Source organism: Mya arenaria, chromosome 13 (genome assembly GCF_026914265.1).
Source record: "Mya arenaria isolate MELC-2E11 chromosome 13, ASM2691426v1".
In the NCBI taxonomy this organism is placed as follows: Eukaryota; Metazoa; Mollusca; class Bivalvia; order Myida; family Myidae; genus Mya; species Mya arenaria.
In genome coordinates, this window is record NC_069134.1 from 44,633,193 (window position 1) to 44,746,435 (window position 113,243).

General features: G+C 37.1%; 1 protein-coding gene across 1 annotated transcript; it reads left to right on the forward strand.

Moving 5' to 3' along the window:
* Positions 1-1,263: 1,263 nt before the first annotated feature.
* Positions 1,264-106,487, forward strand: LOC128214555 (solute carrier organic anion transporter family member 4C1-like). Its single transcript, XM_052921085.1, has 11 exons — positions 1,264-1,940; positions 25,767-26,048; positions 46,935-47,099; positions 52,131-52,233; positions 71,578-71,699; positions 74,644-74,913; positions 76,740-76,926; positions 78,859-79,003; positions 83,918-84,099; positions 103,635-103,699; positions 105,570-106,487. The coding sequence occupies exons 1-11, from the start codon at positions 1,664-1,666 to the stop codon at positions 105,902-105,904; spliced, it is 2,133 nt and encodes a 710-aa protein (XP_052777045.1). The 5' UTR covers positions 1,264-1,663; the 3' UTR covers positions 105,905-106,487.
* The last annotated feature ends 6,756 nt before the right edge of the window (positions 106,488-113,243 follow it).

Consider the following 113,243-nt stretch of genomic DNA (forward strand, 5'->3'; position numbering starts at 1 on the left):
AAAATGAAATTCATCACCAAGTTTGTTACATGTTTGACAAAGTCTTTCGTTGACTGGTGTCCTATTCCAATTACCTGTTTGTATTGGTAGCCCATGGTTTCTTGTTCTAATTTTGATGGGTGGGAACAGTAAAAACTTTGATGTGGAGATATATAAAGGTAGTTCTCATAGCCGAAAGACGTTTTGAAAAATTTATAAATTTGGCTCTTGCTTAAATTATCGATTTGTGAATACCATGATGTTAGGAACAGGTCCTTTAACTTACCGTTTAACTGTTAATTTAAGCCATTAGGGTTTCATGAACTGTTGAATTTCCCAGGTGTCTATATGTCCCAAATTGTGCATATAGATATCACGTAATACACGCAATGGATATCCTACCACATTGCGTAATGGGAAAAACCAGCCTCTGCGAGAAGGGGATAAGTCTATTTCACATTCATTTGAAGGGAATGAACTCCTGCTTTGATGTCATTTGACCTGGACGTCTTTCAGTCACATTTCACCTTAAAGTAGTTATTTTCTCTTCAGATTTATCAAAGCGGTCACTTCTGCCAACGATCTAGCATAAAATAACTTTAAATTACTGCAGTTTAACAAATATAGGTTAATTGTCACTAAATATTTGAATATTTACAGGTCATATGACACCACCAAAGCAGGAGTTCATTCTCTTCAAATGACTGTGGTATATTTATACATCAAATCATTCATCATAATTGAAATGGCTGGGGGGTTTTAACTTTGAAACAAATGTGAAACAAATGTGTGATCCAAATGTGACAATATAGGTATAGTCCCAACTTTAGAACACCGGATTTAACATAACCAAATAGGGAAAAAAAACATCATTATTATTGAGTTTATGTCTTAATTATTACTTTTGTTGCATATGTGAGATTTTATATAATATAAACCATTTATATATCAGCAAGTTAAATCATTAATGCGATTTACTGTTAGCTGGGCATAGAAGCGATGGCGACATCAGTGATTGTGATGGCGACATAAGTGATTGTGATGGCGACATCAGTGTTTGTGATGGCGACATCAGTGATTGTGATGGCGCGACATCAGTGATTGTGATGGCGACATCAGTGATTGTCGCATATTTAGACTGATCTGTCATGGGTTTTGATAGGCGAAATGCAGAGTATAGTTTGTTGTTAGGAGGCTGTCATTGTATGCTCCAAAATAAGGAGTCCAATATTTCAGTATCCAGATTTCTAATAGCATTCACTTCAGCGAAGGAAGGAGATAAATTATTCCAATAAGGCTCACAGAGTGGGGATAATAACTCTCTGAGAGATCAATGCGCTGACGTAGCTTGTTCTACATGGCTTTGACTGGCTTTCCTCATATCCTTGTTATGTTGAATGAACGCGAGAAACAGCAGATATAAAAAAATCACTTACAGCTTTTTGTTCATGTAAACAAGGTTCTTGGAATTAGGGATATTTGTATGTGTGATAACTGAAAATGTGGACAGTCAATTGGTTCTAACCACTGTGCCTTATTATTGAAGTTTTACTGGATATGTTCTGGTAAACCGTGATATCTATGCCAGCGTATGATGCACATTACGTCAGTATAATCAAAATTAATTGGAATAATATGGAATCAATTTGTACAGGCTATTTTTATTCACAAACCACTTGTCAGAATGGCAGATAAATATATAGAAGTTGAAGGCGAAAACCACCCAGAGAAGTACGAAACAGGAACTGAGGATGGTCATGACAGAACACTGTTTGAAGTCCGCGATTTTGACCCCGATGCCGTGACTCCTGAGCACGAACGTCAGGAAGGGACACGTGACAGCAAGCAGGTGCCCGTGGAGACACGATGTGGCTATTACTCGTGCAGGCCCGTCTTTCTACAGAGGCTAAACAATCCACCCATGCTGTGCTGCTGCCTCTGTGTTTACACCCTCGTGCATGGTAATTATCTTTGAAAGAGATTAGGTTATTTTTTTTTAGCTTAGTAGTTATATTTTGTTATGGTGGATTGTGAATACAGCTACAATCCGTGCAAGCCTATTTCGTAGCCTATTATTCTCGAAAACTCTTGAATAAGAGGCGGGTAAAACCATAGTCAAGCATAAGTGTATCTTGTAAAATTGTATTCTGTCTTTAAATGTTCACAAATTGTACATCAAACCAATGGTAGAAACTAGTAGATTGTACATGTCTTAAAGCACTTAGTAACGTTTTATGTCAATATCGGAGAAAGAAGTAATAAAAAACGCTCAAAATGCACTACTTCGGACTAGAAATCATTTAAATCCCCTGCCCCCTTGGAAACATTTTAATCCATTTAAATTTCGTTTCTGAGGGAGGGGTGAATGTCGGCAATAGATTATGCCCATCTCGGAGCCGCCCCTGTAAAGAACCAACTAACATTTTTCTTATATTATAGAAAGTGTTAGTGTGTTGTGAAACACATAAACTACAGGTAAGAATTACTGACTTTATTCAAACACTGACAAAATAAAATGTACGGTCGCAATATTTATATAATATTATACATTGTATTATTAAATGTCAAATTTGAGGTAAACTACCAGGTTGGATAACAGTAATTGTGACATCATGTTAGATACGAACTTCTGCCATCGTCATGTATACAACAGAGAGTTTATGGTTATTGTTTACGGGATGTGGACACGTGACACTTCGCTATCAGCTAGAAGCTGAGGAATGATAACCGTTCAAGAGGCCGGCGAGATTATTTAATGATTATTGTTTTCGTATCATTGCAAGCACATATAATGCTGCTTTAAAACGAGTGCTATATACTTTGACCTGTCGATTTCTAAATATTCAGTCATTTAATTTCGGACATGACTTATATCATATCATGTGTATAAATCTAGTGCGGTTCGATTTCGTAATTATAACACAAACAATTTTCTTCCGATGTTTCCATTTTAAGTTCTTGTTAGATCTATAAATTATATAAGTGTTGTTTCCACAAACTCCTGGCTTACATGCTTACATGTAGGTATGGATGTTGATTCATAGTGTAGTCTCAGACGCAGCCATTACAAAATAAAGAAAAATCAAATAACGACCCCATTTCATATATGTAAGTCAGATCATCAATTGTGATTGTTTTTAATATTAGAAATATACCAAAAAGTGAAAAGGTTAAAAATCCAAAAACAGTGTAAAGACAAAAACTGAAAACTATTAGGATATCGATCGGTTGCAGCATGGAGTTCTGTCAGTCTCTTGACCGGAGAGGCGTTTACATACATGCATACATTTCAAAATCAGATATCATACAGTGGATTTTGTCAACAATGCCAACAAAAGTTATCAGCATTTTGTGTTCATGTTTATATTGCTGAACGTGTGACCGTATATCATGTATTTTATAGACACATTGTAAAAGAGTGATGCATTTTCGAAATCGATATTTTAAGCACGATGAGCTTACATAGTTACATAATATATATGAAAATCGAAATTAACATAGGTAATGCGGCTTTAAGCTAGTTTCAAGAAAACAGTAAACAAAATGCTATGGCTGGTATGCCGGAAGTTTTTTGTTTGCGAGCAGTTAGCGTGGGTATATACGAGGAAACTCCGTAAGGTGGTTGATTGCTTTACCACTATATCACACAGTGTAGGGAGATGTATGTCTTGTGTGCCAACATTTCTGCACACTCATGCCGTCTGCTGTGGCCGCACCAGTATGTCGAAAGAAAACTCTGAGATTCACCACCTGTATACATAATGAACAGACGGTATCCACGTATCATGTATGCATTACAAACTTAGTGCACCCAACAAAGATATATAGAAAGCTTAATAATGCATCCCCGGTCCGTGTATATACCGTCTTTTCGTTTTTCGTTTTTTACAATTGAAATTAAAAAACGAAAAAGGAACATACATATCCTTTTTCGTTTTTCTAATGATTGAAGAGAAAACCCAAATTGATAGTTTTTTCCTTTTCCGTTTTTTTAGTTATAATCACGGAATACAAAACAAGGAAACTATTTATTTATACCGTTTTCTGTTTTTTTCGTTTTACAAAGTGTAAAATGAAAAACGAAAAACAAGCTATCCTGTATATACCGTTTTTCGTTTTTCATTTTTAATGATTAAAAGTTAAAATCGAAAAAGGAACATTCAAATCATTTTTCGTTTTTTTATGACTGAATAGAAAACCAAAATCGATAGGCTTTTTCTTTTCCATGAATTCAATTTTGCTAACGGAAATCAAGACAAGAAATTGATTCATTAATACCGTTTTTCGATTTTTGTTTTACAAAGCGCAAAACGAAAAACGAGTGGCGCTGCGATTTCCTAGTTCACATGTACTTGATGACGTCACCATATATGGTTACGCCTACTAAACGACATATTAAAGATCCGAGATTTCCAGATGCCTTTCAAGAATCCAACGTGAAGTTAACACAGATTTTTTTTGAGGTGAGTATTTTTATCAAATGTTTTGTAATATTTTGTACCTGCAGCATGATTTAATAATTTACCGAGCTGAGGCGGATGTCAATACCATTGGCGAATCAAGGTTTTCATACCTGAGGCCGGGAGGAGGGGGGGCACTTTACTTGACTTGGCGGCCAACTGGAGAGGCGGTGCGGCAAGTCAAGTAACGTTGCGTACGTTTTTTTTCAAACTATTGTTAAATAAATAGTACTAAATACTCAACAATGCACCATTTTTGATTGAAAATAGATCTCTCTCACCTCCATCCCCCACCCTCCCTATTAACATTTGATGCCATTTGAATATTGATAGGGAGGAACGCGAGTTTATAAAGTATTCTTCAATGAAGGTTTGTAAAGTACAAACTGTTAAGAATGTGTCATTGCAATAAATCAGCGAAACAAAATTCCCAAGTTGGTGGGATGACAACCTTCAAACCCAATCGTGCCCCCCCCCCCCCCCACCCCGGCTCATTTATTAATTCCTGGACCGCCACTGTTATTGACATCAAAATGTAATGCTACACACATATATATATATATATATATATATATATATATATATATATATATATATATATATATATGCAATAAACTAAAACAGCACTCTGACGTGTAGTCTCTAAGAAATATTGTTGAAAGATGCATCCTACTTAACATGCATGTCAGCAACTACATTAGGTCACTGTTTAACGTATTAAACTCCAGAAATACTTTCACTTTTATTTAGGCATGCTGACAGGATTACATGTCTGCCGAATTGTAACAAGGCGTGTACTCCAATGCTCGGTGAATTATTAAATCATGCTGCAGGTACAAAATATTACAATATATTCGATAAAAATACTCACCTCAAAAATAAATCTGTGTTAACTTCACGTTAAATTTTTGAAAGGCATCTGTTGATATCCCCCCTTATGTCTTTTGGTAGGCGTTAACATATATGGTGACGTCATCAAGTTCGTGTGAAACAGGAAGTTGCAGCGCCACTCGTTTTTCGTTTTGTGCTTTGTAAAACAAAAAACGAATAACGGTATTAATGAATCAATTTCTTGTCTTGATGTTCGTGAGTAAAAATGAAATCATAGAAAAGAAAAAGCCTATCAATTTAAGTTTTCTATTCAGTCATTAGAAAAACGAAAACTGATTTGAATGTTCCTTTTTCGTTTTTTTCTTTCAATCATAAAAAAAAACGAAAAACGAAAAAACGGTTTATACAAGATAGCTTGTTTTTCGTTTTTCGTTTTACACTTAGTATAACGAAGAAACAGAAAACGGTATAAATAAATAGTTTCCTTGTTTTGTATTCCTTAGTTTTTTCCTTTTCCGTTTTTTAATTATAACCATCAATTTGGGTTTTCTCTTCAATCATTAGAAAAACGAAAAAGGATAATGTATGTTCCTTTTTCGTTTTTTACTTTCAACTGTAAAAAAACGAAAAACGAAAAGACGGTATATATACGGACCCTGTCCAGGCGGCCATTTCCTTTACTTTAAAGACAATTGCAGCTTCTAAGGTCAGCAAACATGGAGCACACAGTTGCCGTGTAATCTTGCGGATCTTGTTCGGAGTCTTTGACATCGTATTGCCGAAAATAATGGGGGAATATTAATGGTTTTCATTGATCTATTCACCCATTGTCAGTCAGCCACCACTCGCATCTGTATCTTTGATTGAATACTAGACAATAAATCACTTGGAGAGGCAAGCCCTTTGAGAATATTAACTGAACATCAAATGTAATTTCCGAGAATCTTCATACTTAAACAATAACATGACATCGAATGTCATATTGTACATCATAATACTTGGAATCCGCTTTCGAGAAAAAAGGCGATATTTATGATCATATTTTCAGTTTTGTTCTCTTTTGTTCGTATTATTTATGATGTCCGATACAGTTTTTGCTCAATGAGATAAAAAAAAAAACGTGTTGACATTAGCTTATGTTTCAAAATTGAAACACTCGAAGCCAAGAATGCATTCTTACCAGACGACCGGTATTGATGAAAGTCTTTATGCCTTTTAAAGGGTATGTAATTTCTCACAAAGTAAAAGCATTGTCAGTTCAAATGACGTTTCCATGGCAATGATGACATTAGTATAAAGAGCCATTAAATAACGCTAAGTGCAGTCTGAGGATGCTTACAAGTGTTTGAACTTTTAGAGGACCATTCTGTTGGATCTTTTATACTGGTTCCACTGTATCGTGTTTGTGTACATGAATTCCACTGTATCGTGTTTGTTAACATGAATTCCACTGAATCGTGTTTGTGTACATGAATTCCACTGTATCGTGTTTGTGTACATGAATTCCACTGAATCGTGTTTGTTAACATGAATTCCACTGAATCGTGTTTGTTTACATTGATTCCACTGTTACGTGTTTGTTTACATTGGTTCTAATGTCTCTTGTTTGTTTACATAGATTTCATTGTCTCGTGTTTGTTTACATTGGTTCCACTGTATCGTGTTTGTTTACATAGATTTCATTGTCTCGTGTTTGTTTACAATGGTTTCACTGTTACGTGTTTGTTTACATTGGTTCTAATGTCTCGTATTTGTTTACATTGATTTCATTGTCTCGTGTTTGTTTACATTGCTTCCACTGTTATGTGTTTGTTTACATTGGTTCTAATGCCTCGTGTTTGTTTACATCAGTTCCACTGTCTCGTGCATGTTTACATTGGTTCCACTGTCTCGTGTTTGTTTACACTGGCTCCACTGGCTTGATTTGTTTACATTGTTTCCACTGTCTCGTATTTGTTTACACTGGTTCCACTGGCTTGTGTTTGTTTTCATTGGTTCCACTGTCTTGTGTTTGTTTACATTGGTTTCACTGTCTCGTGCATGTTTACATTGGTTCCACTGTCTCGTGTTTGTTTGCACTGGTTCCACTGGCTTGTGTTTGTTTACATTGGTTCCACTGGCTTGCATTTGTTTACATTGGTTCTAATGTCTCGTGTTTGTTTACATTGGTTCCACTGGCTTGTGTTTGTTTACATTGGTTCTAATGTCTCGTGTTAGGTTACATTGGCTTCACTGTCTTCTGCATGTTTACATTGGTTCCACTGTCTCGTGTTTGTTTGCACTGGTTCCACTGGCTTGTGTTTGTTTACATTGGTTCCACTGGCTTGTATTTGTTTACATTGGTTCTAATGTCTCGTGTTTGTTTACATTGGTTCCACTGGCTTGTATTTGTTTACATTGGTTCTAATGTCTCGTGTTTGGTTACATTGGTTCCACTGTCTCGTGCATGTTTACATTGGTTACACTGTCTCGTGTTTGTTTACATGAGTTCCACTGTGTCGTGTTCGTTTACATTGGTTTCACTGTCTCGTGCATGTTTACATTGGTTCTAATGTCTCGTGTTTGTTTACATTGGTTCCACTGTCTCGTGTTTGTTTACATTGGTTCCACTGTCTCGTGCATGTTTACATTGGTTCCACTGTCTCGTGTTTGCTGACACTGGTTCCACTGTCTCGTGTTTGTTTACATTGGTTCCACTGTCTCGTGGTTATTTACATTGGTTCTACCTCCCGTGTTTGTTGACACTGTTTCCACTGTCTCGTGTTTGTTGACATTGTTTCCACTGTCTCGTGTTTGTTAACATTGGTTCCAAGGTCTCGTGCATGCTAACATTGGCCCCACTGTCACGTGGTTGTTTACACTGGTTCCACTGGCTTATGTCTGTTTACACTGCTGGTTCCACTGGCTTGTGTTTGTTTACATTGGTTCCACTGTCTCGTGGTGTTTGTTTACATTGGTTCCACTGTCTCTTGCATGTTTGCATTTGTTCCACTGGCTTGAGTTGTTTACATTGGTTCCACTGTCTCGTGTTTGCTTACACTGGTTCCACTGGCATGTATTTGTTGACACTGGTTCCACTGTCTCGTGTTTGTTTACATTTGTTCCACTGTCTCGTGTTTGTTAACATTGGTTGCAAGGTCTCGTGCATGCTTACATTGGTTCCACTGTCTCGTGCTTGTTTACACTGGTTCACCTGGCTTGTGTTTGTTTATATTGCTGGCTCTACTGGCTTGTGTTTGTTTACATTGGTTCCACTGTCTCGTGTTTGTTTACATTAGTTCCACTGTCTCGTGCATGTTTACATTGGTTCCACTGGCATGTGTTTGTTTACATTGGTTCTAATGTCTCGTGTTTGTTTACACTGGATCCACTGGCTTCTCGTTGACATTGGTTCCATTGTCTCTTGTTTGTTTACATTGGTTCCACTATCTTGTGTTTGTTTACACTGGATTCACTATCTTGTGTTTGTTTACATTGCTGGTTCTACTGGCTTGTGTTTGTTTACATTGGTTCCACTGTCTCGTGTTTGTTTACATTAGTTCCACTGTCTCGTGCATGTTTACATTGGCTCCACTGTCTCGTGTTTGTTAACTAAACTAGCTGTGTCACTTTAATTGTGGTGCTGTGAACAAATAAGACAACTGAACCAGCTGTGTCACTTTAGTTGTGCTGCTGTGAACAAATTAGACAACCGAACCCGCTGTGTCACTTACTTGTGCTGTTGCGAACAAATTAGATAACATAACCAGCTGTGTCACTTTAGTTGTGCTGCTGTGAACAAATGAGATATCTTAACCAATTGTGTCACTTACTTGTGCTGTTGCGAACAAATTAGATATCTTAACCAATTGTGTCACTTACTTGTGCTGTTGCGAACAAATTAGATAACTTAACCAGCTGTGTCACTTACTTGTGCTGTTGCGAACAAATGATATGACTTAACCAATTGTGTCACTTACTTGTGCTTCTGCGAACAAATCAGATAACTTAACCAGCTGTGTTACTTACGTGTGCTGTTGCGAACAAATCAGATCACTTAACCAATTATTTCACTTTAGTGTGCTGCTGCGAACAGATTAGATAACTTTACCAGCTTAAAGGACCACAATGGAAATAAGAGTTTTCTCATTTTTGTGTCATCCTTGGTTCGGTGTGTCTGTCATGGCTATTGATAATATCATGTATGTATAATTGAATTTACTATACATGTTGTTTATTTTAAATATCCATGTATGTGCATTCCTTACTGAAATCTATCCATCCATCCATCCATCCATCCATCCATCCATCCATCCATCCATCCATCCATCCATCCATCCATCCATCCATCTATCTATCTATCTATCAGGAAACCAGCTGTGCCACTAACTTGTGCTACTGTCAACATACTAGGTAACGAAACCAGCTGTATCTCTTACTGGTGCTACTGTCAACATACTAGGTAACGAAACCAGCTGTATCTCTTACTTGTGCTACTGTCAACATACTAGGTAACGAAACCAGCTGTATCTCTTACTGGTGCTACTGTCAACATACTAGGTAACGAAACCAGCTGTATCTCTTACTGGTGCTACTGTCAACATACTAGGTAACGAAACCAGCTGTATCTCTTACTTGTGCTACTGTCAACATACTAGGTAACGAAACCAGCTGTATCTCTTACTGGTGCTACTGTCAACATACTAGGTAACGAAACCAGCTGTATCTCTTACTGGTGCTACTGTCAACATACTAGGTAACGAAACCAGCTGTATCTCTAACTTTTGCTACTGTCAACATACTAAGTAACGAAACCAGCTGTATCTCTTACTAGTGCTACTGTCAACATACTAGGTAACGAAACCAGCTGTATCTCTTACTGGTGCTACTGTCAACATACTAGGTAACGAAACCAGCTGTATCTTTTACTGATGCTACTGTCAACATACTAGGTAACGAAACCAGCTGTATCTCTTACTGGTACTACTGTCAACATACTAGGTAACGAAACCAGCTGTATCTCTAACTTTTGCTACTGTCAACATACTAAGTAACGAAACCAGCTGTATCTCTTACTAGTGCTACTGTCAACATACTAGGTAACGAAACCAGCTGTATCTCTTACTGGTGCTACTGTCAACATACTAGGTAACGAAACCAGCTGTATCTTTTACTGATGCTACTGTCAACATACTAGGTAACGAAACCAGCTGTATCTCTTACTGGTACTACTGTCAACATACTAGGTAACGAAACCAGCTGTATCTCTAACTTTTGCTACTGTCAACATACTAGGTAACGAAACCAGCTGTATCTCTTACCAGTGCTACTGTCAACATACTAGGTAACGAAACCAGCTGTATCTCTTACTAGTGCTACTGTCAACATACTAGGTAACGAAACCAGCTGTATCTCTTACTGGTGCTACTGTCAACATACTAGGTAACGAAACCAGCTGTATCTCTTACTAGTGCTACTGTCAACATACTAGGTAACGAAACCAGCTGTATCTCTAACTGGTGCTACTGTCAACATACTAGGTAACGAAACCAGCTGTATCTCTTACTAGTGCTACTGTCAACATACTAGGTAACGAAACCAGCTGTATCTCTAACTGGTGCTACTGTCAACATACTAGGTAACGAAACCAGCTGTATCTCTTACTAGTGCTACTGTCAACATACTAGGTAACGAAACCAGCTGTATCTCTAACTGGTGCTACTGTCAACATACTAAGTAACGAAACCAGCTGTATCTCTTACTAGTGCTACTGTCAACATACTAGGTAACGAAACCAGCTGTATCTCTAACTGGTGCTACTGTCAACATACTAGGTAACGAAACCAGCTGTATCTCTTACTGGTGCTACTGTCAACATACTAGGTAACGAAACCAGCTGTATCTTTTACTGGTGCTACTGTCAACATACTAGGTAACGAAACCAGCTGTATCTCTTACTGGTACTACTGTCAACATACTAGGTAACGAAACCAGCCTTATTTCTTACTGGTGCTACTGTCAACATACTAGGTATTGAAACCAGCTGTATCTCTTACTTGTGCTACTGTCAACATACTAGGTAACGAAACCAGCTGTATCTCTTACTTGTGCTAATGTTAAAATACTAGGTAAAGGAAACCAGCTGTATCTCTTACTTGCAATACTCTCAACATACTAGGTAACGAAACCAGCTGTATCTCTTACTGGTGTGTCTGTCAACATACTAGGTAACGAAACCTGCTGTGTCTCTTACTGGTGCTACTGTCAACATACTAGGTAACGAAACCAGCTGTATCTCTTACTGGTGCTATTGTCAACATACTAGGTAACGAAACCAGCTGTATCTCTTACTTGTGCTACTGTCAACATATTAGGTAACGAAACCAGCCGTATCTCTTACTGGTGCTACTTTCAACATACTAGCAAACAAAACCAGCCGTATCTCTTACTAGTGCTACTGTCAACATACTAGGTAACGAAACTAGCTGTATCTCTAACTGGTGCTACTGTCAACATACTAGGTAACGAAACCAGCTGTTTCTCTTACTGGTGCTACTGCCAACATACTAGGTAACGAAACCAGCTGTATCTCTAAATGGTGCTACTGTCAACATACTAGGTAACGAAACCAGCCTTATTTCTTACTGGTGCTACTGCCAACATACTAGGTAACGAAACCAGCTGTATCTCTTACTGGTGCTACTGTCAACATACTAGGTAACGAAACCAGCTGTTTCTCTTACTGGTGCTACTGTCAACATACTAGGTAACGAAACCAGCTGTATCTCTAACTTTTGCTACTGTCAACATACTAGGTAACGAAACCAGCTGTATCTCTTACTAGTGCTACTGTCAACATACTAGGTAACGAAACCAGCTGTATCTCTTACTGGTGCTACTGTCAACATACTAGGTAACGAAACCAGCTGTATCTTTTACTGGTGCTACTGTCAACATACTAGGTAACGAAACCAGCTGTATCTCTTACTGGCGCTACTGTCAACATACTAGGTAACGAAACCAGCTGTATCTCTTACTGGCGCTACTGTCAACATACTAGGTAACGAAACCATCTGTATCTCTTACTGCTGCTACTGTCAACATACTAGGTAACGAAACCAGCTGTATCTCTTACTGGTGCTACTGTCAACATCCTAGGTAACGAAACCAGCTGTATCTCTTACTGGTGCTACTGTCAACATACTAGGTAACGAAAACAGCCGTATCTCTAACTTGCGCTACTGTCAACATACTAGGTACCAAAATCAGCCGTATCTTTTACTTGTGATACTGTCAACATACTAGGTAACCAAACCAGCCTTATCTCTTACTTGTGCTACTGTCAACATACTAGGTAACGAAACCAGCTGTATCTTTTACTAGTGCTACTGTCAACATACTAGGTAACGAAACCAGCTGTATCTCTTACTGGTACTACTGTCAACATACTAGGTAACGAAACCAGCCTTATTTCTTACTGGTGCTACTGTCAACATACTAGGTATTGAAACCAGCTGTATCTCTTACTTGTGCTACTGTCAACATACTAGGTAACGAAACCAGCTGTATCTCTTACTTGTGCTAATGTTAAAATACTAGGTAAAGGAAACCAGCTGTATCTCTTACTTGCAATACTCTAAACATACTAGGTAAAGGAAACCAGCTGTATCTCTAACTGGTGCTACTGCCAACATACTAGGTAACGAAACTAGCTGTATCTCTAACTGGTGCTACTGTCAACATACTAGGTAACGAAACCAGCTGTTTCTCTTACTGGTGCTACTGCCAACATACTAGGTAACGAAACCAGCTGTATCTCTTACTGGTGCTACTGTCAACATAGTAGGTAACGAAACCAGCTGTATCTCTTACTTGTAATACTGTCAACATACTTGGTAACGAAACCAGCTGTATCTCTTACTGGTGTTACTGTCAACATACTAGGTAACGAAACCAGCTGTATCTCTTACTGGTGCTACTGTCAACATACTAGGTAACGAAACCAGCTGTATCTCTTACTTGTGCTACTGTTAACATACTAGGTAACGAAACCAGCTGTATCTCTTACTGGTGCTACTGTCAACATACTAGGTAACGAAACCAGCTGTATCTCTTTCTGGTGCTACTGTCAACATACTAGGTAACGAAACCAGCTGTATCTCTAACTTTTGCTACTGTCAACATACTAGGTAACGAAACCAGCTGTATCTCTTACTAGTGCTACTGTCAACATACTAGGTAACGAAACCAGCTGTATATCTTACTGGTGCTACTGTCAACATACTAGGTAACGAAACCAGCTGTATCTTTTACTGGTGCTACTGTCAACATACTAGGTAACGAAACCAGCTGTATCTCTTACTGGCGCTACTGTCAACATACTAGGTAACGAAACCAGCCGTATCTCTTACTGGCGCTACTGTCAACATACTAGGTAACGAAACCATCTGTATCTCTTACTGCTGCTACTGTCAACATACTAGGTAACGAAACAAGCTGTATCTCTTACTGGTGCTACTGTCAACATCCTAGGTAACGAAACCAGCTGTATCTCTTACTGGTGCTACTGTCAACATACTAGGTAACGAAAACAGCCGTATCTCTAACTTGCGCTACTGTCAACATACTAGGTACCGAAATCAGCCGTATCTTTTACTTGTGATACTGTCAACATACTAGGTAACGAAACCAGCTGTATCTCTTACTTGTGCTACTGTCAACATACTAGGTAACGAAACCAGCTGTATCTCTTACTGGTGCTACTGTCAACATACTAGGTAACGAAACTAGCTGTATCTCTAACTGGTGCTACTGCCAACATACTAGGTAACGAAACCAGCTGTATCTCTAACTGGTGCTACTGTCAACATACTAGGTAACGAAACCAGCTGTTTCTCTTACTGGTGCTACTGCCAACATACTAGGTAACGAAACCAGCTGTATCTCTAACTGGTGCTACTGTCAACATACTAGGTAACGAAACCAGCTGTATCTCTTACTTGTGATACTGTCAACATACTAGGTAACGAAACCAGCTGTATCTCTTACTGGTGCTACTATCAACATACTAGGTAACGAAACCAGCTGTATCTCTTACTGGTGCTACTGTCAACATACTAGGTAACGAAACCAGCTGTATCTCTTACTTGTGCTACTGTCAACATACTAGGTAACGAAACCAGCTGTATCTCTTACTAGTGCTACTGTCAACATACTAGGTAACGAAACCAGCTGTATCTCTTACTGGTGCTACTGTCAACATACTAGGTAACGAAACCAGCTGTATCTCTAACTTTTGCTACTGTCAACATACTAGGTAACGAAACCAGCTGTTCTCTTACTAGTGCTACTGTCAACATACTAGGTAACGAAACCAGCTGTATCTCTTACTGGTGCTACTGTCAACATACTAGGTAACGAAACCAGCTGTATCTCTAACTTTTGCTACTGTCAACATACTAGGTAACGAAACCAGCTGTATCTCTTACTAGTGCTACTGTCAACATACTAGCTAACGAAACCAGCTGTATCTCTTACTGTTGCTACTGTCAACATACTAGGTAACGAAACCAGCTGTATCTCTTACTAGTGCTACTGTCAACATACTAGGTAACGAAACCAGCTGTATCTCTTACTGGTGCTACTGTCAACATACTAGGTAACGAAACCAGCTGTATCTCTTACTAGTGCTACTGTCAACATACTAGGTAACGAAACCAGCTGTATCTCTTACTGGTGCTATTGTCAACATACTAGGTATTGAAACCAGCTGTATCTCTTACTGGTGCTACTGTCAACATACTAGGTAACGAAACCAGCCGTATCTCTTACTTGTGCTACTGTCAACATACTAGGGAACGAAACCAGCCGTATCTCTTACTGGTGCTACTGTCAACATACTAGGAAACAAAACCAGCCGTATCTCTTACTAGTGCTACTGTCAACATACTAGGTAACGAAACCAGCTGTATCTCTTACTAGTGCTACTGTCAACATACTAGGTAACGAAACTAGCTGTATCTCTAACTGGTGCTACTGCCAACATACTAGGTAACGAAACCAGCTGTATCTCTAACTGGTGCTACTGTCAACATACTAGGTAACGAAACCAGCTGTTTCTCTTACTGGTGCTACTGCCAACATACTAGGTAACGAAACCAGCTGTATCTCTAACTGGTGCTACTGTCAACATACTAGGTAACGAAACCAGCTGTATCTCTAACTGGTGCTACTGTCAACATACTAGGTAACGAAACCAGCTGTATCTCTTACTTGTGATACTGTCAACATACTAGGTAACGAAACCAGCTGTATCTCTTACTGGTGCTACTGTCAACATACTAGGTAACGAAACCAGCTGTATCTCTTACTGGTGCTACTGTCAACATACTAGGTAACGAAACCAGCTGTATCTCTTACTAGTGCTACTGTCAACATACTAGGTAAAGAAACCAGCTGTATCTCTTACTAGTGCTACTGTCAACATACTAGGTAACGAAACTAGCTGTATCTCTTACTGGTGCTACTGTCAACATACTAGGTAACGAAACCAGCTGTATCTCTTACTTGTGCTACTGTCAACATACTAGGTAACGAAACCAGCTGTATCTCTTACTAGTGCTACTGTCAACATACTAGGTAAAGAAACCAGCTGTATCTCTTACTAGTGCTACTGTCAACATACTAGGTAAAGAAACCAGCCGTATCTCTAACTTTTGCTACTGTCAACATACTAGGTAACGAAACCAGCTGTATCTCTAACTTTTGCTACTGTCAACATACTAGGTAACGAAACCAGCTGTATCTCTTACTAGTGCTACTGTCAACATACTAGGTAACGAAACCAGGTGTATCTTTTACTGGTGCTACTGTCAACATACTAGGTAACGAAACCAGCTGTATCTCTTACTGGTGCTACTGTCAACATACTAGGTAACGAAACCAGCTGTATCTCTTACTGGTGCTACTGTCAACATACTAGGTAACGAAACCAGCTGTATCTCTTACTGGTGCTACTGTCAACATACTAGGTAACGAAACCAGCTGTATCTCTTACTGGTGCTACTGTCAACATACTAGGTAACGAAACCAGCTGTATCTCTTACTGGTGCTACTGTCAACATACTAGGTAACGAAATCAGCCGTATCTCTAACTTGCGATACTGTCAACATACTAGGTAACGAAATCAGCCGTATCTTTTACTTGTGATACTGTCAACATACTAGGTAACGAAACCAGCCTTACTCTTACTTGTGCTAATGGTAAAATACTAGGTAAAGGAAACCAGCTGTATTTGTTACTTGCGATACTCTCAACATACTAGGTAACGAAACCAGCTGTATCTCTTACTGGTGCTACTGTCAACATACTAGGTAACGAAACCAGCTGTATCTCTTACTGGTGCTACTGTCAACATACTAGGTAACGAAACCAGCTGTATCTCTTACTGGTGCTATTGTCAACATACTAGGTAACGAAACCAGCTGTATCTCTTGCTTGTGCTACTGTCAACATACTAGGTAACGAAACCAGCTGTATCTCTTACTGGTGCTACTGTCAACATACTAGGTAACGAAACCAGCTGTATCTCTTACTGGTGCTACAGTCAACATACTAGGTAACGAAACCAGCTGTATCTCTTACTGGTGCTACTGTCAACATACTAGGTAACGAAACCAGCTGTATCTCTTACTGGTGCTACTGTCAACATACTAGGTAACGAAACTAGCTGTATCTCTAACTGGTGCTACTGTCAACATACTAGGTAACGAAACCAGCCGTATCTCTTACTTGTGCTACTGTCAACATACTAGGTAACGAAACCAGCTGTGTCTCTTACTGGTGCTACAGTCAACATACTAGATCACGAAACCAGCTGTACCTCTTACTGGTGCTACTGTCAACATACTAGGTAACGAAACCAGCTGTATCTCTTACTGGTGCTATTGTCAACATACTAATTAACGAAACCAGCTGTATCTCTTACTTGTGCTTCTGTCAACATACTAGGTAACGAAACCAGCTGTATCTCTTACTGGTGCTACAGTCAACATACTAGGTAACGAAACCAGCTGTATCTCTTACTGGTGCTACAGTCAACATACTAGGTAAAGAAACCAGCTGTATCTCTTACTAGTGCTACTGTCAACATACTAGGTAACGAAACCAGCTGTATCTCTTACTGGTGCTACTGTCAACATACTAGGTAACGAAACTAGCTGTATCTCTAACTGGTGCTACTGTTAACATACTAGGTAACGAAATCAGCCGTATCTCTTACTTGTGCTACTGTCAACATACTAGGTAACGAAACCAGCTGTGTCTCTTACTGGTGCTACAGTCAACATACTAGATCACGAAACCAGCTGTACCTCTTACTGGTGCTACTGTCAACATACTAGGTAACGAAACCAGCTGTATCTCTTACTGGTGCTATTGTCAACATACTAATTAACGAAACCAGCTGTATCTCTTACTTGTGCTTCTGTCAACATACTAGGTAACGAAACCAGCTGTATCTCTTACTGGTGCTACAGTCAACATACTAGGTAACGAAACCAGCTGTATCTCTAACTTTTGCTACTGTCAACATACTAGGTAACGAAACCAGCTGTATCTCTTACTGGTGCTACTGTCAACATACTAGGTAACGAAACCAGCTGTATCTCTTACTGGTGCTTCTGTCAACATACTAGGTAACGAAACCAGCTGTATCTCTTACTGGTGCTTCTGTCAACATACTAGGTAACGAAACCAGCTGTATCTCTTATTGGTGCTTCTGTCAACATACTAGGTAACGAAACCAGCTGTATCTCTTACTGGTGCTACTGTCAACATACTAGGTAACGAAACCAGCTGTATCTCTTACTTGCGATACTGTCAACATCCTAGGTAACGAAACCAGCCGTATCTCTAGCTTGCGATATTGTCAACAAACTAGGTAACGAAACCAGCTGTATCTCTTACTTCTGCTACTGTCAACATACTAGGTAACGAAACCAGCTGTATCTCTTACTGGTGCTACTGTCAACATACTAGGTAACGAAACCAGCTGTATCTCTTACTGGTGCTACTGTCAACATACTAGGTAACGAAACCAGCTGTATCTCTTACTGGTGCTACTGTCAACATACTAGGTAGCGAAACCAGCTGTATCTCTTACTAGTGCTACTGTCAACATACTAGGTAACGAAACCAGCTGTATCTCTTACTAGTGCTACTGTCAACATACTAGATCACGAAACCAGCTGTACCTCTTACTGGTGCTACTGTCAACATACTAGGTAACGAAACCAGCCGTATCTCTTACTTGCGATACTGTCAACACACTAGGTAACGAAACCAGCTGTATCTCTAACTTTTGATACTGTCAACACACTAGGTAACGAAAGCAGCTGTATCTCTTTCTTGTGATACTGTCAACATACTAGGTAACGAAACCAGCTGTATCTCTTACTGGTGCTACTGTCAACATACTAGGTAACGAAACCAGCTGTATCTTTTACTGGTGCTACTGTCAACATACTAGGTAACGAAACCAGCTGTATCTCTTACTTGTGCTACTGTCAACATACTAGGTAACGAAACCAGCTGTATCTCTTACTAGTGCTACTGTCAACATACTAGGTAACGAAACCAGCTGTATCTTTTACTGGTGCTATTGTCAACATATTAGGTAACGAAACCAGCCGTATCTCTTACTTGTGCTACTGTCAACATATTAGGTAACGAAACCAGCTGTATCTCTTACTTGTGCTATTGTCAACATATTAGGTAACGAAACCAGCCGTATCTCTTACTGGTGCTACTGTCAACATACTAGGTAACGAAACCAGCTGTATCTCTTACTTGTGCTACTGTCAACATACTAGGTAACGAAACCAGCCGTATCTCTTACTTGTGCTACTGTCAACATACTAGGTAACGAAACCAGCCGTATCTCTTACTTGTGCTACTCTCAACATACTAGGTAACGAAACCAGCCGTATCTCTAACTTGTGCTACTTTCAACATACTAGGTAACGAAACCAGCTGTATCTCTTACTTGTGATACCGTCATTATACTAGGTAACGAAATAAGATGTATTTCTTACTTGTGCTACTGTCAACAAACTAGGTAACGAAACCAGCTGTATCTCTTACTTTTGATAATGTCAACATACTAGGTAACGAAACCAGCTGTACCTCTTACTTGTGCTACTGTCAACATACTAGGTAACGAAACCAGCTGTATCTCCTACTTGTGCTACTGTCAACATACTAGATAACGAAACCAGCTGTATATCTTACTTGCGATACTGTCAACATACTAGGTAACGAAACCAGCTGTATATCTTACTTGCGATACTGTCAACATACTAGGTAACGAAACCAGCTGTATATCTTACTTGCGATACTGTCAACATACTAGGTAACGAAACCAGCTGTATATCTTACTTGCGATACTGTCAACAGGCCGTTTTGTTTAAAGGCCAATGTAAATATTTAAAGTTTGATTTTATTAAAGAACTATGAATATGCTGACAGTTTACAAATTATTTTCTCAGTCTGAAACTGTTGGTAAAGGGATGGCTCTTGTTATGAACATTGTGAGGACATTTGTTTTTCGAAAACGTTTGAGTGAAATCGTACGTGTATTGATTCTAGAAACAAGTTCACTCTAACACTTGAAATTACGAAGTATTCATACACAGGCAATTTATGGTGAAGGCATAAAAAATGCAGACGGCAGTTCTCCAGAAGGCACTCTATCAGACAGGTCTGAGCAAACTTGATTACGTTTCATATCACGTTTATTTGACACAGTTTCTTCTCTAATTACAACGTGGGAGTTTTTGTTCGCCATCATCTGATTTCAGAGACCGGAAACCGGTGAGAAATCAGTGGCGATTGGTAAATCTTTCATTAAACTTATAAATTTGCCGTTTAATTAACACAAATTGATATTATTTGTCAGACATGGTCGCGGCAAATCAACAGATCTGAACGATAAAGGTATACATGTATAAATATATTCGACAATTAAGTTAATTAAGATAATTTCCCTGGAAGTTCACGTATAATATTTCGGACAATGAAACCAATGTAAACATGAACGGCCGGACCGTAGATTAACATGCACGACCGGACTGTAGATTAACATGCACGACCGGACCGTAGATTAACATGCACGACCGGACCGTAGATTAACATGCACGACCGGACCGTAGATTAACATGCACGACCGGACCGTAGATTAACATGAACGGCCGGACCGTAGATTAACATGCACGACCGGACCGTAGATTAACATGCACGATCGGACCGAAGATTAACATGCACGACCGTACGGTAGATTAACATGAACGGCAGGACCGTAGATAAACATGCACGACCGGACCGTAGATTAACATGCACGACCGGACCGTAGATTAACATGCACGACTGGACCGTAGATTAACATGATTAACATGCACGACCGGACCGTAGATTTACATGAACGGCCGGACCGTAGATTAACATGCACGACCGGACCGTAGATTAACATGCACGACCGGACCGTACATTAAGATGCACGACCGGACGGTAGATTAACATGAACGGCCGGACCGTAGATTAACATGCACGACCGGACCGTAGAATCAATGTTAACATGAACGGCCGGGCCGTACAACCTATGTTAACATGCATTGATGGGCCGTAGAATCAATGTTAAAATGCACGGCCGGACCGTAGAACCAATGTTAACATGTACGGCCGGACCTTAGAAGCAATGTTAACGTGTACGGCCGTACCGTAGAGCCAATGTTAACATGTAGGGCCGGACCGTAGAACAAATGTTTACATGCACGGCCGGACCGTAGAACAAATGTTAACATGCACGGCCGGACCGTAGAACCAATGTTAACATGCACGGCCGGACCGTAGAACAAATGTTAACATGCACGGCCGGACCGTAGAAATAATGTTAACATGCACGACCGGACCGTAGAAACAATGTTAACATGTACGACCGGACCGTAGAACCAATGTTAACATGTACGGCCGGACCGTAGAACCAATTTTAACATGTACGACCGGACCGTAGAACCAATGTTAACATGTACGGCCGGACCGTAGAACCAATGTTAACATGCACGGCCGGACCGTAGACCAAAGGTAAATATGCACGGCCGGACCGTAGAACGAATGTTAACATGTATGGCCGGACCGTATAACAAGCGCTAACATGCATATAGAATTATTCTTCCTTGTCAAATAGCCCCCAAGTCAAATAGCCCCCATTTTGGTCAAAAAGCCCCCACTCACATTTTAAAATTAGCCAAATAGCCCCCCCCCCCAAAAAAAAAAAAAACCAAAACAACAAAAAAAAAAAAACAACAACAAACAACAACAACAAACAAACGCCCCCACTTTATTTTTTTTTTATATTGTAACGACCTACGTAGTCAAGGCAAAACTTCCTAAAAGGTAGTGAAGATGTTGAAATACAACGAACACCGAGTTGAACGGTTTATAGTGTATTCTTATAACATCAAATCATTGACATCAAACACATGTATAGTCATCAGATAACAGTTTAAGTTGCATGGGCTCTCACGTTTTCTATATTTGGTAACAATTAACTATCTTTTGCTAAAACAACTTGTTATTTATGTAAGGTCAAACTACTACACATTAGCAAATTTACGTCCGGTCAAACTACTAGACCAATAGATCAGATTAAACGAGCTATTCGACGTCAAAAGTCCAGCTCAAACATACGGGTGTAACCTAACCCAAACGAGCTATCCGAACTCGGAATTCAAGCTCAAACATACGGGTGTAACCTAACCCAAACGAGCTATCCGAACTCGGAATTCAAGCTCAAACATACGGGTGTAACCTAACCCAAACGAGCTATCCGAACTCGGAATTCAAGCTCAAACATACTGGTGTAACCTAACCCAAACGAGCTATCCGAACTCGGAATTCAAGCTCAAACATACGGGTGTAACCTAACCCAAACGAGCTATCCGAACTCGGAATTCAAGCTCAAACATACGGGTGTAACCTAACCCAAACGAGCTATCCGAACTCGGAATTCAAGCTCAAACATACTGGTGTAACCTAACCCAACGAGCTATCCGAACTCGGAATTCAAGCTCAAACATACGGGTGTAACCTAACCCAAACGAGCTATCCGAACTCGGAATTCAAGCTCAAACATACGGGTGTAACCTAACCCAAACGAGCTATCCGAACTCCGAATTCAAGCTGCTGATCCCGAGAGGAACGCTGTTTATATAGAGAACAGGAGATGCCCACGTGATCAAAACTGACCAATGGCGGCCGGACCGGTCAAACTTCCAACCAATCAACGGAGGACCGGTGAAATGCTGACCAATCACCGAAGGACCGGGGGACCGCTCTGACAAAACAGAAGGATCGGTAGGGCGGTACTCACAGTGCCCACCGGGCGGTCCGGCAGCCATGACAGTTTGCTTACAATATTGAAATACAACTTCAAGACATAAAATCAAGCAGTAACGAAGTGGCTTAAAATATAAATGATTATTATATGACAACTACTAAATAATGTTTATCTTAATACGAAGATGATTAAACAGTTATACTGAGCAGTTCAAATATATTCAACACGTATATGGAAGGTGGGTGGAGAACCCCCTTTGTATGTACATAGCAACAGGAATAAAATGATAGGGTGGAATTTAAACATGCATGACCTAAGGTAAGTGCAAATTTATAAAACATATCATAGTCTTTGAATATATCTCAGTTTTGTATATTAGTTCCACAGAAAGATTGCAAGTAAATGTCCAGGTGAGTAACCTGCATAATGACAGGGACATTACAATATGCATACTTACGTTATTCCAAAACATTTTTAAACCTTTAATTTTACAAAATGAAGTACAACCAACATTATTTGTATATCGATAAATCTGACAATTTAACCAAGTAATAAAAACAAACGTTTTAATATAATACTTATAAATAATATATCAAATCTACATTTTAAATGTTTCGAGCCATAAGTTTTTAGTGTTTTCCTTTCTTTTAATATTGATTACGCATCAAAATTAAAGGAATAAGACCGCAAGGTGTAAAGAAATACATACAATACATACATTCAACAACAAGAAGATATAATTCATTTAATTTTTAATTTTTGAAATAATTTGCACATTGTATTCTTCCCACACTGTAATTATTTCACATCTTTTAAATTCACATTTATACTGAATTGTAAAAAAATATTCTCATTGTAGATCTACAAAACAATATGCATTAACATAGAAGGAAAATGTATATTATATGTCAATAAAAAATAATAATATGACAATTCAAGTCGTTTAGATTATTTCATTAGGTTATTTGTTTAGTATTAGTATGTATTATCAAGTTTCAATTTTATCAAATAAATCTTATGTCACACTTCATACCATGAAGAGTTTTGATATAATATATGTTACACAATATTGAGATTAAGACTAGTCTGTATCTCTACTGCGTTTCGTATATCATAAAATTCCTTACATACTAACAGATGATGAAATTCTCATTTTCTAGTATAATTATTCGACATTTTTCAGCTTCCAATTTCGACATTATTCATATTGTGCATTATTAATTACTATTTTAGCACATACGACGGCAAATACGTGATACAGAACAGAACATTTGAATTGTATCAATATGTGTTTATTCACATTGTCTTATGCTACAGGCTTAGTGAGGTGTACAATTACCAACAATTACATGCTGATCGCCATGAAACACAGTGTTCGCATTCCACTCCATGCTGCCTACATGTAGGACGCACCTCCTTCTCAAAATCTACACAAGGATATTCCATTTTGAACACTCGCAATTAATAAATACGATTTCACAAAAATAAATAAACCAATATACACTTAAAAATTGTCAGCCAGCACCACATTCATGAACTCATTTTTACAATGATGGTGTGAACCAACTTAAATCTTTCTTCAAAGGATAATTGCACAATGTGATAATTTAGATACCATATCTTCTCTAATTAATAAGTCTTTAATATGTGCCAATTATTTTGAATACATTTTAATTGTCAACAAATGTTATGTATTGAAATCAGTTTATAAAAATATTACAACTTATCTTATAATATAACTGGGGGCGTTTTGACCAAAGTGGGGATGTTTTGACCATTTTTTTCCAAGTGGGGGCTATTGGACCAAATGTGTGGGGGCTATTGGACCAAAATGGGGGCTATTTGATTTGACCTGGGGGCTATTTGACCAGGTTCAAGAATGATCTAATATGTTCACACAGAGTACCACAGCTTGTTCAGTTATATGTTCTGTTGACAGCATCATTAGTAAGTGGTAAAGCTTGTAAAGTTATCCAATCTGTGAACAGAAACACAAGTAGTGATGCAGCTTGTTTAGCTATCTAATTTGTTCACAGCAGCATAAATAAGTGGTACACTTTGTTAAGTTATATCATCTTTTTACAAGAAAAAAGTTGATGCATAGCATCAAGTCGGCGCAATGAAATTAGAAGAAAAACGTGCATGCAGATAACCAAAAATTGTAATTATTTCAATGATAATATCTTTTTATGTTGGGTGTACATATGCTCGAATGACATTATGGTTAATAATATTGTTACAACAGTTTAAGCCCGGAATTATAGATAGTCTGGGGTTGTGTTTTTTTTTCAAGCTAATCCTCCGGTTAAAACTAAATTATACCAAAAATATACATACGTTTCTTCGGAATAATTAGAGTCAATGGTCTAACACATAGATTTCAATAGCATGAAATTCACCCTTATTTGTACCGGCATATTATGTGAATTCCTTGCTTTATATTTTGTATACGTTTTTGTAACACATTTCACTCATATGAGTTTATAGAACGGGAATAAAAAAAAACTATACATCAAGAGGGAATTATCTGGAGCTCATTCTTTCGAATGCATTTTTCTAAACAAACCATTAAGCTCAATGTTAATTTTTCAAAACTCGGCATTTTTGCTGTCGCCAGGGGAGATTACTGCGTAGGAGGTTTACAAACATAAAGGATATTGTAATAGTACCGTGTAACCTTCATCTATTTGAGCGGAAGTTGATATCAATCGGAACACCTCGGCCTGTATCTATTTCGGAGATGGCCGAGTTGTTATGATTGAGTTGGTATTAAAAATCAAAATTTTCAAAATGATAAGCTGAGCTATTATGATTTAAGTATTCATTATCAATTGAAGTGTAAAATTTTATAAAATATACTAAACTTCATATTATATCATGCAACGTGGAAACTATTGAAAGCATTGTTCTGCAATTTATGAACTAGTCCCTTAGTTGGAATATTTCTAAAGTAATATCAAATATAGTATAGGGCGTCTGACTAATAACAACACAAGTTAACTATACAGCTTGTTATATTATTCAATCTGTTGACAGAAGCACAAGTAGTGATACAGCTGGTTTAGTTATTGAATCATACTACTATTTTGATTTCTTTAATCTTAACCAATTCCTGCATTTTCAGGGTTCGCCATTAACGGCATAAACAATGTGAACACGACGTCTTACGAACGACGGTTTGACCTGACCAGCTCGTCCGTAGGCTGGATCACGAGCAGTTACGACATCTCCGCGGCTACATGCGGTGTTGTTATCGGTTTCTATGGCAGCCGACGCCGTAAGGGCCGCATCCTGACGCTGGCGTTCATCCTGTCTTCGTTGGGGTCGACGTGCATGTACCTCCCGCATTTTATTACGCCGAGTTATGAGTGGGGTCAGGAAAAGGCTCACCTGTGCTCGGAGGAAGGTGGGTTACTTTGTAAATGCATAACCTTTCGAAAGGATGAATTTTTAAAGGATTTTAAAATGGTCAGTTCCATTAGATTTATCCTTCAATAGATTCAATTGCACAATATATAAGAAAGTTTAACAGAAGACAAACGTACCGACTATTGAAAAATAAAGTTTTATTTTCCATAGCCCTATTTTGATATTTCGGTCGAACGATACAAGGAAGAGCAATTTTTAAAATACTTTAACAAGCATTTAAAGCATTCATGTTATCACTAAACACCATACAATAGAACATCAAAGCCAGCAATGAATGCCTCCGGTTGCGACATGTAAATATTGCTTAATTCTATTTGTCAATTGTACTATTGCTAATTGCGGATTGCTAGTTTCTGTGTGTTAGGAATATTTGCTATTGATAAGTTCAACGCTTTTTCATTTACCAGGCCGGTCGGGAAATTCGCCCATATAGTAAACTGCAAGGGCTTAATCATATGCCCGGCCGGTCGGGGAAAGGCGCCCCTGTAGTAAACTACATGCGCTCAATCATATGCCCGGCCGGTCGGGAAAGGCACCTCTTTAGCAAACTACATGCACTCAATCATATGCCCGGCCGGTCGGGGAAGGCGCCCCATTAGTAAACTACATGCGCTCAATCATATGCCCGGCCGGTCGGGGAAAGGCGCCCCTTTAGTAAACTACATGCGCTCAATCATATGCCCGGCCGGTCGGGCAAAGGCGCCCCTTTAGTAAACTGCATACGCTCAATCATATACCCGGCCGGTCGGGCAAAGGCGCCCCTTTAGTAAACTGCATACGCTCAATCATATGCCCGGCCGGTCGGGCAAAGGCGCCCCTTTAGTAAACTGCATACGCTCAATCATATGCCCGGCCGGTCGGAGAAGGCGCCCCTTTAGTAAACTACATACGCTCAATCATATGCCCGGCCGGTCGGGCAAAGGCGCCCCTTTAGTAAACTGCATACGCTCAATCATATGCCCGGCCGGTCGGGCAAAGGCGCCCCTTTAGTAAACTGCATACGCTCAATCATATGCCCGGCCGGTCGGGGAAGGCGCCCCTTTAGTAAACTGCATACGCCCAATCATATGCCAGGCCGGTCGGGGAAAGGCGCCCCTTTAGCAAACTGCATACGCTCAATCATATGCCCGGCCGGTCGGGCAAAGGCGCCCCTTTAGTAAACTGCATACGCTCAATCATATGCCCGGCCGGTCGGGCAAAGGCGCCCCTTTAGTAAACTGCATACGCTCAATCATATGCCCGGCCGGTCGGGCAAAGGCGCCCCTTTAGTAAACTGCATACGCTCAATCATATGCCCGGCCGGTCGGGCAAAGGCGCCCCTTTAGTAAACTGCATACGCTCAATCATATGCCCGGCCAGTCGGGCAAAGGCGCCCCTTTAGTAAACTGCATACGCTCAATCATATGCCCGGCCAGTCGGGCAAAGGCGCCCCTTTAGTAAACTGCATACGCTCAATCATATGCCCGGCCGGTCGGGCAAAGGCGCCCCTTAAGTAAACTACATGAGCTCAATCATATGCCCGGCCGGTCGGGCAAAGGCGCCCCTTTAGTAAACTGCATACGCTCAATAATATGCCCGGCCCTTCGGGCAAAGGCGCCCCTTTAGTCAACTGCATGCGTTCAATCATATGCCCGGCCGGTCGGGCAAAGGCGCCCGTTTAGTAAACTACATGCGCTCAATCATATGCCCGGCCGGTCGGGCAAAGGCGCCCCTTTAGTAAACTGCATACGCTCAATCATATGCCCGGCCGGTCGGGCAAAGGCGCCCCTTTAGTAAACTGCATACGCTCAATCATATGCCCGGCCGGTCGGGCAAAGGCGCCCCTTTAGTAAACTGCATACGCTCAATCATATGCCCGGCCGGTCGGGGAAGGCGCCCCTTTAGTAAACTGCATACGCTCAATCATATGCCCGGCCGGTCGGGCAAAGGCGCCCCTTTAGTCAACTGCATGCGTTCAATCATATGCCCGGCCGGTCGGGGAAGGCGCCCCTTAATAAACTACATGCGCTCAATCATATGCCCGGCCGGTCGGGCAAAGGCGCCCCTTTAGTAAACTGCATACGCTCAATCATATGCCCGGCCGGTGGGGCAAAGGCGCCCCTTTAGTCAACTGCATGCGTTCAATCATATGCCCGGACGGTCGGGGAAGGCGCCCGTTTAGTAAACTACATGCGCTTAATCAAATGCCCGGGAAAAGCCATCTGCTCATTGCTAAATGCTAAATAATATTGCCGATTGCTACAATTGATTATCATGGTTGTTTTGGTGAGTTGAGTGTCTCTTTAGGATTTTTCTTTTTCAAAATTGTAAATTGCAAAACCAGTTACAGAACTTACTAATACAATAGGCGTTTGTAATATGCTATTTGCATTTATAACATGATCATTTTTACTTCTTCGATATTCAAACAGAACAGAATACTAGTAATATGTTGTCTCGTGACGTCAATCGTGCGTCCCAATGTGCTTTTCCTGTCTTTGAGATTATTCAGTTTTTGAAAACCATTATGCTCTGCATTTAAAGCATTTGCGCTGATTTTACAGAACTGGCTGATCTTGCAATGCTGGTATTGACCCTGACATTCCTTAAGCATATCTCTATATGGGAAATTGACTTAAGTTGTGTGGATTATTCCTTAACATTTTATATATTTCGATTGATACGAGCTTTACGGACACATCTCGACGTTCGATCAGTCATGTTGCATTATTACGTCTGGGGCCATGACCCTTGAATAGTCAACGTTTGATTCCCTTTATTTGGTCAACGCTTCATGCCCTTTATTTGTCAAACGTTTACGTTTCACTTTATCCCCTCTCTGAACTGAGCATTTCTTGAAAAATATTTACCAAAATTGGTAATAATACAGAACAGAACAGAACAGAACTTTTATTAGGCATAAACATTAACATGTTCGTATCCAAATGCATATAATATTATATACATTCACGGCGGTAATATAAAACAGTATTGACGTCAATGTTGTATGAGAAGAGCATAAATTCAAGAACAAATATAAATATAGCTATTCAAATACTAATAAGCAATAACTAAATTAAATTAAGCACTTTTGCGCTTTTCAGTGGCAATATAAACAAATTTAGCAAGTTTTCTTAATAATGCTGCATTTTCAGAACTTAACAAATTACAGAGTTTTTTCTTGGTTGGCCAATGACAATAATATCGTGGTAAGCACATTTGTCTAATATCTTTATAAAATGGACATACACGAATAAAATGATATTCATCTTCAATCATATATTCATATTGCAATATATGCATTTTCTATCATCTCTTGGTATATTTCTATATCTGCCTTCTTCTATAGCTAACTTGTGTGCTGAACATCGCACTCTACTTAGAGATACTCTATGGTTAACATTAGTGACACTATCGAGATATTTTTCATAACAAAATCTTGTTTTTATATCTTTATAAGTACAAAGTTTGGACGAATCATTTAAAGTCGCATACCATATCTGCATGTGCTGATCATATAATCTGTCGATAACTTTTGACAACTGTAATTTAGTGACTGACATATTATCCCATAGGTAGTTAAATCCTAAATCATTTAACAATTTTTTAGCATCAGAATACCATGAGCTGCTTATATTTAGTGAACTACAATATCTAAAACATCTAGACAACAGGTTATCATTTGAATTTACAAGCTTATACCAATATTGCTATATCCTCTCTTGGCGTATAACATATAATGGCACTTTGCCAAGTTCACCATAAACAGTAGCATTAGTTGTTTGACATCTAACATTTAGTAATTGTTTTAAAAATTTCAAATAAACCCTTTCTATATCGGGAGCAGAATGGAATCCCCATATTTCACAACCATATGTTAATATTGGTAAAACCATTGAATCAAATAATTTAAGTTTTTCATGTACATTCAAGGGTATCTTTTCAAACAAAGAATTTAACGAAAACATTGCACGTAATGCATGTTCAGATAAAGCTTTCTGGGCCACTGAAAATTTTCAATTGGATGATAGCATTACTCCCAAATAGCAAAATTTATTAACAATATCCAGTTTAATTTTGTTATAAAATAGACTGACATTTTCTTTCCGTGTACCTTTCTTGCATATCATAGCAACAGTTTTATTAGTATTTACAGTGATATTCCATTTTAAACAATAATCATGTAATTTATTTAATAACAATTGAAGGCCTTCCACAGATTTAGAGAACAAAACAGTATCATCAGCAAAAAGAAGCATAAATATCTGTAATTCTTCTAAATTTACAAAGTCATCTCTAACACTTTTTAACTGTGTCTCCATATCATTAATAAACATAATAAATAGCAATGGAGATAATGTTTCCCCTTGTTTCACACCCATATAACTTTCAAACGAATCTGACACTTTTCCGTTCACTCTAACACAAATTTTAACGGACTCATACATAGATTTTAACATATTTACATATTTTGACGAAATATTTTGTTGAAATAAAAGCTTGAACCAAATACCATTTCTATAAACCATATCAAAAGCTTTTTTTAAAGTCAACAAATGCACAATAAAGCTTACCCTTGTCACGTTATATTGTCTTGTTAATTATATTTTGTAATACAAATATGCAGTCTACAGTACTACGTTTATTCCTAAACCCAAATTGCAAATCGGACAAAGAATTATTATTTTCAACAAGAGACCGAGCCCTGCTGTCCAACAACAATGAAAATATTTTAGAAAACACACTTGTCAACATAATTCCTCTATAGTTATCAACATTATTTAAGTCCCCCTTTTTTGGCACAGGAATAATAATTCCTTTAGTCCATGATATAGGGTTAACACCTTTAGTGTAAATATAATTAAACAGTTTACATAACAATGGAGCTAAAGAATCTTTACTATCTATAAATAATTCATGAATGAGCATATCTTCTCCAGGACTCTTTTGACGTTTCAATCTATTTATAGCTTTTATAACTTCACTTTCACTAAAATCACAATCCAACGTATTAACAATGTTGTCATATACTATATTATCGTTTAAGACAGTTTCTTTATACTCGTCCTTATACACTTCATCGCTCGAAAAAAGTTGATTAAAATGTAAATAAAAATCTTCAGCAGACACAGAATGCTTATTAACAGTTTTCTTTTTGATTTTCTTAATCTCCTTCCAAAACTGCTTTGGATTTTGCTTAAGACAAATCATGTAATTGTGATTTTTTTCTTAAATTATATTTCTGTTTCGATATTCGTTTAACCCGCCTATAACAACGTCTTTTGTTTATAACAACAGCTGACAACTGAGGTGACCTATTTAACCTATACATTTTATTCGCTTTATTGAATTCACGCCGAGCTGTATCGCAATCATTGTTAAACCACGGGGTTTTACAATTTCTCCGATTATCATGACTATATGTTTGTTTTTGTACACCAAACACCGTATGGGCACATTTATACAGGGTGTTTCCAAAAGTAATTATACCATTGTCAATAGTATCATTAGAACATAATACATTATTAACAATATTGTTAAGATTATTTAACTCACTTGCAACAGCGTGTTTGTACATATTGATACTACTATTATTCCAAGCAAATTTTTCAGTCGCAGTGGCGTCTTTATTCTTTGTATTTTCGTATACCCAACGGATATTAATTTGTATAGGTACATGGCTAGAAAAAGTGTAAGGATCATGTACAATAAAATTACTAATAATGTTAAACAACACAGCAGATATAACCGCATAATCAATTACACTTTTACCAATCGTTGGCATAAATGTATATTGACCAATACTTTTATCATCACCAATTCTGCCATTGGCAATTCTTAGGTCTGTACTTTTACATATATCAAGTAATTTTATACCTGATGAATTTACAATACTATCTTCACTATGCCTATCAACAATGTTAATTTCTTCGTCATCACCATCTACAGTATTTAGATATTTATCAAATAATTGTACAGAATCAGCATAATGATTAAAATTTCGGGCATTTAGATCGCCCATAATACAAACTTTACCAAATTCACTATAAAGTCGTATATCTTTTTCTAGCTTTTCATAATATCAAGTGCTATGAGACTTAAAATACACAGAATTAGCAGGTGGAATATAAGCAAAGCACATACAAATATTGTTTTCTAAGCGAAAATATTCTTTATCAATCTTTAACCAAATAAATCCATTTTCATCACATTCGTAAACAGTAATACCATTTTTGAATATTGAACGAATAAATAGACATATCCCACCATGGCCCCTATCAGACTTTCTATTAACTGAAACACTTTCTTTTCTTGGAACAGAAATACAATCATAGCCATCAAGTGTATATTTATCATCTTTCGTTTGCCATGTTTCGGAACAGAATACAATATCAAAATTACAGACAAAATTTACAAATTAATTGTCAGATAAACACGTTTTTAGACCTTCAACATTCCACGCAATGATTGAAAGTTCATACTCTCCTCGCCCGTCATAGTTAGACGAGGTTGGGGTATAAAGTTTATGATTTATGTACAACTTATCGCGGGCGATATAGGCATGTATGTTCTCGCGCTTGGCCTGTTCCATGATGGGGATCAACTCACGCCTTCTCTCCTGTACCTCCTTCGGCTGTTGATCAAACACATTTTTGCCTTGGTTAACTGCACGGGCTGCTCTCTTTACCAAAAGTTTAGGGTCAGTGTCTTTGAATTTTACAATTATGGGCCGAATTTTCCCGGAAATAGGGTGCCCAGGAGCCCTATGAGCCCTATCAATATGTACTACACTGCGGGCTTCTGCGATTTTCAGTACCGATTCACAATAATCGAGAATCTTCTGGCTACAGTTTTCGGTACTCACAGCACTTGCATACGAAGCCGCCTGGGTCGTTTGCGCATCGCCGCTTGCAGTTTCCATCGGTGAGGAGTCAGCTGATGCTAGTTGATCAACGGGGTTAACCTGGAGGTCTGGGTGTGGTGCAGAGGTCTCAGAAATGTTCAAGAACACTAAGTTGTCCCTCATAGACCGACATTTTAGATCTGTAACGTCATCCTTAAAGTTTGTATTTTGGTCATTTAGTTGTTTATTAGTCTGTGAGATAGATTTTACCTCGCTCTGTTGCTTTTTCAACGTTTCCTCGTGGTTGTTTGTAGCAGTGTATTTATGTGTACAATATTTATGTGAATTATACCTCGATGTGGTTCGATAACAGCCAGATGGCGATATTAACATTGGAGATGTTACCTCAAAGTTACCTCCTTTTCGCGCGAGCAGTCCGTCCACTAAAAAAGAGTTCCACACTTTATGGAAATGGTTGTTAGAATTGAAATTATTTTTAGATAAAACCCTACTTCCATCAACGAAACCTATCATTTTTAACATTTATTGAGGCACAAAACAAGTATTTAAACAAAAGCATTTCGGAAATAAAAAAATGTATCGCGTAGAAATACAATTCAATGAAACTTGAGCATGTGATATTTTTGTACATTCAAAAACAATTACAACAGATTTAAATTAACAATGATGGACTTATACAATTGTGTATTCGTAAAAGCAACGGAAGTCTGTGTTTAGTGTTTTGCGTAGTGTATATCTAGTCACTGTCGCTCTCAGACTCCTGGATCTTACGGTATTTTTTTGGAGTGAATTAATGCTCAGTGCAGCCGAAGGATGTTTTGTTGTTGAGACAGCGAATTAGTTTCATATCTATTAAAGTTGAATGTCACATATCCGTTTAATTTTGTGTTTACGAAGACCCCTGAGGAAATGTCGAGGATGTGCCTGAAGATGCTTTTGCAAAAAATGATCTATCAACTCTATTACTAGCACATGTGGCCAAGTAAATATTCAACCGATACCTACCAAGCGGGTTAATTGTAACAGTTTGTTCAATGAAAAAGTTCATACATAAATTGGTAAGTTTGTTCTTTTTAATAGTTATAATCAATCGCAAAAAATGTTTGTTTTATTAAAACTATTGCATAATTATATTTTGACAATTCTATACGATTCGGTCAATGTGTATATTACTGCACTACAGGCGACAACAAACGTGTACTTGTTACATACATGTATTTTTTTTCCAAAGTCAAGGGAAGCAAATCTTATAAAAGATGGAAAAAAATAGTCCCGAGTTGTCTGTACAGAGTGGAATGATCAAATGTTATCATTTCACTCGAGCCAGAGTGAAATGATCAAGGTATCATTCACCATTTTTTTTTTCATTCTTTCACCGATATGCATGAAATAATTATTGACCTTGAATTTCAAAAATTGACCATATTTTATTTGACAGCACAAAGCAAAAAGTTTTTTTAACATTAAACATGACCAATAAATTAAATAAACATTTTATAAACTTCAAATATTCTTGAAGAAACAACGTTCAGGCTTGAAAAATTCCATGCTCTGAAGGAAATACTTTATGGAATACGTGGATATAAAGTTATACATGTATGGGATACAATAAACCATCAGGGGTTAGAAAAAAACATTCCTGTATTGCCGCCTTTACTTGTTTGATAGATGTGTGGTTTAGAGGTGTAGACAACGGCAACATTATTGCAACTGTTTTTCTTGAAATTAGCAATGCATTTAGTTAAGTGGATCACGAAATTCATTTGCACAAATTGAAACTGTACAAGTTTTCAGACAATGCATAAACATTCTTCGTATTACTTAACTAACAGAAAACAGATAGTTAAAGTAGGAAATAAGCAATCTGAATTACTAACTTTTACTTCTGGTGTACCTCAAGGGTCCATACTGGGGTCACTATTATCTGTTATACATATCAATGACATTGCTTTATTCAACGATAAAAATAATTTAGATCTGTCTGCAGATGATTCGACATAGCAAGAGGCAGGCACTAGTTCGTTTGAAATTGAACATAGGCTTCAAGTAAATCTAAATTTGATAATAATATTCATTACATCCAGTTAAATCTATTTGTATGATAATTTGAACAGTCTTTAAAACGAAGACTTCAAACTTGCATATTACAATAAATGAAACTTGTAAAAGCAAACAAAAAACAGCACTAGGGATTTATATTGATAATCTCAAGTGACATTCACAGATAGACTTTGTCTGTAAGACAGTAATCTCAAAAGTTTTACTATTAAAGAAAGTTGTTTAGTATCTCACTGTCAAGTGTTCCTTTGCAACTAAAATAAACATTCTAGAGAGTGACAATAATAATAATAAAAAAATACCTAAACGCTCACCATCTTATGGTTTGTTGCAAATCGTGATTAAATACGTTTTGACAACAAAGCAGTTAAAATGCATATAAAATATCTGACAATTACAGGACTAAAAGCAACACAAGTGTGTGGGATTTAAACCTGTGCCAGTAAAAATGCTAATGTGATTTGCGGATTAGAATTCGCTAGTAATACGTCTTTGAATTTTGTAAAATCTTAATTAATGATGCCTTTTTTGATCCCGGTGTGTTAAACGGCAAGGTAGGTTAACAAGTTAACAAGTAAGTGGTTAGTCAAGTCGGTCTGGGGTCGAGCCCCACCCACATCATGTGCTGTTTAGGAATTCGGTCAATGCAGAGACACTGGAAAGCGTTGTGTAAAAGGTGTTCACATAGTGCACCAGTCAATTGTAACCACGGCCCCCCAGGTCCGGGGAAAAGCGGAGACTTTGACTTTCGGTCCAGCCAAGCCCGGGCAAAGTCCACGCCCTGCGGGGACGAACTGCTGGTGAAACCCCCGACAAATGCCCCAGCACCCAAGGGACTCTAGGTAAGGCCCATTCCCCGCTATATTTGGCGCGAAAATAAAACCACCGCATTCACCCGGCTCTGCGGGGCCACCTGGAAGGTAAAAATACGGCCCATTTCCCGGGCTATCCCCGGTATACCCCCGGACCTGGGGTACCGTGGTAACAATTGACTGGTGTATAGAATAACAATTTTTTATAAGTACGTATTTTTAAAGTACATGTACCCAAAATGTATCACAAATAAACATTTGGAATAAGTTGAACTTTCAAATCGGAAATCGTTGACATGGTAGCCAAAATACTAGCTATGTTCAAAAGATATTTGTACAACACTTCGTTCAAGTTACGAATGTGAAGAAATCCCTTTTCATTTTTTTAAAATGTTCCTTCAAGCGACTAGTTTTAGTTTATATGGCCCTTGTAGTTGAAATAAAACCTCACCAGCCCCTGCACTACTAATACTAGTGTTGTGCCGATGATCGATTATGATCGACAATTTTTCGGAAAGGCCTATGTCGGCGACAATCGATGGTGAAAGTTGAACAATCGATTATAGAAACAAGGGACGTAACCGCTACCGACTAATTTTCTTTTTCAGGTTAATGCTAGTTCATGTTAAGGAGTTACTATGTCAGTATGTCACTACAGTACCTTATTACAAATTTTCTTTGTGATTTAACTGCTAAAGGATTGATTCTCAACTTCTCAAGTTGGAGATTTAAAAGTGATGTTTAAAACATGTTCCCGTTTACTTCTCACCATGTATTAAAGAATTTGGTTTTCTCAGTTTTCTGAAAGGATATGATCTTGTAAAATATATAGAATAATCAACTGCTTGATGAACTTGTTACTGTCTGATTATTAAAAACAAATTGATATCTTTCTTTGTTACTATTTGCACATGTATAGAATACTAAATGTAAAATAAAAAATAGAGCCTGTGGTCTCACGTTCTGTAATAGTAACTTGTAAACACTGAAAGATAGTTGCGTTCTGAATAGATAACGTAATTTATACAAAGAAATGTCCAAATAATACTGTAGGGGAACATTGGTGCTTAAAACTGTTGCATGTACTGTATCTGCACGCCTTAAATGACCAAAGATAATTAATAATTAAATCGATTGATAATCGATCATTAATCGGTTTCATAAACCGATTATCGATAGTAATTTTTCTGTCGATTCCCAACACTAACTCGGGGGGGGGGGGGGGGGGTATTTTGAATGAGAAATACACATCTTTAGTGTTGCTGGAAGGTTCGTAATTTCATAATTCCCAAGTCAAACCTTTAAAGAGTGTAGGGATGTAAACACTTTACTATTACAATACATGGTTAAATAAGTATGGAAATAATGTACATTTTCGCCAAAATGAATTATAGATGTATATTTTACAGTATTTACAAATATATACCCCCCTACGAAACGTTAGATTAAAGTAAACTCGATTTTAACGTAATCATGGTAATATAATTATCATCTTGTTGTGAGATCGGATACATACATGCAGGCACTGGTAATTTCATTACCACGATAAACGCCCCCTATTTCAGTCAGTGTTTGAACGAACAGTGTTTCACTTTTAAATATCATTCGCTTTTGGTGAAGCGATCGTTTGTAGCGATGAATCACCTTAAGCTAAGCTTTAAGTCATCTTCCATTTTCTTAAAGCAGCACAAATGACGAAAATGTCCCGTAAGAAGACTTAAGTATGAGTATTATTTTATCAGCGTTCAATCAGCACTGAACAATCTGGCTTTATCTGGATTCGAACGTCATATTTCTTGTTGACACAAAGACGCAAATACGATTTATTGTCTCTTTATGGAAATCACATTAATTCATTTCTATATTTATCCCAGACTTTACCTAAACAGTGCCAAAAAAGCATTGTCAGAAATAAAAACTCCGGTCGGGAATACAGATATAGGAAAAAAGGTCACAATGCTTAGAAGAACAAAATAAACAAGTACAAACTGTTTCTTTTAATGCCAGCTATGAAGTTCTTATATTGTACATGTTGTATAATGTATTATATGTTTGTTACCTGTCCATCGCATTTTGTTGTAGTACGAATTTGAAATGTCAGTCGTGCCTAAGGTGTTCGCATTTTTTGTTATGGCCGATGGCAATCATGGAATGTTCAAGTTTTCATTTCAAATGAACAGTCTTCTTTTCTACCAAGGCATACTTGTTAAACCAGTGTCAATAGAATCGGCATGTGTGGGACTATGACGATCTGCATGTGTGGGACTATGACGATCTGCATGTGTGGGACTATGACGATTGAGTTTTTTTTTCTTTTTTCCGTCGATCGATTCTGACGAATGCACCAACACACACCAAATAATTTAGAGGCCGAGGTACGCCCGCTAGAGGCCGAGGTACGCCCGCTCTTTTTTCTTTAGATCGCAAAAAATGAACTCATACAATCGATAAATGTTTATTTTTTTACCCCAAATCCATGATCAACGTGAGCAGTTTAATATCATATTATTTATTACAGACTATACCCTCAGCAGAGCTATTGAAAAGTGTCTACTTACGGTTGTAAGCGGACCGTGCACGAGATTTTTTTGATAATACTTTTTGAAACAAAGAGAGTTAATAATCGCTCCAGAGTGATGAATTTTGCATAAAAACAATTATTTAAGCATTGTTTTAGAAAAAAAAACTATTTTGCTTTGAAATATTATTATGTAGAAACTTCAAGTACATTAGGCTGCCTGTTCTTGCAGCCATCGATGAATTGCAACCATCAATTTTTCTGGGGGTTCAAAATCAGCACAAAGTAAAACATCATGTGATTGGCGTATCCTTGTGATTATATAGATTTTTTAAAAATAATTCCACGTTATTAAAGTACATGTACCTCAATGGATTATACCGGTTTCTTAATATGGTCTGAGAACGAGTATGTCCCTTATTTGTTCCAAATATCTGATATCTTTTCTATTTGTCACGTACTTTTATCACTCACACTCATTCAATTCGTATTCAGAACCAATCCTGGAGGGCGGTTCAAGTGGCCTCGCCGAGCACTCACAAATGTCCCACTCACGCAAAACACTTTAGTCTCACTCATACCTGTGAATACGGATAGACCTTTCACCCAAAAATATCCGAGCCGTTATGTGATTGCAGAGAATTAATTAACTCATTGAGTGTGAGTCAGTGTGGTTGTTCTGAATTCGACCTGTAGTATATTTATTACTGATATAAGTCAATACGGTTCATACAAATACATTGAAGCTGCACTCTCACAGTTTTACAGTTTTGACACCTTTTTGTCTTGGAATTAGTTAATTGTTGCATTTGTGAGAGTGCAGCTCTAAGAAACAACTTAAAATTTGCTGAACGTCATTGTTCTCTCTGTTATTTAATGGATCTAGCAAGCGAATATCACTTTGTAGAATGATGTCATATGTATGATAACATCATAAAATAATTATTTAAAATATGTTACAAAAAGGTATGTCATATTTTCATTATCTTAAAGATTGAAATAACTGTTATTTTATAAATTGTTGTGTTTTATTGAGTGTCTGTCGGCGTGCATATGCTGTATATTGAAATAACTTCAATTGTTATGTTATTTAACATGATTTGTTAAGAATAATTATATTCAAAACATCAATAGTTCTTGTATACGAATGTATAAGTGCGATGCAGATTTTTATGATTTACCAATTGCATTTTGTTTTTGTTTGTTGTTTTTTCTTCATAGAAGGCCACATTGTTAATATGATGTTGTTATGGCAGATATCGCCCATAAATTAATTCATAAATAACATTGTTTAGGCCATGTTTGTAAAAGTAAAGAATAGTAATTGTATAATTAGGAGCTGCGACTATTGGCTACTGCATGTGCAAGTCTTCTTTCCTCTCACAAACAAGACCGACGCTTATTTATTTAAGGCCGTGAATGCTGACCTTTCAGATGACCGTAAAATTGTGAGGTAGTTCGTAGTTGGGATTCAAATATATATCTACCTTCTAGTTCGTAGCTGGTAGTTGGTAATACATACCTACCTTATAGTTGGTAGTTGGTTATTCGAATATTCGACTACCTGCTAGTTACCAGTTGGGTATTCGAATTATCAACTACATAGTTGTTAGATGTTGATGTTGATATTTAGCTACTCGACCATTTCTAGATGGTTATTTGGAAAGTTTTAAGATTCAGTTTTTGACTATTTATATGGTCTAATGGTATGTAAAGATGTGAAGAAATCACACACTAAATGTATTTTTATGCATTTACACATATGTATTTCGTGAGAATCACTGTTTTAAATCACAATGTTTCGTGCATTGGCCAGAAAGTTATGAAATAATGCATGTTGGTTATTCGCGAATACCCAACTACCAAGTTGTTTTATAGTAAAAAGGTACACATGAAAAGTAACCAAACAGTTATTGTATTGTTTACAGTACACATATGTATCTTCGTGAATGCTGTTTTAAATCACTATTATTCGTACATTCGCCAGTTGGTTATTATTCGTACATTCGCCAGTTGGGTATTATTCGTACATTCGCCAGTTGGTTATTATTCGTACATTCGCCAGTTGGTTATTATTCGTACATTCGCCAGTTGGTTATTATTCGTACATTCGCCAGTTGGTTATTATTCGTACATTCGCCAGTTGGTTATTATTCGCACATTCGCCAGTTGGTTATTTTACTGTTTTAAGTTGGTTATTCGCGAAAACGCAAACTACCAACCAGTTGGTAAGTGGGGATTATTCAGAGTATGCATTGTTCTTTTGTCAAAAGAAGTTAATGTAAAGAAATATCGCGTATGTTGTCTTTTTACCCATGTACACATATGTGTCTTCGATACACACTATTTATCTGTGTTCTTTTTCTACATTAGCAATTTGGTTATTGGAGTATTTTCAGTTGGTTATTCGCGAATATCCAGCTGCCAACCAAATAGTAGTTTGGGATTCAGAGTTTGCCTTTTTATGATAAAAAGGGTACAATTGTGAAGAAATCACGTTAAAGTATTTTTTCTGGCAACTAGCGGGTAGTTGAATATTCGAATTCCCAACTACCAACTACCTCCCTACTTACATTATATACAGATAAAGCATTTCACGTTCCACTTTTAAATAAATGTATTATAAAATTTAAAGACATGTGCATTCATTTAAAGGATTTTTTTTAAAACTGACTGTATATGATATCTATTCCCATTGCTCTATGACATGGTAACTCATAATTTTAATATTTTTTTTATGTAATTACGATGTTATATTGCGTGTATTTCGTGTATTGTTCATGTTTGATGTCATGGATATAGGAAAGTTCTTGAATGAGATTTTAAACGATCAAACGATTCCAATCAGGGAATTCCAAAAAGAGAATTAAAGAAAAGGAAAAAGGAATACTTAAGATGAGTCTCCATAACATAATATGTGTTTGTACATCTTTCTGTTTTATGTTGTTGTTTTCTTTTCTTTTTTAAGGCTTATGTCTTGCATCATTGCAATCATGTTAATATTATATTGTCTGATATTTATATATAATTTGTCATTAAGAAACTGCATTTTAGGAAAACAAAGACTGTCTGTCGCACTACATTTTTGTACCTTCTGTCAGCCTGTCTGTCCCACTACATTTTCATACCTTCTGTCAGCCTGTCTGTCCTAATTCGTGTTCATACCTTCTGTCAACCTGTCTGTTCTAATACGTTTTCATACCTTCTGTCCGCCTGTCTATTCTAATACATTTTCATACCTTCTGTCAGCAGGTCTTTCCTAATATATTATCATACTTTCTGTCGTCCAGTCCGTCCTTATACATTATCATACCTTCTGTCAGCCTGTCTGACATAATGTATTATCATACCTTTTATCAGCCTGTCTGTCCTAATACATTTCCATACCTTTTGTTAGTCTGTCTGTCCGTATTCATTTTCATACCTTCTGTCATCCTGTCTGTCCACTCCTTATATATTATCATACTTCTGTCAGCCTGTCTGACCTAATTAATTATCATACTTTCTATCAGCCTGTCTGTCCTAATATATTTTCATATCTTCTGTTGGCCTATCTGTCCTAATGCATTATCATACCGTCTGTCATCATGTCAGTCCTAATACGTTATCATACTTTCTGTCAGCCTGTCTGTCCTAATACATTTTCATACCTTCTGTCATCATGTCAGTCCTAATACGTTATCATACATTCTGTCAGCCTGTCTGTCTTAATACATGTTCATACTTTCTGTAAGCCTGTCTGTCCTAATGTATTTTGATACCTTCTGTAAGCCTGTCTGTCCTTATACAGTTTGATACCTTCTGTCAGCAGGTCTATCCTTATACAGTTTGATACCTTCTGTCAGCAGGTCTATACTTATACAGTTTGATACCTTCTGTCAGCATGACTATTCTTATACATTTTGATACCTTCTGTCAGCAGGTCTATTCTTATACATTTTGATACCTTCTGTCAGCAGGTCTATCCTTATACATTTTGATACCTTCTGTCAGCAGGTCTATCCTTATACAGTTTGATACCTTCTGTCAGCAGGTCTATACTTATACATTTTGATACCTTCTGTCAGCATGACTATTCTTATACATTTTGATACCTTCTGTCAGCAGGTCTATCCTTATACAGTTTGATACCTTCTGTCAGCAGGTCTATCCTTATACAGTTTGATACTTTCTGTCAGCATGACTATTCTTATACATTTTGATACCTTCTGTCAGCAGGTCTATCCTTATACAGTTTGATACCTTCTGTCAGCATGACTATTCTTATACATGTTGATACCTTCTGTCAGCAGGTCTATCCTTATACATTTTGATACCTTCTGTCAGCAGGTCTATCCTTATACAGTTTGATACCTTCTGTCAGCAGGTCTATCCTTATACAGTTTGATACCTTCTGTCAGCATGACTATTCTTATACATTTTGATACCTTCTGTCAGCATGACTATTCTTATACATTTTGATACCTTCTGTCAGCAGGTCTATCCTTATACAGTTTGATACTTTCTGTCAGCATGACTATTCTTATACAGTTTGATACCTTCTGTCAGCATGTCTATTCTTATACAGTTTGATATCTTCTGTCAGCATGACTATTCTTATACAGTTTGATACCTTCTGTCAGCAGGTCTATCCTTATACAGTTTGATACCTTCTGTCAGCAGGTCTATCCTTATACAGTTTGATACCTTCTGTCGGCAGGTCTATCCTTATACAGTTTGATACCTTCTGTCAGCAGGTCTATCCTTATACAGTTTGATACCTTCTGTCAGCAGGTCTATCCTTATACAGTTTGATACCTTCTGTCAGCAGGTCTATCCTTATACAGTTTGATACCTTCTGTCAGCAGGTCTATCCTTATACAGTTTGATACCTTCTGTCAGCATGACTATTCTTATACAGTTTGATACCTTCTGTCAGCAGGTCTATCCTTATACAGTTTGATACCTTCTGTCAGCAGGTCTATCCTTATACAGTTTGATACCTTCTGTCAGCAGGTCTATCCTCATACAGTTTGATACCTTCTGTCAGCAGGTCTATCCTTATACAGTTTGATACCTTCTGTCAGCATGACTATTCTTATACATTTTGATACCTTCTGTCAGCAGGTCTATTCTTATACATTTTGATACCTTCTGTCAGCAGGTCTATCCTTATACATTTTGATACCTTCTGTCAGCAGGTCTATCCTTATACAGTTTGATACCTTCTGTCAGCAGGTCTATCCTTATACAGTTTGATACCTTCTGTCAGCAGGTCTATCCTCATACAGTTTGATACCTTCTGTCAGCAGGTCTATCCTTATACAGTTTGATACTTTCTGTCAGCATGACTATTCTTATACATTTTGATACCTTCTGTCAGCAGGTCTATTCTTATACATGTTGATACCTTCTGTCAGCAGGTCTATCCTTATACATTTTGATACCTTCTGTCAGCAGGTCTATCCTTATACAGTTTGATACCTTCTGTCAGCAGGTCTATACTTATACATTTTGATACTTTCTGTCAGCATGACTATTCTTATACATTTTGATACCTTCTGTCAGCAGGTCTATCCTTATACAGTTTGATACCTTCTGTCAGCAGGTCTATCCTTATACAGTTTGATACTTTCTGTCAGCATGACTATTCTTATACATTTTGATACCTTCTGTCAGCAGGTCTATCCTTATACAGTTTGATACCTTCTGTCAGCATGACTATTCTTATACATGTTGATACCTTCTGTCAGCAGGTCTATCCTTATACATTTTGATACCTTCTGTCAGCAGGTCTATCCTTATACAGTTTGATACCTTCTGTCAGCAGGTCTATCCTTATACAGTTTGATACCTTCTGTCAGCATGACTATTCTTATACATTTTGATACCTTCTGTCAGCATGACTATTCTTATACATTTTGATACCTTCTGTCAGCAGGTCTATACTTATACATTTTGATACCTTCTGTCAGCATGACTATTCTTATACATTTTGATACCTTCTGTCAGCAGGTCTATCCTTATACAGTTTGATACCTTCTGTCAGCAGGTCTATCCTTATACAGTTTGATACTTTCTGTCAGCATGACTATTCTTATACATTTTGATACCTTCTGTCAGCAGGTCTATCCTTATACAGTTTGATACCTTCTGTCAGCATGACTATTCTTATACATGTTGATACCTTCTGTCAGCAGGTCTATCCTTATACATTTTGATACCTTCTGTCAGCAGGTCTATCCTTATACAGTTTGATACCTTCTGTCAGCAGGTCTATCCTTATACAGTTTGATACCTTCTGTCAGAATGACTATTCTTATACATTTTGATACCTTCTGTCAGCATGACTATTCTTATACATTTTGATACCTTCTGTCAGCAGGTCTATCCTTATACAGTTTGATACTTTCTGTCAGCATGACTATTCTTATACAGTTTGATACCTTCTGACAGCAGGTCTATCCTTATACAGTTTGATACCTTCTGACAGCAGGTCTATCCTTATACAGTTTGATACCTTCTGTCAGCATGTCTATTCTTATACAGTTTGATATCTTCTGTCAGCATGACTATTCTTATACAGTTTGATACCTTCTGTCAGCAGGTCTATCCTTATACAGTTTGATACCTTCTGTCAGCAGGTCTATCCTTATACAGTTTGATACCTTCTGTCAGCAGGTCTATCCTTATACAGTTTGATACCTTCTGTCAGCAGGTCTATCCTTATACAGTTTGATATCTTCTGTCAGCATGACTATTCTTATACAGTTTGATACCTTCTGTCAGCAGGTCTATCCTTATACAGTTTGATACCTTCTGTCGGCAGGTCTATCCTTATACAGTTTGATACCTTCTGTCAGCAGGTCTATCCTTATACAGTTTGATACCTTCTGTCAGCAGGTCTATCCTTATACAGTTTGATACCTTCTGTCAGCATGACTATTCTTATACAGTTTGATACCTTCTGTCAGCAGGTCTATCCTTATACAGTTTGATACCTTCTGTCAGCAGGTCTATACTTATACATTTTGATACCTTCTGTCAGCATGACTATTCTTATACATTTTGATACCTTCTGTCAGCAGGTCTATCCTTATACAGTTTGATACCTTCTGTCAGCAGGTCTATCCTTATACAGTTTGATACCTTCTGTCAGCATGACTATTCTTATACATTTTGATACCTTCTGTCAGCAGGTCTATCCTTATACAGTTTGATACCTTCTGTCAGCATGACTATTCTTATACATGTTGATACCTTCTGTCAGCAGGTCTATCCTTATACATTTTGATACCTTCTGTCAGCAGGTCTATCCTTATACAGTTTGATACCTTCTGTCAGCAGGTCTATCCTTATACAGTTTGATACCTTCTGTCAGCATGACTATTCTTATACATTTTGATACCTTCTGTCAGCATGACTTTTCTTATACATTTTGATACCTTCTGTCAGCAGGTCTATCCTTATACAGTTTGATACTTTCTGTCAGCATGACTATTCTTATACAGTTTGATACCTTCTGACAGCAGGTCTATCCTTATACAGTTTGATACCTTCTGACAGCAGGTCTATCCTTATACAGTTTGATACCTTCTGTCAGCATGTCTATTCTTATACAGTTTGATATCTTCTGTCAGCATGACTATTCTTATACAGTTTGATACCTTCTGTCAGCAGGTCTATCCTTATACAGTTTGATACCTTCTGTCGGCAGGTCTATCCTTATACAGTTTGATACCTTCTGTCAGCAGGTCTATCCTTATACAGTTTGATACCTTCTGTCAGCAGGTCTATCCTTATACAGTTTGATACCTTCTGTCGGCAGGTCTATCCTTATACAGTTTGATACCTTCTGTCAGCAGGTCTATCCTTATACAGTTTGATACCTTCTGTCAGCATGACTATTCTTATACAGTTTGATACCTTCTGTCAGCAGGTCTATCCTTATACAGTTTGATACCTTCTGTCAGCAGGTCTATCCTTATACAGTTTGATACCTTCTGTCAGCAGGTCTATCCTCATACAGTTTGATACCTTCTGTCAGCAGGTCTATCCTTATACAGTTTGATACTTTCTGTCAGCATGACTATTCTTATACAGTTTGATACCTTCTGCCAGCCTGTCGGTCCTAATACATGCTCATACCTTCCAGACATTTGTCCTTGTTTCGCTTGATATCAGCAATTATGCGCATTGCGTAAGTGTATGCAGATTTTATTCATTTCTATGTACAGATATATCAGAATACGGCATTTCTATGTAGCAAACACCAGTACAGTACTAGCAGGCACCTGACGTAAGGAGACGGTTGATCCAGGTGCTGCAGCACGCGGATTCTAACCTTATTATATCGACATGGTGCGATATGTGGTGTATCTGGACTGATGGGGTGTACACACAATTCCTATCGCTGGTCAATTATATTTACCTTTTAAACGCAGAATGTTGCCTCCCGTAAAGAAGTCACTAATTTTTACAACATATGCCTTTCTCCCAGGGAGTAGGTCACCGTGTGTGGAGGCCGTCTTTACTTAGTTTGTGACCAGACAAGATCTGTTCCTGTCCCTCTTTAAATGAATCGCCAACTAACAGGGTTTGATCAGTATTTTGTAGTTTCAAGTAGGAAACTTATATTATGTTTTTCCACAGAAAGCAAGTCACCATGTGTAGAGACGAACGACGCGCTGTCTAACTTCCTGGTGCTGTTCGTGTTGGGTCAGCTGCTGCACGGGATCGGCGGCTCCACGCTCATTACCGTCGGCTACTCCTTCATCGACGACAGCGTACCTGCCGCCTCTTCCCCCATGTATATATGTGAGTATTAACATGTGTTGAACTTTCAGTATAATACGTAACGTTCAATAGGCAATGAATGGGGATTCTTAAAGATAATATACTCAAAGTTTTAGATAATAATTTCAAACATACGAAATTTCCTGCAGCCATTGATGAGGTAAAGTAGTATACTAGTACCTTTTCAAATTCCTTTAATCATCCTGTTAAAATTCTGATTTATTTTGTAACTGCCCATTTCGGGGGGAAAATATGTAAACAAATATTGAAATGAAATTAAAATTATTCCGCGCCCCATCTTTTTTGTTAAATGTTGTTTTGAAATGGTATAATTTGTATGTATGTGCATAATGATTCAATAACATAATGTAGAAACGAGCTTCAGATTTATTACATGCTAATAGCCCGTCGTAGTAATGAAGTATAAATATTAAACAAGATATTATGGTCACAATCATGTATGTAAAGTTAGGTGAGGATTGGACACATACTTTTCAAGAATTAGATTGGAAACATATATTTTTGAAGTATTTTTGGCAAAAAAGGGCCGTAACTCCTAAATGACTAAAGCGATTTCCATGACTATCGAACTTGATCAAGATATTATGGTCACAAACATGTGTTTAAAGTTTGGTGAGGATTGGACAAACGGTTTTCAAGAATTAGATCGGAAACAATCTTCGGGACGTACGTACGTACGTACGTACGGACGTACGTACGGACAAGGGCAACCCTATATGCCGCCACTTTGTGGGGGCATAACAACAATGTTAAGCTGTTCAATATAATACCCTGGTCACATCCACGTTACGAGCTCCGTTCGAGAAGTTTTCATTTTGCAAACTCGAGGGCGGAGTAAGGAGAGAGAGGGTAGAGCAATAGGGAAGATATAATGTACGAGTAATTAGAGAAATTGTAAGAAGTCAATGAGTAGAAATGTGAGAACAAGTGTTCTGGTAGTAATGAAGGAAGTTGAATGGAGTGTTCTCGTAGCATGCACGGCACGAGAATGGCTCTGAGTGCCAAGACAGAAGAGGAGAAAAATAAAAAAAACAAGCACGACCATACGTACCGGCGGTGGCTCTAAGAGCAGGGCTCGAAACCTAGCAAGATCATACGTACCGGGGAGGCTCTAAGAGCATGGTTCGAAACCTAGCACGACCATACGTACGGGGGTGGCTTCGAGACCAGGGCTCGAAACCTAGCACAACAATACGTACGGGCGGTGGCTCCGAGAGCAGGGCTCGAAACCTAGCACGACCATACGTACGGAGGTGGCTCTGTGAGCAGGCCTCGAAAACAAGCACGACAATACGTACGGGCGGTGGCTCCGAGAGCAGGGCTCGAACATTAGCACGACCATACGTACGGGCGGTGGCTCTGTGAGCAGGGCTCGAAACCTAGCACGACCATACGTACGGGGGTGGCTCTGAGAGCAGGGCTCGAAACCTAGCACGACCATACGTACGGGCGGTGGCTCTGAGAGCAGGGCTCGAACATTAGCACGACCATACGTACGGGCGGTGGCTCTGTGAGCAGGGCTCGAAACCTAGCACGACCATACGTACGGGCGGTGGCTCTGAGAGCAGGGCTCGAAACCTAGCACGACCATACGTACGGGCGGTGGCTCTGAGAGCAGGGCTCGAAATATAGCACGACCATAAATACGGGCGTGGCTCTGTGAGCAGGACACGAAAACCAGCACGACCATACGTACGGTCGGTGCTCCGAGAGCAGGGCTCGAACATTAGCACTACCATACGTACCGGCAGTGGCTCTGTGAGCAGGGCTCGAAACCTAGCACGACCATACGTACGGGCGGTGGCTCTGTGAGCAGGCCTCGAAACCTAGCACGACCATACGTACGGGCGGTAACTCTGTGAGCAGGCCTCGAAACCTAGCACGACCATACGTACGGGGATGGCTCTGTGAGCAGGCATTGAAACCCAGCACGACCATACGTACGGGCGGTGGCTCTGAGAGCACGGCTCGAAACCTAGCACGACCATACGTACGGAGGTGGCTCTGTGAGCAGGGCTCGAAACCTAGCACGACCATACGTACGGGCGGTGGCTCCGAGAGCACAGCTCGAAACCTAGCACGACCATACGTACTGGCGGTGGCTCTCTTTCAATTTAGCATTTAGCATTAAAGAAATAGAAATTTGTTTAATCTCGGCGTAAGTTTAAAAAATTTAACCTTTGGGGAACGAATGTAAAACAATGGAACATATTACTTTTTGCTTGATCAATTTCGATCTTACACCGACATGCGTCAAATATGCTCTCTATATTCTTCTCCAGAGACAACGGATATGTTAAGAAAAAGGCTAAAAAATGCATTCGTTCCTTCCATCAATTTTCTTTACTTTTTTTTCAGCCCAGATTGCAGTCGATGACAGATTTATTTATGTACGTGAAGTTAGTGGCCTAGCGGCCTAGCGGCCTAGCGGCGTGAAGTTAGCGGCCTAGCGGCCTGGCGAACTAGCGGCGTGAAATTGGCAGCCTAACGGCCTAGCGGCCAGGCGGCGTATCTTTTTTCTCTATTTCAATTGCTTTAATTGATAATGCGGTTTTTTAAAAAAAAAAAACAACAACACAAAAACAATGATAAATCATTTTTTTTTTATTCATACAGTTACATAGCGGCCTTAAATTGTTTTCCATTTAGAGCATTTTTCTATACGTTTTATTCTAAAACAATTATAAATTAACTGTTATCATGCAAAAGTTATCAATCTGAAGCGGTCATAAACACTTTTTATGGCTGTTCTTCTAAAACAATGATATATTTACTGTTTTTAAGCACAAATTATCACTCTGAAGCGTTTTCCAACTTTTTTTCAAAAAGGTCAATCAAACACTTCAGCGGCCTAGCGGCGTGAAGTGAGCGGCCTAGCGGCGTAAAGTTAGCGGCCTGGCGGCCTAGCGTCCTAAAATTGAATCCTATTTCAAAGCATGTAAACATGCATTTTCTTTTAAAACAATGACATATTAACTGTTTTTATGCACAAATGAACACTTTGAAGCGATTATCAACATTTTTTTTTCCAAAACGTCGATCAAGCAGTCAGCTAATTCAAAGCATTAAACATGCCTGTTCTTCTAAAACAATGATATATTTACTGTTTTTATGCACAAATTATCACTCTGAAGCGTTTTTCGACTTTTTAAAAAAAAAAAGTCGATCGAGCACTTCAGCGGCCTAGCGGCGTGAAGTTAGCAGCCTGGCGGCCTAAAATGGTACCCTATTTCAAAACATGTTTACATGCCTTTTCTCAAAAAATGAAATATTTACTGTTTTAATGCACAAGTTATCACTTTGAAGCGAAATTCGTTTTTTTTTCTTCAAAAAAGTCGATCAAGCAGTCAGCTATTTCAAAGCATGTAAACATGCCTGTTCTTCTAAAATAATGATATATTTACTGTTTTATGATCAAATTATCACTCTGAAGCATTTTTCAACTTTTTAAAAAAAATCGATCAAGTACTTCAGCGGCCTAGCGACCTAGAGTAGTGATATTAGCGGCCTGGCGGCCTAGCGGCCTAATGGCCTAAAATGGTTTCCTATTTTAAGGTATGTATATATGCTTTTTCTTCTTAAACAATGATATATTTACTGTTTTTATGCACAAATGATCACTCTTAAGCAGTTATTATATCATTATTTTTTGAAGAAAATGCATGCAATTAAAAAGCATACCATTTTAGGCCGCTAGGCCGCTAACTTCACGCCGCTACGCCGCTGAACATCTTGATCAACTTTTTGAAAAAATGATTTTGATCGCTTCAGATTGATAACTTGTGCATTAAAACAGTTAATTTATAATTGTTTTAGAATTAAACGTATAGAAAAATGCTCTGAATGGAAAACAATTTAAGGCCGCTATGTAACCTTACGAATAAAAACTTTGATTTATCATTTTTTTTATTTTTAAAAAAAAAAACGCATTAACAATTGCTTTGAAATAGCGAAAAAATAGGCCGCCAGGCCGCTAGGCCGCCACTTTCACGCCGCTATGTCGCCAGGCCACTAGGCCGCTAACTTCACGCCGCTTGGCTGCTAGGCCGCTAACTTCACGCCGCTAGGCCGCTAGGCCGCTAGGCCGCTAACTTCACGTACATCATTTATTACTTAGACAGGTTTCTTAGATGTTATGTATGTTAGTTGAAATCCATTTCAATTGCTTTTAATACGCTATGATTTTTTTTGGTTTATGTTTTCTTTCATTATATTCAGCCAAACATAAATTATTTATGTGTTAACCTTATAAAACACATAACAACGACTGTCTAGGAGTAGTCTATACCGGGCAAGTATATTTATTTAACACACAATACAAATAATAAACATCACTCTCTCAATGGTTTCATGACCACTTCGTGTAGCAATATGTGTCAATGCACTTTAACATAGCATCAGGAAAATAAGAAATTTCACTTTGCACAAAGCGACTGCTGTAAAAGTCCATGAAACCGCCTTATTCACTCAGTAAAACAATGTCATCCTCTCCCAACTTTCAAAACGACACAAAATCGTTTATGTGAAAAATATAAAACGTTATGAATATGTTCAAAATTCAACCATATCTAGACATTAGATGATTCATATACACCCATACAAAATCTAAAAGGGTGGGTGGTTGGGGAAAACTACCATTTTTCTCTTGTCTACTGCCCGGTATAACCTCGAATGACGAATGCTTGTGTATAAACGGCTTTTAGCCATTTACTTATGTAAGCTCACTGACCATTACCATATATGGCAATAGTCGAAACGACCTTGACCGTCATATATGATAATGATATGATATATGATAATAATCGTAAATACGTTTTATTCCGAACCAAAATAAATATATTGATTGACTCAATGTGCCTGAGACACTAAGGGTATATATTTTGTTGGCCTTAGTCTGGGTTATCGTTACCGTTACAGTGTACCCGTTACTGTCCTTAATGTCAGGCCAAGAGAGGTCGAATGTTTAATGAAAATTTTCAATGATAAAACTAGATGTTAGCTTAAAAACCTCAATTGTCCTATCTGTTTCAGCGATTATCGGCTTATGTCAGATGCTAGGACCGATGATAGGGTTTTTGGTCGGGGGAACCCTGCAGGACATGTATGTCGACTTCGACCGGATACCAGAGTCAAAGTGAGTTCATTGTAATAACAGTGGTTTGTTCTAAGTTTGGCATCATCTGGCGGTTGTGTTTTCAGCTTTTACAATGATGTTTTTTATCTTATTCAAACAGAGACATATGGTTTTCTAGAGTTAACTGTTATTCTTGTCGTCGAACCGAAGGTTTCGGGAGGGTGATATTGTTTTGTCGTTTCCCTTCCGTCCGTAATTCCCTCTTTCCGTCCGTCGGTCAATCCTTTATTTCTTCCGTTCATCCGTGCGCCACATTTATTTTTGTGTCCGGAAACTATATTTTGTTAGGGATTGGTCAGATAATGTTCAAAACTTGTTAAGAATGTTCCCCTTGATAAAACCTCGACCGCATTTAAAGTGGATCACAGGGGTCGAAAACTAGTTCACTAAGCCCAGAGGCGGTAATCACGTGGTAAATTGTTTTGATACCAAGCACTAAAAAAATGCTGAGCCCAGTGAGACGGTATGTATTTTTTTGTTATTTTCTCTCCATAATTAAACAATTAAATTTTCTAACATCAACCATGTTCCAGCGCCCAATTTTCCCTGTAATATGGTACCTTCGTTTTGTCAGACAGATCTGTAGTTTACTTGGAATGCGTGTCACAAGTTTTCAATCGAGGCGAAATGTGCTGCGGAAATCTTTGAACCAAGCATGAACTGTCGATTTTTTATAAATTTCGTAATTCATATACGCAATTTCGTTTACAGAGCTATTTATGAACATTGCATGTAGCTCTATCGATATGCCCTAATTTATGTTACCATAGCAACGTACGCATTTTGCGGTAATAACGCTACAACCGTTTTTCGAACCAAGCACTTATGAAATATTATTCGAACCTAGCACTATATAATTTTTATATTGTTGCAGGATATGTTATGCCGACATTGTGGGAAATCATACAAGACCAAAGGCGCATTAAGTATACATTAAAGAAAACATACAGGCTAAGCACCATACACGCAGATGCTGTGAGCTTATGTTCTTTAGCCAAAGCCACTCAAAACGCCACAGGTAAACTATCCGTTTCAGATTGCCATATTTCGAAGTCATTACATTTATGTTTATGCATATAAAATATTAACTTAAATATAAAGAAATATTTTAAATGTTACTATTTGCAAATACAGGATACAAATATTCTTAAAATAGTTATTAAATCATATTTCAGAGGTTGTGCCCATAGTGAGGAAACGCAAGTGTACCAACTGTGACAAAGCGTTCGCCACAAATGGGGATTTGTTTAACCATCGGAGAATGGTACATACAGACGCCGAGATCGAATGTGAAATTTGTGGTGCTAAATACCACATTCGACTAGATCTGGTGGTTCATCTGTTATCCCACCGAGTGGAGGAAACGTAGCTGTGGTAAAGAATACGCTTCACGAAAATAAGTGATTGAGTGAACTGTTTTTTTTTATTTTTTTTTAAACAGACCAATGTTATCATCTGCTTGCGATGATCGGTTCTTAACCCAATTGAATGTTATATCAATCTTCAGTTTATGTTTGCGATTTGTAATTTATATGTTAATGATACAGTTCTCGATTTTTGTTTAATTGCTGTAATATGTTCATGGTTTTATGTATTTGCCTAAGTCAAAGTATAATTATACAATATTTATTACATGAATATAGCTTGTTTATGTTAACAATGGTTTATACACATTCTATGCATACACTCGTACTGTTATGTTAGTTATGTGTGTTGTTTTCACACTGCATGCTTTTGTCATAAAAATAATGAAAATAATAAACATTTATTCGAATTGATTATTTGTTCATCAGCCATTTCCCGAAACTAATACTCTTTAAGTATAAGAAATTTATAAGCTAACTGTTAATTGATATAGTTTTGATGCTATAAAATACAATATTTTAAGGTATGCAGATCAATAAGAGACAATTCGACAGACGCATACAATGTTAAGAACTAAATTGTATAGCAACATATATTCTCTTGGTTTATTTTAAACGTTAAAATATGCGAAAATATTGTACTCAGTAGAGATACAATGTACAATGATGTTCAGTACACTTCACAATGAATAAATACTATGGTTAATCGTTATTTATTCCAAGCCTATCAGTTTTGTAGTAACCATTTTCGAGTCATTTCTACTTGCTTTCTCCCAACGCACACCCAGATTGCCCTGTAGCGAGGCGTTTCTGTTGAAACAGTCGTATATTTTCCGGCATGGCAACCTTTTCCGTGCTGATAAGTCAAATGCATGATACCTGTTAATCGAAAATAACGATCACAACAAAATAGTACTTAGGAATGAATTGTTGTGACGTATACAAAGAAATGGCCATTATATTATGCGAGTTATAGACGAAAATAAAATACCGCCAACATGGTGCAGTCATTGCAGAAACATTTCCTGTTATAGTTTTTATATTACTTCAAATCCATATCTTCGATGAATGTTTTAATAGATCATGATTTTCAAATAACTCTGAGCGGAGAAATTGTGTTATATTGTTTTTAAATAAGAGTTTTACCATAAATATAACGATGCTCGGACTGTTCAATAAAATTCTTCTTGAAATTAAATGGTGTATAGTACATTTTAAGAATACATATACAACCTTTATAGTACTATGCTACATGAGTAGTATGCGTTTCCAGCTGTTGAACGGCTTGTTTATCAGCCTGAAAAAGAAATACATTAAGCGTATAAAAGGATGAAGTGCTTGGTTCGAATAATATTTTGCAAGTGCTTGGTTCGAAAAATGGTTGTAGCGTTATATCCGCAAATTGCGAACGTCGCTATGGAAACATAACTTAGGGCATATCGATAGGTGTACGGTAAATGTTTATGAATTGTTATGTAAACGAAATTGTGTATATTACGGACGAAATTTTGAAAAAAATGGACAGTCCATGCTTGGTTCAAAGATTTCCGCAGGACATTTCGCCTCGATTGAAAACTTGTGACACGCATTCCAAGTAAACTACATAACTGTCTGACAAAATGAAGGTACCATATTACATTGAAAATTGGACGCTGGAACATGGTTGATGTTAGGAAATTTAATTGTTTAATTATGGAGAGAAAAAAAATACATACCGTCTCACTGGGCGCAGCATTTTTTTAGTGCTTGGTATCAAAACAATGTACCAGGGGATTACCGCCTCTGAAGTCGAACCTTAGAAAAAATGGAACAAACTAGAGGCAATTTATATGTGTGTCCAATATTAACCCAACTTAATCAGAATGTTTCCATTTTTGAAGTCTTGAACATATTTAAAACAGGACCACATGTTAAAAAATAGATCACACGTTTAAATCTTAGTTATTTTTTGGTCGAACCATGTCATCTGAACCATATTTATTATTAACTCCGTCATAAAAGTCCCCTTGATATTAAGTCCGCTTGTAAAGGATAGTCACATAGGGTCAAAAACTAGGCCACAAGGTAAAATCTTAAAACAAAAATCGTTGGAACACACTAGAGGCATTATATTTGTTCCACTATTCATAGGTAATCAGAATGCTTACCCTTGACGAACTCCTAGACATATTTTAACTCAGGCTCATGTTGTCAAAAATGAAGTCATTCGTGACCTGTCGCTAACAGGAGCTTATACTCAATTTTATTTATTGGGCAACCCTAAAAAAGGAATTCTAGGCACCATGAAATCAGAAAGTGTGATTGTGCTAAGCAGTTTCATAATAGTTTCTACTTCTTGAGACATCAACAAGACAAGAAATTAGATGGGCAACATTTACCAATCTGAAATGGCAGTAAAGACATTGTACTTGAAAATTCGGGCTGAAGAAAGTACATGACGATTCGACCACGATTTAAACACTGGAAACATACTAAGATTGTCTGTCCAGAGAATTTGCCCAGTGATTGGCAGTTGGCCTTCTGTTTATGTGGACTTCTACTGACTCTTAAAAGTAAAATGCTGTGTAATCAACATCTGCTTTAAGCGACTCAATTTACAAGTGGCATGTCAGAGAAGTAGATTATTCGGTCTTGTTACAATTTTCAAGTTACATGTCCTCGTGTCCTGGGTCTTTCGCACAGACTGCAGTGGTGCAAAAACATATATCTTTCCCTTATGCCAACTCCTCTGTGTGTAACATAGAATCGTATTCAAGGTTATTGTTTATTTGGAAGTTATGATGGCAATTACGTTCAAGATCCTTCAAACCTCCATAAAAGTTAACAAATATAATGGTTGAAACCATTTTTAATCTAGAATGTTTTCAATCATATTGCTGAAATATATATGTGTAAAATATATGAACACATGCAGGTACTAAGTTTTGAAATTTCAACATAACTTTCGGATAAAAAATTACCTTACCGCTTTTATGATATTGGTGTCGTTGTTTGTTGTTGTTCAAGAAGGTATTCCAGTGTCTTGTCTTCCATGCATGAAAGAATTCCAGTGTCTTGTCTTCCATGCATGAACGAATTCCAGTGTCTTGTCTTTCATGCATGAAAGTATTCCAGTGTCTTGTCTTCCATGCATGAAAGTATTACAGTGTCTTGTCTTCCATGCATGAACGTATTGCAATGTCTTTTCTTGCATACCGGACGTGTGTTTCCGGTCATGTGACCAGTGCTGGAAAAACCCATCTTACATACCCCATGGAAGATGATTCACGCGCAACAACGCGCCACTTCTTGTTTCATTTATTGTATGGTTTATGAAAAAAAATATGCCATTTCAATAAAGAGCAATCAAATATATATGTTTGCAAGACTTTGAATTAAAATTGAAAATAAATAATCGTAAAAAAACATTATTTTTAGTTACTGCGCTCTATGACGTCAGTAAACAACGTCGCACGCGCTTTTTGGTGTAATTGTACAAAAGTTCGTTTTCAACGTCATTTTTTCCACAAATTGATAATTTTAGATATTCAAGAAAAAATATCAATCATGTTTTTTCCGGTCCGGATCGAAAAATCGGGTCGGATTTTTCTATCCGTACCGGAAACACATGATATATACTTAAAGTCTTCCATGCATGAAAGCCACGGTGACGTTGTTGTCGTCGTCGTGTAAAGATGTCGTGACTACTTCGATAACTGATTACAAATCTGAAGACTAACAGTACTTCATTACACTGGGTTTTCATTGATTTATTTTAGATTATCACATGTTGACTTGTGCTTCTTGGGTTTCCTACAAGCGTTGTCATCCACATGCAACTCGCTTGTATTTGGTGACTTATTCATAGTATCAGAAATCAGATTCAATGCAATACGTTGCATTCGAGAGTATTGTGTAAGATATGAAACAGAACTTCATTATGGCAATCACCCGCGTACTTCTTACAACAGTGCTGTAGAAGTTCGGCGCTTATGAATGAACTGTTTCTTTTAAAAGTTAAAGGGATTAGACATCTATCAGATGGTCCGACAATCGGCAATTACAGTATTTCCTCAAAACAAGCCCAGAATTGTCAAATGAAGCAATTATAAAGCCAATAATACATCAACATAAATTTTATAGTAAGATAATAAGTATTGAAAACATTGGCAGTTCCAGAAAGCGTGTTTCCTGTAACAGTGCTTAAAAACCAACAATTCTTTATTGTTATTAAAGAAATTGTTTAACACTTTGGATGGAAAGCCAGAACAGATAGCAATAATCATCATTGCACAGGACTTAAAATATGTGGGATTAAAAATGATCAACAATAAAAATACAAGCTGGATTAAAATAATACTTGACGATTCCTATAATGGTTGTTGGAAAGTACCATATCTTGAAAAACTAAATAAATGTTGTGGTAAAACATTACTTGAGGTGGGTTTTTTCATCAACATATATACCGCCTAATATAAAGACTAAATTTCTGAAAGATATACTTACAAGTTTGACAAAGAGAACATATTCCAAAGCAAATGATTTTGAATATTGAATATATTAGCACATATAAAGGCCTTTTCTTTTTAAAACAAAGGTACATACATTGCATCATACACAACAAAGGTTTATTGAATAACGTGAAAACAATTCTTTGCATTTGAAGAACTTAGAATAAGGAACACTATATCAAACACATATTTTCTAAAATATCATTCACTAATTTCAAGCAATCAATATATTTTTTAAGAAAATTATACGCAATAAATCACCTAAGGAGTAGTAAATGAACCTCAAAATAAAAAGAATAATATATTTGAAGATCTCGACTGAAAGTCAATATACTTAAATCCCATTAAACGAACTAAAGACACAAATCTTATAGTGTTTCAATATAAGTATATCAATAGACTAACACATATTATATTCAAATATTAGATAGTCCAGTCTAACCTTTGTAATAGTTGTAACATGCATTTCTAAACAATAAAGCACTTGTTCTTGGAGTGCCAGCATAGTCAGGTTTTTTTGTCAAATATCAAAAACCTTATCAGTAAAAATAATGTCCCAAAACTAATTGATTATAAAACAATATCATTTGGTGTACAACTCAAAACAGATCATTTTGCAATAACTAACTTCAATCATATTGATAGCAAAACACTATATTTACAAATGTAAGGTGAACCAAACTGAACATAAATACGGTTATTTTAATAAATTCGTTAATCAAAGATTTAAGAAAGGAAATTGACATATAGCCTTAACTATAAACAAACTTAATGAAAACGACTGGTCTTGGATGGTCCGTGTTTTTCATTTAACACTTTGTAAAACTAAAAAACAAAAAAACGGTATAAATCAATAGTTTCCTTGTTTTGTATTCCGTGTTTTAATAAAAAAACGGAAAAAGGAAAAAAAAAACTATCAATTTTGGTTTTCTCTTCAATCATTAGAAAAACGAAAAAGGATTTGAATACTCCTTTTTCGTTTTGTACTTTCAATTGTAAAAAAACGAAAAACGAAAAGACGGTATAAATCAATAGTTTCCTTGTTTTGTATTCCGTGGTTATAATAAAAAAAACGGAAAAAGGAAAAAAAAACTATCAATTTTGGTTTTTTCTTCAATCATTAGAAAAACGAATAAGGATTTGAATACTCCTTTTTCGTTTTGTACTTTCAATTGTAAAAAACGAAAAACGAAAAGACGGTATATACACGGACCTACAGGATAGCTTATTTTCCGTTTTTCGTTTTACACTTTGTAAAACGAAAAAACAAAAAACGGTTTAAAGAAATAGTTTCCTGGTTACGTATTCCGTGGTTATAATTAAAAAACGGAAAAGGAAAAAGCCTATCAATTTTTGTTTTCTATTCAATCATAAGAAAAACGAAAAAGGTATTGTATGTTCCTTTTTCGTTTTTTTACTCTCAATTGTAAAAAAACGAAAAACGAAAAGACCGTATATACACGGACATTGGATGATATATAACTCAAGTCTAGCTTTGCAAAACATGCCCTTGTGTCATATTATCATTATAAGAGTATATACGTACATAGCTGTTCTACTTACAAAGCAGTCTACACTTATAAAACAACACGCGGAACCAAACTATCTCTCTCATATCTCTTCCTTCTTTATACTTAACATTTATTCTTAACATAATTCATAATACTTTCCCTTGTATTTTTAATACTCTCCTTTCTCACCAACAGTTTTAAATATTGTTCACATAATTTGAATATATACATCTATATTACTGAAAAATCATTTGTTGAATAGCATCATGTGTATACTATTTAGGCCACTACTTTTATATAAATTGGTTTATAAAACCGGCGGGTCTAATTTTCCGAAAAGTACAAAAAAATAAAAAATCAATTTCCCTTTTTTTTTCAAAATTATTTTCCCGACCGTATTGATTTTGGTGCGAAACGAAAGAAAAACGAACAGATAAGAGTACGAATGCAGTATTATCTCGACTGGTTTGTTGTAATGTAGCCGTATTCGCCAGTCTATAGTGATAGTATGTGAGCAAGTCATCTGTTATGGCAGCGCCGTTGGCAATGGCGAAATTGACGATAGCTGTCATTCTTTGTATGAAATAATTAATTAAATAAAATATGCAGGAGTTGTTAAAATAATAATAGCAATAAACAATGGCAAATTTAACAGCAGACACAAACAGTAACTGTCACGTGATTGTTGTTTTTCCCCGCCAATTTAGGGTCATGAAAATATTGTTGTTTATAGATAAAAACTATAGGTGTCAGCGGCTGCCATCGAATTAGTGGACACAAATATCTGTAAATTATGTGTGAGAAAAACATTTCATATTTTTGTATGGTTAAATATCAAATAACAGTGCACTAAGTGTGAGTGGTGAAATCGAAAGTAAAATTTCTAAGTTGACACCGGTGACCTAGTTTCACAAGTTCGGTCGGTGGTGTTTATGGATTTTAAATCACAGAATGGTTTGAAAATACTTGTCATTGAGTCAATGTAAAGCTTGTGTTTATTTAGATTACATGTGTATTCATGATTGGGTTAATAGTAGAGTAAAAACAATGAAAGAGTTGAACACATGTGTCAGTGACATTTACTAATGCCGGGAGTTGTGTGCAAAACATTTAGATAAAACAACACGGAAAACTATTTTGAATAAGTCCATTTCAATTTGTAATGAACTTGACGTTTCACTATAAATGAGATTTGTTGGTGTAACTAAGGAATACTCTTTAAAATGAAAAATAAACAAGCATGAAGTATATAGATGCCCTGTGAACGCATGTTTACACAAAATGGCGGAGTCGGGAGAAGATGAAAATATCCGATACATAATTATGGATTTCTCTGTCAGTTTACTATCAATGGTACATAAAGTTACGTCACATACTAGATTTATTATTTTGCTATGTGATTTTTATGTACTGATCTGGTAATTTGCTGCAAGAATTGAATTTGAAATGGATTTGGTGAACATCCCATTGTAAATATCCCGGGCCGAAAATATCCGGACTTTATTGACGTTTTGCAATATTGAAATAACTGAAATAATGTTTAGAAAATGTAATGTATTGTTTTAATACAGTGCAATTTTTGTGTATTTAAATGCGTAAAATTTGCCTTCTTTTTTTTCAATTTAATATTGGTCAGTTTTTAATTGTTCTGCATTCACTTTAACTTTAGCATAACATAAATGTCTTGCTGAGTGATATTCAATGTATCTTTGAAAAAAAAGTGTAGTTTATACATTCAAACATGTTTTATACTCAATTTCATTGATGTTTTATATGCACAGTATGTAAAATTTAAACTGTGTGTTTAATTAGAACTATGAAACTTTGAGTGTATTAAAACATGCATTAATAGCAGTTTAAAAATTTAAAATGTCAAGTAAATGATATAAATTTTTAATGTTTATATGTTGTTCTCTGATTTCCACCCTTTAAGAGTATGTTTTGTACGGTGGCACAGAGGTGACATCCGCAACACTTTATTTATATTGTGGCCACAATTTACTAAGCTGTGGCCACAACTTACTAACTTGAGGCCACGACTTAGTAAATTGAGACCACAACTTAATAAATTGAGGCCACAACTTAGTAAATTGAGGCCACAACTTAGTAAATTGAGGCCACAACTTAGTAAATTGTGGCCACAACTTAATAAATTGAGGCCACAACTTAGTAAATTGAGGCCACAACTTAATAAATTGAGGCCACAACTTAGTAAATTGTGGCCACAACTTAATAAATTGAGGCCACAACTTAGTAAATTGAGGCCACAACTTAGTAAATTGAGGCCACAACTTAGTAAATTGTGGCCACAACTTAATAACTTGAGGCCACAACTTACTAAATTGAGGCCACAACTTTGTAACTTGAAGCCACAACTTAGTGACTTGAGGCCTCAACTTAGTAAATTGAGGCCACAACTTACTAAATTGTGGCCACAACTTAGTAACTTGAGGCCTTAGCTTAGTAACTTGAGGCCTCAACTTAGTAAATTGTGGCCACAACTTAGTTGAGCCAATCAAAACAGCCGTTTCATCTCAGCCGCTTTATGGTAATAACACAGTTAACTCCCCGGGAAATATGCCGGACAAATAGCTTGCAGGACAAACGTTGCCAATATGGTTTCTTCTATTGTGTGACAACTGATATCCATGACTGCAGGTGGACCTCCGTGAACCACCAGTCTTCGTAACACAGTGTTATTACTGGGTCACACCAATGACTGCCGTTTGAGAAATCCGGGGTAACCGTAGTACCGTACTATCACCGGTAAAAACCAGGCTATCACACTCCATACTAAAACTAAAGTACAAAGGTCTATCACGGCAAAGGATTATCAACGCGGACTGAACTCCGATGATGTCCGTTGCTATCAATAGCCCTTTCCATGATGTCACTGGACTAAACCAATTTCAATGATGAGGGCATCTTTTAGCATTATTGCAACTAAATAATATGGATAAACACTTATGAAACCTTTAAATGACGGTATATATGCCGCTTTGTGTAGCACACAATGTTAGTTTTACAATTTCAACTAAAGTCGATGTAATGGATTATTCTCGCCAGTCCGTAATACGTACCTATAGGGTCGCATATACGGAGGATGGTTGCCACATCGTGTGTCCGTACGATCTATCCATTCGCTACGCATCGTTGACGCATGATTCTGTAGCCATGATTGCGTCCAGAATTCTCGATCGAGTTGACAACGAAGTCAACAACAGAACGAGCGTCACTGTACACGCTTCGTCTCAACGTCAACGATCTAAGTATTCTGTGCAAATGACGTAAACTGATTTGAATTCCATGGCTTCCCCTCAAAACGGTAACAATATTAGAATAAGAAAGGCCTTCTTGAAAGTAACTAAGGCTATCCCTGTCTTCGTCCATATTATTCACGTGTGTTGACTACAAATGGCGTTTTAGTATCAGGGGTACTAACTGTTATTACCATAAATATGCAAAAATGGAACGAATGTTTTGATTGGCTAAACTAAGTTGTGGCCACAATTTAGTAAGTTGTGGCCACAAGTTACTAAGTTGTGGCCTCAAATTACTAAGTTGTGGCCTCAAGTTACTAAGTTGTGGCCACAAGTTACTAAGTTATGGCCTCAATTTACTAAGTTGTGGCCACAAGTTATTAAGTTGTGGTCTCAATTTACTAAGTCGTGGCCTCAAGTTAGTAAGTTGTGGCCACAATTTACTAAGTTGTGGCCACAATATAAATTAAGTGTTGCGGATTTCACCTCTGTGCCACCGTAGTTTTGTGACTTTTTTCCTTTTTTTTTTTTTTTTTTTTCGACCACCCGGTGGACTTTTTTTCCAAAAATTCTTGTAAACCAAAAAATAAAAAAGGAGTGGCCTTACTGATGTAAAAATGTATGTTAAAAGTGAATAAGAACAAAACCTGTTGTTGGGGCCCACAACGACACTTTTATTTCTTTTCAATACATAAAACCCAGTTGGAGTAAATGTGAAATATGAGGAAATGTTAAGACAGTTTAGACTGATGTCAGAACGTCCAGGCCATTGTATTTCGGATTAGGAACTATTGACAGATGACTAAAACTGACATTATTTAATAATATCTGACGCCAGGCTCTAGGTCTTGTGCTGATTTTGCAGATTTTATAATCAGCAAATTCTAACTCAGACAAGACAGCTTTTGGGATCAATCTACAGAAGCATGAAAAACTAGGTTTGTATGTGACGAGACTATAGATTTGCACTTTCTGTGTTTTATGGGATGCACGCACACACTAGTCTGCCAGTGGTATCATACACGTACCAATTACTTAAAACGAACAAAAACTATATATTGTACTTTGTATTGTGTTATATTTGTCTCCTAGCGAATATAGTACTGCAAATTTATACGATAGGGTTGGAGTGGATCTTTACAGAGGCAAAGTAAAGTAAATATTATTCGAGTAAAGTATTCTTCAAGTAAAACATTCAGTAGTATTTTGTTTCTTTATTTGAAAATTTAATATATTTTTCTAAAATCATTTAGTCGTCTTTTCGGTAATCAGCCATTCATTCATATTTTCTGTATATAGCATCAATATCATGTAGTGTTTGAAATTGTATTAGATGGCAATTATTTGTTAAATTTGAACATTTAGCAATTACTAAAGATTGAAATTTTAATCAGGTGAAGCGGTAGCTATAAACAGTGGTTGCCCGTGTGAGTGGCCAGTGGGTAGGTTACACACTATAGTATAGACCGCGTCTCATTCAACCATTTACCCTTGCAAGTACATACTAACAATCTGTACCCATCACGTGGTGCATTCTATTTAAATTCATGGAAACAAATGGACCTCTCTAAAGAGCCAATACAAAAATGTTGGCATTTATGGTGAGCTAGGATTAAGGTATCAGAATGATAGTAAACTATTGGTTTAAAATGTTGAATATAGATGATATTGTATAACACAGAGTGTACAAGACGAATGTTGATCTTAGGCATCAAAGACGCGGCTGAATGGGGATTGACCCAAATGGACGTCATTATCACCGTTTACGTTACCATAGTAAACATCAAGCATAATATTGCGGACAAAATAAATCATTTCTACAACAAACCTAACGGATGTTGGCAAATCATTATGCGATAAATATCGAGCCTCGTTTATACTTTCGACTATGGTAGAATACACTTGTGTTCGTATCTAATAAAAGCCAATAATGCAACCAGAGCCATAGCGGTACATTGCATGCCATTGTATGGAGAAAACAAAGTTTGCCCTTGGTGAAAATGTCCTAAAACACGTCCTACCATAGTGAGTTTTCGCGTTTTCTTTCCCCGCAAAAAGATGGAGGAGGATGCTGAATCGTTGTGTCACGTGGAAAATATCGATACCCAATTGGCTTAATAAAGTCATGTGACAATATATACAATTGTTAACATTCCGAATAAACACGGACATATCCGAACTATGACGGTTTAATCAACTTTCTAGATCGAAGTTACTCGGTCGTCTCCGGCATGCGTAAATTATTTAGACTGGTACCTTGCATTATCACCGATAAAATTATTGGTGTCGGGTCGATTCGGCCGAGATATCATTTCGGCCTGATCCTTTTCGGCCTACTTTTATTCATTTATGTTTGTTTTAAATCGTGTTAATTACGCTTTAAACTTTTATTTTATATCAGTTAAATTTAAATTGTGTTAATTTCGTTATTGCGACTTATATTTGTTAGTAAAATCGTGTGAATTAAGCTTTGTACTTCCATTTTATATCACTTAAATTTAAAATAGTCAATTAATGTCGTGTTAAGGCACTTATATTTGTTATCAAATGTATAATTTAAACTATTATTCACAATATGCCCGGAAATTCTCACATGCTTATTTACTACCACAGCGTGTATATAAATCGTTTTCACAGAAAGTAAATTTCTAAAATAGCGAACTCGTATGACCGGCGACCAGTCAATACAAAAAACACAGAGAATAACTTTTTTTTAATTTCCTGTTTTAAACATTAGGCGTATTCGTTTGATATGACGTTTTGGAAGTTTTACACGCATCAAAACGGTTATTGACGACAAATTTTAAGTAAAGTTGAATAAGAGTTGATATCATTAATAAATCTTCTTTTTTTCATAACTAAAATTTATCCGTATGCACTTTCCCATTGACAATTGCAAACATGTATCCTAAGACGAGGCCTCTAATAATTAAGCAGTGTTGATTGTAAGAAAGGTGCAAAAATGGGTGTATGATCTGAATAACTAATTAAATACAAAATGGTCATTGATATGTATGGGAGAATCCACAAAGTGGGACTCCAGATTGTGTTATAAGCATGGAAGACGTTGACCGATAGTTTTGTACAAGAGTGGTCGGTAAATGCTAAATCAAGCAATGTGTTCATTCTCTATAAAAAGTGATTTTTTGAATTTGAAAACCATTTAGATGTACTACCAGAAAGTCTTATATTATTAGATTCGGACTATTTGCAACCCTCATTACGTAATATTTACACCTCAATTTCCGTGATTCCTTGAATGAACTGCCTTTCGGCAATTGCGAACATTTTCCGATGAACGTTACATCTTCGGATATGTTCGGATCGCGAAACATCGCCTAACAATATAAATGTAAATTGAAAAATGTAAAAATGTCTATCTTGTTATTGTTTGTATTGTGGCAGCAGGCCCCGAAAAAACTTGAATCAACATGTTAGAAAGTATAAATTTATGATATGTTAAATGTATTGTTGTCATTAGTGTTTCAATCATACGTTTTAAAGTGATTTGAAGTGATTTACCCTTTCCTGCGTTATTGTGACGTAATTTGAAAATCTGTTTCCGGTGACGGTCGGGTCGTTCTGTTTACACAATGGGTAAGAAAGAATTACTGTAAGGTTTTCTGCAATGAAATGAAGTATTTTTTAAAAATTATTGAATGAAATAATGAACAATTGGTGTTAATATAAGTAATGAATTGCGTGATTGTGATCACATTGTCGCGGATATGAACGCAGGTGGGCTGGTGAAAGTACGCTTGGAGTCCTTCGAACTCCACACACGTTAACCAGCCCAACTGCGTTCATATCTCAATAATGATCTCAATCCCGCAATGTATTCCTTTAATGAAAAACGATATTTTCAATGTTGTAATACAAGAGATTTAAAAGATAAATACCATTTTTTACTTATTTGTCCAAGTGATTTTAAAAATAAATATATCTTAATATGTGTTTTCTGACGTAAAGGATTTTAATGTTGATCCAATTCAATATTGTGGCATTTGCTACGTCCATAGACGGAAGAAGGTAGCGATGTGACACAAACTATGTCCCGGTAGACGGTAGCGATGTGACATTTCCTATGTCTCCTGGAGGCGGCAGCGATGTGACACAAACTATGTCCCGGTAGACGGTAGCGATGTGACATTTCTTATGTCTCCTGGAGGCGGCAGCGATGCAACATTTACTGTGTCTCATGTAGACGTAGTGATATTTACTATGTCTCATGTAGACGATAAGGTATGGCATTGACTATGTCTCCTGTAAGCGGTAACGATGTGGCAAATACTGTGTCTACTGTATATCTTAACGATGTGACAATTACTATGTCTCCTGTAGACGGTAGCGATGTGACATTTACTATGTCTCCTGTAGGCGGTATCCATGTGACATTTACTATGTCTCCTGTAGGCGGTATCCATGTGGCATTTACTATGTCACCTGTAGACGGTATCCATGTCACATTTACTATGTCCCGGTAGACGGTAGCGATGTGACATTTACTATATTTCCTGTAGAGGGTAGCGATGTGACATTTACTATGTCTCCTGTAGGCGGTAGCGATGTGACATTTACTATGTCTCTTGTAGGCGGTATCCATGTGACATTTACTATGTCTCCTGTAGACGGTATCGATGTGATATTTACTATGTCTCCTGTAGGCGGTATCCATGTGACATTTACTATGTCTCTTGTAGGCGGTATCCATGCGACATTTACTATGTCTCTTGTAGGAGGTATCCATGTGACATTTACTATGTCTCCTGTAGGCGGTAGCGATGTGACATTTACTATGTCTCCTGTAGACGATAGCGATGTGACATATACTATGTCTCCGGTAGACGGTAGCGATGTGACATTTACTATGTCTCCTGTAGACAGTAGCGATGTGACATTTACTATGTCTTTTGTAGGCGGTATCCATGTGACCTTTACTATGTCTCTTGTAAGCGGTATCCATGTGACATTTACTATGTCTCCTGTAGACGGTATCCATGTGACATTTACTATGTCTCCTGTAGACGGTATCGATGTGACGTTTACTATGTCTCCTGTAGACGGTATTCATGTGACTTTTACTATGTCTCCTGTAGATGGCAGCGATGTGATATTTACTATGTCTCCTGTAGACGGTAGCGATATGATATTGACTATGTCTCCTGTAGACGGTATCCATGATTGTGACATTTACTATGTCTCCTGTAGACGGTATCCATGTGACATTTACTATATCTCCTGTAGACGGTAGTAATGTGACATTTACTATGTCCCGGTAGATGGTATCGACGTGACATTGACTGTGTCTCCAGTAGACGGTAGCGATGTGACATTTACTATGTCCCGGTAGATGGTAACGATGTGACATTGCCTGTGTCTCCAGGAGACGGTAGTAATGTGACATTTACTATGTCCCGGTAGATGGTATCGATGTGACATTGCCTGTGTCTCCTGTAGACGGTATCGATGTGACATTGCCTGTGTCTCCAGTAGACGGTAGTGATGTGACATTTACTATGTCCCGGTTGATGGTATCGAGGTGACATTGCCTGTGTCTCCAGTAGACGGTAGCGATGTGACATTTACTATGTCCCGGTAGATGGTAACGATGTGACATTGCCTGTGTCTCCAGGAGACGGTAGCGATGTGACATTTACTATGTCCCGGTAGATGGTATCGATGTGACATTGCCTGTGTCTCCAGGAGACGGTAGTAATGTGACATTTACTATGTCCCGGTAGATGGTATCGAGGTGACATTGCCTGTGTCTCCAGTAGACGGTAGCGATGTGACATTTACTATGTCCCGGTAGATGGTATCGAGGTGACATTGCCTGTGTCTCCTGTAGACGGTAGTAATGTGACATTTACTATGTCCCGGTAGATGGTATCGAGGTGACATTGCCTGTGTCTCCAGGAGACGGTAGCGATGTGACATTTACTATGTCCCGGTAGATGGTATCGAGGTGACATTGCCTGTGTCTCCAGTAGACGGTAGCGATGTGACATTTACTATGTCCAGGTAGATGGTATCGATGTGACATTGCCTGTGTCTCCAGGAGACGGTAGTAATGTGACATTTACTATGTCCCGGTAGATGGTATCGATGTGACATTGCCTGTGTCTCCAGTAGACGGTATCGATGTGACATTGCCTGTATCTCCTGTAGACGGTAGTAATGTGACATTTACTATGTCCCGGTAAATGGTATCGATGTGACATTGCCTGTGTCTCCAGAACACGGTAGTGATGTGACATTTACTATGTCCCGGTAGATGGTATCGATGTGACATTGCCTGTGTCTCCTGTAGACGGTAGTAATGTGACATTTACTATGTCCCGGTAGACGGTATCGATGTGACATTGCCTGTATCTCCTGTAGACGGTAGTAATGTGACATTTACTATGTCCCGGTAGATGGTAACGATGTGACATTGCCTGTGTCTCCTGTAGACGGTATCGATGTGACATTGCCTGTGTCTCCAGTAGACGGTAGTGATGTGACATTTACTATGTCCCGGTTGATGGTATCGAGGTGACATTGCCTGTGTCTCCAGTAGACGGTAGCGATGTGACATTTACTATGTCCCGGTAGATGGTATCGATGTGACATTGCCTGTGTCTCCTGTAGACGGTAGTAATGTGACATTTACCATGTCCCGGTAGATGGTATCGATGTGACATTGCCTGTGTCTCCAGTAGACGGTAGTGGTGTTGCAAAGTATTTTCCTGGTATTTTATATCGTCCCTCCGATTTGTACATTATGTGAGTCCATACTTGTTCTCATATTATAATCACTTTCCATTGGCTTACAGAGTTTCTCCTATTTGTGCATGATGTTAGCCCATATTATCTCATATCTTCTCTTTTCATTGGCCCTTTTTATATACCCGCGAAACGAAGTTTGAAGGGGGTATATTGGAGTCAACCTGTGGTTGGTCGGTCAGTTGCAAATTTCCTTGTCCGGAGGGTAACTTGAAATCTACTAGATGGAATTTAATCAAACTTCATACGATTATTTAATATAATGAGAGGAAGTGCAGTGTACCATGACTCTATTTCAGCTAATGACGGAGTTATTTTCCTTTGTTTATTTTGATTTGCAGCAGCGTAACCTCTTTATTACTCAATGGATTTTGATTATACACCATGATTTGGTCAAGCATGATGAGTGGAAATGTAATGTACAATAACCTCAGAGTTATGGCCTATTTTCAAAGAAATATGTTCGCTTAAGTGATAGCCGGGTCAATTTTACCCTACTTTGTCGTAGCGCGGCGGACCCCGATTTTCCCCAAATGAGCCTTTGAAATTCGCAATTTTCAGGAAGAAAAAACCCCAATACATTTAAAACAGACAGATAAAACAAATCGAATAAATTCAATGCCACTGCCTTTATGTGTATAAACAATGTGAAATTAAATGTATTCCTAGTCAAAATAGAGCTTTGCGCCAACGGAGGGTCTTTCCGTAGGACTAGCAGCCTCGTCCTTAGATTGACTTCTTAATTGACTAAATATAACTATGGAAAACCCAAACCAACTCGGGAACTAGTAAAATGATCAAACGAAAACATATCTGGATAGAAAATATATCCTAAAACGCTATACTATGCATTTACATTTCAATGCACGAACATTGTATCGAAAAATGGAAAACACATATATGTAACAACATTATTGTAGCACATGGCATTCATAATATCATGGCGATTTGAGCTATGTTGCACAGCTTAATTTGCAGCAAAGACAAAAAAAATGCTGTTTAAGCCGAATCCTAGTCAGTTATTGTAAAAATAAGGGGACTTTTTACAGTATCCGACGATATGTCCCTAAATGACATATGACACGTGTTTAGTGTATTGTCATCACATTCACACCTCTGACATTAGGGGACGGTCGTTGTAAAAACAAAACAAACGAACTTTATAAACAACAACAGTGTTGTAGTGTTGTAGGCAAAAGGTTTTTTTTTATTCTCTTTATTGAGAATTAGTATTATTACTCTTTTTTCGAATATTCGAATACCGATTGTTACAATCGAATACCAAACGTTTGATCGAATATTCGTTTGCATCCCTAGACTATATTCTATCTGACCCTTGTGCGTGTCCATATGGTATTTTCTATCTGACCCTTGTGCGAGTCCATATGGTATTTTCTATCTGACCCTTGTGCGAGTCCATATGGTATTTTCTATCTGACCCTTGTGCGAGTCCATATGGTATTTTCTATCTGACTCTTGTGCGTGTCCATATGGTATTTTCTATCTGACCCTTGTGCGAGTCCATATGGTATTTTCTATCTGACCCTTGTGCGAGTCCATATGGTATTTTCTATCTGACCCTTGTGCGAGTCCATATGGTATTTTCTATCTGACCCTTGTGCGAGTCCATATGGTATTTTCTGTCTGACCCTTGTGCGAGTCCATATGGTATTTTCTATCTGACCCTTGTGCGAGTCCATATGGTATTTTCTATCTGACCCTTGTGCGATTCCATATGGTATTTTCTATCTGACCCTTGTGCGAGTCCATATGGTATTTTCTATCTGACCCATGTGCGAGTCCATATGGTATTTTCTATCTGACCCATGTGCGAGTCCATATGGTATGTTCTATCTGACCCTTGTGCGAGTCCATATGGTATTTTCTATCTTTCCTATGTTTCTACTAGCTGTACTTGTTTGTCCATATTGTGTCTACTTATTGTATTTTTCAGGTGGCGGTTGACGCCGGCAGACCCGCGATGGGTTGGCGCCTGGTGGGTTGGCTTCGTCGTATCGTCCATACTGATGCTCGTGTTTTCCCTATCCTTCACTCTTTTTGGGGCGGAACTTCCGAGTAAGCTGGCTCTTTCACATCATTCACTAACTTCTTACGTATGCGTAACTCTTTACTTCATTGTAAAATTGTTATCAGAACACAATACTGTTACTTGTGTTAAACACAGTAATGTAAATAACTTTTGTAACATTTAAAATCAGCTTGTCGTTGAGGCTAAAATTTCTACTGTACCGTGCACGGAATTCTACGGGCTAATACACCGATCTACATATTCTCTGATAAAGCATTTTGTAAGTACGACAACAAATGAAGAGGCTTTTTTTTGTTACACGTCATCAATTATCAAATATCTGTAATAAGGGTCGCAAGTTGGTTCAACTTATGTAACCCCCTCATAAGCAGTTACCCAGCTATTCGAAAGTATTTGTAGATGATGCAGTTATCACTTTTGCTGGAAGGGCATTCCATTCAAAATTACTGTTTTTGAAAATAAAACTGTTTCCGAATTATTTTTTTTGAAATGTTTCATTAGCACTTTTAATCCATGTCCCCGAGTTGTTGATAATTTATTTAAAAAGATAACAAAATGTATGTTTTTCTTTTTTATTCATAAGATAATAAACTTCCATCATATCTCCTCGAAATCTCGTGTATGGAAGGGGTAGAAGTTTCACAGCTTTTAATCGTTCAATATATGGCATGATTCTTAGACAATAAACCAGCTTGCTTGTCTTTTTCTGAACTCCTTCTATAGTTTCAATGTATTTTTTTTAACCCTGGGTGCCATACAATATTTCCATATTCTAGATGTGCTCATATAACTGTCTTATCAAGCGTACGAAAGGAATTTGGTGCTAATATGAAGAAATGAGTGCCGCACTAGCCCCGCTTTGTTAATACAGCCATTCATATACCATGGACAGATTATCCGAAATGTTTTAATATTAAGTTTTCTTTTTGTTTTGTGTGTGTGTGTAGCAAAACAAGTATGTCTTATTATTCACTTAATTGAGTTAAGAGTTAAGAGTTTTATTAACAGAATATCCAGAAGGCCATGGCCCGTGTGGACAAATACATACAGGGTGTTTCATAATATCTGTCCTTATAAGAAATTGTCATAGTATTGCCAATTTATATGATAATCAAACTATAAAAGCACCAGTTTTAAGCCATTAAATGATATTTTTTCATCAATGTAAAAGTACGGGAAAATGGCAACGTCATGACGTTATCAATGACGTCACTTCCTGTGGGCTTATTAGCATAATGGCACCGACCAAAAATCAGTGTTGTGAAGTTGTAAAACTATACAACGAAAGTAGATCACTTAAAACTGTTCTGAAAACGATGAAAAAAAAACACTCCGACCTCGGACATTTAAATACTTAACAGATACATTTAAAGCGTTTACTGTTGATTCACTGCATATGTCATACGAGTAAAACAATCGACATGCAATTTTAAATAGATAAATGTTTCATTACATCATAGATGAAATTATTTCATAAATATACGTGTTTCTTTGGCAAAACTTAAAGCTTTCATCGACATATATACATCCCAAGCAGCCATGGTGATGGTCTCATATTTACATATTTCAAGCAGACCGGCCAGCCTCCGAAGGTGAATGGACCTCGGCTAACGCCTCGGTCCATATACACCTTCGGGGGCTGACTGGCCGGTCCTTATAATGCCATATGACCCTCAGTGGTGCGTAATATTTCTTAAATATTGCATATATATTATATATATACCTATATATATATATACACTCGCTCTATGGTATTTCCTTTAACAAAGCCCCATACTTCACTGCCATGATTAAAAATTGGCGAAATAAGTTTATCAAACAATTCTAACTTATGTCTAACAGTAATTTAGGTAAATTTATACTGGTACCTATTCATTAAAAAAAAAATGCCTTTAAGGCAAAAGTATTTGGGAACTTGGAAAAATACCCATCAGGAGGAGTGAAAGCTACAAAGACAATTGAACTTATTAACAATTCTAATTTCACTATAGAAAAAAGAAATATAAGCTGGAAGTCGTCCCCCTTCCTAAATATCATTATATTTTGCCTTATTAGTATTCACAATTTCTTTCAGCGTTCACAATATTCTGATAACAGATTAAGACTTGTATTGCAATTCTACACGTACCATTATTTGCAAAGAGGATGGTATCATCAGCATAAAGTAGAAAACAAAAGTTTGAATCAATACCAATTACACCCTTTTCACAAAAGATAGATTCTAGATCGGTTAAATACATCGAGAACAAGACAAACGATAAACATTCTTCCTGTCTCATGCCTAGTACACATTCATTCCACCCAACTGGTTACAATATTTTCACCTGACTTAATTGAGGAATACATAAATTTAATAATGTCAACTATTTTACCTTGTAATTTTAATTTGATAAATTCACACAGAGTTTCTCTGACAACATAATCAAAGGTTGTTTTGTGTGTTTTTGTTGTTGTTGTTTTTTAATCGACAAAACACAATACAATTGTCTGGCTTGATTAATGACATGTGTTAATAAGCCATGAACTACAAAGATGTTATCTACTGTACTCATGTTGGATCTAAATCCAGCCTATGCAACATATACAGAGTAATGTTCATCCCATTCTGAGAGTATGGTGTTCGAAATAGGTGTAAACAGTTTTCGAACGTACTTAGTAATGTTATTTCTCAATAATTGTTTCATTCATCTATACTTCCTTTCTTATGTCATGATACCACAAATCCTTCGGACCAAGAAGCTGGAAAATAACCAGAAGCATTTTTTTTTATTAAAAAGCGTATGTAAATACGGTATAAGATTGTTCTTACCATGTTTAAAAATTCATTTACATACATATACGGTCCACCTCTTTTATTGTTGTTTTATTCCTTTATAGTGTTAGCAGTTAATTATTACACAAAATTCATATTTAACTCCTCGAAAATAGCATCAAATTCATTTTCCTTATTAATGTATCAACTCTTTGCAGGTACCAAACATGTCCGAGAAACACGAATATCCGAGACCCACACTTCCGGTCGTACATCTCCCCCGTATCCCAATCCGAGCCAACCTGACGACATTTCCGTCCGTCAATTTCCGGTGCTACTCTGTCGTCTGTTGCACAATCCCGCTTTCGTCTGTGTGGCATTCGGTGGCGCGTTCATGGGTCTGGTGACTGTGTCTGTCGCCACGTTCCTGCCAAAATATATTCAAAATATATACGGAACAACGGCTTCTGCTGCTGCTACATATGCTGGTATGTTTCCCTGCCGCAGCTGCTGCTGCTACCTATGCTGATACATTTTTGCTGCTATTAATGCTTGTATGAAACAATTATGCTGCTAACAATTCTTGTATGTTTAACTGCTGCTACTACCCAGCTTAGTTAGCAGTAGTAGCTTAACATACCATCATTGGTAGCTGCAGTATTGTAACATACCAGCATAGGTAGCAGCAGGAGTGTAACATACACTCATAGGTAGCTGCAGAAGTGTAACATACCAGCATAGGTAGCTGCAGTAGTGTAACATACCATGATAGGTAGCTGCAGAAGTGTTACATACCATAAAAGGTAGCTGCAGTAGTGTAACATACCAGCATAGGTAGCTGCAGGAGTGTAACATACCAGCATAGGTAGCTGCAGGAGTGTAACATACACTCATAGGTAGCTGCAGAAGTGTAACTTACCAGCATAGGTAGCTGCAGTAGTGTAACATACCATGATAGGTAGCTGCAGAAGTGTTACATACCATAAAAGGTAGCAGCAGTAGTGTAACATACCAGCATAGGTAGCTGCAGTAGTGTAACATACCATGATAGGTAGCTGCAGAAGTGTTACATACCATAAAAGGTAGCAGCAGTAGTGTAACATACCAGCATAGGTATCAGTGGTAGTGTAACATACCAGCATAGGTAGCAGCAGTAGTGTAACATTCCAGCATAGGTAGCTGGATTAGTGTAACATACCATGATATGTAGCTGCAGTAGTGTAACATACCAGCATAGGTAGCTGCAGTAGTGTAACATACCAGCATAGGTAACTGGAGTAGTGTAACATACCATGATAGGTAGCTGGAGTAGTTTAACACACCATAATAAGGTAGCTGGAGTAGTGTAACATACCATGATAGGTAGCTGCAGTAGTGTAACATACCATGATAGGTAGGTGCAGTAGTGTAACATACCATGATAGGTAGGTGCAGTAGTGTAACATACCATGATAGGTAGCTGGAGAAGTGTAACATACCATGATATGTAGCTGGAGTAGTGTAACATACCAGCATATGTAGATGCAGTTGTATAACATACCAGCATAGGTAGCTGGAGTAGTGTAACATACCATGATAGGTAGGTGCAGTAGTGTAACATACCATGATAGGTAGGTGCAGTAGTGTAACATACCATGATAGGTAGGTGCAGTAGTGTAACATACCATGATAGGTAGCTGGAGTAGTGTAACATACCATGATAGGTAGGTGCAGTAGTGTAACATACCATGATAGGTAGGTGCAGTAGTGTAACATACCATGTTAGGTAGGTGCAGTAGTGTAACATACCATGATAGGTAGGTGCAGTAGTGTAACATACCATGATAGGTAGCTGCAGTAGTGTAACATACCATGTTAGGTAGCTGCAGTAGTGTAACATACCATGATAGGTAGGTGCAGTAGTGTAACATACCATGATAGGTAGGTGCAGTAGTGTAACATACCATGTTAGGTAGCTGGAGTAGTGTAACATACCAGCATATGTAGATGCAGTAGTGTAACATACCATGATAGGTAGCTGCAATTGTGTAACATACCAGCATAAATAGCTGCAGTAATGTAACATACCAGCATAGGTAGCAGTAGCAACGTCACATACTTTAATTAAACTTGTCAACACACGAAAAAGAGTTATGCCCCTTGATAAAGATTGATTTTTATCATAAACAATTATCTAGTAACAAGTAAAGTGAAGGTTGATTGGATTGCCCTCAAGGGTACAATATTGATTTAACATTTTGAGGATTTATGATCCTTTTTGTCAAATTCAAAATGAAAATAAATATCTTTAATTTTAATTGAAACGAAATTCCAGGCCTTATAATTATCCCTGGAGCGGCGGCAGGTCAGATGTTCGGCGGACTGGCGATCCGACGCTGGAAGCTAAAAGTCCGCGGCATTCTGCGACTCACTATACTTATCGTGTTACTCGCCTCTCTGTCCAAGGCGTGTTTCTTTATCAACTGTGATATGCAGCTCTGGAATACCACGGTGAATGACAGGTGAGTTACATTTACTTGATTACAAGAAAGGCTAAGAGCCCTCCCTTTGGCGCGATTCATTGCAACCGAATCAAGATGACTCCCGCATTTCGGCTCATTTAACCGTGGCTGCCCACTGTTTCTTCTCGTCTCCGGTAGGGTAATGTTGATATGTAATTCATCGTTATGACGCAACCATTTGTTTCGAACAAAATTATAACTTGTATTTGCTTTTTTACCTCTTTAAAGGATGACAGTTATTTCCCCTTTCGCCATCTTTATTTCCCCTTCGGCTTAATAATTCCCATTTCGGCTTCTAAACTCGTCTCTAAATTGCACAGGGTACGATTGGGTAAAGCCAATATGTCCTTGACTTGTGTTGATGTGTTTGCATGTTTTTGAACAGATCGTCCATCATTTCGTCAGGTTTTCGAAGTGTCTACGTTACACAAATCCACAAGCAAATTTGTCTGTTGACACTAATGATCAATATAAACATGGTAGACACTATATCTATCATGTGTTTCTGGTACGCATCGAAAAATCCGACCCTCGGGCACGCTGCGTGACCGGTAACTCGGCAAGCCTCGTTACCGGCTTACGCGCGTGCCCTCGGGTCGGATTTTTCGATCCGGACCGGAAAAACATGATTGATATTTTTTCTTGCATACCTAAAATTATGAATTTGTGGAAAAATTGAAAACGCACTGTTGTACATTTCACCAAAAAGCGCGTGCGACGTTGTGTACTGACGTCATAAAGCACAGTAATTTTAAATCACTATTGACGTCAAATAGTTCCTTTAAAAATCGCGCTTTTACGATTATTTATTTTCAATTTTAATTAAAAGTATTGTATACTCATATTTTTTATTCCGCTTTACTGAAATTGCATAATATACTTTTCATAAACCATACAATAAAAGAAATAAGAAGTGGCGCGTTGTTGCGCGTGACTCATCTTACATGGGGGAGGGGGGGTAAGATTATAAGTTTCTTTCATGCTTTACGATGAAATATGGGGTTTTAACAGTGAAATAACAACAGTGAAAATATCAATTTGATATTTAAAAAAAACGAGCGAATATTAAGCTATAAGAATGAATAGCAGAGAATTATTTCTCAGCAAGCCGAAAGTAGAAAAAGTTGACAGCTATAATTATGCATGAGGGGCGCCCCACGGGTAGCGGCGTAAAGCCCACCCTTTTCAAAAAAAGGGGGTTATTCAGAAATACATGATAGATATAGAGGATATTTGTTTATTTCAGTGAAATAAACAAATATCCTCTATATCTTTCATGTGTTTCCGACCCTCGGGCACGCTGCGTGGCCGGTAACTCGGCAAGCCTCGTTACCGGCTTACGCACGTGCCCTCGGGTCGGATTTTTCTATCCGTACCGGAAAAACATGATCGATACTTTTTCTTGCATATCTAAATTGATCATTTTGTGGAAAAAAATGACGTTGAAAACGAACTTTTGTACAATTACACCAAAAAGCGCGTGCGACGTTGCTTACCGACGTCATAGAGCGCAAAAATAACGTTTTTTAACGATTATTTATGTTCAATTTTAATTAAAAGTCTGGCAAACATATATATTTCATTGCGCTTTATTGAAATGGCATAATATATTTTTCATAAACCATACAATAAATGAAATAAGAAGTGGCGCGCTGTTGCGCATGACTCATCTTACATGGGGTATGTAAGATGGGGTTTTCCAGCACTGGTCACATGACCGGAAACACACGTCCGGTATGCAAGAAGAGTTTTTCCAGCACCGGTCACATGACCGGAAACACACGTCCGGTATGCAAGAAAAAACAATTCCATGTACATGCACATAATTGGTCATTTTGAGTGTTGTCGAATGCTCACGACTATTTCTCGATTTCAGCACACCCTTGTCCAAGATGTATGTTTTGCAAAAAAATAATATCTTCTCAATTTAAGCACGCCCATTTCCACGGAGAGGCTGACGTCATGTAACGCCGACTGTCACTGTGACGACAGTGTGTTCCAAGTCGTCTGCGAACCTGACGGCCGAAAATTCTATTCCCCGTGCCTTGCCGGATGTCAGGCGGAGATTGGAGAGCACGTGAGTAGCTGTCGGCGTATTTTCTGGCACCAACATTGACCTATTACATTACACTACAATCATCATCTTTGAAATGAGAGAATCGGAAATATCGACCACTGGTCTGACGATGTGTGCGGCTTGAGAATTAAAGACTTAACTTAATAGAACCGATTAGCTAATGTTCCTTCTAGAAACACATTATTCGTCGACTGACGAATGAACCAAAACGAAAAAGTGTGGGTTCTAGCTTTTGGTTCATATTTTAGGGCTTTTTGTAACTTTATTTTTTCACGTAAGAAGAAGCGTCTATAAATAAATTAGCTTTAAGAATAGAACCCTTTATAACAAAACCTTTTCTAACGGTATCCTTTCTGTGTCGTTCATCGAGATTGACGGAAATCATTGCACTTCTTTCTTAAAAAACAACTGAAAACTTACGTATACAGTGAGATATTTATGTATTTAACAAAGTTAACATAATCAATAGGTCAGACACCACTAATATTCTATAGTCAATTGATTTACATGCAAGATAACACAGATCCAACATCATATATGGGGAGAAAGTTCCACTTGTGTACTTAACATTTAACAACGTTAAAACATTACTTTCTTGTAAGAAAAAGACAATTGGTTGAACGTAACCACTGTATATTCGGTAGCATGTGTCTGTTTTAAAATCACAAACAATTCAGCGTCAAAACCTATAAAGATTGAAAGTAGCCAATGGTCTGAGATGGTCAACATAAACATGCTTTGATTCACTGTCTTGTGTCAATTAAAGAAAAAAGGCACGTTACAATGTGTAGGTACTTCCGTAATTTTCCCTCAACTGTTGAGTGTTTGCCATGTGAATAAGAGTACGCGTCTCAGCAATCTTTAGACGCAATCGCTACTGTTACTGGTTTCTAAATGTTTGCTTTCTAGAATGCTAACTGTGTTCTTTAAGCTGCACTCTCATTGATTAACCGTTTTTACAATTTTTTTTGTCTTGGAATGCGCAAATTTTTGCGTAAATATCTGCAAACCAGTGATAAAAGACTGCTGACAAAAGATCAGGCCCCAATATCACAGAAATACTCAAGTTAAATCTCAACTCATTTTACCACATAAAAGCATAGTATGCATGTTTGTAAACTTTTTGAAAACGAATTTTCTCATCAAATGTGTTATTGAAAGATGTTGACAATATTTCAAAGAACACTTATTCTAGAGCAAAAAATATACTTGAGTAATTGTTAAAAGGCAATGAATTGTACTCGTGTATATTTTTGGCTGCAGAATATTTTTCCCTTGGAATCTATACCAAAGGCTTTAATCAACATATTTTTTGTCTAGGAAAGAGCAAAATTTAGCGTAAATTTTATATAAGACTGCTGACAAAAGATCAGGCAATCTATTTTTGTCAGCAGTCTTATACAACTGGTGTCCATGCATTTTCGCAAAAAAATGGCTCGTTCCAAGACAAAAAAATAAAAAAGTTGTCAAAACGTTCAATCTGTGAGAGAGCAGCTTTAAAAGGTAAAATAAGTTGAAATTGAGTATGAGATTTGACTTAAGTATTTCGTGATATTGGGACCAGATCACAGATTTCATAGTTCCGTTCGAAAATTCATGATTTATAGCTAAAAGCATTACTAACGGAATCTGCGATCTTATGTTTTGTCAGCAGTCTTATATGACTGGTTTCTATGCATTTTCGCATTGGCTCGTTCCAAGACAAAAATAAAAATAAAATGTCAAAAACGTTCAATCTGTGAGAGTGCAGCTTTAAGGGCTGGTTTGGTGTTAGAGTTTGTTCTTTGACCTGACGTTGCAATGGGTATTCATAAAATTTCAGTTTTATATAAATACTTCCACATACTTGGAGTGCTAATAGAATGGGATGGATTGGAAATAAATAAACGTTGAAGCAAACAGTACACAAGGGCAGTAATGTCAGGTGCGTCCATGCTTTCTGGTTCATTGTTTTGAGTGGAAAACGTCCTCGATTCGGTGAGTATTGCCACTGTTTTCTATATGTTTCAACGATAATTTTAAGAAACGACCTTGTGCACCGAATGAAGAGTAATTGCTAGTTTACGAAGACGCTTGTTTTAGATCAAAATAATGTCTGTATTAAAATATCTCGTGAAAACAATGCACTTTCTTACTAGGCTTCCCGACTCATTCAATGCATTTTTTGCTTCAAAACAACTATTTAATACCATTCTCTTGCGTACAAACCCCACCCGATGCTTTGTTTTGGACAATAAAAGTATTGCTATTGTTTTCCGAATGCAGACTGCCAATTTTAGAGTTAAATCGGCTCATTTACGAAAATGCTTGCTGGTTCATTCTGTACATTTTTAGAACCTAGGTTCATCCCAAATCTGGAAGATCTATGGCTCATTAAAATAACAAATAAAAGGTGTAGATTTTTTTTTGAATTTAAGTATATGTACTAAAGAACGTCTAAGAAGGTTAATTTTGTACAGGCAGTGTGTGTATACCACATGATAGTTTACGTCATATATGCTACGTCGAAGGGCAACATTTTGCTTAAAATGAAGACTTAAATCGAAGGTAACTTTTCAATCACTACAAAATTTTAAATGAAACAAAGGGCAGTCTATGCCACCTAAGGAGCCACGCCTTCGTTGTAGTACCGGAGTTTGATAAAGTGATTAGTTTCAACAAACACTTCGACAAACCTGTTTCCAAAATAATGTCAGACGGCCGTATTGTGAACAGTTTTGTCGAAGTGTTTGTAGAAACTAAACTCTCAATCAAACACTGGTAAACGACCAAAGGCGGGGCTCCGCGAGCGGCGTACACTGCGCTATATTTCATTTAAAATGGTGAAGGAATAGGAAAGTTATCTTTGTTTAAAGTCTTCATTCGAAGCAAAATTTAGTTTTCGGACGTAGCGTTTATGACGTTTTTTGTCACGTGGTATACACACACTGACAGGGCTCTCTACTTAAAGTAGAACTGCCATTATTTTTGGAGGTTATATAGTAAGTCGAGACACGGTTATGTCTTTACAAAAATCATTTTAATCAACTAAGGTGTAACATACAACATTTAAGACCTTAAATTGTTGACTGTTTCCTGCAGGTTGTCTCCCATTTTATTTCGATTGCCAAAGTTAGCATATAGCACACTCTTTAAGGTTAACTCTTTGTTCCTTTTCATTGATTTTTCCTTAAAAGGTAGTTTTAAATAATCAACAATTTTACCTTACATTATTACATAAGCAATTTTTAAAGGGGCTGTACTCCGTATGATGAAATAGCGAAAAAAGAGAAAATTGTCGAAACCTGACATTAACCTCGTATCGATTTGTACAAAGCATTGGTATTTACTAACTGAAGTATCACATAGTTCAAAATTGATTTGTTCTTCGCAGTTTATTCGTATTTTTTTTTCAATTAAAAAAACTACACCTGTATGTCTACCTAGTGGAATTCATTCCCGTAATGCGTGATTTGCTAGTCGATGTCATCACGTGATATTACCAAGTAAGGTATATAGCTTAAATATTCCAACCGTTTAGGGTAAGCCTTCGCAGCACAGTGGATACCACACTGGACTGCAATTTTGGCGACACCGGTTCCAACCCGGTCTACGACTCGATTATTTTCTACAATTATGATATGAAAGAGTAAAACATTTCTTTAAATAATTGTCCTGAATTTCTCTACAGAAAAAAACAACACTTTTTTGGTGCCAATTTGGTGTATAGTCCCTTTAATATATAAAGAGCCTCTATTTTTATTTTACCATCAAGTATGCAGAGTTCAATTATTATGTCTTTTATATAGACTACATTTAAGCGTCTTGTTTTTTGTCTATTTAGACTCAGGTTTGGTCTCTTCTTACTTTTCATCGTTTATTCCCTTAAAATATAAATTATATATCTGTACACCCACTTATTTATTTGAATATTTAACAAAATTATTTTTGTGGAAAAAAAAAACAACAACAAAAAACGTACGGTAATTCGGGTAAATACAGCGTGCCATGATCTTCCAGATTTGGGATGAACCTAGGTTCTAAAAATGTACAGAATGAACCAGCAAGCATTTTCGTAAATGAGCCGATTTCACTCCAAATTTCGCTGTCTGCATTCAGAAAACAATAGCAATACTTTTATTGTCCAAAACAAAGCATCGGGTGGGGTTTGTATGCAAGAGAACGGTATTAAATAGTTGTTTTGAACCAAAGAATGCATTGAGTGAGTCGGGAAGCTTAGTAAGAACGTGCATTGTTTTCACGAGATATTTTAATACAGACATTATTTTGATCTAAAACAAGCGTCTTCGTAAACTAGCAATTGCTCTTCATTCGGTGCAAAAGGTCGTTTCTTAAAATTATCGTTGAAACGTATAGAAAACAGTGGCAATACTCGCCGAATCGAGGACGTTTTCCACTCAAAACAATGAACCAGGAAGCATGGACGCACCTGACATTACTGCCCTTGGTACATGCAATATAGAACGATAGCACTTTCAATATAGAAGATAATAAACGCAAAGCATATTTCCGAAACAAAATAATTACATGTACATGTATCATTAAAACTGTTGTCAGCTGTTGTCTTGACGACACTATATTTAAGACGACATTTGAGTTGTTTCCCCAAGAGTGCAGTTATTTTGTCTGAGCGATTCTGTAGTAGAATACAAAAGTGTAAGGTTTTATTTGTGATACCTCGCATTAACACGGTTAAACGTCTCCAGCATAAAGAATGATGCGTCATGCCGTCCAAGCTGCTTATACCGCACAGTAACAAGATGACGATGCACCTTAGACTGAACGCGTATGACACAATAAACTAAAGTGACGCAATCGGTGTCTGTTTCCAGGGATTACTGCGTGCGGACCATGAGTGCCATTCTTCTGTATATATAATCGTATTTTTATTGTCTTTCTTTACTTTTACTCTAGGAGTTCTCAGACTGCAAGTGTGTGACGTCAGGGACAAATGGAACTTCATCAGTTTCTGTGTCCAGCGAGTACTGTGTGCCGACCACTTGTAACTCTCTCCTCTACATCTTCCTGTTCATCATATTCTTGTCGGCGTTCTTCGTGTCGGCAAGCACCGTCCCTGCTCTTACTGTAGTTCTCAGGTGAGGAAGAAATCATGATGACCACATCAGTTTTCTTTGTAGTCGTTTGTGTTGACGTTCTTTGTGTCGGAAAGCAGCGTCCCTTTCTTACTGTAGTCTGAGGTGAATTAAATAAGTTAAAATTCGAACTTACCTTTCAGGTTTTCTACTTGTACATAAAATACTTTAAAATGTTCTCGCCATTTTACCTTGTAAATGTCGGAACTCCCACAAGCATCACTTTGACTCGTCGAATAAACCATTCTGTTGCTATGGTAACCGAAGTAGTGTGAATGTCTTTCCGTGCAATACCTGAACAAGAATACAAGTAAGTTTTATGAAAGTTAGTAATATGATGTTAAATGAAAGTAATATATATAACATTAGGCCACACCAAATTGATATTTCGTTCCGCGGATTTACCGCTCCTATTTTTTTGAAAATGCAAAAAAAAATAATATTTTTTTGTGCGCCTGCACCTCCATTTTGATCGCCAAGCAGATTTTTTTCAGGTAATGATTTATTAAAAGGCTAAAAATAATCAAGTATAATTTTTCTACGCTAGTTTTCGTGTTTTTGTAAAGGGAAGCTACCGATGCGTAGTGTTTTTATACTGTATATCGATCGGTTTAGCATGGGTTTCAAGAAATTCAATCAAAATGGCGGCTTCCGGTATAAACACAATCGGAACCATTCGGAACTCCTCGGCCATTTTTTTCAAAAACAACCTCGGATGTATGCAGGTACATCAGTTGAAGTAGTTCGTAAAGTTTTGAATTATATCATAAATCAAATGTAGTGTTTTAGAGTTGTATTTATTGATCTAAGTCGAAATTGGTTGCCATTGAATTGTATTATTGCAAACATAATTAAGAATCCCAAGAGTTAAGTCACAAAGTTTAACTGCTAAATAAAATTACTACGCGATCTACTTGCAGCGGACTTAAACGTACCACTTTTCGGGTATGTAAACCGTCCAAATACATCCGAGGTTGTTTTCGATAAAATGGCCGAATGAATCGGAACTCCTCGGCTAGTATCAAGATATGGCCTCGGATATAATACGGGTCGTAAGAAAATAGTCCATCATGGCCGACCAAGAAGATGTTTAAACAACCAAGAGATATGTTAGTCCAAAGACAGAATGAGGAGCGAACTTTTACCACTTATTTGTGTGTAAGTGTTATTTTTATACTTATTGTATTTTAATAAAATATAAAAATAGTTTTAAAAAAGCCCTAATGAGAAACTAATTGGAAATGTCATTAATTCTTAGTGGGTGGGGTAAAGTCTTCTTTCATTTGACAGATTCTAATTTAGTAAATAACAATTTTGAAGCTCCAGTGATCAGTGGCAAAAATTAACAAAACAAATTAACAAAACAAATACTCTATTTGTTTGTTTTTTTAATAACAAATAAGTCTGAATCTGACTTTACTTAGATCGATACAGTAATAGGTTAGACTTTCTTTCTCAGTGTATTTATCGGGAGCAAGACAAATCGGCCCCTTACCAAATCGGCCTACTACCAAATCGGCCCCTAAGACGTTTCGGCCCTGCCATTTCGTCCCCTTAATTAAAATGACTCGAGACGTTTCGGCCCCTTAGTGATTTTCAACAGAGACATTTCGGCCCCTTAATTTTATTTTATTTTTTATCTTGAGTATAAAGAAAAACATTGTAGGTCGTCTTATAAATGTAAATGAGATCTGTAAATAAGTTGTAAATAACATCTTTAAACTTACAAATAGACAAATATGCATGAAAAACATTGATATGACTGATATAAAAAATATAATTAAAATCTAAATAACTATTAACCCTGATTTTTAATATAAAATGTTAGAAAATCTAAGAAAATTTATTTGTTATAACTGTTAATTAATAGTTGATCATTAAAGACTTCAAAGAAAATGTGTCTTTGAACCATACGTTCTTTACAAGGCAAACGGTAAGTGTTGTGGGTGTGAAAAAGACATTCAAAGACGTGTGAATGAATAATTGTCTTTAATTTTTTAATGTTAATTACAGTTGATTAAAGAAGATTTGAGTAATATAAACACCGTAAGTATATATATATCATTACCTTTTCATATTATACCTTAATATCGATAACATTCTCACAATATTTTTTATCAAACTTATGATAGAATAGAACTTATGTTATTAAGCAAGGTTTTTGAAAACGCCTTTACGTTTCAACCATTAATTTGTTATGTATGTGGTATTATAGTATAATACCACATACATAACAAATTAATGGTTGAAACGTAAAACGTAAATAATTTATAATTATTCTGGAGCAATAGTATACTGTATACTATTGCTCCAGAATAATTATAAATTATTATTTTTGACAATTAGGCCACTACTTTTATATAAATTGGTTTACAAAACCGGCGGGTCTAATTTTCCGAAAAGTACAAAAAAATAAAAAATCAATTTCACTTTTTTTTTCAAAATTATTTTCCCGACCGTATTGATTTTGGTGCGAAACGAAAGAAAAACGAACAGATAAGAGTACGAATGCAGTATTATCTCGACTGGTTTGTTGTAATGTAGCCGTATTCACCAGTCTATAGTGATAGTATGTGAGCAAGTCATCTGTTATGGCAGCGCCGTTGGCAATGGCGAAATTGACGATAGCTGTCATTCTTTGTATGAAATAACAATGGCAAATTTAACAGCAGACACAAACAGTAACTGTCACGTGATTGTTGTTTTTCCCCGCCAATTTAGGGTCATGAAAATATTGTTGTTTATAGATAAAAACTATAGGTGTCAGCGGCTGCCATCGAATTAGTGGACACAAATATCTGTAAATTATGTGTGAGAAAAACATTTCATATTTTTGTATGGTTAAATATCAAATAACAGTGCACTAAGTGTGAGTGGTGAAATCGAAAGTAAAATTTCTAAGTTGAAACCGGTGACCTAGTTTCACAAGTTCGGTCGGTGGTGTTTATGGATTTTAAATCACAGAATGGTTTGAAAATACTTGTCATTGAGTCAATGTAAAGCTTGTGTTTATTTAGATTACATGTGTATTCATGATTGGGTTAATAGTAGAGTAAAAACAATGAAAGAGTTGAACACATGTGTCAGTGACATTTACTAATGCCGGGAGTTGTGTGCAAAACATTTAGATAAAACAACACGGAAAACTATTTTGAATAAGTCCATTTCAATTTGTAATGAACTTGACGTTTCACTATAAATGAGATTTGTTGGTGTAACTAAGGAATACTCTTTAAAATGAAAAATAAACAAGCATGAAGTATATAGATGCCCTGTGAACGCATGTTTACACAAAATGGCGGAGTTGGGAGAAGATGAAAATATCCGATACATAATTATGGATTTCTCTGTCAGTTTACTATCAATGGTACATAAAGTTACGTCACATACTAGATTTATTATTTTGCTATGTGATTTTTATGTACTGATCTGGTAATTTGCTGCAAGAATTGAATTTGAAATGGATTTGGTGAACATCCCATTGTAAATATCCCGGGCCGAAAATATCCGGACTTTATTGACGTTTTGCAATATTGAAATAACTGAAATAATGTTTAGAAAATGTAATGTATTGTTTTAATACAGTGCAATTTTTGTGTATTTAAATGCGTAAAATTTGCCTTCTTTTTTCAATTTAATATTGGTCAGTTTTTAATTGTTCTGCATTCACTTTAACTTTAGCATAACATAAATGTCTTGCTGAGTGATATTCAATGTATCTTTGAAAAAAAAGTGTAGTTTATACATTCAAACATGTTTTATACTCAATTTCATTGATGTTTTATATGCACAGTATGTAAGATTTAAACTGTGTGTTTAATTAGAACTATGAAACTTTGAGTGTATTAAAACATGCATTAATAGCAGTTTAAAAATTTAAAATGTCAAGTAAATGATATAAATTTTTAATGTTTATATGTTGTTCTCTGATTTCCACCCTTTAAGAGTATGTTTTGTACGGTGGCACAGAGGTGACATCCGCAACACTTTATTTATATTGTGGCCACAGCTTAGTAAATTGTGGCCACAACTTACTAACTTGAGGCCACGACTTAGTAAATTGAGACCACAACTTAATAAATTGAGGCCACAACTTAGTAAATTGAGGCCACAACTTAGTAAATTGAGGCCACAACTTAGTAAATCCAAAATCTAAGAATTCTGTGCAAATGACGTAAACTGAAATTTGGGGATTTACGAAGTCTACACAGCTAGAAAAGATACATTTAAATTTTGGCAAAGCCGTACTAGGCGTCAGACAATCGTCTTCAAATGTTGCTGTTTACGGTGAATTGGGTAGATACCCATTGTATATAAATAGATATGTACGTATTGTAGAATACTGGTTCAAACTTAAAAAAGTGACAATATAATTACTCAATCTGTCATAGAAGACGCAATGTTGAATATTAATAACAATCAGGATAATTGGTTCAATAAGGTTAAGAACCTTCTCACCAGATATGGCTTTTATGATGTATGGTGTAATGATACACAGCTAAACGAAAACCAGTTCATTTGTATTTTTAAACAGCGTCTGATAGACGAATATTTACAACAATGGCATGGAAGTGTTAATGAGAATGGTGTCTTAATAGTTTATAGAGTACTTAAAACTGCATTCGAGCTTGAATCCTATTTAGACAATATTGTGTCAAGAAATCTTAGAATTGCTATCACAAAAATACGTATATGTTCGCATAATTTAAGAGTTCATACTGGCAGATGTGATAGATTAGAACGCCACTTACGTCTTTGTCAAGTATGTGACTCGAACGAAGTAGAAGACGAATTTCATTTTATATTTAAGTGTACACCTTATGTCCAATTAAGACAAACTATTAAAGGTTATTATAGAATAAGACCTAGTATGTTTAAACTTGTGCAACTTCTTAATACACAAAATACATCTGAAACATTTAGGTTAAGCAAATATATATCGGAAGCATTTAAGGTGCGTTCTACTTTATTAATGAATCAATAATTATAAGCCTTGATACACATTTTTTATCTCAAGCAGTGGTATGCTTTGTTAACATTTGTAACCATTGGTTACTATTTATGTTGATATATACTATGTGAGTCTGTTTTATTGTTAGAAATTGATCAATTGTAACATTTGTTCCAACATATACTAGTATGTAAAAAGCAAACTATTGGTTATTGTATTGTATACTATTATAGTTTGATTGATTCGTGTTTTCTATTCCAGTTCATCCTTAAAAATAGACTAATTATAATGTTTATTTAATATTTCACACTACGTTGTATAATTGTAATTGTAATTTATAAAATATGTATATAAAACACAAAAAAACTGTATAGTTTACGTGTAATAAAAATTCTGTTCTGTTCTGTTCTATAATATTTAAAGATTATTTAAAAAAAAAAATGAAGTTTATTTTTTTTTCTTCAACTCTATTTCGTTTTATAAAAATATCTCGTGAATAAATCTTTACATGTTTTCAAGTGTACAGATATTTTCTTTAAATCTATTTTATCTATACCTTTGTATGTATGTATATAGCTTTGTCTATTAAAACAAAAAAATGAAATTACATGTTTTTTACTTATATTTGGAAATAAAAAAATAAAATATAAATAAGGGACGATTTGGTAAGGTAACCGTTTGAGCTAGGGGCTGATTTGGTAAGGGGCCGATTTGTCTGGTAGCCTATTTATCTCATACATTTCATATCATTAACTTTAATTTTTTATAATTAAAATTTACATTCTTTTAATCAAGGATGTATGCTTTATATGTCCGTGAGTGTTGGTAGCGAACAACTTAATGTAATGGGCACAATTGAATACCTCGGCCCTGTTCACTAATATAGTTCTCTAAATAAATTAGATCTTCATTCTATTGGTTTAACAAAATGAGTTTGAACGCATAAACCAGCACACATTTCTTTCAAGACTAAATTCTTTGATATCCACCAGTGGTGGTGATGCAGAAACATTTAAAAATGCAGACATTTTTACTGTGCCAATGAAATGCAGACATTTAAATTTTAATCTTATTGTCATTTTCAGAGAAGAGTATGGTACCAGGGGTGCAGCTGACTCTGATTCCCGGCTTGTTCTAATGAAAAAAGGCAGATGAGGTAATGGTTGTGCTATTTTCGAAATTCGGACAATAATTTAACAGTCAAGTATCCTATTGGTTTAAGCCCAAAAGTACCTGCATGTTTGTACAATTAACCAACAAGGATTGACAGTATTAAAATATCAACATTGTAGATGAATTTAAACATGAAAACAATTTCATTTCATATTTTTTAATTAATCAGTAGTCCAGAGCTAAAAGCTGCTCTCTCACAGATTGTCAGTTCTTCTTGGTCATTCTTCAAAAGCCCAAAGGAGTAATTAAATTAAATTTACACATATAATTAATTATATGGCTTAAAGCAATAGCAAAAACATATTTTCCAAACAATTGAAATCTGTTCTATTATGTGTGACCTTATATGACTAGTTGGAGGAATTTTTACCAAATTTTCAAACTTGTATATGAAAGACTGTGATCTGATATTATGTCAGCAGTCTAATATCACTGGTTTCCATACATTTGCACAATAATTGCCAATTGGCTCGTTTAAAGACAAAATTAAAAAAGGTGTCAGAACAGTAAAACTGTGAGGATGCAGCATTAAATTGGTGTTGCACTTAATGTTTTGTGAATACTTTTCTGTTGTTGTACAGGCTTTTAAAATAATTGATCTGAAAATATAATTCCTATTATTGTTGTATTTTCTGTTTTCTATTTCAGGCACTGGAATCCGAATGTAATCAAAAATGCCATTGTATGAGGATTGACCTGCAATGCATGGCAATCATCTTAACACAACTGCAACGCCTTCCTTGGAAAAATGAGTGCAAGATGGAAACATTTTAGCATTCAGTGGAACATCTTGTCATCTCAAATATTTGATGACTTACATACCGATGTGAAGTTGAAGATAAAAGTCATCTGTTGGTCCGTGATTATTAAATAAATCCGAACATATATTTTAAAAGGGTAAAATGGTAAAGGATTTATATACGCTTTAAGTGGTTTTCCTATATTATGGAGGGAAGATATCTACAAAAACAGAAACAGATGGCATCGGCAGACCAAATAAAGGAGAACTATTTTGTTCAGTTCAATTGTTTAGACTTCAGAAAATCTGTTAATAGGGCATATTCTTGCAAATGCCATATTGTAAACTGGGCACTTTAAAATGTGAAAAGGTGAAAGTGGTCTAGAGGATAAGCCCCAAATTCAAGGTTGTGAGTTCAATACCTCCAAGATACTTTCTCTTGACCTCAGGAAAAGGATGTCCATACTTGTTTCTTCTTAGGCAACAGACATAAGAGTGATTTTGTAAGCTTCCAGCTTGCATAGCAATCTGATAAGGCATAAAATAAGATACTAGCTGACTTGCAAACAGTTTTTCCCTTTGTGTTGATTTATTTTTCAGTCTGTTGGAATGTTTATTAGAAGTGATGCGCATTGCTTACTGCAACCAATATTTATTTTCTTTATTAAGTTGAATTTAACGAACACATAACATGACTTGTGATTTTACAGATGCATGTTTATTTCGTTGATTGTATGAGTTTATTTTCTCAAATGATGTAATAAAAGTTATTCTGAATGACTGTCCTTTTTTGTTTGAAGAAAATGTGTTGAGGTTTTGGCATAGCATAGTGTCATCATCATCATCATCATTGTTGTGTACAAATAAAACATTCAAAACAATGTATTAAAAACCAAACTGTCAAGCCAAGTACTCAAAGAGGCACAAGGATATTGCTAAAGAGACCGGTAATACAATTAGATAAATAAAATGTAAAGAAAGATCTATATTTCTGACACATGGTAATGCTTTAAATAGTCCTCTCATTATGTGTTTATGGTTAAAGTGGAGACATACAGTATATTTTGTAATGAAGACTTAAATTTGTATGGCAACTTAAAGCCATATATGGGGATTAAGCGCCAGAAATATTGTGAAGTCTCCCAAAAGACTCAATGCACTTAAAAGGGCTTGGCACAGAAATGAAAGTAAAAATGGGAGCAAAACCTAATTTATCATTAGTTTTACATTGGATTGCATACACATGGCTCTGTTATTACTTGACTAATATTAAAAATAAAATTAAGAGACATGTTGATCCAAACTGTAATTATTCTTGTTTGCATTTTATGAGTTGGACATAAAAGAGTCATTTGGTGAAGAGTGATCTAAAGGCTAATTATATTCAAAATAGATTAAGTATTATTGAAAAATGTCTGGTATACATTGCTGAAAAGCTTAGTAACCTGGCTAAATATTTGTTTAAGGCTTTTATTTACAAAAAAATAAATCAGTTGAGTATCTTATCAGTTACTCTTTTGGTGTTGTTGTTTTTAATAAAAAATGATAATTTACTCAAAGATATTGAGACTAATAATTATAGATTTAGACAAGTATAATGTGTAAGGAAACTTCTAATGAGTGGGTTTTATCCACAGCCTAGGAGGTAAAGTGAAGCATGATCTGCCTTGAACAAATACAATTTTAAGACAAGATCTGTCAACTTAGTGCACCAGTCAGTTGTACCCCCCCCCCCCCCCACCCCACCCCAGGTCCGGTGGAATACTGGGGTTAACCAGGGGAAATGGGAAAATAGTCACCGCCCCACCTCAACCTCACAGAACTGTTTACACAAAAAAAATCTGCAGCCCAAACCCAATAATGTTGAAGTAAAGGCATGCATAGATTTCAGCTGGTTAAGCTGACTGGGTGCCAAGCTCACACCCATCCTACCACAATCCACAAAAGTCTGCACAATGCAATCAATGATTTTACAGAAAAGTAATGTTGTTTTAATGGCAAGGCATGGTGTGAAAAATAACACGGCAAAGTATGACTTAAAACTTACATTTCATAGGGTATTCCTATAACTGTTGAGAAAATGTTGACATTTAGTCCATGCATGCATTTAATCCGATGTAATGATTCATGCATGCCATGAACTGTATGATCATTTCAATGACTGTCAAGTACATTTTCTGTGTGCTCACGATTTTTTCTAGAGAAAATAGAGTGCTTCAACTATAAGAAAACATCTTAATATTCATAAAACGAACATTTTTTGAGGTTACAATAAATATTTTCTCTTAAACAAGCACATTTAATTTAACACAATCCATTTCCTTGTTGTTACAATGGGCCTTCTTTACGCGGATTGAAAACGGTGTTAATCGCCGGCAGCCGCATCGCACTTTCGTATATCCTTACTACTATTTACGAGGTCTATCTCGAAGCTTGCCGGTGATGGCCGAGTTGTTACGATTGGTATAAACAATGTGGCTCGAAGTTTGGAATTAAATCTTATTTTTGACAATAAATATGTTTTGAGCATGCTTGAAGTCATTGTTGATCGCCTCATGTACTAAAGGATCATTATTTAAAACAATCATTATGCAATAAAGAATGTGTACTGGTATCTAAGACTGGTAGCGATTATATTGCGTAATTAGTGACTCGTTTTGAATGGAAATCGGACAGGTCAACTTAACTGCAACATGTGTCATTGTTTGGTCCAAATTGATGTATCAAGCTCATTTTTGATCAAGTACTGACAAAACAACAGTTTTGAACAAATATCTTTTCACAAATAGCGATATAAACACTATAAACACTGGTCTGGATATACCTCAACATAAGTAAGCCTAAGTTTATCCCCTTATATTTTGTTTTTATTTGCAGCATAATCCGGGATTGTAATGCACTTGTCAATTGTAACCACTGCCCCGCCCACCCCTCGCCCTTGTTCCAGGGGTATACTGGGGACAGCAGAGGCAATGGGCTGTGTTTTTCCCTTTCAGGTGGCCCCGCAGTTAGTCCAAATAATTGTACGTTGACGGATTTTTTTTAGATTTTTGATATGGCAAATCCTTCACGTACAAATTGTTTAGTATCAAAAGTGGGTAGTTGTTCCGATCAGGATTCCGTGTTAAAGCATATAGCGTCTATGATATATCATAAAAACAAGAAATATTACCAGATAATGTTATTTTATATTAGTTCCGTACACAAAAAATAAATATCCAACTTATAATTATGAGTTTGACGGCTTTTCTTCATTTCATTCTGTCAAAACATAATGATATATACATGAAGGGCACCTGCAAGGCTTCAGGGCACAGTTTTAAATCGCTCGGAAAATAACGGCCATGGCCGAGTTGTTACGATTGTATAACGAGGTCTATCTCGAAGCTTTGTCGGAGGAGGCCGAGTTATTACGATTTTATCAGTCAACTTTCGTTTTATTGGAAAGGTAAACAACTTGTTTTAATGCATTAAATGCTTGTTTAGTGCAAAATAGCATTTCACTTACATGGTAAAATATAAATATAACTCTTTATGATCAATTTCAACCATAAAATACTTCACTTAAAACAATTTCAATATTTTTAAAACACCCCCGTTTTTTGCACATTCCCGTTTAGACGTTAGGGATTGGAAGAATCCTGTATAACACGTCTAATATTTTAGACTAGCCCCGCAGTGCCTAGTGAATGTGGTTTTGTCTTCATATTAAAAATAGTCAGGAATGGGCCTCACATAGGTATTTGGGGTTGCATCTGGATGGAAGTACATGTAATAAGAAGATAATGCATAGTATTTGTTTTCTTCAGACACACATGTGGTTGATATTCATACACAGCAACTGGATCTAGGCATAACTAAAACGTGTTATCGCTACGTTCATGAAACTTGGCATATAGACAGAAAGCAATTAGGAGATTATGCAAGTAATTTCTGTGATAGAGAAAAGGGTGGTTTCCGTCTGAAACAAAATTGATGAAAATTACCTTTGTCAAGGCGGCGTGTTTGGGTGTTCAGCACTCCTGTAATTCTTGTGTCCAGGCGGGATGTTGGGGTGTTCATCACTCTTGTGATTCTTGTGTCAAGGCGGCGTGTTGGTGTGTTCATCACTCCTGTGATTCTTGTGTCAAGGCGGCGTGTTGGGGTGTTTATCACTCCTGTGATTCTTGTGTCCAGGCGGCGTGTTGGGGTGTTCATCACTCCTGTGATTCTTGTGTCCAGGCGGCGTGTTGGGGTGTTCATCACTCCTGTGATTCTTGTGTCCGGGCGGTGTGTTGGGGTGTTCATCACTCCTGTGATTCTTGTGTCCAGGCGGTGTGTTTGGGTGTTCAACACTCCTGTGATTCTTGTGTGCAGACGGCGTGTTGGGGTTTTAGCACTCCTGTGATTCTTGTGTCCAGGCGGCGTGTTGGGGTGTTCAGCACTCCTGTGATTCTTGTGTCCGGGCGGCGTGTTGGGGTGTTCAGCACTCTTGTGATTCTTGTGTCTAGGCAGCGTGTTGGGGTGTTTAGCACTCCTGTGATTCTTGTGTCCAGGCGGCGTGTTGGGGTGTTCATCACTCCTGTGATTCTTGTGTCCAGGCAGCGTGTTGGGGTGTTCAGCACTCCTGTGATTCTTGTGTCCAGGCGTTGTGTTTGGGTGTTAAGCACTCCTGTAATTCTTGTGTCTAGGCTGCGTGTTGGGATGTTCATCACTCCTGTGATTCTTGTGTCCAGGCGGCGTGTTGGGATGTTCATCACTCCTGTGATTCTTGTGTCCAGGCTGCGTGTTGGGGTGTTCAGCACTCTTGTAATTCTAGTGTCCAGGCGGCGTGTCGGGGTGTTCATCACTCCTGTGATTCTTGTGTCCAGGCGGCGTGTTTGGGTGTTCATCACTTCTGTGATTCTTGTGTCCAGACAGCGTGTTGGGGTGTTAGCACTCCTGTGATTTTTGTGTCCAGGCAGCGTGTTGGGGTTTTCATCACTCCTGTGATTCTTGTGTCCAGGCGGCGTGTTGGGATGTTCATCACTCCTGTGATTCTTGTGTCCAGGCGGCGTGTTGGAGTTTTCAGCACTCTTGTGATTCTTGTGTCCAGGCGGCGTGTTGGGGTGTTCATCACTCCTGTGATTCTTGTGTCTAGGCGGCGTGTTGGTGTGTTCATCACTTCTGTGATTCTTGTGTCCAGACAGCGTGTTCGGGTGTTAGCAACTCTGTGATTCCTGTGTCCAGGCAGCGTGTTGGGGTTTTCATCACTCCTGTGATTCTTGCTTCAAGGCGGCGTGTTGGGGTGTTCATCACTTTTGTGATTCTTGTGTCCAGGCGGCGTGTTGGGGTGTTCATCACATCTGTGATTCTTGTGTACAGGCGGCGTGTTGGTGTGTTCAGCACTCTTGTGATTCTTGTGTCCAGGCGGCGTGTTTGGGTGTTCATCACTCCTGTGATTCTTGTGTCCAGGCGGCGTGTTTGGGTGTTCATCACTCCTGTGATTCTTGTGTCCAGGCGGCGTGTTGGGTGTTCATCACATCTGTGATTCTTGTGTACAGGCGGCGTGTTGGTGTGTTGAGCACTCTTGTGATTCTTGTGTCCAGGCGGCGTGTTGGGGTTTTCATCACTCCTGTGATTCTTGTGTCCAGGCAGCGTGTCGGGGTGTTCATCACTCCTGTGATTATTGTGTCCAGGCGGCGTGTTGGGGTGTTCATCACTCCTGTGATTCTTGTGTCCAGGCGGCGTGTTGGGGTGTTCATCACTCCTGTGATTCTTGTGTCCAGGCGGCGTGTTGGTGTGTTCATCACTCCTGTGATTCTTGTGTCCAGGCGGCGTGTTGGGGTGTTCAGTGTTTGGATGTTCATCACTCCTGTGATTCTTGTGTCCAGGCGGTGTGTTTGGGTGTTCATCACTCCTGTGATTCTTGTGTGCAGACGGCGTGTTGGGGTTTTAGCACTCCTGTGATTCTTGTGTCCAGGCGGTGTGTTGGGGTGTTCATCACTCCTGTGATTCTTATGTCCAGGCGGCATGTTGGGGTGTTCATCACTCCTGTGATTCTTGTGTGCAGACGGCGTGTTGGGGTTTTAGCACTCCTGTGATTCTTGTGTCCAGGCGGCGTGTTGGGTTTTCATCACTCCTGTGGTTCTTGTGTCAAGGCGGCATGTTTGGGGTGTTAGCACTCCTGTGATTTTTATGTCCAGGCGGCGTGTTGGGGTGTTCAGCACTCCTGTGATTCTTGTGTCCAGGCGGCTTGTTGGGGTGTTCATCAGCGGCGTGTTTGTGTGTTTATCACTCCTGTGATTCTCGTGTCCAGGCGGCGTGTTGGGGTGTTCAGCACTCCTGTGATTCTTGTGTCCAGGCGGCGTGTTGGGGTGTTCATCAGCGGCATGTTTGGGTGTTTATCACTCCTGTGATTCTTGTGTCCAGGCTGCGTGTTTGGGTTTTCAGCACTTCTGTGATTCCTGTGTCCAGGTGGCGTGTTGGGGTGTTCAGCACTCCTCTGACAGCTCTCGTTACCATCAGGATGATATACTTTTTATCGTTATATGTTGGTATTGCACGACAAAAGCTTTATTTCTATAAAGTATGGCAATTAATAAATGCTTGAAATAATCAGATATTCGTTACATTTGTTTATTACAACAAAATTGGTTACTCGCGTGATAAATTCACCAAAATGCTGATACTGATATCGATTCGCCTGGTGAGTCTTAGCGAAATGTCAGAGTGTCTCATAAAGTAACAAGAAAGACCATTGATGCAAAGCATCAAGGGGCGCCGTTTAATAGTTTATGCATTTGTTATATGTTGAAAAACAAGGAATGTCAAGGCCAACAAGCATATTACAATGCATCGAACCGCATCCATGAAATTCTCAAAATATTTGTAGTATTCTGCTTAACAACATAGGCTAAAGCATTGAAATTGTAGAGTTTCAAGTTGAACATTTCATTATGGGTGTGGTACATTAATGAACACGACAGAATTATGGTGCTTCAATACCATGAGTATTTTGAAAGTAATGCTCTGGTCAAGAAAAAGAGGCAAAGGGCAATAATTCTGTAATTAGCTGAAATACAGCTATAGTCATTGTGCACTGCACTTCCTCTTGTTGTGCTTTACCATTGAATGATGTTTAATGAAATTCCAAAAAGTAGTTTTCTTGTTATGCTACGGGCAGGAAAAGGGACAAAGGGAATAACTCTTGCAATTCGCTGAAATAGAGTTATTGTTCTTGTACACTACAGTTCTAATCATTTAGGGGGAGGGGGCAAAGTCACCATGCTGGAATGACAACTTGAAGGGAAGAATAAGTTTCTTGATTATATGGGGAATTCATCATGAAAAAGTGACATGAAATAACCATTTTTGTAGTACTTTAATAAACATTATCATTTTGTATGAAAGTTACAAACATAAATAGAACATAATTATTGAACTGTTATATAAAAAGAGAACATTGTTTACTAGATGAAATGCATTTATAACATAACATGCCTTGTTTTAGCTGTTTAATAATACTAAAATGTATGAAATTGGACAAATTGCATAAAAACTGGTCAATGGAGTTATTATGTTAACTTCTCCATTTACATGGTAAAGAAGAGTTGAAAATGGATGTTTTTAGTTCATAGTGATATTAACACAAAAATAGCATGTGTCTTATAGGACAATGGCAAATGTTTCAAATATGATAAAAATAGTGCATACAAACTGAATATGTATCAGACTATGCATGAAAGAAATAACTGTTTCTATTTTTCACAAAGGTTTTGAAATACAACAATGCACATATAAGCATAAATAGGCCAAATATGCACAAAATAATAGTAAACAATGTGTGAAAGTTATACTTTGTGTATTAAATGAATATATACCAGAAAAGCAATACTAAATCAAGTCCAAAATGTATAATAACATGAAGAACACCCCTTTATGAATATCTTCATAACAAATCAGAGTACATGTAAACAATAACCATTTATATAATTAGTATCAAATGTGTCTACTTTAAAGTGTGTTTTCATTTGCATTAAATTAATATATACCAGAAAAGCAATTCTAAAAATCCTTAAATGTATAAGAAACTGAAGACAACAAAGAATATTTATGAATATCTCCAAAACAAATCAGAGGTCACCTAAACAATAATCATTCATACAATTAGATGTGTCTAGTTTTTGTGTGTCTGTTCATTATTTTTAAATGAGCATCTTTAAAGTGAAACTCTTATTTGAAATCAATACATATAACAGGGCTTCCATTAAGAATTTGAAACTGGAAGTATAAACTTCCTGTCCATCAATTTTGGAAGTTTTACACTGAAATGTGGAAGTTAAAATCTCCCGAATACAATATCTTTTTCCACTATTTTTCAATTAGAATGTTAAAAATCAAGTAATTTGTAACTTTAACTTGCCAAATTATAATAAATCATTTTATTTTATTTTATCATAAGACTGATTGAAATTGTGACCATAAAAGTAATATTGACACAAGGTTTGAATATTTTGAACTTCCAAGCTTTCTACTTTGGTGGTTTTCTTCAAAATTATGGAAGTTTTTGTACCTCCTAGAAATCAATTTTGAAAGTTTTAACCCATTTCTAAGGAGTAGTATACTTCCTTTAATGGAAGCCCTGCATATAATTGTATTTATAACACACATCAAATTGACTGATAAAACAATAACTACTTACTAAATAATGCATTTACTGAAATATTGATTACTGATTTATAACAAGCTTGTAACTCTGTTTATAATAGCAGAAAGAATGACAAATATTAAATGATTGGTGATTGCTAAAAGATTTACTGTGGTCTTCTATAGTATCACAAGGCAGAAATACCATGTTTTATGTTCATTCTTATTAGCAAATTGAACTCAAAATCCTTCATTAGAAACATTGTTGTTGACCCATTTTGAAAAATCAAAACAATAATATTAATTGTGATAAGTCTTGTTTGGGAGTAAGAGTGCATCTTTAAAAATAGTGTGTGTTTTTTTTCACTTTATATGAAATATGTACCAATTCAATTTGACAAATGAGACAAAAAATTTAAGTTAGGAAATAGAAGTAGTAATTGTACATAATACAAAACAACAACAAAATTGACAAATCTCAATATAACAGGAAATCTATTTGAAAACAAAAATTATTAAAGGCCATAATTATTTAAACTGAATTAAGGTATTTAAGTTATACACACTTTAATAAAAGCTTTCACCGACAACATAGTTATTATCAAGGTACACTATGGGACTTTTATCCAAATTTTGAAGATATTTTACCGTTAATTAAAGTTATTTAAGTTTCATTACACCCAACCCCAAACTCCACGTCTACAAAGAGCGAAAAGTAAATATTTTGTCTATATTTGATTTTTGTTTCACATTATCAGAGCTAATAATGAAATAAACACAACAGTTTCTGGTGAAATAATCTTCAGTTAACAGAAAACATATGTTCAACCGAACAACATTATTGATACACATGCAAAAAAATCATTTTGATTGATCTTGTGAGTCTTCTGAACAGAGCAGTATTTCGATGTTTGAAAATATAAAGCAGTTTTATAAATTCATAAAAAATAATTAATAATAAGACAACCTGCTGAAATCATTTTAAATATTTTCTATGATGTCCAATGAACAATTTAAAAGACAATTTATGATAGTTTACCGTTTATTTATTTATATTATTTTGAAGAAAATATACATAATGTCATGTAACCATACATTTTTATAGCTAATAAAATGCTTAAAAATCAACCCTTTTCTTGTAAAAATTGATAAAGCTTTATTGGACTTATTCATAAAATGTAATCATTCAAATAAATGAATTTTACATATGATACTAACTCAGAATTCAGATTTAAAAACAATGAATCTACTTTCAAATTAAAATATGTAAAGAAACAAGAACACAATGTACATGTAGGCGGTAATGCCCCTCCAAAAATGTCAGAGTGAAAGTTCTCAACTAATTTGTCTTTTTAATATTATAACATGTAAACAGTCTCTGTAGGTAATCGATGTCTATTTGTTTTATTTTGTCGATGGTATTCTTACATTTAGAATTTTCACAATAAGTCTTCACTCTTCAACATTTGAAGTTTGGTCTGTTCCCATGCGTTTGTACTTGTAGTGTGTGCACAGATGATAAATACTCAATGCTGAGTCAATGCTGATTTGGTTTTTATGCCCCTTCAGGTTCTTTACCCATCTAGAATGTTTAGTGCTGTAAAGGAAAAAAAAAGTACTTTAAAAGCCTTTCTAACTTATTAGTATAGATAATAATACTGCCATACATATACAAAATAAAATATGAACAGTTTAATATTTCTCGACATTATTTAAAAAAACAACAACAAGCTGATACATACATGTAGATAATATATAAAGAAAATTACTAAATTTATCAATAAAATTCATCATCATCATCATCATCATCATCATCATCATCATTGTCATCACCACCTCCACCACCACCACCACCACCACCAACACCACCACTTGATTATTGAATACAGTGAGTTTATAAAACAACAAACACCAACTCAAATATGTTTTATATGAAATACTCACATCATCTCTATCAGACGTGACTGCCTTGTGGATGACATGGATGTCAAATCTGTCTCAATGATCTAACATAGTATTTAATGCAGGCTGGAATTCTTCATAACCCCAATTTGTTGACTTAGTAATATTCAGTCATTTTCCTACCTGAAAGAAATTAAACTTCTGATTATCAACCGGCAGAAACTACAACTGTGAAAGACAAATGCACATGTACCAATTATACATTCTGCACTAATATCCGTTTTAGCCAAGAGTAAATTGGTAAGCACAAATGTGTAGTTGTGCATATGGTTGATAATGATTCACAACAGTACGGGGTTTAAACGAGACCTACACCAAGCAAATGAATGTCGCTAGTGTCAAAGCTGTCGTGGCTTCCAGCCCGAAACCATGTATGTCTTTTCTTACAGGTTTATTTTGAAAATATGCAGTTTGTAAACAAATAATGGATATGTTCATGTATTATGGTATGTTAAAAATAGGTCACATACCAAAACACATCATTTTTAAACAAAATATTAAGTCTAATATTTTTCTAAGATAAAACAATCAAATAAAAGATTACATACTCATATCATATACATAAATAATGTGCATAAGTACATTTAAAAATATGAAACATGTACATAATGCACCAGTCAATTGTAACCATGGCCCCCCAGGTCCGGGGTTATGCCGGGGATAGCCAGGGAAACGGGCTGTGTTTTTACCTTTAAGGTGGCCCTGCAGTGCCGGGTGAATGCGGTGGTTTTGTCTTCGAGCAAAATATAGCGGGGAATATGCCTTACCTAGGCTCCCTGGGGTGCGGGGGCATATGGCAGGGATTTGACCATCAGTTCGTCCTCGCAGGACGAGGATTTTACCTGGGGTTGGCTGGACCGAAAGTCAAAGTAACCATGCCCCACCACCGCATTCACCCGGCACTGTGGGGACACCTCGAAGGTAAAAACACGGTCCTTTTCCCCCGCTATCCCCGGTATACCCCCGACCTGGGGGGGGGGGGGAGGGGGCGTGGTTACAATTAACTGGTGCATAAGTAGATGTAACATGTACATTTATAATAATATATAATTATAGTACATGTATGTAAAAATATTAACACGCTGTCTTAACATTTAGCAAATAAAAATGATTTAAGAATTCCAGAGATAAATTAAAAAACAAACATTTTTGAACACATCAACGTACACAACTACTCAAAGATACTTACATACATAGCCCTTTGATACGAATATCCCAGTTCCATGCCGATTGTTGACATTCGTTTTTTTCGACAGAAAATCTTCTCTTACGCGTATTATTCACTTATAATCCATGTTTTACTGTTATGACTCAAATTGTTAGGTGTATCGTAATCAACTGTCAGTGTGCACTTTGAGTGTTTACTTATTTTAAACGTATATTCATGATAAAATCATCACCCGAGTTTCCAACTGCTACTAGGTAGAAATTCCATTATTGACCTATGAATAGCGGGGAAATACCTTCTGGTTCTAAAAATAGCAACATCCGGTATGTGCTACAACTCGGGGACAATCGTAATAAAATTTTACTAATGTCACCTTCAACACATTAACAAATGAAGTTAGGTGAACATTTAATTCCAATATCGATTAGATTAAAGAAAAAAGATTACCTCATGGTTAATCAATGCAGTAAACATAACAAAACAACATAAAACATAATTATTCCCATTCACATAATTATCGGTCCACACATTTTACATTTCCGGCACATGATATTTCAGCTATTTCAGGTAACCAATCGGAAAATGTAAACGAATCGGGAACAGTTATTAAACTTATTTGTCGTTCTTCCGAAATAATGTTTTGAAGATAAATTGAAGACTATCTATTCAACCATAAAAAGCATTTTTAACATCCATGCAATCGCCACCCATTTGCATTTTTTAATCATTATAAAATAACAGTAAAACCCAACTGTCAACCAACTTAAAAACCGCTCCTACCACTAACTAAAATAAATTCCCATTCCATAATAGGCGCGCACTTCAGTGCGGCGCCAATAATGGTTTAACAGGTTTCTTTTTTATCAAGCTTTCAGTGATATTTATTATTACCCTATCCAGATCCTTGTTTGCATTTTTGTCAGACTTGCTTGTTTCAGGTGCGCCGGAGAAAGTGAGCGCACGTTCGCATTGGGGCTCCTGAATTTCATAGCACGCCTAGTTGGTAGGTACCAGTGATGCGTTCACATCAATGTTATTATCTTTCCATATATGAACACTGCCATATCTCAAGCTTTTAACATGATTTGCGATTTTGAAACACGAACCACGCTCTCATTTACAAAACATTTTTTAAGCATTTTGAAGAAAATAGTCAAGCATACAGTCAAGCATTTTGAAGAAATTAGTCAAGCATATAGCCAAGCATTTGAAGGAAATTGACAAGCATTTTGAAGGAAATAGTCAAGCATTTTGAAGAAATCAGTCAAGCCATTTTGACGGAAATAGTCAAGCATTTTGAGGGAAATAGTCAAGCATTTTGAAGAAATCAGTCAAGGCATTTTGACGGAAATAGTCAAGCATTTTGACGGAAATAGTCAAGCATTTTGACGGAAATAGTCAAGCATTTTGACTGAAACAGTCAATCATTTTGACGGAAACAGTCAAGCATTTTGAAGGAAATAGTAAAGCATTTTGACGGAAATAGTCAAGCATTTTGAAAGAATTTGTCAAGCATTTTGACGAAAATAGGAAATCGTCAAGCATTTTGAAGGAAACATTTAAGCATTTTGAAGGAAACAGTCAAGCATTATGACGGAAATAGTCGAGCATTTTGACGGAAATTGTCAAGCATTTTGACGGAAATTGTCAAGCATTTTGAATGAAACAGTCAATGCATTTTGAAGGAAATAAATAGTCAAGCATTTTGAAGGAAAGATTAAGCATTTTGAAGGAAATAGTCAAGCATTTTGACGGAAATGGTCAAGCATTTTGAAGGAAATCGTCTTAAAAGCATTTTGAAGGCTTGAAGGCATTTGCAGATGAACAGTTTCAATGTCCGTTATATTTACTGTTTTACAATTTCTAATTTAATTTTCAATTTATCATTTAAAACAAAATATATCTTTTAAAATGAAAGTAACGTTTATTCCTGTACCAATGAAGTCACCGTGGCAGGAACTCATATATGCAGCACACCGTCTTCAGGGTCTTTAATTCTATACGTACAGTTTCAATCAATATCAAGTAACCATGTACAAACTTGAGACTTGATCAAACAAGACCGGAAAACAAATTAGTTTCCCTTGCTCCGTTAATTTATACAAATACTGAAGCGACAAGATTTCTGCTGATTACTCAGTAATAAAATCAAGTCAATCTTACCTTTATGTTTATTATAGTCGTTCAATCATCGTGAAAACTAATTGATTCGAGCGGTCTGACAATCATTTTAAAATTTTAAGCCTTGTTTTTTGGGTTTTTTACATGTACGTTATATAGCACACTACCATTACCAAGCATTTTGCCTGATTAAGTTTATTTTAGTAATAATAATTAAGTTTTAGTGTTATTATATTATAGAGATTTATCAGTGAATAAAACAATGATATTTCACTATTTAAACTGTAAACATATCAAATTCAAGCCCATTCTGCTATCCAAAACATACAATAGAGCGCACGTTACTTGCGCATACAGTCGGGCGTGTTTTTCTAATTTCTAATAAAATGCAATTAAATGTATTTTAATACCATTTTAGGCATATAGTGAATAGAAAAACATGATTAAGTGTAAGATCGCAATATATTTCACCTCGTGTACATCAAAACTGAAACTTTAACTCACGTCACGCGTGAAATATAACTTCGGATGTTCACACATTGAAAAACGTTACGATCTTGCACTGAAACAAACAAGTGTCCTCTTTATGTTCTGTTCTGTTCGAAGTACGATTTTAATCATTGATATGCGCTTTGCTAAGAATACTGCCATAATCTAATGTATCCATTACTAAACTAATTGTGTATGGTGATGTCCCTTCCTTCTATTGTACAACAGCTGTTTATTAATATGAACATGCCGTGTTTCTTCAGGCACGATACCTGGTCCGATCCTGTACGGCACTGCCATTGATTCAACTTGCCAGGTATGGGGCCGGAAGTGTGGTCACGATACCTCGTGTTGGCAGTACAACAAGGCGCGCATGGGGGAATACCTGGCCGGCCTGGGCATGGGCTTCACAGGGATCGCTATTTGTTTCTTCACGCTTGCCCTCAAACTGTATAAGCCGCCGCCGCTGCCGCATAAAAAGGAAGTTGCGGAAGACGGTGCGTCCGAGCGGTTAAGTGACACAGACATGCCGAACGGAATTTGCGGAGCCGCGCTCCCAACGGTCGAGTTTCCGGTGGAGGAGACCACGCGTTTATAGAACAATTATTATATATGTGTCTTCTCGATGTTTTGTTTAAGAAGATATCACGATATGTGATGGACACACACGCACGCACGCACGCACGCACGCACGCACGCACGCACGCACGCACGCACACACACACACACACACACACATATATATATATGTGTGTGTGCGTGCGCGTGCGTGTTTATATTTTGTGTGTGTGTGTGTGTGCGTTCGCGTGCGTGTGTTTTGTGTGTGTGTGTGTGCGTGCGTGCGTGTGTGTGTGGATTTGGTAAAGTTTTAAGATGTTAGTAAAAGAAAAGTGTTACTTCATTAAAATAACGGTTTCCCAAGTACAAGCTTTATGATCACCGCAAAATAAACGGTTTTCGGGGCTGAGGTTTATGGAGGCTATTCGTTGCCAAAAGTCCAGACGTTTAATTCCCACAATGTGCTTCTTAATCGTACTAAATATCTCTTACATTTGTCAATGTAGACGTGCTATTTGTTGTTTCTATTCGTCAGTTTTTTCCGTATTGATTTGTCATTTGTCATTATAGTAGTCAAAATGTATATTTGTCAGATCGACCCTGTATAAACTCACTAAAACATAGATCGTATAACTTGCCTTTAACAATATGATGATGTAATTTAGATAGCCGAATCATGCATATGTAAAACAGCAATCCTACAGTCGACACTTGCATTCGTAAAATGAACATTTGCAGTCCAACAAGTCCAGGTTTACAAAAGTGAATTGACAAGTTCAGAATTACAAGGATAGACGATTTCGCCTATACCTTATACGGTAAATGTCACCGAAAGAAACGAAGGTGAATGGGCGAAGCTAATGAATCAGATTTTCTTTCGTTTATTTCCGTCGAATCAAGCAAGGGAGATAACATCTTCGCCTACCCCCTGTAAATTCCTGGTTGTAAGTCCAAGTACTCTCTCTTTATTTCACAATAAAAACTAAAATTAACTTCATCTTTTATTTTATTTTGACGATCAATGTTCCTAAATGGGTTATAAATCACCATATTATTTAGTCAATTGCAGTTGGGTGTATCTGAGCTTGGCTCACGGACCCAGATTTATACTGCCACTGTCAGTTTTTTTTTACTTGTATACCCAAGCAAGCAAAAATTGTTCATTTATTTTATTTACAAGTGGACCATGGGCAGGTCGTTCAGTGGTGGGGGGGGGGGCTGTAGGGCCTGTGTCCCCCCAAGTTGGCCCGCAAGTAAACTTAAAGGTTATTTTTTTTGTCAATATTTCTCAGAAAAAAAGTACTTAATTACGCCATAATGCACCAATTCAGACAAAAAATATTTAAAATATTCTAGGGGGAGTACCCCTAAACCTCACTTCCCACATTTTAAACATATTAATGTCATGCCAACTCGAAGGATCATGTCCAAAAAGTTGTGCCCCTAAGTAACGCCCCTCTAACGCAAGTCCCTGTTCAAAACCTGATCCAGCAAACCCACGAAACTTTTGATGGACATCATAATGATATCCACCTAGTTTTGTCTGATGTTATACATTTACTATCTTAATAAGCATGTATGGTGTAAACGTGTAATTTCAATACATCATTGAAACAAAATATCCATGTGGATGGAAGAACAGCCCTCCAACCCACTTGTGTCCCCCAGTTATGAATTACGGGATCTGCCATTGTGAACCATAACAATCAAGTGGGGGATTTCAAGAACATGAACAAATAGATATCGTGAGTCTTGGATTAGAAAAACAAACGCGTGATTTTTCCCCTCCAAAAGAGCTAGGGCCGCTTCACCTAAATGTGAAAAAGTCCCTGACTGTTGAGTGTGGGTGGGGTATAAAAGGTAGCAGCAAGTAATAATTGTTGATTGGCAATAAATTGACTTCATCATTAAAATACTTTATTAAATATCTATAAAATAATATTCGTTACAGTATAATGTACAAGTTATATGAAGTTGTAATCTTAGTGTATTTTATCCATACAGTTCCAGCTACCAGGTAAGAAACCTCTGGGGCATCTTAGTGAATAATTTTAACTTAATGAAAATTTAGATTTTTTTCTTCGTAAATTTTAAATTATCTTATATTACTTGCAATCTTAAACATTGCAAAAAGGCAAGAAAGTGTCCTCTAATGGTAGAATTTAAAATAGTGTTTATAGTAATTTAAAGCTGCACTCTCACAGATTGACAGTTTTGACAACCTTTTTTTTGTCCCAGACTCGGCTGATTTTGGCAGCAATGCTTTCTATACAAATAATAAAATTACTCACAATAAAACAGATCTAAATTGTTTGGAAAACTGCCGACATTTTTCATTTTTCTTAAAACGTTACTGTAGTATCACTTTTAGCCATAAAACATCAATTTGCGAACTTAAAACTGAAAAACTGGATCTGATCTTTTGTAAGCAGTTTTATACCACTGGTATCCAGACATTTACGCAAAATTCCAAAACAAAAAATAAAAATAGTTGTCAATACGGTCAATCTGTGAGAGTGCAGCTTTGAAAGAAAAATAAGACAATGGGACTTTTAATTTTTGAAGTATAATTTAATGCTAATGACTTACATTTTGTTGTGTTTGAGTCAAGTATCATTTTGCATACATCTCATTTCATGTCATATGTGCGTATTAATTACTATTATATAGACAAAAACATGTTGTAATATCATATATTATTTTATTCGACATGAAATTATTTATAATCCATCCTGTTTCCAAATCATAGTCCATAGTGTCATAATATAGATGATTCGTAATGTCCATAATAAGGTTCGCAATGTCCATGGTCCAAAGTATCCATAATTGGTTTAAATAGAGCCGAGTGATAGCGGAAATTTCCGAAAGACGTAAGGAGGAGTAAAGACATGGTTAAGGCGGAGTTAAGACATGGTTAAGGCGGAGCTATCTATAAATAAAATTAAATTCATCTCGTTAACATGTTCAACTGCGAATGGAAAGTCACCACCATACAATGTACTTTGTAGAACTACGAACTGAAATCTGTCTTCTACACACCGCAAACTCGGCATGTGACTTTCACAGAATGACGTGTGTTTAACATACACAACTTTATAAACACGACTGAATCGTCTGTTGAATAGATGCAACGAGAATAAAACTCCAATCGGTACAATGAAAAATGAAAATGTGCAGTGTAAAATGTAAACATACAACCGATGAGTTGGCGGTTGTAAAATGTAAATTGGTAAATCATCAATGATACAAACCTAAAATACACACATACACGTCTAGACTATTGGCAACGAATAGCCTCCATAGAGGTTGAAATACTGCTTTTCGGTACGTGGTATTTAAAGGCGCACAATATAGATTGATGCTTTTTTTAATGCATTATCATGTTCGATGAATTTGACTTAAATGATCAAAACAAAAAAGGCATATGCTTTTGTACAGATGACAAATTATTAGCGATAATTTGGCCCTTTTTAACTATTTGTGACCACGTAGCTATTAATTAATAATAATAATAATAATATTAAGGCCAATACCTTTTTTTTTGCAACAACCGCTATATTGTGCGCCTTCAAGATGTTTTCAAAGAGGTATTCGGTACTCACGAGAGTGGTACACGTAAAACAGAAGCTTAAACATTGGTAAAATTTTCGAGTACAAATGTCCTCACGGTTGTAATTTTGATTGTTCAAGTTTGCGAATAGGATTATGTAAACGACCTTCTCGTCTATAATGATAATTTGTTGGAGTTATAATGAAGAAACAGTCCAAGTTTGACATGGGCTCAAACAGATGCCCTTAGTGTTATATAAATACTGTATTGTCATGTATATGTTATATATGAATACATACAAACGTGTGAGGCGCTATGTAAAATTATTGTTCATGATGTTGTGATAGTAAACTGTTTTCACTAAGTGAACAAATTCAAATTTTACAAGTCAATGTTAAATTGTATACCTCAGTTTTGTCACAAAGAACATGCATTTATTTTCAGCAGATCCTGTTTTTCTGCTTGTGCTATTAACTTCCCACTTGATCTCAAACTTTCTAAACACATTCAAAGTAATCTAAGTTCTTGTGAAAGTATTATATCACAGGCACTTTAGAAATAAAGAATAAGCACATAGTATTGTATGTCATGGGGCATTTCTTGTATATGTGTTTTATTGTAATCGGACTCATAATTGTTCTCTGGGACTTTTGCCGATTCGTTGATTTAATTGTTGAGAACGAATGAAGTCTCAAGCTAGCTTTAATATTTACTATCAAACAGCTATTCTTGTAAGAATTTTAGGAACTATTTGCTTCCTTTTGTAAATAGTATAAATTACATTTATACATTCGATGCCAAAGTATATCTGTCTTTCTATATTGTTGAGGTTTATTTCAGTAGTGGCTGTAAGTAATATATGTTATATAACAAGTGTAACACTATTACATGTTTGTTATGTACAATAAAATTATTGTTTTCATTTTGTCTCCAAAACAAGGCATTGTCAATGACGTTGCCATGGTAACAATGCTTCAAACCATGGCGATCACAGCGATTGGTGAGTGAATATCTTACTGTTTCACCTGTATGGTACTGCATTATTGCTAGGTGCAAAATAAAGATGTTTTGTTGATAGCGGAATGCAGGCGTTCATCAAATAAATCGGTCAGAATGATACATGTACAGTTGTCGTCAGCTCGGTCAGAATGATACATGGACAGTTGTCGTCACCTCGGTCAGAATGATACATGGACAGTTGTCGTCAGCTCGGCCGGAATTATACATGGACAGTTGACGTCAGCTCGGTCAGAATGATACATGTGCAGTTGTCGTCAGCTCGGCCAGAATGATACATGTACAGTTGTCGTCAGCTCGGATGATACTTGGACAGTTGCCGTCAGCACGGTCAGAATGATACAAGGATAGTTGTCGTCAGCTCGGTCAGAATTATGCATGTACAGTTGTCGTCAGCTCGGTCAGAATGATTCATGGATAGTTGTCGCCAGCTCGGCCAGAATGATACATGTACAGTTGTCGTCAGCTCGGTCAGAATGATACATGGATAGTTGTCGTCAGCTCGGTCAGAATTATACATGGATAGTTGTCGTCAGCTCGGTCAGAATTATACATGTACAGTTGTCGTCAGCTCGGTCAAAATGATACATGGATAGTTGTCGTCAGCTCGGTCAGAATTATACATGTACAGTTGTCGTCAGCTCGGTCAGAATGATACATGGATAGTTGTCGTCAGCTCGGCCAGAATGATACATGTACAGTTGTCGTTAGCTCGGCCAGAATGATACTTCGACAGTTGTCGTCAGCTCGGTCAGAATGATACATGGATAGTTGTCGTCAGCTCGGTCAGAATTATACATGTACAGTTGTCGTCAGCTCGGTCAAAATGATACATGGATAGTTGTCGTCAGCTCGGCCAGAATGATACATGTACAGTTGTCCTCAGCTCGGCCAGAATGATACTTGAACAGTTGTCGTCAGCTCCGTCAGAATGATACATGGACAGTTGTCATCAGCTCGGTCAGAATGATACATGGACAGTTGTCGTTAGGAAAAAATGATACATGGACAGTTGTCGTCAGCTCTGTCAGAATGATACATGGATAGTCGTCGTCAGCTCGGTCAGAATGATATTTGGACAGTTGTCGTCAGCTCTGTCAAAATGATACATGGACAGTTGTCAGCTATATCAGAATGATACATGTACAGTTGTCGTCAGCTCGGCCAGAATGATACATGTGCCGTTGTCGTCAGCTATGTCAGAATGATACATGGACAGTTGTCGTCACTCGGTCAGAATGATACATGTACCGTTGTCGTCAGCTATGTCAACATGATACCTGTAGAGTTGTTGTCAGGTCAGAATGATACATGGACAGTTGTTCTCAGGTCAGAATGATACATGGACAGTTGTTGTCAGGTCAGAATGTTACATGTACAGTTGTCGTCAGCTCGGTTAAAATGATACATGGACAGTTGTCGTCAGCTATGTCAGAATGATACATGTACAGTTGTAGGCTCGGTCAGAATTAAACATGGAGAGTTGACGTCAGCTATGTCAGAATGATACATGTGCCGTTGTCGTCATCTATGTCAGAATGATACATGTACAGTTGTCGTCAGCTCGGTCAGAATGATACATGTACAGTTGTCGTCAGCTCGGCCAGAATGATACATGTACAGTTGTCGTCAGCTCGGCCAGAATGATACATGTACCGTTGTCGTCAGCTCGGTTAGAATGATACATGTACAGTTGTCGTCAGCTCGGCCAGAATAATACATGTACAGTTGTCGTCAGCTCGGCCAAAATGATACATGAACAGTTGTCGTCAGCTCGGCCGGAATGATAAATGTGCCGTTGTCGTCAGCTATGTCAGAATGATACATGTACAGTTGTCGTCAGCTCGGCCAGAATGATACATGGACAGTTGTCGTCAGCTCGGCCAGAATGATAAATGTGCCGTTGTCGTCAGCTCGGTCAGAATGATACATATGCCGTTGTCGTCAGCTCGGCCAGAATGATACATGGACAGTTGACGTCAGCTCGGCCAGAATGATACATGTGAAGTTGTCGTCAGCTCGGCCAGAATGATACGTGGACAGTTGTCTCAGCTCGGTCAGAATGATACATGGACAGTTGTCGTCAGCTCGGTCAGAATGATACATGTGCCGTTGTCGTCAGCTATGTCAGAATGATACATGGACAGTTGTTGTCAGGTCAGAATGATACATGTACAGTTGTCTCAGCTAGGTCAGAATGATGCATGTACATGGGGAGTTGTCGTCAGCTCGGTCAGAATGATACATGAGCCGTTGTCGTCAGCTCGGTCAGAATGATACATGGACAGTTGTCGTCAGCTCGGTCAGAATGATACATGGAGAGTTGTCACCAGCTCTGTCAGAATGATACATGTACAGTTGTCGTCAGCTCGGTCAGAATGATATTTGGACAGATGTCGTCAGCTCTGTCACAATGATACATGGACAGTTGTCATCAGCTCGGTCAGAATGATACATGGACAGTTGTCGTCAGGAAAGAATGATACATGGACAGTTGTCGTCAGTTCTGTCAGAATGATACATGGAGAGTTGTCGTCAGCATGGTCAGAATGATACATGTACAGTTGTCGTCAGCTCGGTCAGAATGATACATGTGCCGTTGTCGTCAGCTCGGTCAGAATGATACATGGACAGTTGTCGTCAGCTCGGTCAGAATGATACATGGAGAGTTGTCGTCAGCTCTGTCAGAATGATACGTGGACAGTTGTCGTCAGCTCGGTCAGAATGATATTTGGACAGTTGTCGTCAGCTCTGTCAGAATGATACATGGACAGTTGTCATCAGCTCGGTCAGAATGATACATGGACAGTTG

What these genes read in the sequence shown, in the direction of transcription:
- LOC128214555 (XM_052921085.1), top strand. Translation starts at nt 1,664, where the DNA reads ATGGCAGATAAATATATAGAAGTTGAAGGCGAAAACCACCCAGAGAAG. An exon ending in GACCGGATACCAGAGTCAAA is followed by an intron (nt 52,234 to 71,577) that starts GTGAGTTCATTG and finishes TGTATTTTTCAG; the next exon opens with GTGGCGGTTGACGCCGGCAG. An exon ending in TTTTGGGGCGGAACTTCCGA is followed by an intron (nt 71,700 to 74,643) that starts GTAAGCTGGCTC and finishes AACTCTTTGCAG; the next exon opens with GTACCAAACATGTCCGAGAA.